Source organism: Thermobia domestica, chromosome 17 (genome assembly GCF_964235325.1).
Source record: "Thermobia domestica chromosome 17, izTheDome1.hap1.1, whole genome shotgun sequence".
In the NCBI taxonomy this organism is placed as follows: Eukaryota; Metazoa; Arthropoda; class Insecta; order Zygentoma; family Lepismatidae; genus Thermobia; species Thermobia domestica.
In genome coordinates, this window is record NC_137470.1 from 138,526,321 (window position 1) to 138,670,499 (window position 144,179).

At 34.5% G+C, this 144,179-nt stretch overlaps 1 protein-coding gene across 1 annotated transcript; it reads left to right on the forward strand.

The window, feature by feature from the left end:
* Positions 1-25,869: 25,869 nt before the first annotated feature.
* Positions 25,870-113,749, forward strand: LOC145674370 (copine-8-like). The gene is made up of 6 exons (XM_081744337.1): positions 25,870-26,137; positions 39,756-40,482; positions 43,177-43,312; positions 48,887-49,114; positions 63,659-63,837; positions 96,338-113,749. Exons 1-6 carry the CDS (start codon positions 26,070-26,072, stop codon positions 96,671-96,673), a joined length of 1,674 nt encoding a protein of 557 aa, XP_081600463.1. The 5' UTR covers positions 25,870-26,069; the 3' UTR covers positions 96,674-113,749.
* Positions 113,750-144,179: the final 30,430 nt, after the last annotated feature.

Here is a 144,179-nt window from a genome sequence, read left to right on the forward strand (position 1 = left end):
TTAAATAGAGACCCCATTTTTTTAGTATCAGATTCGAATTCTACGAACGTAAATTTTATTCGATAACTAAATGGCACTCTAATCAATAAAAAAAAAACTAGTTGCACTAAGGTTTCTTCAATTGGAAATCCCCACGCTGTCATTTCAGAATATATGTGCAATAAACAATTCTAATCTGTCTTATACTTCTTCATGACTCGTGATAGATGCCTCTGTATTCAGCAAAGAATATTTTTTTTTTAGTGAAGAAACACATGTTTTATTTAGTTATGCTTCACTGGTATTAAAATTGATATGACGGAACATGATTTCTGTACGTTATCTCAGTATAGGCGTGGTTGTTGTAGGTATGACTCTTCACTTCTCATCTTTTAGTTACAGTAACTGCTCAAACTGACTACCTCTAACACCCATGAATTTATTGATAAGCATTTCGAATAATTGTGCATGACTTAAAAGTGTGTCTGCGGTAGAGTTTAAACCGTGCACTTACATGTGCACTCTGGTAAATTTTGTAGGCACATGAAGTGCTACAGTACACGTCTACTTTATGTTAAACTTTACACAATACATTGAACTAATTTCGTGTCGTCTGATTAAGCTATTTTTTTTCAGATGGTTAGACAATACGTAAGGAAACAACATAAGTCATGGACAGAAGATGACTTTGCAATGCTGTGGCTACGTCTAGGAGAGGCATGTCAATCCGGGAAGCAGCTGAAAGGTTTAATGCTCCCAAATCTACTTTGCGTGACTAACAGAAAAAATCAAACAAGAGCTTCTAATTATAAAGGCTGGACGTCAAAGTATTATTAGTCCTGCAGTAGAAAAAAATATTTGCAGAAAGATTTCTACTTTACAAAAGAGAGGATTTGGCCTTACACACCACGATGTGCAAAAGTTGGCCTTTGATTTTGTTTAAGTACAAAATATTCCACATCCCTTTAATACAAACAAACGATTAGCTGATTCTGCATGGTTCTCATTTTTCGTTAAGAGGCACAATTTGTCTCTGAAAAAAATACTAGACCTATCCAATGCAAGGGCTTAATGAAGAAACTATAATCCGTTTCTAAGATTAATTGAGAGAAATTTTCACAGAAACATCGTTATGGAATCACCCTGAGCGGATGTATAATGGGGATTAATCGGGTTTGCAGCTCACAACAGGTCGACAAAACTGCTAGAAAAAGCTGGAGGAAACTCTGTTGTCCAACTAACACACGGAAAAGGGGAACGTAGCAAGGAGAATCACCAAGGGAACGATTTACCTGTGGAAAGTAATTGCATTTTGCAGAAGAAATTGCTAGTGCATCTACCAAAACAAGTGATTGTGGTAATTATAGCTTCTGTGGTAAAAATTATTATGCACGTGACTCATAAATATGGTCCTTGGATAGAATGCACAGAATGCAAAATATGGTATCATGTAAGATGTGTTGATGGTGTTGTTAATTGTTCATTCGGATAGAAAGTGCATTTAACTTGAACTGTTCATATTTCAACCGCGTTTTTTAGTATAATCTCTAACGTAGTGTAACAATACTGTAACTAACTAGACTGTGTGATTCACGTTTAACTAAACAATAGTCATTAGATTATTAGAAATCTAGTCTTTAAGATATTTACTCAGAAAAGTTTTAATGTTGACCTTTTCATTCAGAATCAAGTAAGATACACATCCTGTTGATCTTTTGTATATGATTAGACTTGGAAATGAACCTATATAATACATCCTTACTTATAAGTCATTTGTATTAAGAAAACACACCTAAGGTAAGTATTGATATCGCATTTAATATGTCTGATGATTTTGTAACCTTATTTTGATTTTAAGAATATTTTCTACTTCGTCCGGATTCGCCTCCTCTAGTGTCCGGATTCACCCACCTCTTTCGCAATTTCCAGCAAAATGTCATCATCTCTTTTGCTGAATGCCGTTATTAAGAGCAACAGGCCAGCACATTATTATCATTTGTTATATGTAGGCTAAACTCCAAAGAATGTTTGACCAGAACATAATGGCTCTCTCCGCTGAATTAAGGTAGCTACAATACAAAATACCTGAACTGTCCGGATTCACCCCTTTACTCTATATTAAATTCGTTTGAAATTGAAGACTTTGGGGCAAAAACCCGTTTAAGTCCAAAAAGTGAAAGTGTAAAGGAGATAGCTTCACAAGGGTTTCCCGTCGTTCGATCTTCTTCAAACTTAGCTCATATATACCAGACCAAAAATAAATCGACAATTATTTTTTGTTTCTTTCGGAAAATAGGTTAAGGGAGGCAAAGGGCCTCTTTCCGAAAAAGGTTCCCCTTGAATAAAAGGGCCTTATTAAACAAACGAAACTCTCCCGATGCAAAGATGACTTCAAAGTAGGAAATACGTGTTTTGTCGTTTTTGCGAGAAATGAGGTTCAGGGGGTAATGGCTTCCTTCGAAATGACAAAAGACCCAAACAATCCTTGCGGAAATTAGATTTCGGTGGAATTGCTTGAAATCGTGATATATTGTAGATATTGTGTACCTGAGAAAAAGTCTCAATGGGCACAGCCAAAAAATCGCTGACCATTTGGCCACTATAGGGCCACTTTCTTGAAAACAGCCGTAGATAACGATATTCTGGATTTCAGTAAAAATGACTGAAACCGTCATATATTGTAGATATTTTGATGCTGAGAAAAAGTCTTAACGGACATAACCACCATTCACTGACCGTTTGGCCACTACAGGGCCACTTTTTTGAAAGCAGCCGAAGATAGTGATATTCTGGATTTCGATGAAAATGACTGAAACTGTGATATGTTGTAGATATTATGATCCTGAGAAAAAGTCTCAATAGGCACAGCCACCAATCACTGACCGTTTGGCCACTATAGGGCCACATTTTTGAAAACCGAGAAGGTAACGGTATTCTGGATTTCGGTAAAAATGAATGAAACCGTGATGTGTTGCAGATATTGTGATCCTGAGAAAAAGTCTCAATTTGTATAACCATTCATCACTGACCGTTTGGCCACTGCAGAGCTTTTATTTTAAAAAAACAAGTGCAGAAGGTAACGGTATTCTGAAGTTCGCTGGAATTGCTTGAATCTGCGATATGTTGTAGATATTGTGATCCTGAGAAAACGTCTTAATAGGCAAAACCAAAAGTCACTAATCGTTTGGTCACCATAGGGTTACTTTCTTGAAAACAGCAAAGTATAGCGATGTTCTGGATTTCTGTAAGAACGAGTAAATTTGTGATATGTTGTAGATCTTCTCATCGTGAGAAAAAGTCTTAATGGACACAACCATCAATTGTTGACCATATGGCCACTACAGGTCCAGATTTTTGAATACAGCTTGTGTAATGATATTTTTTATTACAGTGTAAATGAATGAAACTGTGATACGTTGTAGATGCCATGATCCTGACAAAATTGTCTAGTTTTCCTTTGGGTTTTCCTTTGTCCTTCAAGATGAACATCGGAATGTTGTCTATGCTTAAATGATGTTACACGCTACTCTCCCCATCCCTTTTCCGGGTTGTTGGATAGGACTTTTCGTGGCTTCATACAATTCCACCAAAATTCCAGAATACCCTTACCTTCTGCTGCTTTAAGAAATGTGGTCCCATAGTTGCCAAATGGTCAGTGATTCTTGGTTATGTCCATTGAGACGTTATCTCAGGATCACAATATCTACAATATATCACGGTTTCAACCAATTTCACCGAAATCAGACCTACCTTCTGCTGTTGTACCGAAATCAGACCTTTCCATTTATTATTACCATTATTATTTATATTTTGAATAGACAAATTTGAACAATTGTTAATAATAATAATAATAATAATAATAATAATAATAATAATAATAATAATAATAGAATTACAATAACAGTTTCCTAAACAATAAAAGTTAATGAAGGAAAGTAATTGACTGGGTGGAATTCGAACCCGGATCTGTTTCATGGCAGTTTTGTGCGTCCAAAATTATTTACTTCAACTACTTCCGGTTTGAATAGAGGACAAAGGAAAGAGAGAGAATGTATTCCTGAGACACTGAATCGATTGCAAAAAAACGTTTCTTGATATATCTCACCATTTCTACACTACGGAGATTAGCTTTAAAACCGGAAATTAAAAGTAAATTTGAACTACTTCCGGTTCTGATAGAATGTTGTAGATAGTCATGATATGTTGTATTGGGACGCTCAATTGTTTGCAAAAAACCGCTTCTCGCTATCTATTAATGTGTTTGTTATATGACGAGAAACCACAAAACAGGAAATGGCTAATCGCTTCCGGTTTGAATATAGCTTCAAAATAGGAGATGGAACCTATTCTTGTGATGCTTAATCGATTGCAAAAAATAATAATCTGGATACCATTTGCTGTTTTTGCTCTACGGAAAACAGTATTGAAAGTGGAAATAATGGTAAATATGAACTACTTCAATTTTAGTAGTGTTGTTGAGAGCCATGATATGTTGTCACGAGACATTGAATTGTTTACAAATAAAACAGCTTTTGTCTATCTACTACCGTTCTTCTTCTATGGCGATAAACATTAAAACTGGAAGTAATAGTAAATTTGAACCACTTTTGGTTTTGGTAGAGTGATATGGATAGTTACGGTATGTTGTTTTGAGACGCTGAATCGTCTGCCAAAAAAATATTCTCACTGTTATCTTTTTCAACCGGAAATGACTAATTTGAACCACTTCCGATTTGATAGAGAGTTAACTTACAAGGGGGAACCCATCCTTGCGACGCTGAATCGAATGTGTGCATCTCGATATCCCTTACAGTTGTTGTTCTGATACGTGTTGACAGACGGACGGACAAAGTCGTTCTATAAGATTTCCGACGCTTATGCATAGCGCAGTTTGGAAGTCTAAAAAGGGGGTTAGAGCCTCTATTTCCCCCAGCCACTACATTCAATGATTCATAGCTACATCATGCAGCCTTTAATTTCTGCAAATGGTGTTTCGTTATCACCGTTGTTAATTGTTTTGCAGGAAAAGACTAGAACACATTTCCCTATAGTCCAAAACAACCTCTTTTAATCTGAAAATGTCCTTGTGAAAGCATCAAATTCGGGAAAATTAACATCGTCTTCTGAGATCATGGTTTCAAGAGGTTTTTCTCCCAATGTCTAATGCAAAGTCCATTTTGTTATTAGATTCGTGGAGTGGTCACAATTCATCAACTTTTCAACCTATTTTATTAACAAAAGAGTACCTGAAAACAGAAACCATTCTGTAGGAACAAATGGTAGAATTCAGCCTCTTTATATGTTCGTCTTGAGGCCGTGGGAAAACTTCTTGAGACATTTTACTGATATTGCCCTCTACAACTATAACATAAAGGGTCTTTCCTAGTAAGATAGTGAAATCGGCCCTTGATCTAAATTAGGTCGCTATTGATCCAAAAGGTTACCCTTGACCTAAAACTACCTTAAAAAAATTGACCTCCTACCCCCTCCCCTTACGGAATTATCGTATCATATATGCTCAAAATTGATTTTTTTTAAATTTTGGTGAGGGTGGTCGAAAAATTTGGAAAGTTTCACAGATTGTAGATACTATCTAAATGTAAGTGTACATTTTTTTCAAAAACATCGATGCGTGTTTTCTTTATTTTTTTGCGTGTTGAAAATTTCAAAAAGTTGTAGAAAAATTTTGGGGAGGATATGTCGCTGATTTTTTGGTTTTAAAAATGGTTATACCCTTAGGTACAACATTTATTTTTTTCAGGGCCTGAAAGTGATGGCAACATTGTCAAAAAGAAATAAAACTGAAAACAAACGTGTTTTTCGCACAGTTTTCAAACCATTTTAGGGCTCTCAAGGTGAGTATCCCTTCAAAAAATCCTTTGCCAAAGTTCACAATTTCTGTTTCCCTTTCGTCCCTTCCGCTTCTATCGTTCTTCGGTTGCTTCGATTGTGTCCGTTTCAGAAGAGAAACACCAAATACAGTATATCTCCATAACAGTGCTTCCACTTGAACCGACTCTTGCACAACAGTTTCACAGCTCGCGGTAGAGAGCGCCACTGCGTGCGGCCAGTGAAACAAGCATTGATAGATACGAGGAGCAGACGCGAGGTGTGTTTAACTTAGTTGTGCAAGAGTCGGTCGAAGCGGAAGCACTGTTACTAGAATATATTTGGTGTTTCTTTTCCAAAGCGGACACAACCGAAGCAGACGAAAAACGATAGAAGCAGAAGGGACGCAAGAAAAATGGATATTGTGAACTTTGGCAAATGATTGTTTGAAGAAGCACTCACCTTGAGGGCCCTAAAATGGTGGGAAAACGGTGCGAAAACATGTTTGTTTTCAGTTTTATTTCTTTTTGACAATGGTGCCATCACTTTTAGGCCCCGAAAAAATATATGTTGTACCTAAGGGTATAACAAATTTTTTAACCAAAAAATGAGTGACGTGTCCCCCCTAAAAATTTTCCTACAACTTTTTGAAATTTTCAACACGCAAAAAATAAAGAAAACACGCATCGATGTTTTTGAAAAAAAAATGTACACTTGCATCTAGATAGTATCTACAATCTGTGAGACTTTCCAAATTTGTCGACCACCCTAACCAAAATTTTAAAAAATATTCAATTTTGAGCATGTATGATACGATAATTCGGTAAGGGGAAGGGGTAGGGGGTCAATTTTTTTTGAGCTGGTTTTAGGTCAAGGGTAATCGTTTGGGTCAATAGCGATCCAATTTCGATCAAGAGCCGATTTCACTATTTTACTAGGAAAGACCCTTTACATCTCCGTAATAATATAATTTAGATCCAAATCACTGATTCATAATCAGTTTTCTTCTCCCAAATTGGGAAATCTTATTACATATGCGTGATACAAAACAGTTATTTGGAAGAAGGTTGTGCTACATTTTTCGATTTGTCACAGTTATTGCTGTAATAAGGTGAGCTTGGTGTAACCAATGTTTATGCATCAGACATTTTTTTACGAAATATCATTACTGTGAAACGTTTTCTCAATAAATTCATAATTGAGATTATATGAAGTTCTGAGATACTGAGAGGTGAGGGTACTTGCTATACATAAGCACCCCGAATAGGGAGAAGTGCAGAGACTCACTTTAATCAAGCATCATGTTAAAATAAGAAAGTTCCAAATTAACAGAAAGGGGTTTCAAATCGGTCTGCAACCTCCTCGTAGTAACACCTGCCAACTATAATTGTTCTTGGCTAACTGCAGAGAATTTCAAACTAGAAGACATTTTGTAATTGTAATCACCATATTGGATCCGCCATTTTGATTTTTTAAATTTTGACTTCAGATTCTGAATCAGCTGTCCTAACCCCCCCTGATAGTATGTTTTCTTCTATATTAAATGATTCTTTTCTGTCTATGCGTGGAGACTACCCCTAAAGTTCAAAGGGTGTTTCTACCCTTAAATCTTCACCATTGCCGAAACAAAAAAAAAAGTGTCGATTATTTTTCGATGTTCTACAAGTATGCAAAGTTTCATTCAGATTGGTGAGTGACACTTCCGTAAGTCTCCTTGTGAGATGACAGATGCATAGAACTCTATAATCCGATTCTCAAGGTGGGGCTGCCTGCAGTGCCTCAGTGGTAGAGCGTTCACATACCTCTGGTGCATGAGGTTGTTGGTTCGATCCCAGCTCGCGCCAAGTGAGCTTTGTGGTGGGCAAACATCGTGTGCGTGGGTTTTCTTAGAGTTCTCCCGTTTCCTGTCACTTTCTTCCTTGCGCCATTTTATTCATTTCTCATCATCACCATCTTCTTTAGCCTAACTGACATAACCGTGGGACTTAAAGATTTCATTCAATTGTTTTCCGATTCTCAAGGTGATCCACATTACGAATTAACGGAATACTCAACAGTTTTCAAGTAGGCTATCCCCACAGAACAGATCAGGTGAATTTGGTGGCTAGGACGCGTCGCTACGCCTGATCAAATGTCCTGGAAATTACTGATTGAGTTACTCAGTAAACAAACGTCCATGGTTGGGTGGAGTTCCATCCTGCTGAAAGTGCTTCTTTAATGGCCTCCACATCCTCTTGTCTTGACTGATTTTATTTAGGCTTATTGATGTCAGTCACAAATTGTCTCTGCTTATTTTCTATTTCTTTACTTTATTTTCTTTTCTCAGGCACGTAGCCAAGAGGGGTCCGGACCCCCCTTCGAGACCAGAAATGAAAAAAATTAAGGAAGGGTGAAACAAAATGAAATAAGAAAAAGGAGGATCAGCTTTAAAAATTAAAAAAAACTCGACGAAGCTTTTGGTTACTCTTTCTTATGAGGAGATTTGTATTACTTGCAATACATGGTGGCGAGGTGAGCGAGATATCCTGGAAGAGTCAGGGAATTGGAAATTTCCAGAAAACTTACAGAATTTTCACGGGAAGGTCCCACAAGTTGTCGCTTAAATCTGATTGCCACATAGCACATCTGATAGAGCATCATGAGGAATAAACATGAGCAAAAATTTAAGGTGCTATGGACCAGAAGGATAGGAGTTACGGGGATTCAAAATTTGAATATCCAAAGAATTATATCATGAAATTATGTACGTTTAAAGTAAATATTTTGAAAACCGCTAAAGCAATGAAAACGAAAGCTGCACAATATAGTGAGAACAAAATGCCCTATCGAAAACCATAAACGTTGTTGCCATAGGTGAAGCAGCATTGCCAACTCAATATAAAAATATTTTATTATAAATAGCACTATATACAAATGTGCACAGATTTAAATGCACTATTATCACTAAACACAACTGTGAAATGTAGTGGTACAGTGTTGCACGCTATTGGAGCTACATGTGCTGAAAATTTACAATGGAGAAGTCTGATATGTGGGAAAAATAATGCATTAGAAAAAAGTGAGCATTTTGCAATATACTTCTGTAGCCCCGATGAATAAGCAGACAACTCGCGAAAACAAAATGATACACGCAAAGAAAGAAACATGTGTTTTCTAATTCTGTAAACTGGTTCTCCAGGTTATCTTATCAATTTTTGTAAGAGTGCTTTCTTGGTTTGTGTCTCTCGTGTTAAGTAACACATTCTTTTACTTCCTCTCCTACATACCATATGATTATGTACGTGCACCATAATATTACCATATTCACATTGGAAATACAATTATTTTGTTACTATCTCATTTCGTTTTTATTCGGACCGGATAGCGGTGTGGTCTAGAAGGCTTGACAACCGACATATTAGGCATCGCGGGTTCCAAATCCCGCCTCGGATATGTTTTTGTTGTACTTTTCACTTTACATTTCATTGTTATCTTTCTCTTTCATAGTGATTCAGATCATGGGCGTCGCCAGAAACTTTCGCAGGGGGGGTCAAGAACAAACGCTAATAATACACACACACACACACACACATTATAATTAGGAAGTCATGCAAGTACATATACTATGTTGACTTTAGAATAACTTTCCGAAGACAGAATCGTATATTCCCTCCTTAATACTTCATAATAATTCCTCTTTTCAACATCTCAAACGTTGAAAGAATCAAGGAGAGAGAGAAAGAGAATGCATGTTCGTGACTATGTTGCTACCGTACGTGCCTTTGGTGTGGAAGATTCGAGTTAGATTCCCAGTAGAAGTTGAGCTAATGAAGTTTGCATTCCATATGAAGCTTTAGGTCCACATCTCACCCTCGGGGCTATAAGAGACACTAAACTCAGATTAAATCAACCCAAAAAGAGAAAACTTTATAATAGTACTGTGTTTCTTGATGTTTATTTATCAGTCCTTTGCGGAGTCATGCAACAACGAGACTGCTCTCGGGATCTCGATAAATACAAGAACATATTTTTTTGTGCATGAAAATCAGAACCTAATCATTTCACATAAATATAAATTTAAAAAATAACACATGCAAAAACGTATTTACGAAAATATTACGGTTTTACTTACCGAACAGGAAAAGAGTAGATTTTATAAGATAAAATCGTCATCATCTTCGTGTTTGTAAATAACAAGCCATCAGGTAGAAATAATGCCTTGTCTTGTTTCATAAAGTTCACACAAAATGCACAAAATCTTTCTTTCTCCCGTAACCACTTTACAAAACGCAGAACAATCAAATTATATTTATAAAAAAAAAAGCGAACACACAATATAAAGGAAAGTGCAAATAAAATATCTCTATATATAGATAAGCATTATTACGTGTCATATAGGTCTACTTCTTGAACAAGAATTGCATACGCCTTGGTTCTTTCCCAAAAGCATCCAACACGTCTGATATGAATTGTGTTTTATTTTTATTTATAAGTTCCCGATGGAGACTCATCATACACAATCCTGTCAATCTTTCTTCAGAGATAGTTGACCTTAACCACGTTTTCACACGTCTTAGGGTGCTAAAACTTCTCTCAACACTACATGTTGTAACGGGGAGGGTAACCATTACTTGTATTCCTTACTTTATTGCCGGATAAAATGTGGCGTGATCCATCAAATCAAAAAGAGAGAGTTTCTCTAAATTGTCTGCATCTAGATTTCTGTGTTTCCATAAATCGTACCAGCATTCAGCTTGAGGAAGGAAATTGTCAAATTCATAAATTTCATTTATTTCATCCATCATCTTCATGAATTGTAGTTTAGAGGTGTTTTTATTTCACGGGGATGCAGTGTGAAGAGTGAAAAGCCTGGACTATGATCTTCCGAAAATCTATTATTTAGCGACTGTAACAAAGAATCTATGTACGGTATAAATATGGTTCGCCGATAATATTCTTCCGCATTTGTGTATGGAGGATTAGCACGATGAACTTGTTGAGATGCAAGTCTGGGAACTGACAGCTGAATATTCAGTTCATCAGCAACATGAATACACTTTTCGAAGATCGAATGAAATGTAACTTCAGCTATATCTCTCTGTTCTTTGAACATACAAATCAACTCCGAAATGTGTGATTTTGCCGCCATTAAGTTCAACTGAACTCCTTGCAAAATTTGTGCTACTGGCTCAAGGTACGAGGAATATTGACTGATAGCTGACAAAGAAACAATAAAGGCTCCTGTTGTTCCTGCACAAAAAAGACGATAAGCATTGCTTCTAGTTTCAGAAACTGTAAAATTTATTGACAGTTCTTCTAACGCACACACTATTTCTATGAAATGTTCAGAAAATTTTCTGATGCTGCTGTATTTGGAAGTCCAGCGGGTTTCAGAAAGAAGTGGGATGTTTGGAATATTTTTTTCTTCTTAACGGGCTCTCGCGAAAGAAAATTGTGATTTCTTTGATAGTGTCCACTGTGTTTCGTATGTAAGAAACGGAACACAGCTTATTAACGACAAGATTAAGCTTGTGTGATGCACAATGATAAAAAGACGCTTTTGGGAATTGTCGTCTGATAATGCTTTGTACACCGTTACTATATCCAGCCATGGTGGAACAACCCTCGAAACCCTGCCCTACAAGTTCACACTGAGATAATCCACAGTCTTCCAATGCTTTTAGAATTATTCTAGCAATATATGCGGCGTTTGACTCTCCTAATGGAATGAAACCTACAAAATCTTCTCGCATCTGATTTTCAACAGTGTCATAAAACCGAATACCTAGACACAATTGTTCTACACCCCCAATATCAGCTGTCTCATCTGCAAGCACAGTATAATAGTGGGAAGAAACAATTTTATGCTTTATATACTGTTCATATAAAGTGTTGGCTTGCAACTGATATCAATTCATTTTGAGTCTGCACAGATAAGTATTTTGCATTTTGAGCAGCAGTTTCAAAGTGTTGCTTTAATGTTATATCTCCTGAATCTACTTTAAATTGGAGAAGATCGTAGAAATTGTCAGATTTAGCATTCTTTCCTCCTAAAGACAACTCATGTGCCGCACAAAAGACAATTGTCTCAATGATTGATGACAGTTTTTTTCAGGTTTCCTCAACTTGCTTCCGAGCCGCTTCATCAATTTTCAAATCAACGGGCAAACTTTTCGTAAACATAATATTCAAAAATAACTGAGCACGTTCTGTGGACGCCCGATACCATTCAGATTGTTCGTGTTGTCGAGCAGATGCAAAAAAATCATTGTATTTTCTAAACGGCGTTAGTATAAAAGACCCTTGCAATCCTCTTTTTACTGGAGATCAAAAAAGAACACACTGCTTGCACAATCCCCCTCGCAACTTTCTAGAATATGCTAGCCATGGAAATTCAACAAACCACTTATACAAAAAGGGGCGTTTTCCTAGGCATAACATCTTATTTAAAATCATATGTTTCGGTCGGGTGCCACAGCGACATCAATATTTCATATCGACCAGTGTCCGACAAACTTGACTGCAAATTTAAGTATACATAATTACCAATGTCTTTTGGGTCACAGGACGTCTCCTCACCTAATAACGTTGCACAAGGGGACATTTGGGGAGAAGGTACGCTAACGATATTGCCCTTGGTAACTCTTTTTCTTCGCTCAGATTTTCAACACACAGAATATCACGTTTGGTATTTTCCAATTTTGAGGACACTTGCTGTTTTAGAAAAACATCGATTTTCATTTGCTTATGCTTATGCATGATTAATTTTTAGAAAGCAATTCTTTCTAATTCACTCACCTACACACGAGATATTAGATAAATTATAAACTAAGGGGAAAACACTCACTAAACTCTGAAAGAGACCAGAGATCGAAAACCACACACATTTATCGCCTTCCGACGCTCCCGAGCAAATTTCAAGTTTTGAAAACGAAAACCGCCTATATGACACACCAGAAACACGAATTTCCAATAACTGCGCACAACCAACTATGCAAAACTAAACCTTTCTCTTCTTGAAAAGGGTCAATCTCTATCCTCCCCGCTAAAAGTAACATTGTACTTTTAAATCGCGGGGTCTCATAGGAAAAAAAAAAGCTCAATTTCTTTCTGCTCAGAACGCTACTAAGAACAATGAAGACAATGTTTGGCAGCATTAGAATCATTGTTCCTGCTGCTCCATTTGCAGTTTTGTCTCCCCTTCCCCTCTCTGTAATCCATAAAGATTCTTGGTTTAAAAGGAGGCGGGGTCATTCAGGATCACCTTTCTACAGCCAGAGGACAAACAGGTGCAGAGGAGTTGGTGACATTATTGCCTTCACAAACAGAATTCTTGGATTATTTTTAACATCAATATGTGTTAAATGCTTATGCTTTTCCGATTGTTGCAAAGGTCAGACAAATGAGTCAGAGAAACACTTTTATTCTGCTTTACAAAGGAAACCACTGCAGAAGTATTAAAAGATGTGGTTCTTCATTTTCTATGGGAACGATTGAGGATAACTTGCTTGATTCTTTCAACGTTTGAGATTTTGAAATCAGGAATTATAGTGAAGTGCTACGGAGGGAACATACGATCCTCTCTCCGGAAACTCCTTCTAAGTTCAATATATGTACTTGACTACTTCAAGATCAAGGTAATATTAACTAGATTTCCAGGGAGGTCGACCGACCCCTTCGACCCCCCTGCCAACGCCCATGATTCAGATCCCATTATGCATTCCTATATAGCTTCGAAGCTGACACAGGACGTAAAAATTGCATCACTGAATTTTGTTTTTCAAATACATCAATATTTTGTGATACTGCTGACATTTTGCTATGTTATAATATCTGTGTTATGCATTTGAACTAAATTCATAGTATGAGGCCCAGATTCCTTTATTACCATCAGTTGCCACATATCAGACTTCTCCATTGTACATTTTCAGCACACATAGTCCAATAGTATGCAACACTGTACCACTACATTTCACTGTTAGATTTAGTGATAATAGTGCATTTTAAATCTGTGCACATTTGTACATAGTGCTATTTATAATAAAATATTTTATGCTGAGTTGGCAACACTGATTCACCTATGGCAACAATGTTTATGGTTTTCGATAGGGAATTTTGTTCTCATTATATTGTGCAACTTTTGTATTGATTGCTTTAACGGTTTTCAAGATATTTACTTTAAACGTACAGAATTTCATGATATAATTCTTTAGATATTCAAATATTGAATCCTCGTAGCTCCTATCCTTCTGGTCCATAGCACCTTAAATTTTGCTCGTGTTCATTTCCAATGATGCTCTATCAGATGTGCTATGTGGCAGTCAAATTTTAGCGACAACTTGTGGGATCCTCTCGTGTCAGAATTTCTGCTACTAGTCAGGGAGATTTCGAGCTTCCGAAAGCATAGTGCCGTTGCGTAACAGCGGGGACATTTTTTTATCATAATTTTTCGTCATCGCATCCTTGCAGAATCAAACATGTTATTTCAAAAACAATTTTCTACTGCTCCTTTAACCTGTCATTTGAAACCGATAGTAGTTGACGGAATAATAAAAACAAAGATTTATATGGAAAAGGAGTTCTATTAGCATTTGATTCAACATTTTTTTTTTTTTTTTTTGTTAAGGTGAGGGAGTAAAGGTATAAAATGTATCTTTATTCATCATTTTTGAGCATCCATTTTGAGGAAGAGATGTTGCACTCCCAGCCAATAGAGGGTTACGCCCTCTCTTTGGCACAGATGTTAAGACAAGTTAATTGAATTTAAACTATTGTAGTTGGTCTAAGTGCTACTATGAGTAGATTAATATTTAACACAAAATATAAATACATTAATCTTGATGAGAAAAAAATGTATATAATAATAATAATAATAATAATAATAATAATAATAATAATAATAATAATAATAATAATAATAATAATAACAAGAATAATAATAAGAATAATAAGAATAAGAATACTGAGAAAACATAAGTGCAGCAAATTCATTCAAGGTACTAAGGTGCTGGATATGAAAAATAATACATTTAAAAGTGTAAATAAATATAATGTGGATATGAATAGATGAAATGAAGTGCATTCACGCTACAATCACAATGGGTAAGTTAGTTTAAACACATGAGGGTTATACCTTCTGTCTCGGGGCGACTCGAGACTGATGTAGACAGGATGAAAGCCCAATGTTAATTATGAATGAAAAACAAGTGCTAAGATGGTAGAATGTGAGGTAAATGTTCATGAATCATGTAAATGGCAAAGATATCTCTTTCAGCTGCGTCCAGATTCGATGTTTGAATATATATCGTTGTTAGAATGTTGAGTGGCGAGTGTAGAAATCTGTACGGTGCGTCGGTAAGGGCATCAACTCGTAATGTATCGAGATATAAGGGATGAGAAGTAGTGATGCGATACTGTATATATCGTGCCCTAAGAGTAGAGAGATGATCAATGATGTTGGGAAAATCAATGTGTTCATACGTGAGGTAATTTGGATATGGTAATTTAATACGATGTGCAAGGCGAATAACATGGCGTTCGAGAATTGCAAGCTTTTCGTATAGCGTAGGTGAGGCATGGCACCAGGCAATGTTACCAAATGTTAATATAGGCCGTAAAAATGCTTTATAGGTATTGAGTAGTAACTTTGCATTTAGCCCCCAAGTTGTGCCAGTGAGACGACGGAGGAGATTTAATCTGCGCTTTGCTTGCAACGCAAGTTTTTGGAAGTGAGGTTTCCAAGAGAGTTTCGAATCAAAGACCACTCCTAAGTATGTTGCAGAAACTGCTGGTCTAAGGAAATGACCATCTACTGACACACGAAGATTTCCAGGATTTCCGTGTACTTTACTGCGTCGTTTTGAAGGGAGGAAAACAAAGGCTTGTGTTTTCGCAGTGTTAACAGTTAATTTCCATTCACTGCACCAATTATGAAAGTTGTTTAAGGTTATTTGTAGGTTTCTGCTGACTTGAAGGATTGTTTTCCCAAGCGATAAAAAGGCAGTATCGTTGATTCAACAGAAAAAGGAACACAGATATTGTAAAATATTTTACAAGACATTATTGAGTATTTACAAGACATTATTGTTATATTTGAATGAACAAAGAAAGGAACGTAAATATTGTAAAATCTTTTTCAATATTTTTTTTATTCTTTTATTACTCGAGATTTCTTCATAGTTTGTTATTAAAATACCAACATATCCTCATTTTATTGTCCTAACAAATCAATATATGTTGATAGTAAACTAGTTTACATTGATGAAGCTCCTGAGCCTTCAGAATTTCATATCACGCCCTCCTCCCCCCCCCCCGTTAGGAAATCCTGGCTAAACGAACCAATATATGCCCCAGTAAAATAGTTTACAACGATCGAGCCCCTGGTGTGATGATCACAGTATTTCATGTCACAGATCCCCCCCCCCTCTTCACGAAATCCAGGCTACGTGCCTGCTTTTCTCCCTCTTCTTTCGGCGTATCATCCTCAGTCAGTTGAGGTGAGGCTATTTTTTATGACATGGTACCTAAAAATGTAAACCAGGTCTATTTCATCATTTATTTATGTATTGAACAAGTTCCCAGATGCAGCATAATTTTGCCACTTTACACAGGGAAATGTTAAAATAAATAAATAAAGTATCAACAATAATAACAACAGCAGTGTTAGCAAAGAGTGCAAAACTAATATTATTTGGCCAACATGCGTTTTGTTTCAATCTTTAAAAATTGGCTTGACTTTTTATAGATATAATGTTTTAGCCTGTTGACTTTGGTTGTTAAAACAATGGCTATTGAATGATGAAATTTAATTTTAAAAAAATATGATTTATTGGTATTGAATTAATACATAGTACAATGGTACAAATATAGTATTATTTCCTCATGGGATACCAATTTTCACTACCCTATTCACAGCTTAAACGAATAGATTAGAAAGGAAAACAGATTTATACTACAATCTCCAGCCCATTCTTCAAAGGGTCGAATTCTTGCTGGTTTGAACGCTCGGCAGTCATTGGTTGAAGAGATGTGATGAGATGAGGAGCGACGAGATGACCCCTCCGCTTCCATCCACCATTTTATTTGACAGTTTATCTTTGTTGTTTAGTTCTTATCTGGTTCTTAAAAGTCACTTTGATAGTTATTTATCTAAAGGTTGGGTGTTAGCATGCGGGGTCAGGTTTTAATACAGTTCAATACTAGTTTTCGTTATTGTCAATCATTTTCCTATCTTAAAAAATGTTTTTAACACTTAATGATAAAAAAAATTTTCTTCGTCTTTCCTGGCGGGTATGTAACAATTTAATTACCCTGTCAAACCCCCAGTAGATCGAAAATATTTCCACCTCACTTGTTAGATGATTATAATAGTTGGGTATTCTGCGCCAAAGAGACCTCTGTATACTTGCCAACCTGGGGCGGGCAAGATGGAGAAGGTGAGTATTCCGGGTTTTACGGAAGGGAACACGAAAGGATAGTTCTTGAAGTAGGGTTTCCGATCTTAAATTCTCATTAACTATCCTATGAAGAAATTTCAGATCAGAGTTATTTCCAAAACTACATATTAAAGCAGCTTTTAACATATAAGTATGTGCAATAGCATTTGTTTACACCATATTTATGGGTTAGGTATTTGCATTAAAAAGAAAAAACCCTCCTGCATACAAATTAGTTCAAAAATTAAGCGTATCTATATTAAGAATACTTTTATTACCTGTGCTGGTTTTCTTCCACTGAGATGTTCAAGGTAAAATTATGTTTCTACTTTCGAAAATAGCCTATTCCTTTGTTAGTTATCACAAATAAGCTCAAGTATTCAACAATTCCTTCTAAATTAATGCAAAAATAAAACTCTAAAGTATAAATAGAGATATTTTAAGAACATGAAGTGCCGCTATTATCAGATTTTAATTGAGAAAACGGAAGCAAATGGCCAGAGCATCCATTAATTTATTACATTCATTGTCTTACAGAAGAAACTTGCTCACAGCTGTTGCTTGCGATTTTATCCAAATGCATCTGTTGAATATTTACTGTTGAGTGTAGTTCATAGAGTTCACTACCTCCGTTCATTTACACATTTTAATCACGCGATCTCTTTCAGACATGCAACTTTCGCATTACATATAAAAGTTTAAAGAGTAATCTGCCAACACTGCTAAGCATGTCTCTTTGAATGTATGGTGGGTTTCGACTTCCGTCACGCATATAGTAGTCGCCTTCAAACAATGCTTACATACCTGTGTTTGATTTGCAAAACGTATGCTTGAATTCATAAATGCATCATAAATAGAAAGTCGTTTAATCTAATATTGATGTCAGAGTGTTTGTAGTTCTATTGTGCGTAATGATGATTTCGCGGGGTAGCCCGGGGGGTGAGAAGGACCATGAGCTACGAAAATACCCTGGAATCATTTTTTGATCGTGTTCAACTTGGGTTAACAGTACTTTTGAAGTACTAATTTCACTCCCCGTTTATTCAGATCCGCACCCTCCTGGAAAAATCTTCTGAAATCATCACTGATATTTAAAGAAAAAAGTTTAATACAGCAGTTATGGATAACAGTGTTGCAAGCTCCAGGAAAGCTAGGAGAAGGTAGTTTAGAAACAATCAGTGTTCCTGCAAGCAAAGAGATGTTGGTTTCCAGCAGAGATCCAGACAAACTAAGCGGGTAAAAAAACCACAGAACTCCAGGCAAGCTAAGAGAGTGGTTGAGTTCCCCAAAGCTCCAGGCAAGCTAGGTGGGCAGGAGGCCTCAGAGCTCCAGGCAAGCTACGAGACTTGGGTTAGGTTAGATCTCGCAGAGCTCTAGGCAAGCTAAGAGAAGGGAATTGACCAGCTGAAACTGATGTCGATGGAGACGTTACATGGAGTTTTGTACCTTCTCCTGCGCAGCGGTGGCGCTGGTGTTCCTCTTCTGTCACCTGATTTGACGATGAAGATGATGCCTATCGTTTGCTTCTTGTAGAAGTCGTAGTAGAAGAGCACATGGTATTGTTTACGAAATAAAAGCGCATGTTGCTGTTTACAAATATAAACCACGTGCAGGATAGTACAATATGCAGATATAAACCAAAAATAAATGCCAAAGTAAACTGTACAGAGTGCTTAGCAAAAACGACTGGGATTGAAAAAACACGATATTTTCAATTAATTTATATTTCTGAATTCAAGACGACCCCTCATTTTTCCTAAATAAAGGATTACAGAAAAGACAACTACAGAACATAGCCTACTGGGTATATTTTAAGAATTTAATTTAAAACTAATTACCAGGGCCGGATGTTGTTGACCTAAAAGTTTCTAAAAAGTGACCTATAAAATGACACTAAAATTCCTGTAAAATGACCCTAAAAATCACAAAAATTGACCTTAAAACTTGCGTTTTCTTAAACGTTTATTTCGTTAAACATTGACATTTTTTAATATCCATTGGATTTTTAATTAACATTTCTCACTCATATTCAAAAAGTATTGTTTCACGTAGTTGCAGTCCATTGATCATTTATTTCTATTGATCAGTCCATTGGACGGCATTGTAAGTATTGAAATCGTCAATTCACTCGCGAGTTGAAGCTAGGAAGCACTTTTAAACAATAAAACTTAGCAAGTGTAGAGTACATGAAAATAATAGATAGAAACCTGTTTAAAATCCTTGTACGCCTTCTAATCCATTTCTAGTTGTTCACGTGATCACATCCTTTGTGGTCAACAACCCAAAACTATCTGTTTGGCCACCTACCAACCCCCACCTTTCGTTAACCAGCTACAGCTTAGTTTTCATTAGCTTGTTAAGAATGCAGTTTTTCCATTCCAATAGTCAGGAAGCAAGAAAAGAGATTATTCAACTTCGTCTTTTCCATATTCGTAAACCGTGTTCATTTAAAGATTTCCTTATGTAGAAGAAAAAGAATAAAAAGGCCATAAGTGACCTAAAAGTTACCTTAAAATATTAAAAATTGACCTGAAATTTCAAAACGGCAAAAAGTGACCAAAAGTTGACCCTTAAAAACTATATTTTTAGAACCTAGAGTTGATGGATAACGTTTTTATTTGAACTTGCCTTGTCCTATGCGTAACAGGAAAAGGTTGACTTGTCAACAAGATCCGGGCCCTGGTCATTACTCTTAGAAAATGAAAGACAGTAAACACTACATGTATATGATACGAGATTTGAAGAAATGCGCAATTGGAATATTAATTGCTTTGAATTACAATTAAAACACAGTTAATGTAGCTTTTTTAACTCTACGGGAAGACAAATACCCGATACGTAGTACTCATGCAACGGCAAATATTATATGGCATCATTTTTTCTATGAACCAGTAATACCTACTAAAACTTTACATTTCCAAATGGAACTATATACATTGAGGAGTTACTTAAAAAAAAGTGGGGGGACAACTGCCCCTCTTGTCCCCCTAATCGCCGCCCCTGCCTATGTGCTATCTGTTGGCTGTATTGGTTGTATGAAATATTATATACACGTTTCACTGCAGGCTTTGTAACCTTACTTTCTGATCACTCCTCGTATGTACTATCTGTTGGCTGTATTGGTTGTATGAAATAATATATTCACGTTTCACTGCAGGCTTTGTAACCTTACTTTCTGATCACTCCTCGTATGTACTATCTGTTGGCTGTATTGGTTGTATGAAATAATATATACATGTTTCGCTGCAGGCTTTGTAACCTTACTTTCTGATCACTCCTCGTATGTACTATCTGTCGGCTGTATTGGTTGTATGAAATAATATATTCACGTTTCACTGCAGGCTTTGTAACCTTACTTTCTGATCACTCCTCGTATGTACTATCTGTTGGCTGTATTGGTTGTATGAAATATTATATACACGTTTCACTGCAGGCTTTGTAACCTTACTTTCTGATCACTCCTCGTATGTACTATCTGTTGGCTGTATTGGTTGTATGAAATAATATATTCACGTTTCACTGCAGGCTTTGTAACCTTACTTTCTGATCACTCCTCGTATGTACTATCTGTTGGCTGTATTGGTTGTATGAAATAATATATACATGTTTCGCTGCAGGCTTTGTAACCTTACTTTCTGATCACTCCTCGTATGTACTATCTGTCGGCTGTATTGGTTGTATGAAATAATATATTCACGTTTCACTGCAGGCTTTGTAACCTTACTTTCTGATCACTCCTCGTATGTACTATCTGTTGGCTGTATTGGTTGTATGAAATAATATATTCACGTTTCACTGCAGGCTTTGTAACCTTACTTTCTGATCACTCCTCGTATGTACTATCTGTTGGCTGTATTGGTTGTATGAAATAATATATACATGTTTCGCTGCAGGCTTTGTAACCTTACTTTCTGATCACTCCTCGTATGTACTATCTGTTGGCTGTATTGGTTGTATGAAATAATATATTCACGTTTCACTGCAGGCTTTGTAACCTTACTTTTGGATCACTCATAATAACTCGTACGATATACTCTGTTTCATTATAACAAATACAAAATAAACAAAATAAAATAATAACATAGATGTTTTAATAGTTTTGTTAGATGAATTATTTTTACTAGTTTTGTTTGCACAAACTACAATTCAAAGAATTTATTGTGTTAATTGTGCTGTATTATTAAACTTATATTTTTGTATATATATATATAAGAATACAGCTAGTCAGGAACGTTCCCAAGGTCTTTTTTCCAAGGAGACAAAAGATTCGAGACAAGCAAACTCGCAAATATACACACCTTGATGCACATAATACTTCATGTAAATAAGATTTAGTAACAAACATTACATAACTGTATTATCTACGGTAAGTATATTAAATGCTGTTGTGGGTGAGTAAGCAAATATAATCTCGACGTAATTTCAAGAACCGATCTCGTTTCGAAAATACCCTCTTCCCCACCTGCGGGCTCCAATGCAGATAGTATATACAAAATATATTTTTCTTTAAAAAAAATAGTAGCAATAGTACATTCTCTACAAGAAGAGGAATCTACAAGCAAATTTTATTATGCAAAAACTCAATGGATCCACGGAAAATCAGGAAAGTTTAATATTATTAAACTCAATGTGAACAAAACTAAGTTACGTACACTCATGTACGAAATGATTGTCGCATATCTATAACTGTCCTCTTGTAAAAATATAATTTGATAACAATTCTGCAGAGTACTTTTAATACTGATACTATGTGTATAATCGCGAAATGTATATTTGTCGTAAATTTTATAGGAAAAGAATTATAAGTACGAAAATTAGATGTAGTAAAACAAACTGTTGCTAAATGGACAAGAAAGTTTTATTTTCGTTTTATTGTTCTTATTTACTGCTCTTTTGACATGAAATTTGTCACCTACATGTCTTTGTCGATTAAACACATACTAACATTATAAGAAATACCGGGCGAATTCGTTATCAAATTATATTTCTACAACAACATATTTATAGACATGCGACAATAATTTTGGACATGATTACTTATGCAAAAGTAAGTTTTCTTTTGCACTTATTTTGCTTGTGCAATAATCTGTGAATTAGTCTCTTTTTATTGGTAAAGGCATTATAATATACTAGAATCGATTACCCGCTTCGCTGGGTTAAAATAAAAAAAAAAATAATGCTAAACTCCTTATCTACTGTGTTTTGTGAAATATGCTACGGCTGCTTTTTGTTTTCAATTGTATGGGTTTAAACGGGATCGCAACTGACACTGTTTATCTCAACGAAAACTGTCGATTCGCCATTAATATCGGTCATTTTTCATCATTTTTATGTATCTCTCCCTCTCTCAAGTTGCGGGACTGAATTTGGATGTAAACGGGATCGGAAGTGTCACTGTTCAAATCAGCGATCCCAAAAAGTATGGATTCGACACTAATATTGGTCATTTTCTATCACATCTAAATATCTCTCCTCCTCCTCCCCTAAGTTGCACCGTCAAAGTGATATGATAAAAGCCATTCCAGGTTCGAACCTCATCTATGTTGAAATTTGATCGAAATCGGTCGGGTGGTTCAAGAGATTAAGTCACAAACATAGTCACTTTCAATTTTTTAATATAGATAAACAACGGTGTGAAACTGTGTAGTCGAATTTCATTCTGAATAAATACGCAAGGGTTGGTTTGCTTATGATGCCCCTTGTTCACGAATCCCAAACCTGAAGGTGGATGTACACTCATGTCCAAAATTATTGTAGCATGTCTATAAATATGTTGTAGAAATATAATTTGATAACAAATTCGCCCGGCATTTCTTATAATGTTAGTATGTGTATAATTGGCAAAGACACGTCGATGGCAAATTTCATGTCAAAAGAGCAGTAAATAAGAACAGTAAAACGAAAATAAAATTTTCTAGTCCATTTAGCAACATTTTGTTTTACTCATTCTAACTTTCGTATCGTATTTTATAATCCTTCTCCTATGAAATTCACCACAAACATACATTCCCCGAATATACACATAGTATCAGTATTGAAAATACCCTGCAAAATCATGATCAAATTATATTCTTACAAGAAGACAGTTATATATATGCGACAATCATTTTGGACATGAGTGTACAATAATTGAAGTCCAAAATTTCTTTAGCAGTTCACCCTGTACGTACCGTAGTTCATAAATTACGATTATTTTATAACCTACTCCTTCGACGTGATGATTGATATAATCATATAACATTTGCATCAGAAAAGAAAAAAAAAATACGTAAGTTATAACCTTAGATATACAGTTTTCTTTTTAATTAATAAGAAACAAGTAAATATAAGGAGAAACGGTACAAAGTTCACAGGACACTTGCCGCAACTGTCAAGCTTCCATGCTCCACGGTTTTCTGCTAATCTCTTCGTCTTCACGTACGATTTTTCTGCTTTGATATCGTTCAACAATTGTAGCCTCCTTCTTGCCCTCCCTCTCTTTCCTGTCACCATACCCACTAGCACGTCCTTCATGATACAGCAGGGCCGTGCCGTGGGGGGGGCGAGCGGGGCGACGGCCCCGGGCGCCGAAGTAAGGGGGAGAAAGAGGCAAAATAAAAAAAAAATACTTGGAATATATGCATGGGGGCGCTGTCGTATACTCTCGCCCCGGGCGCTGATTTTCCACGGCACGGCCTTGATGATACAGTTCCTTCTTACCCAATGTCCTATCCAGTTTCTCTTCCAATTTTTTCTTTTCTTTCCCACCATTTCTAACACCCTCTCATTCGCTTTCTGCTCGACCCAGCTAATTCTGTCCATTCTTCTCCATAGCCATGTTTCGAAAGGTTTCTAGGGTTGCCAACTATGGAAAATAGAAAAACCGGCGAACCCTCAATATTCCCAAAGATATAGGTCTAAGAGTTAAGTATCTCTTTTCGACCCCCCCCCCCATGGGAAGGAGCATACTACGTGAACAAAAGTGCATTAGCACCTGTATTCTGCATATCCTTAGTACATTCACTAATAAGCTTAATAGATACATTGTGCTATAAATTAGGGAAGGCCAAATTTTCCGGAATCCAGATTCCGGAAATTTCACTTTCCGGAATTGGCCATCCCTACTATAAATGAGAAACTGAAATCGGCATTGATCATTTTATTGTATTTATCACCACCTCTTTAAAATTATCGAAACAAAGAACAAATTAATCTTTACGTGACAATTTTGGATTTGGAAAATGAAATTTATTCTTTAAACTTATACTTTAACTACAGGAAATTGCTTTAAGAGGTCGTTTTTCACTCTCAATAAATGTATAAAATTCCTTACAAGTAAATTTCAAATTTTCCCGATACAGTCTCTGTCATCTCTTTAAAATTGTGTAAACAGTTGAACAAAATATATTAATCGTTGAAGGATGGTGGAAGGTGACAGTTTTGGATTTACAGAATGAAAGTTACTTTTTAAGTCTATACTTCAAACTAGATACAAGTTTGAAAAAACCCGGTCAAAAATGGGCTAGTAAGAAGTTTGCACCAGTCACTGGCTTTAATCAAAATAACAGCAATATTTCCGGCCAGGCCGGTGAAAAACCGGTCAGTTGACAACCCTAAAGCTTTCAGTCGTTTTCCATCACTTTTGCGTAATGTCCATGTTTCTGTCTCATAGGCTAACGTACAATACTCCACACGAAACATTTTATGTCTTTTTTCTCAACTCTTTATTCAAAGTTTCACAAAATAGTATTTTCTTCCTGCTAAATGTTTCTTTCACCATTCCTATCCTTGGTTTTATTTCACGTACGCACTTCATATCATCACAAATGATATTACCTAGATATCGGAAGCCAGCCACCTGTTCTGTTTTTTCTCTTCTATATTTGACACCAACCGCTAAATAATCCTAGCAATGATTACTGTATTGGGCCTATCTTTTTTTCCCCGCATAATATCAGTAACTAATTCCCATACAGCATATAAGCGACAAGACCCCAGCATCCTTAAGATTACACAGTATGAAGTAGGGATGGCCAAAATATTCCTGAATCCAGATTCCAGAATTATTCTCGGAAATTGGAAATTTCACTTTCCGGAGTTCGAAAAAAATCTGCAACTCGGAACAATCCGGAATTTAGAAAATTCCGGAATTTAAACTCTGGAATTGGAAAAATTCCGGATTTTTCCTAATTTTTTTCCAAGACCAGAATTTATCCGAAATCCGGAATTTTTTCGAGATCGGAATTTTCCGATTCTATCTTCCGGATTCTGGAAAGTAAAAATTGTGGAATTGGCCATCCCTAGCTATGAGCTGACACTAAAAAATTTTTCAAGCCTCTCTAATAAGTTTTTTCTGTTTTATTTTATTTTTATTTATTTATTTATTTTACGTACAGCTTATGAAGACAAATCACTTCCCGGAGATCATTTTCTGGGCACTAGGTCATAGGGCCACTTTACCCTTGACTTCGGGTATTTTTAAATAACTAATCTATTTATGATGCCAGCTCTTCATCATACATGTATATATGGAAATATGCTAATATAGATGATTTATTTCAAAACCTCGCGTGCTTCCGAACATTGTTCTCTTCGAATCTGAATTGATGTACCTCGCTGTCGACATGCGCTGTTCAGGATGTAATGCGCGCGATTGCGTGATGCCGGAGCCGGCGTCGTAAGATAGGGGACATGGGATGTCTGCTACAGGGTTGCCTGAGGGTGGGAAAGTCGATCGGCAGTTGTTCAGAATGTAAACAAACTAGTTTCCTTTTGTTTATTACTGTAGTTTCTTCAAGTGTAGCTATAAACGAGTGACATAAGATATAATATAGTATGTATGACTATTATAGGAAATAGTAACATACAATGAGTTCTTTTCAGCCTGGAACTGCCGCTCAACCAACTAGTCAAGTGGAATTAACACTGGCTTGTAGGTGCGTATTAGTTTTTTTTTCCTTTTCTCTGTATGAAAAAAAAATCTGGTCTGGTCAAACAGTTTGTCAGTCAGTCTTCCCTTAAAAACGTAGCAAATATATTTCTTTTCAAATGTCTTGTTATATTTAATTTATCAGACTATACAATGTATTTTTTTTTAATTATTTGGAAATGGCGTATTACATCTACATTTTGTCAAAAAGAAAATTAATTCGTTTACGAATTGGCAATCGGAACAGTAATTTATTTGTTTATGACTTAAATTGCATGATACGTATAACCAAATCTTTAACCTTCAATGCCCTTGCATTGTGTAATAAGAGAATCCCATCTCTCTTATTCATTAACCGGACTATGTGCTTCAGAACAAAATATAAGTAAATAAAACTAATGTTGTCCTTCCCTAATTTGTCCTGACACCCCTGAGTGTAAGGTTATTGTTTAGAAACAAGAAAAAAAAATAGATTAACGTTGTCAAGAGATTGACGTTAATTTTACAAAACCCGCACCAATTGATATCCTTACATATACCTACCACTTTGAACCACGAAAATAGTGTTGGAGCAAAGAATAATTCCTTATGAGCATACTCACTTTCCCTAATACGCTTAATTTGGCTTATGTTTAGCAGAAGGGATCCAGCAATAATTTCTAAGAAATGTTACAATTTGGTAATTTCTGTTCACATTAGGTTAGGTTATATTAGTTTATGTTACATTATGTTAGTGTAGGGGTCCAGCATGTTCTTCCAAAAAAAGAAAAAAAGTAGAATTTTGCTTATTTCTTGTAATATTAGGTTAGGTTACGTTAGATTTGGCTAGAGTAATGGTTCGCTTTCTTCGTATATGGCTTTGCTGCTCAAAAAGACATTAAACAACAATTAAGCAATAGTAAGATTAATTTTACACGCTACAGTTGGCATCGTTAAAAGAGATACGAAAATTAGGACTGTTTTAGAAATGTTCGGTTACAGGTAGCATTGTATCTTCATATATAAGGCACGTATGGCGCAATTGTCCTAAAAAGAAGCACCAAAATGGGTTACTATAATAATACCTGATGGGGTATTGCATCGGGTATTATTTAGTTTCTCCCTCAAATCATTTAATAGTGATTACGGGTCGTTATTTGTAATTGTGATGAGTACAGATGTAGTGTGGAGATGTGGCATAAACACTACAGTGCATAAAACACGAAGGAACTTGTGCTAGGTACCCACTATAAAGCACGAATTCTATCTAAGTGAGGCAGGGCAGGAGCGCAGCAGGGGGTTCCAAGAAGTTGCGTCCGTAGGAAGCAAATGCTTTAGCGATAGTGGATGTGCGCAGAAACAAAATCGTTTACAACGGCACAGTATAAGTCACCGTACTGGATCCGGAGCCGTCGATGGATTTGGAGATACTAAATACTGTCCCTGTTGTCCTATAAACAGGCATCAATCTGGATCACTACAACCTAGTATTGTATCTAATTGACTTTAGGGCAGGACGAAGCAGGGGTACATACGCGGTAGTTTGTTCGCAGGGAACAAGCGCGTTGGAGAAGGTAGGTATGCAGATAAAAAATGGTTTCTTTATACCAACACTTTTAATACAAGTTTTTTATGCTTCAGCCATTGTTCATATCCGCGTAAGGACAGCGACTGGTACGGGTTTTGTAAAATGAACCTGGAATAGTCAATAACGAAGGAGCTCGCTGCTGTAGAAATCAACACAGTGCAATAGACGTTTAGAAAATCGATGCATAAATGCACCAATGTAAGGAATTTCTTAATTGAAAACTAGATTTATTGATATTGTATTAACAAGGTTAACTTATTATAAGTTTCACAATCTTCCAAGTCTGGGTGCGAAATTTCCGATCGCCGTTGGCGACCAAATAGTTTAGTTTCGCTAAAAGCATTTGGCCTTTACGTTGCCCTCGAAATAACGGCGACCAAATTCTCTGGCTGGCTGCTGGATTCGTTCCTGAAATTTCACGCTTTGTTCCAAATACAATCTTTTAAGGTTCGTTTACGCTGGGATCGTTAAAAATCAATAGTAAGAATAATAAAATAATTGGGAAGGAACTCGGCCCAGGCTTGTATTTAAATTTACCATCTCGGCATTCACTTGGAACTTACAATAAATAACATAAACTGGGCGACAGCCAGATTAGAATCCACGAACTGGGAATTAGAAAACAAGGACACAGTAACTACAAGACTACATGTGTTCATTTTTTTTTTCTCAAAGCAATTATAGAAAGTATTAGGTGTCAGAATGTAAAACGATGGAACGTTAAAAAAAAAATAAAAAAAGCGCTGAGTTATGGTAGTTCCCTTGCAGCGGTTTTTTTTTAAACCGATTTTTCTGCTGCTTGTCATTTAGCTACAATTTCCCGCGAACAATGAAATGTAAAAGAAGGCATAAATTGTGTTTCTTGGATGTGATATGTTACAAATTATATTTATTTATTTTAGGCCCTACTTTTATATCATTTAGAAAACTGGTGATAATAGCGGATGAATAATTATGAGAGAATTGGTGGAATGAAAATTGGGACAAAACGGAAGAGCCACGGAAACCCCGGAGCTTCTGTATCACATGCTCGCAATCTCCTGATATCGAACCTGGGACCCCTCACACAAAATGTAAGAATTTTAGTACTGAGCCACAGTGCCCAGCTTTGCATATGATATAGTACACACGGCTCCTCTTTGCTGTTCTAAATGAAATTCGTAGCTTTACGTCCATTAGACCAGAGATGGCGTGGGTCAATGAAAACTTGACCTACCACCCACCGTGACCTACTCTCACCCACGACCCACCAAAGCTCATCGTTATGAACTATGACCCATGGTCCACGCTCTCCTGTCCATTGAATAAAGAGTTTATACTTGTAATAAAACAAGGCTATGAAATTATCACTAGTCGGAGTGTGAATTTCTACGATCAATCCTTTCCCTTTAATTTGGCCTGCTTTATCTTAATTTCATACTTTCAAATTTCATCCTATTTTCCACTGAAAGGCATCTATAATTCAAAAAGGAAATAATTATATATGATAATTAAATTGAAATCCATGTATACCCATGACAGACACTTTACCATTTTATATCGTAAAGCTCAGATGCACCAGTATTGTAACAGAGCGGTTCTTGAGTGATTGACCGTAGAAATTCAAACTCCGATTAGTGATAGTTTCATAGCCTTGTTTTATTACAAGTGTAAACTCTTTAGTTAGTAAAAAGGAGGGTGTGGGTCATAAGTCAAAGTTGATGAATGTGTGTTTTTTTCCTTTCTTTAAAGGTTAGAGTGGGTCATGGTTGGTGGTGGGCCATTGGTCAAGTTTTCATTGACCCACAGCATCTCTGATAGAAATCACGAACAGAAGTAGATGTGACAATAGATTATTATTATTCATTTGTATTCCTCTTTCTGTACACTACTCTTTTTTGTTAATTCTAACAATTGAAGTTATTGAAAAGGCATAAATAATTTCCATTTTACATGATGTTCTAATGAGGAAAATAATAATAGCATTGTGAGAAAAAAATATTAGGTTTTTGTTAGTTTTAGCTTTTCTAAAATACAGTTTCCAGCTTGTTTGTTTGTTCACTGAAGTATAGCGTCCCGTTTTAGCGCAGAGTCTATATGAAACGTGGACCTACAGTTGAAGGTGAAATTCGAACTACCGTAATAGTTCAACTTTTAATGCTCTCCCACTGGGAATCAAACCCAGAACAACTTTTCTTAAGTTTTTTCTCCCCTACAGGTTGACATTCAAGAATCTGGCGACCTTCTGACCTAATAAGTGGCATATTTTAGGATATGCATAATTTTGGATGGTTATACATATGCTATGTGTATCTTTAACAGAAAATTACTACCTGTACAATCATTTCAAGAAAGTTAATTAGACACTGAAAGTAAAGCCATTGAAATTTAATGTTCACCAATTAAATAAAACAGTTCAACAGAATTTTAATTCAACTACATGAAATAGTCTCTTAGACGTTTAATTAAAAAAAAAAAAAAAGATTTTGAGTATTTTACTTCAGTGACAGAAAACAGTGTCACCAACGAGGTAAATTTGAAAATTTTCTTTGAAATCCATTCCAGAAATCTGAAGGAACCGGATTATCGATAGCCGGATTTTTACTTGTCAACTTGTATTACTATTCATTATCATCCTAAGTATTCTGCCTTTATTAAAGCCTGTGACAAACATCTTGACATTTCAGATAAACCAATAAAACGCAAGCTCTGACGCAACGTTGCCGAGTGCTAAGCAGACGAACTACAGCGCGATCAGGTGGCAGAGGATAGACGTGGATATGTACAAAATAAACGTGGCAATACCGCTGGCTTCTCATTTGCTAGCAGCATTCAAAGGGAACTTGGAGCGCCGCCTTCAAATGCCAAGATGTTTGTCACGCCGTTTAGAAGATCATTTGTTGCAAGTGAGAAGCTTCCATGCTCCACGGTCTTCCACTAACCTTTTCATCTTCACGTATGACTTTTCTGTTTGGATACCGTCCATTAATTGTAGCCAGGGTTGGGTAATTACGCGTAAAAAAGGTTTTCTACGTGGCGCGTAAAAAACGCGTAATTTACGTAAAGTACGTAAAAAATTAGAAACAGGTCTACAAATTGAAAGAAAACGTTCTACGCGCTGAGCTTTAAAAAAATTCTTCCTAAAATTGTATGGAAGCTGGATTTTGCAAAACTTAATCCGTAAGCATAAACTGGGAATTTTGTATTGGCTTTGTATAATACTGTTTGCACGCGTGACTGTTCAAAACCCATTTCATCATGTTCCATGTTTTAAACCCTCTGTAATCGAGAAAAGTTTTATGCCACAGAAGCCGTGGGAGAAACTATTGTGCAATACAACAACAATGGTAAGCCTTCGTGGTCTCCATTTGTGGCGACTTTCTGCAATGTCTGAGAAAAGCATCACGAACAAGTAGAGGAGTTTCTGTTGGAAAATCTCGGCCTACCAGCAATATCGGGGAAAATGTGGAAAATTTGAAGAACTTATGAAGAAGGGAATTACAACACCACGCACATTCCGGTATTTCGCTACTCGGCAACATAAGGAGTTGTCGGAATTTGCTATGAAGTTACTGAACATCCCAGCATCATCAGCGCAAATTGAAAGACTTTTCTCAAATTGGTCCTTTGTCCATAACGTCACAAGGAACCGGCTCTGCGTCGAACGTTCGAAGAAACTACTTCAAATATACTACACCCTCAAATTACAAAACCACTCAAGTTATGAATATTAGTGTGATTAAGAGTATTGTGTTCGAATTGTACTAAACTATAATGGAAATGGCATGTAACATTTTTTTTTTTTTTTTTTTTTTTAAGAATTAAAATAATGACTAAGTTTTAAATGAAATGATATACTCAGTGTTATTGGAACCAAGTGAAATATATTCAGTATTCGAACCAGGAAGAAAGAAAAGTTGTTTCTTTCCAAAAACAACGAAGAAACAAGTAGTTCAATATTCTGTTGAGTATTTTCTTCAGTTTTGTCTCTTTATTACGAGCATTAGAAATTTCTACAGTAAAAGTTCAAATGATAGTCAAGTGCTAAGGGAAGTAATATATTTAGTGTTGTTGTTGGACTTGGAAGGAAAGAGCAAAATAAATGAGTACATTTCGAAAAATGTAATATAATGTTCTGTTCGGTGCTTTCATATCTTTTTAGTTGTGTGTGTTTAAAATGAGAATCTAATAACTTTTACATCGAAAATTCAATATGTCCCAGTGCTAAGTGAAGTGGTATATATAGTATCGTTGGGACGTGGAAGAAAAACAAATCAGTTTATTCTAAAATTTCAATATTTCAATATTCTGTTCAATATTTTTCGTATCAGTTGTGTGTGTATGTTAGTGTGTAATATGAAGGTGAAATGAGCCTAACAGTCAATCTCTTTTTCTTTTCTAATAGAAGTTTCAAAGTATACTGAAATGTTTCGAGTTTCATATTAAAAGCTGCAAAGGTATAACAATAAATTGTTATAATCATAAGGTTACTTGATACTTTCAAACATATCCGAACCAACACATATTTTTAATGTGTGTGCTTATATTTGGGTGGTTGTGCTTGTGTGTGTGCGAATAGGTGGAAAGTAGTATTGGGCCGGCGAGGGGCTATCCAAAATGATCATTTATTACTATGATTTGGCATGAAATCATTTCTTTTAAATATAATGTTTAGAAGATAATAATGTTTTAATGTTTAAATAAGAAAACTAAGCTTACAATATAACCGACTATTCAAAATGATCTTAGTTTTAATGAAAGATATATAGTTTTCTACGTTCTGCGTAAAAAACTGTTTTTCTACATGACGTATATTACTAGTAAATTACGCGTAATTTATGTAAAATACGTAACAAGTAAATTACCTTGCCAACCCTGATTGTAGCCTCCTTCGCCCCATCCCTCTTTTTTCTGCCACCATACCCTCTAGCATGCCTCTCAAGATACGATTCCTTCTCATCCAATGTCCCAACCAGTTTCTCTTCCTTTTCTTAATAATATCTAAAATTGTTCTTCCCGCCACCATTTCCAACACCCTCTTGATTGTTCTGCACTCAACCAAGCTAAATTGTTTCAATTCTTCTCCAGCTCGTGGGTTTTCTCGGGGTTCTCCCGTTTCCTCCCACTTTCTTCATTCCATCATTTCACTCATCTCTCATCATCACCGTCTCCTTTAGTCTAACCGGCATAACCGTGGGACTTAAAACTTAAAAACTTAAAGATTTTCAATTCTTCTCTCCACACATCATTTTTGCGTAATCCATGTTTCTGAGTTATACGGCACAATACCCCACACGAAACATTTTATGAGTCTTTTTCTCGACTCTTTATTCAAGGTTTCACAAAATAGATAATTAGAAATGAAAAAAAAAAAAATCCCAGCACTTTTGGGACGGAGGGTTTTTTCCCATAAAGGCTCTTTTTTAAAAAAAAATATAAATAAAAGCGGAAATATATACACGGAGACCGTTTATCTTGTTACACCCTTGTAACTTTTAAATTAATGGACGAGAAACGCTGAAGCTATGTACTATACAAATATCGGAAGGAGGCATTGTTTGATATCACAAGGTTAATAGTTTTGCGAACCTAACACAAAGTTGTATTTTTTCAAATAGGACTACGTCAAATTATTACTATTTCAAATCTACATGTTATATGAAACTTACATTTATTATTCAGTGTTACAAACTAAAGAGGCTACAGTATCATAAACATCCGAATTGTGGTATCCTCTACAGCAGTAATAATGCAAATGAGACAGATGGAACAATGTATACCCAAAGTACTTTAGTCTAATACGTGATCATGATATGACGAATTTCGAATAAATACTAACAAAGTTACAAGGGGTTAAAAATTTGACTTCTTTCGAAAGCCTTTATTTCGAAAAGCTACGTAGATAAGTACCTCATCTGTATATACGAAGGTGATTCAGAATGTAATGTCTCCAAGGTGTTTCTGTTTGACAGATAGCACCGGCACATGTATGAGTGGAAAACTTGTAATGCCAGCTACAAATGAGAGCATTATTTTTCAACATAGTCCCCATTACGGGCAACACATTTGCCGGAACAAAATTTCATGTCGTCGGAGAAGAATTGTGGTTTCTGCTGGGGACACCATTGCGTAACTGCAGCTTCCACCTCCGCGCCATAGCTGTTGCGTTGGCTCTTAAGTTTGGGGAAGGGCCAAAAGTCGCAGGGCGCAAGATCCGGGCTATAGGCACGATGAGGGAAAATGTCAAGAACACTTTGCCAGCAGATGGGGCAACTTTGCATTTTTTTGGCAGAGGAAAGAACGTGTGGTGGTACTTCATCGACCGACGCTTTGTTTGCCGATCGTAATGGTGTATTCACGACTCCTCGCCGACGATGAATGTTTCTGGGCGCACAACCTTTCGCAGTCAGAACTTCAGTGACAGCCCACTGCTTCAACCGGACTTCACCACTGCATGTCATGGATTGCTCCATTACTTTGGAACGAGAAGAGATAGGAAGATGAAACAAGTGACATTCCATTGCGTAAACATCAATTCATTAATGATAAACATTTCAGAATGTTTGCAGTACTATTGGCCAAATAATGGGCTTGGAGGCATTAGTTTCTGAATCACCTCGTTGGGTGTTCTAACAATGGCGCCTACGGAGTACAGAGCATAAGTGAGAATAATATGAAATTTATATATAATTGTATGTCTTTCGGGTGCTCGTCTGGAGACGCGAATTGCACTATGTGGCAGCGTCGCAGATAAAGAACCTCAGAGATCTACTAGTCCCAATCCATCAAATATTTACATTGATTCTTTCCAGATGACAGTTAAAGTCGATAGACGTCGACACTAGCGCCACCTATTAGCGTAACAATCGATGTAACTGCTAATCGTTCCAAGTTAACCTGCGACGTTGCCCCATAGTGAAATTTTAATTCCCCATAGCGGCTGAAGGAGGCCCCGGAGGTTGTATCATTGAATAGCATTTTCGCTTTACTTTGACCTGAATAATAGCACTTTGTTCGTGGGCGCCATTTTTAGAACACTCGATATAAATAAATAAGTAAATACATGAAAGTGGCTATGTTTGTGACTTCATATCTTTTGAACCACGTGACCGATCTCGATCAAATTTGCTACATAGATGAGGTTCGGACCTGGGATGGTTTTTATTATTTCATTTTGACGGTGGAAGTTAAAGATAGGATTGGGAGAGAGACGTATAAAAATAAATAAAAATGAAAGTGACTACGTTTGTGACTTAACTCTTGAATCACATGACCGACCTCGATAAAATTTTCAGCATAGATCAGGTTCGGGGCTGGGATGTTTTTTGTTATTTCACTCTAACGGTACAACTTACAAGGATCACCCAAGTGTCTGGCTCCGATTTCAATGTTTTTTTTTTTCTCTGATAGAGGGCATGTATGTATTATTTGTGACGATAGAAATTTTTGTCATGGTGCATGTTTTCTATTTTTTCTAATAATTTTATGAGTTGTGATGTGGTTATTAGAGATTACTGGAGAAGTCCCTTACTACCCTTTGTAAACGGAGTGTTAATGAAAGAACAACCATGTAGATACGTATAAGGCGTAGGGGGAAGTCGTATAGTACGTATGACCTTGACCGCAGCCATCTTGAAATACGCCATTTTTAATTAAGGTCAAGTTTTTAAATGGGAATAGTGTAATATGATACATAATTTCGGTCTAGAATTCAATCAGGAAGACAATGGTGAAGTTAGTTTTAATATACGCCCATTTGGGGAAAGTTACAGACATATTAATTATTTATACTTACTATGTGCGTAAGTCCCTTGCCTCCGCTTCTCACCCTCGTATTAATGATAATAAGTGGATAAAAGCTTCGGTAATACATATTAGCCCTAGAGGAAAGTGCGACGGTAAGGGTAATCTTGACGGCAGCCATCTTGAAATCCGCCAGTTTGAATTAAAGTGAAGTTTTGAACAATGAAAACCATAGCATGTGACACCTCATTTTAATAGCAAATTTTCCCCAAAATCGAATGGTATGCTTATTGTTTTCGCATGCTATGGCTTTCATTTTCAGTAATCTCTAATAACCACATGACAACTCTTAAAAATTATTAAAAAAAAAAAAAAAAAAATAGAAAACATGCACTATGGCAAAAATTTCTGTCATTACAAATAATGCATGCATGCCCTCTATCAGAGAAAAAAAAAATCATTGAAATCGGAGCCGGACACTTGGGTGATGTCCCTTGTTAGGGGAGAGGGAGGGGAGAAATGTTTAAAAATGATCAGAAATGATCGATATTAGTGTCGAATGCATAGTTTTCGGGTTCGCTAAGATGATCAGTGACATTTCCGATGCCGTTTAATTCTAAATTCAACCCGTAACCTGAGATAGGAGGTATACAGAGTGTCCCAAAAGTAACGGCGAAAAATGAAAGCACAGATTCCTAACACCAAACAGGACAAAAAGTATATATGGCATATAGTCCGGAAGTGGATAGGGGCGGAGCTAGTGAGCTCCGAAAGTGGGGAAGGAACTTCACTCCTGCCTACCGGAATAAAAATAGGAGCTAGAAAGGGGGTTCAGAAAGACATAAGTATTATATTGGCTTGACCTGTTAAACGCATGTTAATAACTGCGCCATAGATTCACCATACGTCATGTAGGGATTCATTGAATGTCTGTACAGCAGTAGTAATGAAACAGTTTGCTGAATCCCTATATGGCATATGGGGAATCTCTGGCGCAGTTATGTAACATGCGTTTAACATGTCAAGCGAATATAATATTTATGTCTTTCTGAACCCCCTTTCTAGCTCCTATTATTATTCCGGTAGGCAGGTGTGAAGTTCCCCTCCACTTTCAGAGCTGTCTAGCTCCGCCCGTGTCCACTTCCGGACTACATGTCGTATATACTTTTTGTCTTGTTTTGGTGCCAGGAATCTGTGGTTTCATTTTTCGCCATTACTTTTTGGCACATCCTGTATACGTATATAATGATCTAAAAGTGACTGACTAACGGGACATTTTACTAATTTTTCTTATTTTAACCCAGGGTAATTGATGCTAGTACACACACACACACACACACATATATATATATATATATATATATATATATATATATATATATATATGGGGGCCGCGGTGGCTCAGTGGTAGAGCGTTCACCTCTGGTGCTTGGGGTCCCGGGTTCGATCCCAGCCCCCGCCAAGTGAACTTCGTGGTGGACGAACACCGTGTACGTGGGTTTTCTCGGGGTTCTCCCGTTTCCTCCCACTTTCTTCATTCCACCCACCATTTCATTCATTTCTCATAATCACCGTCTCCTTTAGCCTAACCGGCATAAACGTGGGACGTAAAACTCAAAGATTTCATTTTTTTTTACACACACACTCACACACACACATATACATATATATATATATATATATATATATATATATATATATATATATATATATATATGATCTTGCCTTACATCTCGTTCTCTGATGGAAAAATGTTCTTCAGAGACTTCAGTTTACAAAACTAAAAGCTATAAACGGCTATGATCGCTATGATGTTAGTTCAACTTGATTATTCAGAGAATTCCCTCTTTGCCTACTATATATCGACTCAAAGTTTTGAAGAAATTTGTGGATAGAGTTTGAAACGCTGTCTCTCTCTCTCTCATATAATTATAATAAAGCTTTAATTTGTTCATAAATTTTAAATTGTAATTTTGTTCATTAAAATCTGGTTCATTTTCAGTACAATTATTGCTAACACTATCAAACTTTTTAGTAAAACACTTTTGTCCTTGAACGTTAACGTAATAGTTCTATAAACAATTTGTTGGATCTAGAGTGCGTCCACCGATGTACACTTTTTGTGTTGTATCAAATGACCTATTTTCTTTTATTCTTGAAGTTTTTCAGGATTTTCTTTTCAAAATGCATTAATTAAATGAATTTTTGTGTTATAATCAGAAAAGCAAGGTGGAACATACTGCTACCTTGGCACTCAACTTGAAATGTTCAACTGGGCCGTGGTGGCTTAGTGATAGAGCGTTCACCTCTGGTGCGTGGGGTCCCGGGTTCAATTACAGCTTGTGCCAAGTGGACCTTGTGGTGGACAAACACCATGTGCGTGGATTTTCTCGAGGTTCTCCCGTTTCCTCCCACTTTATTCATTCCATTCATTTCTCACCATCACCGTCTCCTTTGGCCTAGCCAGCATAACCGTGGGACGTAAAACAAAAATTTCATTTCATTTTATTTTTGAAATGTTCAGAAAAACCCAAAACATTTCAGCGAAAATAGCCACGAAAGATACTTTTTTTTCTATTTTTCAAAAGAGCCATTTTTTCGGCCTGTTGCATCTTGAATTATTATGTAAGTAACATCATAGTCTAATGGAAAACTAAAACTGTATTTGTGTCATCTTGTAGGTTGAATGGAAAAATATATCTTTGATATTTAAACAATAAACACTTACCTTGTCCCTCAGAGTAATTATTTGTTGTCACATAATTTCGCTCTCTCTGGGGATTTGAATAAAAGTTCAACAGGAAAGGAATCTCTTATAATTGATGTGGTTAGAGGATAAGGGTGGTATGTAACAAATTGTACATTTCTGTAAAATTGACTTTCACAACTCTGTTAACATCCATCCATCATAGTTTCCAAATCTCTTCACTGGGACGAGGTCTCAGTAAATGACGTGTTATGTAGCATGACTAACATATAACACGTGTGTGAACCGGCAGAATGCAACATTTCAAAAAATGTTAACGTAACATCTACATCCTGTAAGCGCTTCAATTGTTCTGTTGGATAAAATGAGTGTGGAAAGGTGACAAAGTGTATTACTTTACTTTCTTTTTCTTATAGGCTATAATTTTGTAAGTAGGACGCACGACACATCGCTGAAATGGAAGAACATACTTGTTCAGACCTAAGTAAATAGTTTTCTAAAGCCTTACCACTGGTATAAAATTTTATTTTCAAAACCAGGTGTCAATATGTAACGTTTGATGAGGATATACAAGTGGTACTGCAATAATTAAAGGGGTTTCAGATGATCCTGTTTTCTTCAAATATTTCAGTTATAATTTGTAAAGAAAGAGAAGCAACTGGAATTAGAATTACCCCGGAAAGCAGAACAGAAGGCGAGGGTGCGACAATGTCTCAGAAAGAAAATGCGGGCTGCCAGAAAGATTAACTAATCTCTAGACAAAAATTACGACCGCAGAAGATTGTCTACTCTGTAAGCGAAAATTACGGTTGCAGAATTATTTTTTTCTCTGTAAATAAAGCCGGATTCAACATAAGAGTCAATTGGCAGCGAAATAGTGCATGAAATTGGAAATTGTTCCCAAGAATTCTTGAAGTTTCTACTGTCACTCAAAGAACAATGCCAGATTTGCCTAAATACAGTGAACCCAAAAATCACTCTATCACAGCTATTTTTAATTTACCTTCGGCTCCATGATATTCCCAAGTAATAATTTAGCTAATGACAAAGCAGACGAAAGTTTCGATTCTTTTAATGCATTTTTCGACATTATCAGGTTTTTGACTCATTGTTGACAACTGTTGATAAACTGAACAAAAACAAGAAGTAGTAAGTACCTGTAAATGCTTTTTGAGTAAATACATGTGAAGATTTCTTGATTTGTTACTTTTTCAGTTATTATACAACCCTATAAGCCTCTTGTATTTTTGTCCATGAATAAAAGCTCTATAAGTTAAAAAAAAATGTTCAAAAAAATAAAATTGTAAAAATTTGTTTGCTTTTATGCGCTTGAAAATTTTACATTATAATTTTACTACGTTATTACTTACAATCCTTACAAAGAGTTTTGGTTATTTCGTAAGCTGTCGCTAAAAATTGAGAAACGTTCTGCTTTGGGGCAGTTATCTACGAACACCCCAGAGAGAGCCAAATTATATTAAAAGAAATAATAATTTTTAGAGACAAGGTGAGTGGTGCCTGTTGTTTGATTATTGATATGTATCCTATGGCATCCATTAGCAAATAACTTTTATATATTTAATGAATGAAAAAAAAACTAAATTTCTTTGTTTTCTTTTCCATTTGTAGGTCGTTATTAGGCAAGGATATTCTCTCCAAATCTGATCCTATGTGTGTCACTTACATTCAACCCTTTGAAGAGAAGCGATGGGTAGAATTCCATAGAACGGAGGTAATCAAGAATTCGCATGATCCAGATTTCGTTAAGAAAGTATTGATTCCGTATCGGTTCGAAGAGCAACAAAAACTGAAGTTTGAAATTTATGATATTGATTCCTCGAGTCCAAATTTGAAAGATCATGATTTTTTAGGGACTGCAGCGTGCACGTTAGGACAGATAGTTTCTAATGGGAAAGTGAGGTTGTCCCTCACGGGTGCACAAAAGTTGACAGATGTTGCTGAGTGTGGCTACCTTATTATTACAGCAGAAGAACTTTGTACGCTAAAAGACGAAGTAGTTTTCGAGTTTAGAGGTGAACATTTAGACAAAAAAGACTTTTTTGGGAAGTCCGACCCTTTTTTGGTGTTTTATAAAGTTTTGGAGACTGGTGAATATTCCGTTGTTCATAAAACTGAAGTTATTAAGAATACTCTAAATCCCCATTGGAAACGGTTTTCAATTCTGGTGAGGACTCTTTGCAATGGAGACTATGACAGAAGTATTAAAGTAGAGTGCTGGGACTGGAACGCTAGTGGAAATCACAGTTTTATTGGTGAATTCTATTGTAATATGAAGAAATTAACTGCTGGACCGGGACCTGATAATGTATTCAGCTGTATTAATCCAAAAAAGCAGGTAAGAACAAGAATCTTCATTAGTAAGACTATCCATGGCTTTGAATTGATTATTTTAACAAAGTAAACCTTGGCCCAGTTACAATTTATAATTTAAAATAAAGTGGGTTTTAAGCTTTGGTGAGTGTTTCTTTTGTTAAAAGAATCTTCAGTATGTGGTTTGTATATCAACTGTATTGAAAAGTAATCGAAGGTCCCATACTTTATGTAATAGCAAGTTAGATAAATGCAAAGTATTTGAAATATATATTATCCTTTGCTTTTTGGCTTTCACAATTCAAACCTGTTTTGCTTCTCTAAAATCATCTTGAAATGACATTTCTCGGGAACGAGACCTAACTAACTCAGTTTACTGCACCTGAAAATGGTGGATTCGCCCCATGTCTTCGAAAACGTTAGACAGTTAAAGAAGTGAAATAAAAATATTCAAATTTTAAGGGTGGAAATATGTAACTGGGCCCTGGTTCGAACCCGTTTCTTTGGATTACCACATCGGTTCGTTACCTATCATTCTACCGAGTTCTTCAGACCGGTACTCAAAAGTGATTGATTGTCAGCTACCAATCAGGTTACAAGAAGTCTTTAGCCGTCTCGTATTGTTCAATCTGTTATTAATTCTCATGTATATCATGTATGACCGATGAAGCCAAGTGTTTAGTTGGCGAATCTATTATTAGTTTTATAATAAAATTGTTTTTCTTTGGACAGCGATCGGCTTATTGTTTAATTAAAGATATTTATTCATTCTAAAATAACTTTGTAAACATCTTAACCCTACAGTGCATGAATTTTTGAAATTATATATTTTTTTCTTTTTACATTACCATTTAGTGTTTACGCGCTACCAAAATTCAAGTACAGGAGATCTAGTGGGAAAATTACAATTAGAACCATACAAGAGCATAGTAAATATATGATATAGCCGTTTGGAATTGTACTATTGCGGTTATAGCAAGATGTATAAAACGTAGCCAAATGGCAAAACTATGCACTGGAGGGTTAAGAAGTTGCTGTTCTTAAGAATTTATTTACTAAAAAGTAAAATTTTTTATTAAGAATTTTTTTGTGGGTCATTTTCGTATTTTAGCTACTTTTAGGGCATAAATGCATGCATATTTTCAAAGATTTTAGGTTATAGAAATCCGAGCCCTAATGCTTAGGATATATTAATGACTAATAATAACCATAATATTCAGTTGGTGTGAAGGGGCATCTAATCGCACAAATATCAATCCATTTCACATTTATTTATTTATTTATTTTAATGATATTCTGTAATTTCGTTTTGTTATAAATACATGTAGAGTGTTGACACAAAAATGGTAATCTTTAGATCTTTCTATTGTCAATATTCAATGGGTATATCAAGACACTATACAAAAGTTCCTTTCCTTTTCTTTTTTTTCCTTATCTGTCATTTCTGTGATAATCTTGCCCTTAATTATTTTATCTGAATTATCTTTCAACGGGCTAAGATAAAAAATACTATCTCAAACTATGACTAGTGAGAATCTTTTTTTGTTTTTGAAAGTCAATTGGTTTATTTTGTTGTACTTGCCTATTTATATGTTACTGATTTGTTTGTTTGATTAATTGATAAAACATATAGATAATTTCTGTCGGTATTTACTCCTTAGAAATTAACTGAAGTATGTTTTAAAAGAAATTGTGTTTGGTTCTGCCTATCGTAGGCATCATTATTGGGAAAAAATGATAGGTACATAATGAAAACTAGAGTTATGATTATGTATGATCTTTATTCATGAGGATGGCAACATTGCAGCGATACTGGGGTACTGTATTTATAGGAATATTTTAATTACTTTTCTGGGAGTATGTATCGATTCAAGAGTTTTGAGTTCAGGCAAAAAGGTGGAGCTATGCAATATACATGTCGTATTGACGCGATTCTAAGACGCACTTTTTGTCGATTTTTTTGCTTCCGAAATTAGAGTGCTTCCTAGATTTCAGTTACGCAAATTTAGGCCAGATAAGATGGAGTTTTACCAAAAATTATTAACCCTATTAGCCATGATTCTGTAAAGAATGTGTATTTTGTGTGTATTTGGCCATCAAAAGTGGAAAAATTGGAAGAGATAGTGATGCCGATGAGGAAACACATGATGAGCAGTAACGTGTCAGTGTTGCTTTTGCGAATGTGAGTGCAAAACAGAAGAAAAGGAATACGCTTAAGTAATTGCTGAATAATTATTTGTGTGTGTGTGTGTGTGTGTACATACTGGTATAATATACCAGCATGATATACATACTGGTATAATATACCAGCATGATATACATACTGGAATAGTATGATGATATGATACCGATAATGAATTGCTATAAAACTGACGCAAACAAGTGTTGCACCGTAATTGCATTAGGAAAAAAAGTACCAGCAGATGCACATGAATATACCGTAAATTCCAGCAGTAAGTTCAGTGTTTCTTTATTTTCCCATAACATTATTTGTTTTCCCATGTTTATTAATATTTTTTTTTTCTTTTTCATTCTTTAAAATCAATGCAGCGTAGTTTTTTTTCCTTTCTTCATTTTCGCCAAGGCTGCGTCTTACATTTGAGGGCGTCTTAAATTCGCGTAAATACGGTGTATACAAATCTTAGAACTTCGCTTTAATCATCTTTAGTGTGAAAGTTAGGAAAGATATTAACCAAATGTTTGTTATTTTAACCAACAGAAAAAGAAGGGGAATGCCTATAAGAATTCAGGCCTGATTCATTTGGTGCACGTCAATTTACAACCTGTGTTTTCGTTTCTGGATTACGTGAAAGGAGGAACTGAACTGAATTGTTCAATAGCTATTGATTTTACTGGTAAGTCTTTTAACTGTTCACAATATTTTGAATAAGTATGTGTATGTGCAAAATATTTCGATTTTGTTTTGATAGCAAATCCTGTCTTGTGCGATTTCCTGACCGGATATTTCCAAGTATGGCCAAATTTCACAAACGGATTCCTGGTATTTAAATAGGAAAAATGATTTACGCTTAGAGGACTGCGCAGATGTAAAATATTTTATCCGTATCGGCGTCGCAACTACTCTATGCTCGTCGGCAGATAATGAGATAAATATATACGTGGTTGTTCTGTGACAATTATAGTTTCAAAAATAGTTTCTAAACATAACATCTCCTTATAATTTTGTAAAGCGGTATAAATAAAATTCAAGTAAAACATCTTATTATAACTAGCCAAAGGCTAGTCTTATTATAATTCAAGTACGCTAAATAAAATGGAATAATACTCAAGCAAAGAGCTCCTTCGTGGCTAAGCGGTTAGCGTACACGTCTTTGGCGTGGGAGATCCGAGTTCGATTCCCGGCGGGAGCTCATGTGGTTCGGATTTCACGTTAATCAGTAGGTCCACGTCTCATATAGTCTCGCTGCTGAACGGGACGTTAAACTCGAAATCAACTCAACTCAATATTCAAGCAGATACAAGTTATGAAATTAATAGTGGCTCCGCGTAACGTAGTCTCTAACACCCTCGACTTTGGTGCGAATGGTCCTGGGTTCGATTCCCTGTGGGGACACTCGATCGAAAGGGTGTTATAGCTTTTCAGTCCAGACATCCTGAGTGAGGTTTTTCCTGGGTTTTCCTCATTCACACCAGACAAATGCCGGAATAGTACCTAACGTACAAGTCCCAGGCCGTTTCCTTCCTTCCCTTTCGTCGGATAGTGTGGTCGTCGAGGAACGTCATCCCTCATATGTGAAGGACTAACATGGCCATATATGCCGAGAGCCCAGAAGCCAAATTCCTAATAATTTCCAAATCCGTCTGGTTTTATTTCGTCACTTTGTATTAGTATGAGGACTAATATCCTTGTCTAGCATTCAGAAAACAAATACATAAATGAAACAAATAAAGAGATGGACCTTTATCAAAGATGAAGCACGTACATGGTTTATCCTAAGACAAATAATTATTTGAAGGGAGTGTTTAAAACACTGGCGTTCAATAAGCCATAACGTTAGTCGAGTGAGCATTAATGCGAACAGGATTGTTATCATAATTTTGTACAAATCGTATGCGTCAAATTATATCCTTAAATAAATATGTGATTTATTACATACTTACCTTAAACATATCACAAATGACTGGATCTGGAATAGCGCGTGAGGCCCAATGCTAGAAGAATTTTGGTTTTGGAAAGATAAAAATAGAAGAATCTTAGTTTATTGTGTCCTGGCATATAAGGTAGTGCAGACGGAATAGGGGAGATTGTGAAGAAGCCCAGAATCATGAGCTGAGACAAAGTAACTTCCACGATTTAAACCTTGGTCTGGAAGTTCCTATTGCACTTATAGGTACCTTAATAGTAAAATATTTTAGGAAATGAGATTTATAGAGTATTTACAATTTTCCTGAGAATTTTCGCTTTCTATACGTTTTTTTTGGGGGGGGGGGAGTACTTTAAAATTATTAGTGAAAAAAATGAAATGAAATCTTTAAGTTTTACATCCCACGGTTATGCCGGTTAGGCTAAAGGAGACGGAAAATTATTAGTTTCTTAAGTGTTATGGTAATAGTAATAAAGGAAAGTTACAACTACTAACACTGGAAACAATTGTAATGCTATTTTTAAATAAAATTTAGATATTATTTGGCGAATATTTTCTAGAGCACGAAATTATAAACGTCTATGGTCTGGTATTTTTCCATCTTTTCGCTGTTGCGTATACTTTTAATGTCTTGCCTCTTTTATTGTCTTAACAGTGTGTTTAGAGTTAAAAAATCGACAAGTAAGATGCAGCTTTTATTCAATAATAACATCGGAATTCTTTCCAAGATCAGTAGTGATAGTTAGATCCTAGTTTGATAACTTAGCGTGAAAAGTACTTAGCAGATAGAAAATTATATTTTTTTTTTTCCTTTTCTTAATTTGGTTTCGTTCAGATTTAAAGTGTAACTTCCTAGATGTGTAATCTTAGCCTAGGAAGTTATTTGTGGCATACCATTTTCAACTTCCTAGATATATGAATATGGCCTGGGAAGTTTTTTCTTATTCTTACATGTTGACGATTTCTCTGAAATATTCTGGGTCTATTTCCTAGCATTCAATTGATATAAATATAAATTATGTATACGAGAAACTTAGTTGTTGAAGCGCTTGCTTTCTTCATGGTTGAACGTAGAATCAACGGTCGCGGCTCTTGTCTTGTGGAATGTTCCTCAAATAGGAACGCAAACCTCTCAGCTTTCCACGGGAAGTAGGTTTCCGAAAACGTAATTTCATAGTGAGTATAGTCTAGACGTGTTCAATGGAATTCGTGTTTCATGATCGTGTTCAGAGATATTTTTAAAGGTTTCAGAAGATATCCATCCATCTTCAAGGAAAAGTGATAGTACGTTGTTCAGGAACTTACCTGAGAACAGTAAAGAAAAGTCTATATATTACAACTGTTATTTTTCTGTGATGATGTTGGATACACGTTTTACGAGATCTGATCGTTTTGTACACTTGAGTCACTCTCCACAATGCTAAATGGTTCGCTGTTTTGAACTGGTTTACGCTGATTTGACGGTGGGCACAGAGTTTGCCTCTCGGTTGCGTTTGTTTTCTTTCTTTCATCGTGCTCTGCTTGTTCTTTTTAGTAACCATTTTTTACGTTATGTTCATTTGGTGGTATGTTTTCCTGTTCCCATCCATATTTCTGTTATCCGTTTTCACCCTTGTTGCTTTATCAGTGAAGATGGAAGTATCTTGTTGTTCCGATACGCCTGGGGAATATTTAGTTTTCCCACGGGAGGATATATTGGTAAGTATTATTATTATTATTATTATTATTATTATTATTATTATTATTATTATTATTATTATTATTATTATTATTTTGTGTGTTAATATTGCATTATTCTCGCATTTTGGTTAATGTCGCATTTTTTGTTAATTTCTCATGTATGTTCCATGTTCAAGTTATTATGTACCAATTTGCTTAAGAAAAATACTGATATATCTATCTGCGTATCTTCATAAGTGTAAAACACTGCCTAATTTTATACCTAATTCAATTGTGATTATCTTAAGGCGTGAAAGCTTCATAGACAACAGATACAAGTCCCAGGACGGTTACGAATGATATTAATAATGATCCTACTCTTGAGTATTTAAATATTTTGTTCTGTAAAATAGGTATGCCATCTATGGACAAATTATGGAAACAAATTATTTTAAAAGAATTTATTATAATTAGGCTGTCTTTCGTTGTAGCTCGAAAAGAATGCCAACGAGAGTTATAAATGCCCTACAAAATAAGTTGTTGCTGACAGTTAGTTTTTTTTTTCAAATGAGTATCGTATTTCGCGATATTACGAGGGCAATTCAAAAAAGAACTGCCGTTTGGTTATCAAGATATACACTCGCAGATACATAATTTTTATTACACACATTTAGAAAAGTATCAATATTACATAACTTTTCAACATATTCACATTCAAATTGCGGCACTTATAACATTGTACAAGGTTTGAAATTCCTTCTGAAAAAAAAAAAAAAAAGTCTCCCGTGTCGAAGTGGTGCGACGCAAGCCATTGTTTCTTGTGCCTGAAGATAGAACATAAACTTCAAATATCGTGAATCGACGGACTTCTCGGACAGTTTTGTCAATGTCCTGCACGAGTTGCTTGCTGACTACAGATGGGCTCCCACCTCTTGCCTCATCGTGCACGTCAGTTCGTCCATCTTGAAACATGCAGCACCAGTCGCGTACGACACCTTCACTCATCACGTTTGGTTCGTAAAGACTATACAGTTCGCAATGAATCGTAGCTGCAGAACGTTTTTTCTCACTGAAAAACCGTATACCGGCACACTATTCGCATTTGGCGTTTTATTATTATTATTATTATTATTATTATTATTATTATTATTATTATTTAATTAGAGCGTTCATTTTCAGTTGTTGTAGCAGACGAGTGAAGTGCAACACAACCTTCTCCTTCTAATGCTCACTGTCTACTGAACTACTGCACGCAGCGCCACAGGATTAACGTCGCTCTTCCCGGCCATTTCTCGCACAAGCACAAACGGAGGTTCTTTTCCGAATTGCCCTCGTACAAGAAAACTCTCGAGAACTACCAACAAAGACTAATTGCTGAGACAATCTTGGCTACATTAATGGATTAAGGAATTATTCCTATTGCGTAGAGTTTCAAATCTTTCAACAATACATGATGAAATCCTCTCCAGTTGGAAGTTAACACTTGAACTTAGTGTAACTTCCGTACAAGTTGTTCTATTTTGGTCAATCTTGTTCGTGTTTATTTTGCTTCCTACTCCTGTCGTTTCGGCTTCAAATTGATTATAAATATGTTGTGAAATGTGCGCGGTGTAGCATAATTTATATTTAGTGCTAATTCTCACTTTTTTACTTTCAAGCGACGAGAGGAGAGAAGAAAGTATGATCATCGTGAAAAAATTGAATTCGAGATTTCAATGGATATATACACTTCGTGACGACTACAAATTGAGAAAGATTATTTTTGAATTTATATCCGTTCGTTCCGATGTATGCACGTACATTTGCAGATTCTCCGTCAATATATCATCCAGTTTTTTTTTTTCCGATTTTTCGTCCTCCTCCCAAAAATAAGGATAGAAAAAAAAAGAAACTAGATTTTCTGGAAAATGGCTTCATCTATTTCGTTTATATTTCGTACATCAATATTCCATTAACATCCCTGTACTACTCGTATAAGCTGTTTGATTTTCTTAAAGACGACACAGGTGCTATTGTTCATATTTTACTAATAAATGTTCCACTAATAAGCCGATAATAGGGTATAGCATATATAAGGACCACCAGCACGCGTTATTCCCAACATGAGAAACCGTGATGCCGGCGGTCACTAACACTTCCAAAGCATTTCGTGTTCACTGCTGTCAAGACTTACCTTTTGCCTACTTTTGAATCCACCTTAAAATCAGAGAATATATTGGAATTATGCCCTGTAGGGAATCCCTTGCGCACTCATTGTATCTTGCTGAGATATGCATTTGTGGATTGCACATGTATGGATTTCTTTATGCTGATATAAACCGCCCCTCCGCGGTTTCTCAAATTCGATAAAATATATGTTAACATTTAGGTTTGCCACGAATTTGACAGGTCTAGCTCTGAAATTATGCAGTTTATCCCACGCTTCTATATTAACATTTTCTCTTTATTTTGACACGAGAAATCATCCATTACAGCTTGTCGATATATTTCATTAACACCCTCTATATACTTATTTGTATTAGTTTTTTTTATCATATTTCTTGTTAATTCTATATATTGTAACTAATAGTGTGTATATTTTTCAAACCTTATTGTTTTGTAATAGACAAATGTTAATAAATAATAAAAAAATACGCCTTTGATTCTGTTCTGTTTTTATTAAAGGTTCGAATGGAAATCCGACCAACCCACAGTCTTTACATTACATAAGTAACGTTCCAAATTCTTATGAGCAGGCAATCAAAGCAGTCGGTGAAATTATACAAGATTACGACACGGACAAGATGTTTCCAGTGTTAGGATTCGGAGCTCGTCTTCCTCCAGACGGCAGAGTTTCGCATGAATTTTTCGTTAATATGCATCCTACTAATCCGTATTGTGCAGGAATTAATGGTAAGTTATACATATTTATCTTTAATGTTACTTTGGTTGAATGTGAGGGGGTTTGCTTAATGGAAAACTCACTGAAAATGTTCTGTTTGAACCGAGTTAAATATTTACGTTTATCTAATTACCTGTACTAATTGTGTCGTACAGTGTAGAAACGGGCAAAGTCTACTAATACTAATGGTGCCGTTCAGGGTAGAAATGGACAGTCTACTAGCACTAATAGTATCGTGTAGTGTAGAAACGAGCGAAGTCTACTAGCATTAGTGATGCCGTGCAGAGTAGAAACGAGAAAAGTCAACTAGTACTAATTGTGTCGTACGGAGTAGAAACAGGCGAGGTCTACTAGTACTAATTGTGCCGTGCAGAGTAGAAACAATCAGATTCTGCTACAAGGGACGTTCAAGTTATAACAGGAATTCCTTTTTTTCTGTCACATAGTGAAGCCAACATGCGAATCAATTACTGTTCTTTTTCAAGGTACTCTCCATATATATATATATATATATATATATTTGTTCCATCGGTGTGAGACTGCCTGTATCTCTGTAGCATAGAATTCTCTGGGGCGATCTTTCAGCCATTTCAGCACACATTTTGACTTCATCGTCAGTGTGGAATTTTTGTCCTCCCAAGTGCTTCTTGAGTGGACTAAAGGATGGAAGTAACAAGGCAACAGACCGGGGCTATACGGGGGATGGTCTAGGATCTCTCAACCAAGTTTGATGATAGCTGTGACCGTTGTCGTGGCCGCATATTGACGGGCGTTGTCATGTAGTATGACGACGCCATCCTTCACCATCTCTGGCCTTTTTCTTCTCAAAATATCTTTCAATTTGGTTCGGAGGTGGTTGCTGTAGTACGCCTCATTGATTGTGACCCCGCGTGCGAGGAAATCAGTGCATATCACCCCGCCTTTGTTCCAGAATACCGTTAGCATCACTTTGCCAAGCGGACGCTTGTGCCGTGAATTTTTTTGGTGGTGGCGAACCGGATGCCTCAACTCCATGTTGGAGCGCTTTGACTCCGGAGTGTAATGATGTACTCAGCTCTCATCGCAGGTAATTATCTTTGGAAGGATGTTCTCGCCTTGTGTCTGAAATCGCTGCAGATACTGAGACGAGACGTTTTTCTTACATTGCTTCTGGTCGAAAGTTGCAGTTTTGGGACCCATCTAGCCGTGATTTTTCTGAAGTGCAAGTGTTCGTGGATGATCGTTTCCACACTTCCCATGCTAGTGTTTGTTTTCGCATTCAAATCTCTCACACTGATTACTTAGAATGAGCTTCTCCTCCCGATGAATGTTGGTTTCGTTTACTGCAGTAGCTTGGCGTGGAGTACGGGTCACGTTGAAAGCGAATTCTCTTCTTGCCTTGATCTTTGAATACTACTTGCACACTTACGGGCGAGAGAGAGTTTCTTCGCTATATTGCGCAATTAATCTTGTGAAGATTTCAGCAGGTTCCACGCCTTCCTTAAGGAGGAACTTGAAGATACAACGCTGCTCCACTGGGGCTGCCAACTCCACACTACTAGGCTTGTTGCTATCGTTCATTATCACTCTATGAGACTCTATCTCCTCAACTGCCCGTTGTCGCAGAAAAGTGTCAGAATTACCCTATCACAGGATGAAACACGGACTCCAAGCTGCGCACAGCAACACCTGAAAAACATCTGGGTGTAAATTGAACGTCTCTAGTACTAACGGTGCCGTGCAGAGTAGAAACGAACAAAACCTACTAACACTAATAGTGTCACGTAGAGTAGAAGTGGGCAAAGTTTACTAGTACTAATGGTACCGAGTGCAGAGCAGAAAAGGATAACTTGTGAACTGTTGTTGTCAGTTGTTATATAAGTTGTGAAGAAGAATGGTTTATAAGAAAGAATAAATTGTGAACTAGTAAGCGTAGTCATATCAGTCATGGATTACCATAATTTCTTAGTGACTTTTGACAGATTAAAATCTCATTTCAATTGTCACAATTTCAAAATAAGTCAAGTAATCTCACATCTTTAAATCTGTAGTATTTGTAAAAATTTCCATTCGACATTTTATTGGATATAAGTTACGTCCATTTGTGTTACTTATGTTTCGTAGCTAAATATATTACGTATATTCAATCAAGCTGCATAATTCTAACAAATGAAAGATATCCTAAATGTTCGTATTTGAATAACTATTTTCTTGTAAGGATGGTAGTCCTTATTACGATGAAAATGCATTACAAGGAATATAGCTAGGAATATATTTGAGACTAGCAGCGTTCACCCCGCTTCGCTGCGGTCACCCCGGAACGCAATAAACTTTGTTACTTAGATAATTTTTACTTTTTCGCTTTCAAGTGATATGATAAAAACCATAGAAGATTGCAGTAAATGTTAACATTATATCGCCTGTCATTTATGTTAACCCGCCCCGCTTCGCTGCGGTCACCCCCGAACGCAATAAACTTTGTTACTTAGATAATTTTTACTTTTTCGCTTTCAAGTGATATGATAAAAACCATTATAACGCCTGTCATTTATGTTAACCCGCCGAGTGACACGGTCATGCGGGTTGCATATAAATACGTTTATTTTTATACCTATGATGAACTAACAAAGGATTTGTACGTAATGGACACCTGAATGGTCAATTATCTCAAGACACTGGTAATTGAAAATTAAAGTGATATGATAAAAACCATCTAGGGTCCAAATCCTAATAACCCCCCAAAAATAAAAGAAATTGGTTCAGCCGTATTAGCGTGATGAGCGGACAAAGGATTTGTACGTTCTCTTTTATATATATAGATTTTATATGAGAATGGTTGAAAAGAAACGAGACCTTTCCTTTCAGGTTAAATATGGACCTAAAATTGTAACAATTGTAGTTTATTTGCAATTTGCCGTGTGCTGTATGTGTTATAAAAGATGTTAGTTTGTTGTTCCCGTATTTACAAATGAGCAATGCTAGCATAGAGGTGCCGTAGTTTGTTGCTGCCTACAGGGTAGTATTGATCCTTCAGTTAAGTTAAAGTGTCAATACCAGGACTCGTCATCAGTTACATTATAGAGGTGGTCGTTCATGTTGTTTCATTTTTTAGCGCTCTCCAACACGTTTGCCTTTTGTCTTAGCGTAAAGAGAATGACACTCGAGTCATACCCATCTCCTTGACAGGGACGCGGTGGCTCAGTGGGTAGAGTGCTCACTTTTGTTGCTAGAAGTTCCTGGTTCGATCCTATCTCATACTAAGGGAGCTTTGTTGTCCATCACAAACTCACCTGGCTTGGGATCGAACCAGGGACCTCCTAACACCAAAGATTAGCACTGTACCACTGAGCCACCTTGCCCCTCTATTCTCACTTATTATTTATCTCCTGAACATAAAGGGCGTAAGTATGGGATACTGAAGTTAAATTTTATTTTTATATACTTTTTTTTACTTCTCTTTTTCTTTTGAATCTTTGTGTATAATAGACATTTCCACTGAATTTGTTTCATTACGCTACTTCCCAGTTAGCTTATTACGGGAAACACTTCCTTTCGCTCATGGATTGATTGTAATTAGTCGAAATTTGCGATTGAATTTCGGCCTGTTACTCGTGCGCTTAAAACAGTGACCGCCATGTTTGTATGTCATCTGTCGGTTCATGGAAATCTATCTGCGCCGCTCAGTAGGGAAACGGCTTTGAGAAAGATACGATACGTGTACATACAAGTGTGTACCATGTTGCTAATAAAACAAAGTGAGTAAAGAAATATAAGGGAAACCAATCCACATCAGCGGAACGTAAACAAAGGGTTTTAACTTTTCAAGCTTTTTTGTTTGTTTTTTGTTTTTCTGTTTTGTAGACCTTAGAAAACGTACAAAACGTGTTACAATCAAGTCTTTGCAAGCATACCACCATATTCCAAACATTACTCACAATCAGAGCTGATGAGAAAAACAATTACAAATATGTTCATATGAGATTGTTGAAGAGAAAAGTTGAAGTTTCAAACTAATAACATATGCAGTACATAATGAATTTCTGCTAATATTCCTCCCGTTTAGCGTCGAAAAATCCCGAGCGCCAGGTAGCAATGGTGACTGGAAATACGAGTCTATCGCTTACGTAATTTAAATCCAAAATATGTAGGCCCGTGTATCAAATTGCATTTATATTATTATGGTGCCGAGTATTTGTCGGCGGCTAGGTCAGAAGAAAAATTTTCGAGCACTGTTCTTGTTCATGATGCTCTTTAACCATCCTAACCACCTGTGCTGCTAGCCTGCCTCTGTTTGATATATTCTTCTTCTGCTCCAAACCACCGCGGTGTCCACGAATGCGTTTTCTCTGTACAAATATAATAAAACCGTAAAGATGCTATGTAATACGTTATTATATCATTAAGGTAAGATCAGCTGTAACAGTGGTGTGTGGTGATCATTTGCTAATACGGTTATGCTTGCTAGGCTAAAGGAGACGGTGATGATGAGAAATGAATGAAATGGTGGAACGAAGAAAGTGGGAGGAAACGGGAGAACCCCGAGCAAACTCACGCACACGGTGTTTGTCCACCACAAAGTTCGCTTGGCGCGAGCTGGGATTGAACCAGGCACCTTATGCACCATGAGTAAACGCTCTACCAGTGAGCCACCGCGGCTCCCTGTAAAAAATGTAATAGGATACATTAAAAAAAAAAATTAGTAGCTTTTTAGTGCAGATAGAGCTGTATTTAGCCGTAGTATAATAGCATGGAAATTCATTCTATTTATAATATGTATGCCTACACATCCTCAATGTGTACAATTAAAAGTGGGAGAAACGTATAGGCCAATAGAACATAAACTTTCAAAGCATTGTTAGCCAAGTTTTTAAAATAAAGACAAGCTGTAGGCCTATTTGTAACCATAATATTGTGGCCTGAATATTCTCAATTTGGGCATGATTTGTTTTAATTTTAACTGATGTGGTAGTTATACTTCTAATATTTCTGGTCTAATACAATAATAAATAATCATGCTGATATAATTATATCTAAAATATTTGTAATGATAGAATTTTATAGATAACTTTTAGTGTATTTTGTACTAGGAGAATAGGCCTTATTAATGCGTTATTTTTATATACATGAAGTGTTTGATTTATTTTGTCACTTTCGTTTTACTATTCCACTAAATTTATTTGTAATTTACACAGTACAGTAAGAAGTAATGTTTGTAATATTTGTAGAAATTTATTTGTAGTTTACAGTAAGAAACTACAATATAAGAGCACTCTCTGAAGCTTTCAATGTGGCTTCTCAAAGACGGCATCCGATATCCAGTATAGGCCAATCTACACCATAAAAGATCTTGTACAAGATCTTGTAGCTGTCATAAAAAAAATCTTGAAACCCTACCATATTTCCCCGTGTACACATAGTCTTGATAGGGTCATAAAACATTTTTTCCATCTTGCAAGAAGTTCAGCAGTGTCCAACTTTTTGGGCCGTCTTGCTTGCTACCTGCTATCGCCCTCCCGCTGACATAAAAGAAAATCCAGTTGCGCCGCTTCCGAAACAACGGTTTCTTTTGGGCTGGAGGGGGAAGAGCCAAAATACACATTTTTACGACTGCCAGGGAAAACAAGTGTCTCTTCTTTTGTTAACAGCTCGGTTCCATGAATGTAGGCATCGAAATAATTTAGCTTCCTCACAGATATGAAAATAGCATACTGAATTCAGGATGGTACTGCAAGCTAAATTCTGTAATCATAGCAGCTTTAATCGAAGTTATTATCTTTCACAATTACTAATTTTCATAATAATAATAATAATAATAATAATAATAATAATGTTTTTTCCGATAAACTGATTGTCACCAAATAATATTTTATATATATATATATATATATATATATATATATATATATATATATATATATATATATATATATGATGGATTAAATGGAAATTTGAACCGATGTACATAGTTTTCAGGGTTGTACTTGAGCAGAAATCCTTAAGTTTTGCAATTATTCTAATTATGCCTATATTTTGATTGTAGATAGAAGCTGCGGTGGCTCAGTGGTAGAGCGTTCACCTCCGTTGCTTGGGGTATCTGGTTCGATCCCAGCTCGCGCCGTGTGGACTTTGTGGTGGACAAACACCATGCTCCTGGGTTTTCTCGGGGTTCTCCCGTTTCCTCCCACTTTTTTCATTCCACCATTTCATTCATATCTCATCACCGTCTCCTTTAGCCTAACCGGCATAACCGTGGGACGTAAAACTTAAAGATTTCATTTCATTTTTTCGCAATAATTCTGTAAGAAGAATAACTCTTTCTTTTAGTTTTATCATAAATTTTAGATGTTATTCTACTTGTTCTTCTTGGAAAAATAACTAGATACTATTCTGTTATTAGCAGCGTTATTCACATCTATATCAGTAAAAATGAATGTGATTAAAGACAAAGAAAGAAAAAAAAAGAAAGAAAGCTAACTGCATAGAAATTGAAAATTGACTCACTCAGTTGCAAGTAAACCGTTTTACATTATAGCTGAAACAAAGATAAAACAAACTTACCTCGGTCTAGTATCAAGTCATTTCAATTGTATTGTTTTCCAGTAGTTCACCTCCAACATGCTAAAGCTCGCAGTCAGGGGCGGCTTTAGGATTTTAATTTTGGGTAGGTCCGCTCCTCACGTATGAATACATATGCACATTCGATTGATTAATGACAATAGGAAATTACTTTTACAGTAGTTGTTGATGCTGTTTATTAAATAATTATTTACCATTAATAGAAAAAGTGAAAATATATTTGTTTTTTATTATATCTTTTAGTGTTTATATATTTTCAGTTTTATATATTTTTGGGTAGCCCCGTGTCTACCCGCTAAAACCGCCACTGCTCGCAGTACGTAAAAGGTTCCACAGTTCACAGCCTCAAGACATGTTTGGCCATATATTAAGCAAACAATGCAAAAGGATGCGTAAGACGGCCCTGATCCCCCATTATCTGACCCTATGATTTGATTGAAACTACAAAAAAACATACAAGTATTTTGATATTGATATTGATATTTTGTATTGCTGCTATTTACATTGACAATATAAATATGAAAATCAAAGTATATATGATACTATTGCATATAGTATAGAATTATGTGTACACTGAGAAAAATCCGTTATTCGGACAGCGGTATGTTGTACAGCGGGGGACACTTCTAAATGGTACAGCCATATGGAGATTTACGGCTAAGGTGTACCATTTAGAAGTGTCCCCCGCTGTACAAATATAAATATATGGAATCCTTACGATTAGTACGGAAATCTGTACGGATCATACGTTATCCATATACTACATAGTTACTGCCTTTTTTTCATTTAGACATTATATCATGTCGCTGCAGGGTGTCTGACATCTAACAAACTTCCGTATACTACACATGTATACGTATATTATATACGTCAGCTATATATTTCATACATCCATCTGTATGTGAGATTCTGACCGCCTATGGACAGTTGTTTCTTTCATCATGAGTGACGTCATTGAACAAAGAACAACAGTCGTTTTCTTGCGAGTCGGTTTATGCATATCGTATCATGGCATGGGAGGTCGTAACACCCCTCATTCTATATCTTCTACTTCGTGCTGTTAATACTTTACTACGCAACACGCTCTTATTAGTTTATTATAAGCTTCATATATTTACTAACTACCGAACGATATTTGTAGCTTCGGGCATTAAATTGGTGAATAATAATAATAATAATAATAATAATAATAATAATAATAAGATGATGAGTCATTTACTGAACGAGGTTTGTTTACAACTAAAAAGAACAAAGGAAGGAAACAAAAGCCTGAGTAAGTACAACAGTTATTATAACATCAATTAAATATTCCTTTAATTACCGATTACTTTAGTATAACTCGCTTTAAGTTTAATATATTAGTAACATGTTAACGTGACTTATGGTTGATGATGAGATAGGTGATAATGGTTGAATAAAGTTGGATGCAACAGGAGAATCCCAAGCACACAGTGTTTGTCCACCAAAAGCTCACTTGACAGTGGCTGGAATTGACCTATGGACCAAACGCGTAAGAGTTGAGCGCTCTATTGGGTCCAAGTGCTTTTCGTGAAACACTGTGAAGGGAGGGAATCAATTTTGTGAAGATAGGCGAATAGCACAGAGAGTTGAGGCACCAAATGTGATGGAGGGGGAGTTACTATCAGTCAACTTCACTTAGTTTTACTATGCATGCAGATTCACTAGCTTATCTGACCTACTTTTAAGCGCGTAACGTTCCAGTTTTGGATGTTCGAAATCTGAAAATATCGTGTTGATAGGTTTTCGCCATAAAACTTTCAATATAGAAAAGTAATTCACGTGAAATATATTTACGACGTTAGAAGGTCCGTGGCATTATTTACATCTCGTAGTTTATAAAAGGTATAAATAATACAATGTATATATGTACTGTATGCTGTAGACTTATAACATGAATAAAGGTTTGCAATTTTATTAATAGAGGCCGCGATGGCTCAGTGGTAGAACATTTACCTCTGGTGCATGGGGTTCTTGGTTCGATCCCAACTCGCGCCACGTGAGCTTTCTGGAGGACAAATATCGTGTGCATGTTTTTTCTCGGGATTCTCTCGTTTCCTCACACTTTCTTCATTTCACCATTTCATTCATTTCTCTTCATCACTGCCTCTTTTAGCCTAGCCAGCATAACCGTGGGATGTAAAACTTAGAGATTTCATTTCATTTCATTTTTGGAGTAGTGACTTCGACTTTATTCAGCGGAAAGTCAAAGTTTGGTTTGGAAAAAATCATCGAAATTAATTTTATTTCTTCGGAAAATTCGATTACGCCGTTTTAGTGTTTTAAGTTCTTCTAATGTCCTTTTAACACGCAACCACCTAGTTATGTTACTGCATGTAAAGTATTGCTTAAATTGGAGCTTTTGTACAGGGCAACTGTAGTTGCTTCCTCTAAAACTGTAGTTGCTTCCTCTATTATTAAATAATGAGTTACATAGCCCTATTTTAGATATCGTATTTGAGACAAGAGATTAAATTTCCAGTAATTCTTTCACAGAAATATTATCATATAGGAAATTTTGTCACGGTTATTTTTCACCTTTGTTGAACTAAATAGAGGCAAAGCATAAGCGTCTTTAAATATAGCCTTATGGAGCTATTGAGAAGTGAAACATGGATGGTGGACGGCATTTTTTCAATGGTTCCTTAAAAAAAAAATCACGTATATGTTATTTGAGGTAAGTCTTCCTTTACTAGGTGTAGGCCTACGCCTTAATGCACTGCAACACACAAAATTCATATGAAGAACTGTTTCGTGTGGTGGTGCATCAGTGCAATGAATTTGGTGAATATCCAGACCCTGTAACTGTGGTTATGGATTTCAAGATAGAGGAAATGCGGCTGTAAAAGCAACTTTTGGAAATTCAAGTCGTATACACCGTTGGGTTTTTCATCTTACTCAGTCAACATGAAGGAAGGTCCAAGAGCTTGGACTCACAGAACGGTACAAGAGCAATGAAAATATTCGTCTATTTTGCTAGAAAACGAATGGATTGGCATTTCTTCTCATAGCAGATGTGCATCAATTAATACAAGAGAATTCAGAGGAAGAGCTGGAACTTCTGGACTATTTTGATAGTACTACGTGTCCGGCGCGTATTGCCGTGTTAAAGCTTGGTCTGGGAATATTCGCTTACGTAATGTGCCCCTTCTATATTCCCCAGACACTTGGAATGTTCACCAAGCCACTCTGAACAGCAACTAGGACAAATAATATTTGTGAATCGTGGAGCTAGAAGTTTCATCATTTGGTAGGAATGTCCCACCCAACTATTTGGAAGTTTATTCATGGAATTCAACAAGTTGAAGAAACGGTTTCAACTGCGCTTCATCAAGATGCTGTGGGTCAACCACCAAAAGAGAAAATTGGAAGAGTGTTTCAGATTTTGCAGAAACGACTCCAGTCTTTGTGCATAACGTATAACACTGGAACTAAATGTTTGAAAAATTTTTGCTTGTTGTTTCTTATAATGATATGAATAATAGAAAGTGGACATGTAAAACACTTATTGCATTATAAGTAGTTATATTTTGTTTGCTATTTTCTGTTCTGAACTTTTGATATTGGCAAAACCTACTATTTGTAAATAGTGATATGTAAATCCATTAGCGGCCCATTTTTCCTGTGCTTTTAACATTTGCTGAACCTGACATTATGGTTTTCATTGCTGTTTGTTCTTGCGTCGAGTATCCGGGACTTCGATTTTCCAGAGTCGAATACCAACTGAATTGTTTTCCAAGTTTGATTAACCCTGGAAGTCCAAGCTTTTTTTTTTTTTTTTTTTTGGTCTCAAGTAGGTCCAACAAGGGAGGCTCCTCGAACCCACAGAATAAAAGTGAGATTTTTTTATAGTTTGGTTGAAAAAGAAAAAAAAACTTTGTATGGTACTGGTACTGCATAGTGTATTTAGAAATAGAGTGTAAACCCAAGTCAAGTCAAGTCGTGAGTGGGAACCTTTCATCCTTCGTGGGGATGATATATCATTATCTTATTAACTTAGAGTATTCTAGATTTCATCAAAATAAAAGAATTCTTATTATCGGACTTCCGAAGAGAAAATAAAAATGTAATAAATGTATGACCGTGTTTATTTCAACTTGAGTTCCCAGTCACGACCCCCTTTTTCAGTTTTTATTTTTAAAAGGAGAAAGAAGGAGAGAAAGGAAAAGAAGAAGAATAAAAGGAAAATGGAAGAAGGTAAAAGGGGGAGAGTAAGAAGATGGAGGAAAGAGAAAATCTGTTATTGGTTAATTTAGGGGATATGGTAAAAGGAGTTGAAAAGTTGTCGAATTGAAATTGATTTCAATGATTGTTCGGTAATGATTTGGCATTCGATGGTCGAGATAGCCACATGTCGACTCACACACACCGGACCTAGCACCAGGATGACCACATTTTCGGGGATCACCCCAGGCTAGCGCCGAAAATAAATGAGAAAGTTTATATTATCATTCCAAAACTGTTCGATGTTAATTCAACACTTGAGGTTTAAATTCTGAGATCGATTGTACTGTTAAACTGGTCGCAGGAAAAAAAAATATTTAATTGGTCTCTGGAAATTCAATATTCCAAAATATGCACAAACACATCATTTTGATCACTCGTGAAGTTAATGATGTGATAAATTAACAACTTACGTCAGGAATTTTATGACACTTTTGGTTTCCTCTTGCGAGAGACGTGGCCATATGAATATGTGTGTCAAAAGAATATAATTTCTGCTGTCATCGAAATAGCATATTGAATTCATCACGGTACTTCAAGCTAAATTCTGTAATCACAATAAATTTTAATCAAAGTTATCATTTCTCATAAGTCATTGTTCAACATTCATCAAAATAGGAAATAAGTAGCAAATAGGAAGTTCATCTGTTAGTATATTAAAACTAATAATAATAATAATAATAATAATAATAATAATAATAATAATAATAATAATAATAATAATAATAATAATAATAATAATAATAATAATGGGCTTCTAAAAATGGAGTCAACAGATTTTGGTGAATTGGCCTCCGAACCTATGTGGTCAATAATAATAGTAATAATATAATAGTTGTAGTAGTAGTAGTTCATATTTCTAAAGCTTATATTTCATCTACAAGTGTTTTTCTTATTAGGTATATTGTACGTATAACGAATAACCTATCTCCTTTTGCTTTCCTGGTGGGAATTGACCCCTTTTCATATTCTGTTGCGAATTATCCGTGACCCGGTTATATAGATATATTGCCCACTAGCCCGGTCAATGAGGAAAAAATGTCAGAACAAATTTGTAGCAAGATGAATTATCTACCAATCGTTAGCACACATGTAAAGGTATAATTTCTCAAAATTTTCCTAAATTCTCCCCGATGCTTATCCCGCTATTCCCCTAAACCCCCCTGTGAAGCGTTTATGGCATCACTCATATCTTCGTTACTATATACCCTAGCGCGCTCACTCTTTTTTCCCCCTAAGATTACGTAGTACAAATACGATTCAGTACAATTTATAGCTGGAAGTAACTGGTTAGGGGATATTTGTAAAAATCGAGACCCCCTCCCTCTGGAAGCGTTTACGGTATCACTCATATCTTCGTTATCGTACAGTCTGGCTTGTTTGTTCGTTTTTCATTTTATTTCTAAGTCTACTTCTACAAAGAAGGTTCACTAAGATTTTTAACAGGGAGTAACGGTTTGGGAGATATTTGTAAGATGAATCGTGAAAACACCTGCTCGCATCGTGAAACACGGGCCAACAGAGCTGGCATGGCGTAACAACTGACTCGTTATCCCATCCCCCTTCTCTGATATTACACTTGTCTCACTTTTAGATATGATTTAATTAATGGATAGAATAGAAACGTTCGTAATATAATATCATCTTTTGATGTTAAAATATATTTTCAAAAATAATCAAACACAAGCAGGTTTCTAATCCTGAGAGAAATCCATATTCCATGAGGAATAAAATATATAAATTAGTCCCTAACGGAGCGCTTGTTTAAAGGCTGTAGGAAAAAAATATATATAAAACTTCTTTCAAAAGGAAGATTCTGGGTGCGTTCGCCACTCCTCAGTGCCGCCTCTAGAAGGGTGGAGATAAATACGAATTATGAAGCACTGCAGTCCACACTTTTAGTTAGCGAACCAAATATCGAAAAATGTTTCAAGTTTATTTTTCAAACCTGCCCGCCCCCTCAAAAATTCCTGGATCCGCCTCCGGTATCGGCTGTTGCCAATTAATTGCTAATAGTCATAGCGTACCTTTTGAAATGATTTCAAACGTTCTTTGCATAAAGTCCGTTCGCACATGCACCCTTTTACTGTGCGCCCTGGAGCAACTGTTCCACTCGCTCCATTGTAGTTACACCACTGGCCCAGGTCATACTAATATACTAAAAAATGTGATATTTGGAAGAAAAATCATTTTAATATGATAGCAAGGAATCAGAAAGGATTTTAAATTAAAATACGAACTCAAATGGGAAAGCGGTACTGGGTGTTCAAATGTTTTACCGAGAGTATTTTAGAAATCCCTTAAGTAAGGGACGTGAAACTCGGCATATCAACTCCTTGTTATAAATAACTGAACACATGCTGCAGCGTTGTCAAAAATTTCGATGTTGAAGAGAGAATGAAGGCCAATTTCTTTAATATTTCAAATTTTGCGATTCTTTGTTTAGAAAAAGGTCAAATGTAAGGATTTTTTTTAAATTGGAGGTGTGTAATTCTGTGTTTGAACTCTTAAGTAAAAATAGTGAATATCTGAAAGCCACATAAATGTGAAGAAAAATACAATATATAGATAGACTTCATTCAGGTGATTCAGGTAAACCCATTTGTCATCCAGGCAGAACCCTGTAATGAGAAGGTTCACTATTTGTCCACTAGAGCGCAGTGCTGCATGGGTGGAAATGTCTTTCTTGCTTTCAAGAAGTTGATATGTGTAGACAGTAAATAGAAAGATTGGGTTTCAAGATTTTTTTATGACAGCTACAAGATCTTGTACAAGATCTTTTATGGTGTAGATTGGCCTTAAGTGACATTACGCCAAACAGACTTTTTCTGTTGCCGTGACATAAGCAACGCATTTTTGCGTTGTTTAAAGCTTTGTATCTCCGTAACTGCAAAATATTTTTGTGAGATGTTTAGTATGTGTTATATTGAAGACTAGTTCTACATGATGGAATCATTGAATTAAATAGTTTCGTCAGAAAGGAAATGTCGTCTGGAACAACTTAAAAATGCAGCAAATTGCAGAGATCTTTTTAGTCGTGGCTATATGAGATGTGGACTTACAGCTTAACGTGGGATCCGAAGCTCATTAGCACCCTCCGGGATTCGAACCCGGATCTCTCGTGCAAAAGACGTATACAAAGAAAGTTCTATAAAATGTTCCACTAGCGCCATTCAAAGTAAACATGTCTGTTGGTTAAAGATGAAGGTTTATTAATTGTTATTGGTTTCTTCAAATTTTGGAAACTCTTAAGTTATTTTTTTCAGAGATTTAATTTTCCGAAGCCTGGAGAAAATAATGACAATCAGCTTCTATTTTTATATGAGTCGTCCAGTTCCGAAATGGCTCTTGTCCATTTACAGAAAATCCCAGAAACCGAGAAAAACGTTTTGCATTTTGTAGAACTGGAAATTTTTGAGTATGTTCAAGTTTTCCACATGAACATACTGAAGTATTCCCAGTTCTACAAAACATGCAGATCTTACATTTTAAAAAGTTTTCTAGGATTTTCTGTAAATGGACAAGAGCCATTTCGGAACTCGACGACTCATATGATAAACATGTTTAATATTATATGGCTACAGCAACTGCATTTTATTACCATAAACTAAAGAAAGAAAAAAAAAAAACCCTCTGTTTTAATAATTGCTTTACGTGCAGTTCTCGTCTCTGTATTGATACTTCTGAAGTACATGTAAGCAGTACATCAATGATTTTCTGTTTACTAATGCTTGCTTTTCATTTTTATTTTCCTCTAGGTGTTCTTGAAGCCTATAGGAATTGTATTAGACAAATCCAGTTGTATGGACCTACGAACTTCGCTCCAGTAATAAATCACGTGGCTCGGTTTGCATCGTCGTATAAAGAGGGCTCACATTATTTCATTTTATTAATACTCACAGACGGCGTCATTACAGATATGCCAGATACGATACAAGTAAGTATTACGAGTAACACCAGATTTGTGTTGTACGAGTATTTGTCCTTACTTTCTTATGACATGTTTCCATTGATTTAATTTGTTCATATTTCCATTCTGTTTCAGTTTCCACTTTCTCTTCGCGTTTTTATACATTTTATAAGGAGAAATACATAATGTGCTTTTCTGACTCGGTTGATTTCCCTTCGTGCTCATTATTCAGCAGTCCTTTTACGACACTGTCCTACTTCCGTATACTGTCTTCTTATCAATTTCTTCCACCTTGCTTCAGCAACGCGTAGCTTCTTACTAATACTTTAATCTCGATCTCGTACGGTCTCTTCTGCAGCGTGATTCACGCAAAGCTTGAGCTTATCCCATCGTCCACTGTTCATTTTGTCTATTTATTCTGAATTTAAATACGAGGTGTGTTTTTTAAGCAAGTACAGGGTTTTGAAGTTCGGCCGCTGCAGCGCTGCGGTCGGCATCCCACGCATGCGCGCTGTGTACTTACATTTGTTGGCAAGCTACAGATGCCATTACGGAAATGTGCGACTGTATTTATGTTTATTTGTAAGTTGTTAAAATGTCTCCGTCGATTGAGAATCCCGTCGACTGTAAAATACGCACATCGATTCGTTTTCTTAGTGCTAAAGACGTGAAAGCGGCTAAAATTCATCACCAGTTTAGTGAAGTGTGTGGAGAAAACATTATGAACGATAACTGAAAACGACAAAAGCGTAAAACGTTTGTTCTCTTTCACTTTTTAGTCAACTTTCTGAACCTAATCTGCAGTGATGACAGAAGAACGCCCACTTTGTCCCTCATCATAAACATTCGTGCGATCATCTTTAGAAGCTCTAGCACATTTCCGTACCATTCCAACACTCATACACTTCACTAATCTGGCGATGATTTTCAGTCCCTTTCACACCTTAAGCACTAAGGAAACGAGTCACAACGCGTATTTCTCAGTTAGCAGGATTCTTAATCGCCGGAGGCATTTTAGCTACTCACAAACAAAAGTAAGCTCGGTCGAAAGATACCGTAATGCTGTCTGTGGCTTGCCAGCAGATGTAAGTACACAGCACACATGCGTGGGATGCCGACTGCAACGCTGCAGCGGCCGAATTTCAAAACGGTACTTAATTAATTAATTAATTAATTAATTAATAATAATAATAAAAACATGACTCGTACTTTCACTTGAATATTCGAACTAATTTACGCAGTATTTGAGAAGTCACTCCGTAATTTCGAATAATTATAACAGTTTAATTTGTTATTTTATTTATTTATTTATTTATTTATTTGAAACTAAGATATTACACACTGTTATTAATTGAGGTTTTGGTTGACTTAATTTGGGTTTCCACGTAAGCCCTAGGATTGCTGAGATATTTTAAACGAACTTTTATGTTCGCCACAGTTGATTACAACATATTGTGCGGAACATTATTGAGTACATTGGATATTTTGCGTTCAATTTGTTCACGTTTTATGATTTTGAGGGGTACTTCTTCGTCCATTTCTAGAGGTAAAACTCATATGGATCAGAACTACAAATAGGCAGGCCATTCGTGTGAGTTGCATATGCCATTCATTCCGAACAATCACGCAATTACTTGCAAAGGTAGGTTCCACCATACTGTATGTGAAAGAAAAAAAAAAGAGCAATCTAGTTCTTCTGAGAAAATAGTGCCGCACTTTATCTTACAACCTTTCAAGATATCTTTTGCCATTCATTTATGCAGAAAAAGAAAGGACAGACAACGGAGAGCGACGTCATACCTCACCACACTATTATTTTTGAACGTCCGTACGTCTCTTTAACGTTGATACACGGATGCCAGTCATGATAATTGCGTTTGTTTACAATCTTTTCATGTGAAACAATGCTCTATCCGTCAAAAACATTGTCAAACAGATTCGGCTAGTCAGAATGTCATGACCAGAGCATTTCAGTAAATTCTCTCCACATGTTATAATCGTCAGGGTAAATTGTTGGACGTGGTGTATTTTTCATGGTCTAAAACAGCGTTTCCCAACCTTTTTCAACTTGCGGCACACTACGGGTGTTACTTGGATTCTCGCGGCACACTTATAGATATTATTATTTGTAAATATAAAACACAGTGGTATTTTTCTGTGAATATTGATCTCCTTCTTACAGAGAAGAAAGCTCTATCACTGGTTTTTTCCCGTGGTAAAACATTATGCTTATTTTTCATTCTAATTTAAAAATAGAAAACAATTGCAATGAAATATTGGACTCAGGTTTTTCAAAATACGCTTTCTTTTTAAAAACTGTATCCAACCTTCTACTAAGAAGAAAGATCACTAAATAACGAACGAACAAACAAATCTCTTTTACTTTTAAAACACAAATGTAGGTAATTTGTCGAAAGGATTGAATGATATTTTAAATTTTCAAGTTACGAAATAGTCTGCAATAATGAAGAAGCAATAATGGTCATTTTTTCAACATTAGAAATATACAGAACAGTAACCTGGTATGAAATTTAAAAGTGTAGATTCATAGTAGAGGTTCATAGTAATGTGAAATACAAATATACATTTTTCCCTACGTTTTGCATTTTGATTATATAAAATTAATAATTTTGTTTCGATTCCTCGCGGCACACCAGTGTGCCGCGGCACACCGGTTGGGAAACGCTGGTCTAAAAGATGGGTATCCAGAATTGTCCCAGTCGCATAACACGTATGTAAGGCCATTTTCCTGAGGCCCTTGACGCAGTTATTCCTGTGGAGTCCGTGTGAACATCTCATTAACAATGGCAACATTTTAGTCTGTTCTCGAGGTTGACGGTCTTTCTGATCTTGCAAGAACGTTGGAGCGTGAAATAGCAAATGTTTTAGTGTCCATCGTCTCATAGATTCTACCTTCCATTTTGCATCATCTTTGCACGCGTACCATATATCGCCGTCTGTCGTCCTCACTTAAGTTAGGTTCCTTATTTCATCTCTAAATAATAATAATAGACATATCAAACGAAACCTCAGAATTTGAGTGTACACTGACGGAATTTAGAAAATTTCATAGCTTTTAAACACAGCTACTACGTGGATCGTTCAATATATGTTTCCCTAAGCTGTAAAAAATCTTATCTTTTAAGATACACTTTTAAACTATACATACATGTGTAGATGGGTCCTTCTTTGCCTCTCCACATAATCCCCATTGGGATACAGGCATTTGTCTCACCGTTGCACCAATTTGTCCAAACTCTTTGCAAGAAAATCAGTGCTCTGGCTATTTAGTACCCTCCTCACATTCTGTTTTACTTGTTCATCACCAGTTGACAGGAGACCAAGTCGCTTATGTCCAATCTGAACTCTTCTTCAGGGAAACACAATTCGACATAAGAGACCTGGTCTCTTCTTTTTGACGATAACGCCCACCCCCACTCAGCACGCAAACAAGACATAAAATTGAAGACTTAGGTTAGGAATGTCTGCTCCACTCTCCATACAACCTCAGGTTAGTGTTACTTCCATCTTTTTACGGTGTTAGAATTTTGCATTGCAAGGTGAACGTTTCGAAATAGATGAAGAAGTGAAGCGGAATTTGAGGAGAATGCTAAATGGCCAGAACTCAGACATTTCGAGACAGATGAAGAAGTGAAGCGGAATATGAGGAAAGTGCTAAATAGCCAGAGCCCTGTTTTTTTTTTTTTTTTTTTTTTTTCAAATGTTTGGACAAATTGATGCAACAGTGAGATAAATACCTGAATCTCAATGGAGATTATGTGGAGAGGTAGGGAAGAACCACCTATACATGTTACAAATGTATCTTACAAAATAAATATTTTACAGCTTAGGGAAACTTATATTTTGAACGACTCACGTAAGAAGCAATAACTACTGTTGCCAGCATGGAGTGTTTTCAGCTGAAACTTTCTCTACTGGTCCTAGCTTTTTTTTTTTACTCCCCTTTTTCACACAACGCATTAAATTATATCGGGAACACAAAGAAAAGGGAGAAAGTTGTTTTAAGACAGAAAAGGTACAGAACAGACGCACCATTCATATCATTGGTAAGGCCGGTATTACAAGCAAATGAGCAAAACTTGCAATCATTGAAATACAAAACGTTATCGTCACTAAATTAGCACATATTATAGTTGAAATGTTAACTTGCATTTGGGCATGCTATCTCGACAATCCTATTTTGACAAAACTTAGCATTTTGTTAGGTTTTGGAAAGCGTAAAGCACCTGCGAAGGATTATGATGTCCAGACGTTTTGTTCCCGAGATATGGACCATAACATTTGGATCTGGACAGTCAAATTTTCTAAGAAATTATAGATAAGTCTCCTACGCGATCGATGAAATCCATTCGATCTTGACCACATGGTTCCTGAGTTACTAAATAACAACTGACTCTATGGCCTATGGAACCCGGAGGTTCAATGCCGCGTTCACGAAAGCTCTCCACTGACTTCTATCCTTAGCCAACTGGATCCACCTTCTGCTTTGTATTCCTATCTCTGCGAGATCCATCTTAATATTGTCCCCCCATCTGCGCCTAGGTCTTCCTAAAGGTCGTTTTCCGATTGGTCTCCTAGTCAAGACTGAAAGCGTTTCTACTTTCTTCCATTCTAGCTATATGACCTGCCCACCTAAGCCTCCTAGACTTGATGACCCTAACAATGTTTGGTAAACTGTATATATTATGTAGTTCCTCGTTATGAAATTTCCGCCATTCCCCATTCCCGTTCCTCTTGGGTCCGAATATTCGTCTCAGAATCTTGTTCTCAAATACTTCCAGCCTACGTTCTTCCCTCAGAGTAAGCGACCATGTTTCGCAACCATACAGAACAACAGGCATGATTATCGTTTTATATATTTTAAGCTTCAAATTCCTCGACAGAATTCGCGACAACAAGAGATTTTGAACTGAATAATAACACGAATTCCCTGCTGCTAGTCGACATTTAATTCCCGAGTTACTGCCAATCGAGATCGGTTTGAATCTAGTGAAAACATAATAAATTTTGCATGCTAACAATGAAACCCATCAGATCTTGAGAAAACTTGGTATTTTGTTAGACCTCAAAGAGCCTAGTGTGTAAATGAAATATTGTTGTTGGTTGGCGAGTTATGGATGATCAAAATTGTGGTTGGAACTTAATTAAATTAAAAATAAATAAATAAATAAAATACTGTATAAAACAGAAGATATGGGACACAAAGGCTACTAACGTTGATTTCATGCATAAGAAAGTAAAGGAAGAGACTGTTGGTGAGTTGTCTTGTTAATGCAGTGTGTGCTTGTAATAAAAATCATTGAAGAACGATAATTTTTTTTTTTTTTTTTTTTTTTTTTTTTTTTACAATGGGGTAACTTGCACGTTATTCCATACCACAATCAGAAACATAACCCGAGAGAAAGTTCTCAGACGAACAACACAAAGGGGTTTTTTGAGAAAGTTTTTCTTGTATCTTTTATTAATTTGTAGACTGGACTAATATATTGTCTGCCCAGCATTTTCTGTATCACATTCTCAATAATCCACAACTCGAAATTTCCAGAGTTCATATAATTAGTATGTATATAGAACTGTGGCATTGAAATACTGTGGACTGATTCCTTGGCGTATCGCCTAAACCTTTCCGCCAAGTCACATTTGATAGGATTGTTATCTTAACACCAAGGCTCACATAGAGAATTTTTCTTTTCCTTCTTTTTATTTTTTAATCTTCCTCCTATTAATTTGTAACCTGGATTAACATATTATCAACAAAGCATGTTCAGTATCACATGTGTACAAATCGAAAACCCAGGATCTCTAAAGCTTATATGATTGGTATATATAGGGTGTCTCAAAAGTCCCCTGACAGAGGGTAACTCTGTTATTATCAGAGTTATAACAAAACGTAAGAGGTTAAACCGTCTCGAAATATGATATTTTCAATCTAAAGTAAAGGAATCTTTTAAATTGGACGAGCCGTTTGGGCAAACTCTTTATACGCCCAATGTTAAATGAAAATGCAACGTTGCCATTTACCTGGACCCACAACATAAGTGAATGAAGTTCTGTCTTTTACGGTAACGTGTCGATGGCCAGCCCCCGTTTCAAACAGTAACTTCATTCACTTATGTTGTGGGTCCATGTAAATGGCAACGTTGCATTTTCATTTACCATTGGGCGCATAAAGAGTGTACAGCCCAACGACTCGTCCGATTTTAAAAAAAAATCACTTTACATTGAAAATATCATACTTGAAGACGGTTTCCTTTCTTATGTTTTGTTATAACTCTGATAATAACAGATTTACCTTGTGTCATGGGATTTTTGAAACACCCTGTATATAATTGTAGATACTGAAGTACTTTGGACTGATTTACTCTTCAGTATATCTTCTGAACCCATTTACTGACCAAAATTAGGTAGGGTTGCCTACCTTAACACGAAGGTGCTTATAAAGTTTCTGTTGTCTTTTCATTAATTAATGTTTCTGCTATTAATTTGTAGCCTGCACTAATATGTTATCTACCTAGCATTTTGTCTATCACATGGACACTAATTCACCCAGGATTTTCAAAGCATATGTAATTAGTATATATAGGAATCTAACATTGAAGTACTGTTGACTCTGTGAGTTTTAGTGTATCTTCTGAATCCGTCCAGCGACTGAGATTTAAGAGGTTTTTCATCTTAACACCAAGGTACTCACAAAGTTTTTCTTTTGTTTTATTTTAATTTTTTTTATTTTTTTAATATTTCTGCTATTAATTAGTAGCCTGCACTAATATATTATCTATCTTATCATTTTCAGTCACATACCCATTGATCCACATCACAGGTTTTGCGAAACTTCAATAATTACAGTGCATAGAACCGTGGTATTTTAGCATATTGACTGACTTATTCCTTAGTGTATCTTCTGAACCCATTCATCGGCTGAGATTTGTTAGGGTTGTCACGTTAATACAAAAGCGCTTACAGAGAAAGCCATTTTAATGTTTCTGCTAGTACTTTGTAGCCTACAGTAATATATTATCTACGCAGCGTCTTCAGTATTAAAATCCAGAACCCAGGATATCCAAAGCTTATATAATTATACATTTAATATATATAGGAATATGATACAGAAGTACTGTTGACTGACTCCTTGGTGTATCTTCAACACACTTGCCGACTGAGATTTGGTAAGGTTGTCACCGTAACATCAAAATGTTTACAGAGAAAGATTTTTTTAAATGTTACAGCTCTTAATATGTAGCCTACACAAATATATTACCTACCCAGCATTTTCTTTGTCACATGCCCAAAAATTCACCTCACATGTTTTCAAAACATTAATAATTACAGTATATAGGACCGTGGCATTGAACTATTGTTGACTAGTGAATCCTTGGTGTATCTTCTGAACACATTTACCGAATGTGATTTGGTAGAATTGACATCTTAACACCAAGTTGCACATAAAGATTTCTTTTCCTACTATTTCTGCTATAAATTTGTAGCATACACTAATATATTATTTACCCACCATTTTAAGTATCACATGTCTACAATTACACAACACAGGATTTTCAAAGTTCTTATAATTAGTATATACAGGACTGTGAGATTGGAGTACTGTTGAGTGACTGATTTTCAATGAACTTAAAAACTTCGTTACTGAACTCTCTGTGTCTGTATGTCTGCCTGTCTGTCTGTTATTTGCTTTTTTTTTTCAATTTTGAACCCTGCATTTGATAGAGCATCTAAAACTATCAGAGAAAATGATTAAATTTTTCGCATCACTTTTACCGTTCCTGAGATATTGGCCAAAAATGACCGACTTCCAGAGGCTTTAGGAGCCATACCTTGGGAACCGTAAGTCATATAGAGATCATATTGGTGTTGATTAATACCTAAGAAGATGGTAAATATTTTGATACCAAATAGTAACCGGTGGCCACTGTCCAACTGGCCACTGGTTTGGCCAATGGCTAGTTGGCAGTGGCCACAAATTAATATCGGTGCGAAAATGTTTAACATTCTATTAGGGATTGATGAACACCAATATCATCTCTATGACTTATCGTTCCCGTGATATTGACCAAAAAATGGCCAATTTCCAGATGTTTAACCAACCATAGCTCGGGAACCATAAATTGTAGAGAGATGATATTGATGTTGATCAATACCTAAAAGGATGGTAAATAGTTTGGTACCAAATAGTAACTGGTGGCCAGTGGCCATCAATTAATATCGGTATGAAAATGTTTAACATTCTATTAGGGATTGATTAACACCAATATCATCTCTCTATGACTTACCGTTCCCGTGATATTGGCCAAAAATGGCCAATTTCTAGATATTTAACCAGCCATAGCTCGGGAACCAAAAGTTGTAGTGATGATATTGATGTTGATCAGTACCTAAGAGGATGGTAGATAGTTTGGTACCAAATAGTAACTGGTGGCCAGTAGCCATCAATTAATACCGGTATGAAAATGTTTAACATTCTATTAGGGATTGATTAACACCAATATCATCTCTCTATGACTTACCGTTCCCGTGATATTGGCCAAAAATGGACAATTTCTAGATATTTAACCAGCCATAGCTCGGGAACCAAAAGTTGTAGTGATGATATTGATGTTGATCAGTACCTAAGAGGATGGTAGATAGTTTGGTACCAAATAGTAACTGGTGGCCAGTAGCCATCAATTAATACCGGTATAAAAATGTTTAACATTCTATTAGGGATTGATTAACACCAATATCATCTCTCTATGACTTACCGTTCCCGTGATATTGGCCAAAAATGGCCAATTTCTAGATATTTAACCAGCCATAGCTCGGGAACCGTAAATTGTAGAGAGATGATATTGGTGTTGGTCAATATCTAAAAGGATGGTAAATATTTTGGTACCAAATAGTAACCGGTGACCGTTGTTCAACTGGCCACTGGTTTGGCCAATGGCTAGTTGGCAGTGGCCACCAATTAATATCGGTACGAAAATACCGATCATTCTCTTAGGGATTGATTAACACCAATATCATCTCTCTATGACTTACCGTTCTCGTGATATTGGCCAAGAGATAGTTCCGATTTCGAGGGATTTAAGGAGCCAAATCTCTTGAATTGTAAGTCACACAGAGATGATATTGATGTTGATCAATATCGAAGAGGACGATGAGCATTTTGGTACCAAATAGTAACCGGTGGCCACCGATTGTCTACTGGCCAACTGGCCACCGTTCCCCAGATATTGGGCAAAAAATTTCGAATTTCTAGATATATATTTAAGCAGCCATATCTCGAGAACTGTAAGTCATAGGGATATTATATTTAGCGAATTTTTGCGAGACAGAAAAAGTGCTGATAAAACGATTTACCTTTACATGTAAGAACAATCACAGTTATCTGTAACGTTTAATTTCTTGTTACATTCCAGCCCACAGTTCGTGTAAAATTTTAAAATAGATCACCACGATCAAATTACATTAAATCAGTCACGACAACTTATCACTATTACCTTTATTCTCCAAATTCCATTAGTTACATATTTTTTTTCTTTTTTGGTTGTCATAGCAACGTTTTAATAAACAACTATTTGCTGTTATGGTAACTATGAGTACCAATGATACATATAAAATCAACATATATTTCCAGCTACTAAGATTAAATCTCATTTCTTCATTTTTAGAATCAACAACATATAAATTATTTTCTTCTTCTGAGCTCCCTCGTGGCTAAGCGGTTAGCGTACGCGCCTTTGGCGTGGGAGACCCGGGTTCGATTCCCGGCGGGAGCTCATGTGGTTCGGGTTCCACGTTAATCAGTAGGTCCACGTCTCATATAGCCTCGCTACTGAACGGGACGTTATACTAAAATCAACTCAATTCAACTCTTCTTCTTCTTCTTCTACACAACAGATTGTGTACTTATAAGCACCGTTGCTCAAAACCAAGATATAAAAATAGAAGAAATTATAAAATAGATGTACAATATCGTTGTATATATGGCTCCCGAACGATGACTTCTTGAATTGATTACAATTTAAGAAAGAATCCTAGACTGTTACCTATTTTTACATATATGGTTACATTACTTTCCGAATAGCCCTCGTATATATATATATATATATATATTAATTTCATTTTCTCTCATTCTTATATTCATTTAACAATTAATTCCATTTTAATTGTATAAAATTATCGACAAAGAGGACTAATTCCAAAAATATGATCAAATTATTAATTATTTAGGTCCTAAGATAGATTCTTCAAATCAATATTATGGGAGCTCATTGACGAATCAACTCAGTGTATGCTGACATGCTATATAACTTATTTCTTCCATTTGGACATAATTAACATAGCTTTGATAAACAATATTTGTATCGATGCATAGATGTAAATAGCATAGCTTTCAGAATGCAAAGAAATTATAACAATATTCAAAGTGAAACAAAATAAGACTTGATTAATATAATGAAAAAATGCAAATAAAGAAATTATTATATCAAGAATTAGCTAAGTTTATGTGGGTTAAAATATAATATAACATGTTTTATTTATTCAAGCATATTTATCATAATTTTTAGCAAGTAATATTCGTGTTCATATCACAATTTGCTGCAACTTAGTATCCATTATTTTTATTATCTGTATAGAATCCAAACAAAGTACGAATTACAAATGAGATCATTACGGTATTTAAAGTGAAAATAAAACAAAAATCAATTGAATATGTTTTCTCGGACGCCACAACATTAGTTTAAGTTACATTGCCAAAGAGTTCGGTTAAGTTACATTGTACACTACAATCTTGAGTACCGTTCTGTATATTAGGTATTCCTTCAGATCTTTGATTTCTATTTTGATACCCTCTGCCACCTGTGAAATGGTTACGAAACCTATTTCGAGGAAAATTAGATGTACTGTTTGCCTGATTTCCAAATGCTGTATAGTTACTATTCCTATTTCTTCTGTAATTAGGTTCAGCTCTATTACCGGTAAAATTGGGTTCAGTTCTATTCTCGTTACAATAGAATCTATTATTATTTCTCGCATTAAGAACACCTTCTTCTCTGACATTGATGTTGCGAACAGGTACATAACTAACTTGATTACGATTAGTATTGACTTGATTACTACTACTATTAGCCTTTAGTAGTAGTAGTATAGTATAGTGCATAATTTCTGTAACATAGATTGACTTTCAAAATTTTGCACTATCACAATAAGGTGATTGAAATTAACACATTATGCAGAAATCAACATTTGTTGCAACTTAAAAGGTAACAAGATTCGGATTGATACTATTACTCTTGATTCCTGTTGGTATGGATTAATTAACTTCAATTCATTATATACAAATATTACAAAATCAGTGAGACTCTTGTCTAATTTTGGGTTATAATGTCTATTTCGAACCAAGGCGTCTCTATTGACCAACATGAAATCATTTTCAAAGTTGGAAAGTAAGGCATTTTTAAAATCTAAATAATTACGTAAATTACTTCGGATTGCTTTGAACCATATGGAACACGGTGGTAATAAAATATGAGGCAAACTTTTCAAAAATTTAGTTTTGTCTACTCCAATCAAATCACATTCTTCCCCGAACTTATCTAGGAATGTGCTGGCCGGGATGTCATCTGATCTTTCACTAAATTTTGTTAGGGATTTGATTTCACTAAATCGAAAATGATTATATTTACCAGTATGCTTACGATGTTTGGAATTTACGTAGATGTTTTCTGGCGGTGAGATGAGTGATTTCTTCTACCGTCTCTCTCTAGAATTGCTTCACTATCGTCCTTTTCGGAATACCCTTCGGATGAATTACTATCTTCCACCAGTAATCTGGATACACATGGTATAGGTTCGACGTTGACATCCGGAACTCGATAACCATTTGCCGTACTAAATTTCTCTTTAATAGCATATACTTCTTCTTGTAATTCCCGTATCTGATTAGTATGTTCATTCACTACAGTTTCCACCGTTGCTACCGAATTTTGCACTCCAGTGAATCGATGTAAAATTTGTTCCATCTTATAATCTGTTTGTTGTAATTTGGAATGTATTTTTTGGTTTATTTGTTCCAATTTTACTATCTATTTTAGTGTCCATTTGATTAGTTATTTGCTCAAACTTGGCATCCATCTGCTGTGCTAGTTGTGTTTGATGTGACATTTGCTCCAGCTTGGTATCCATTTTTTGTTGTTGCTGGGATATTTGCTGACTAAGCTGTCTTATAAGATCAGCCACGTTTGTTGATGAGTTCGTACCTGGTAGCTCAACATCACCACTTTCTTCATTTACGCTCTCACTTCCAGAAACATTCATTTTGATGTTTCGATAAATTCTTTTCCCATTTCTTAGTAAAGTATACTCCGTGTTGGAAGCTATGATGAGACTGTTTTATTTATCTTCAAACTAATCTCAAGGTCCTGGTCGGTAAACCACCATTTAAAATGTAAGTCCCGGGCGGAAACACCATCTAAAATGTAACGTTTAATTTCTTGTTACATTCCAGCCCACAGTTCGTGTAATTTTTGGATACGTCAACACGGTCAAAATACATTAAATAAGACACGTCACCTTGTGTGATTATTACCTTTTATTCCTTTTCACTTAACTTCATTAATTATACTTTACTTTTTCGGTTGTCATAGCAACGTTTTAATAAACAACTATTTGATGTTATGGTAACTATGAGTACCAATTATACATATAAAAAAACAACTATATTTCCAGCTACTAAGATTAAATCTCATTTCTTCATTTTTAGAATCAACAACATATAATTTTTTCTTCTTCTTTTTCTACACAACAGATTGTGTACTTATAAGTACCGTTGCTCAAAGCCAAGATATAAAACTAGAAGAAATTATAAAATAGATATACAATATCGTTGTATATCCTTCCCGGTCCATATCTCCATTCTTTTTAATTTCGTTCTGGCAATGTTCTTGGAGCATTCTCAACTGTTTTAGTTTGTTTTCTGTATCCATACACCAACTGAAATTTGTCAGGATTGTAACCTTGACAGAAAGATGCTTATAGAGAAAGTTATTTTTTTTAACGTTTTTGCTGTTAATTTGAACTTTACACTAATATATTATCTCTCCAGCCTTTTCGGTGTCACATGTCTACATGTCTACAACACACGAAATCCGAAGTTTATATAATTACCGTATCTGCGCGAATATAGGCCGCGTGCGAACATAGGCCATACCTAAACTTCTGGTACAAGATTATAGAAAAAGTACATCTCAAATATAGACCGCATTACTAAATTTTCGAGAAAGTTCAATTAGACAGTACTTTGAGTTGCACTCTCTCTTCTTTCCCTTCTTCAACTCTTGCATAACTAAAAGTGACTCATCACCAAGAGGAAGGGTTTTGCGTATTGGGAGCTCTGCTGACGTGACTAATTTAAACGACACTGCAAGGAAGTTCAAACTTGATTTATTCGAGGAAAGTTGAGCATTTGGTTTCTGAGTGACGATTAAAAAGGAAGGTATTACTTACACAGCGAAATTTAAACTTCAAGTTATCAAGTATATAAAGGAACGCGGAAAGTGGAAAGTTGAACGTAGATTTGATGTTGGTGAAAAATCTTCGTCGGTGGTGTGCAAATGAAGAGAAACTCTTAAATATTTGAAAAGTCGGTGTTCATTTCAACGGCAAAAGTGGAAAAAGATTTGTTTGATTTTTTAGTTTAAAACAGGAAATGTAGATATGTCGTTATAATTGAAATAATTCAAATTGAAGGCTGCAAGATATGTGTACATATCATTTTGAAACTGACGATTTCTGAACTCAGAGAGGAAAATCTCGATTATAGGCCGCACCGTGATTTTTGAAGCCAAACTGTAGGAAAAAAGTGCGTGCGGCCTATATTCGCACAAATACGGTACTACATATAGGACTAACATTGAAGTAATAGTGACTTATTGACTCCTTGGTGTATCTTCTTAATCCATTCACCCATTGAGATTTGGTAGGGTTGTTATCTTAACTTCAAGACGTGACGTTATCTTAACTTCAAGTCTTTCTGCTAATTGTAGCTAGCTTTAATATCTTATCTACCCAGCATTTTCCGTATCTTATGCCCACTTATACAGAGCACAAAATTTCTTAAATTATACAATTAATATATATAGAACTGTGACATTGAAATACTTTTGACGAAATGACTCTGGCCCATCTTCTGAACTCGTCAAGTGATTGAGATTTTATAGGATTGTTCTCTTAAATTCAAGGCGCACATAATTCTCTAATATATACAGAAAGTTTTATTATTATTATCTACTCAGCATATTCAGTATCTTATACCTACAAATTCACAACCCAGGATCTCCAAAGCTTATATTTAGGACTGTCGACTGACTTACCCCGTGGTATATCTTCTGAACTCATACACTGACTGAGATTTGGTAGCGTTGTTACCATAATACCAAGGTGCATACAGAAAAAGTTTGCATATGCATTGCATTGAATTTGTGGATAGTAAGGTCATTTAATGTTTAGAGCTTAGGGTTTTCTTTTAATATTCATATGTGTATTATCTGTCACATAAAAATATGCATGTTTTTTGCGGGATATTATCTCTTGCCCTTTGAAGAGATGGAAAATATGAGAAAATCTGTTCGCTTAATGTAATTGACCTTAAAGGTTTTAAAGCTTCGGATCCTGGTAAAACAACAAAATATATTACGTTTGGAAATGCAATTTACACAACAAATAACACAAATAGTGTGACAAGCAGGGAAAGCAGAGAAATTGTTATATGGTAAGACGACAGAAACAAAAATCACAAGCTGAATGTTTAAAGTGTATATATTAAGAAAACAAGCACCTCAGTATGTGGTGTAGTGGGTAACGTTCTAACCTACCAATCAGCTGATCTATGTTCGAATCTTCGTCACGTAGACTTTTTTCCTTTTCGTCGAAGGAACAGCCATTACTTGTAGTATTTACTTTTTTTCTTTAAAGGAACAGTCATTACTTGTAGTATTTACTTTTCTTTTTATCGAAGGAACATCCATTACTTGTAGTATTAGAGTTTTATAAATGGTTTCATTATGTTAGATTTTTTCTTATTCTTGTCTAAGGTAATGATATAAGGCTGCAAGTATGATTCTACCTAGGTAGATCAAAAGTAATTGTGTTCTAGATTTCTTTCGATTAATAAAATATAAAAATAAGCTTACATCCGAAACTAAATATACAAGTAATTGAAATGAAAATTGCAAGTTGGTGAGTCACCACTGGGCAGAAGAACAAAGCAATATAACTTAAGGCGCTTTCAAGTGCCTGTCTTATCTCTGTCTTAACTGTGAACTGAACACACCTTAAAAAAAACAAAAAAAGCAATGTTATCAATGAAATACTGGTCTGTGTGAAAACAAAGAGGAAAGAAACAATATTAGCATATTTTGTTTTTATTATTAGATGTTTCAGTATCTTGAAAAAAGAAATCATGGTCATTATTTAATGAGAATATGATTAATAAACTAGTGTTCATACCGAGTGGAAAGGCAGCATGTATTCTGGAAGGTTACTCTATTTGGGAATACTCACGTGAGAATAAAAATAATGTAACATTTATGGAATCTACCCTATCAAGAGATTGATTCCTGATGGGAATTCATTTAGTTTAGGAACTCAAGTTATTGAACCATGTTTCATATAGTCTCGGTGCTGAAAGGGATGTTATACTCCCAATGATCCAACTGATCAGTCTTAGAACTATTACTTTCAGGAAAGATGATTAATTCGTGAACTGTGAAAAGTCTCTATTAATCTATAAGCCATGCACGGAGCAATTTCCACGTACCCCAAAATAGATTAAAGTCACAAATCTGCGTATAAAAGTTGGTCGCTCGCTGAATTATTGTGACCCATAATTAAACTTGGCTTTTAGCTTCCTAAAATTGTGCTTCTAGGTTCTTAATACGGGTTCAAAAGACCTGTAAATATATTCTAAAAATCAAAAAATAGAATATAGAATTCGTTTTGAAATATAGGCTGGAGCAATTTTTAAAGGTCAGACACAAACTAGTTGAAATGCTTATTCTTCGAACGAGAATAAGTTTATGGAAATATTATTTGCGAAATATTCAAACCTCTTCCCTAATAGAATAGCATATCAATCGAAGTGAAATGAAAAATATCAAAGTGAATCCAACTGCTAAATATCTTCTAGATTTATTTTAAACAGCTAAAATACTTACTCTAATGTGGGTTCCTGTCACCACGGCATGGCGCGTCCTCAGGTTGCGGATCGAGGAGAAGGCCTCTAGATATAGAGGTTAGCTGCGAATATACTGAATAAGCAGTCGCGGACAGCCGACTAGGAGTGGTCCTCCAGCTTGTTACCAGCTTGTGGTCGGCTAACAACCTCATCCTGTAAAAAAAAAAAGCACTTGTTCAGAAATATTCACAAAAGCCTCGGACAAGGATTGATAACTTGGCACGACCTCAGCAAAAGAAAATGGACATGAGATTTGGAACATGGAATATTAGGAGTCTTTATAGGGCAGGCGCGTTAAAATCCGTAACGAGGGAGTTAGAGAAATACAGGATGGACGTAGTAGGAGTTCAGGAAGTTAGGTGGGAAGGAAATAAAAATCACCAGTTACAAACAGGGTGTTTCGTTCATAAACGTATATTACCAGCAATTAAACGGGTTGAATTTGTTACTGACAGACTTTCTTTTATTACTCTTAAGGGACGGTGGTGTGATATTATTGTTTTAAATGTACATGCCCCAACTGAAGATAAGGATGACGATATAAAAGACAGTTTTTACGAAGAAGTGGAACGGATATTTGACCAACACCCGCGATACCATATGAAAATTCTATTAGGGGCTTTCAATGGGAAGGTAGGACGAGAGGATATTTTCAAACCGATTATAGGGAACGAAAGTCTGCATAAGGAAAGTAATGACAACGGTGTTAGACTCGTTCCAAAAACGTAATCGTGAAGAATACAAAATTCCCACATCGCGACGTTCATAAATACACTTGGACATCACCAGACGGGAAAACACATAATCAAATTGATCACGTTTTAGTAGATAGAAGAAGGCAATCTAGCATAATTGATGTCCGGTCGTTTAGAGGGGCTGATTGTGACACTGACCACTACCTGGTAGCAGCGATAATACGAGAGGGGTTATCGTTGAATAAAGGTAATATTCATTGTCCGAAAACAGAGAGATTCAGTTTAAGAAATTAGAAGAGAGCCAGGTAAGAGAGGAATACCAAATTGAAGTTTCGAATAGATTCTCGGCTTTAGAAGATTCGGAGTGCACTAGTGTTGAGGATACCTGGATTGAAATTAGAGATAGCATTAAAATTTCAGCAAAAGAAAAATTGGGACACGCGGAAATACGTAGGAACAAACCATGGTTCGACCAGGAATGCATAAAACTAGCAGAGAAGAGAAAACAGGCAAAATTACGCTGGCTACAAAATCCGAATGAAATGACTACACAAAATTTCGCAGATATCAGGCGGGAAACTTCCAAAACTTTTAGAACAAAGAAACGCGATTTTCTGAAAGCTAAAATTAAGGAACTTGAAGATAATAGTAAAAATAAAAACATACGGGACATTTATAAGGGAATCAGCGAATGTAAGAAAGGCTATCAACCTCGTGCTTATATATTAAAGAAATCTGACGGTACAGTTCTCACTGACACGGATAGCATCTTAAATAGATGGAAAGATTTCTTTCACGATTTGCTTAACACGCAACCAAAAACTAGTGTGCGTGGAGAAAAGGAGATACACACCGCAGAACCGTATATTCCAGAACCCAACCGAATAGAAGTAGAAACCGCTATAAAGAAATTAAAGAAACACAAATCTCCGGGTGTAGATGAAATTCCGGCTGAGTTAATTTTAGCTGGAGGCGAGAAATTGTGGAACAAGATACACAAACTCATTCTCCTTATCTGGAACAAGGAAGAATTGCCACAAGAGTGGAAAGAATCAATCATTGTTCCAATCCACAAGAAAGGCGACAAAACTGACTGTAATAATAATCGAGGCATTTCTCTTCTGTCAACATCCTATAAAATCCTTTCAAATATTCTGTTAGCAAGACTGACCCCATACGCAGATGAAATTACTGGAGATTATCAGTGCGGATTTAGACGAAATCGATCAACTATCGACCAAATATTTACCATTCGCCAAATACTCGAAAAAAAAGTGGGAATACAATACCCCGGGACATCAACTATTTATTGATTTTAGAAAGGCGTACGACTCGGTTAGGACAGAAACATTATACAACGTTCTTGCAGAACTTGGAATACCGAGAAAGCTAATTAGATTAATTAAGGTATGTTTAAATGAATCCCAAAGTAAAGTCCGGGTAGGAAAATTTATGTGCATGAGCTTTCACGTCGAAAATGGCCTGAAACAAGGAGATGCGTTGTCGCCATTATTATTTAACTTCGTTCTGGAATACGCTATAAGGAAAATCAAAGATAGCAACCAGTGCTTACAGTTGAACGATATTCACCAGGTTATGGCATATGCTGATGATGTAAATTTAATAGGAGATGATAGGAGAACAATAAAGAAATGCAGAGATCTTATTAAACGCTTGCAGGGACATGGGTTTAGAAGTAAATGCAGTAAAAAAACTAAATACATGGAAGTTCGTCGGGACCGTAATACGACAAATTAGGGATGCGATTAAAATATTAAATAATACTTTTGATAAAGTGGATACTTTCAAATATATAGGATCAATATTAACAGAGGAAAATCATATCCACGGAGAAATTAAATGTCGACTAAAAGCAGGGAATTCGTGTTACTATTCGGTTCAAAATCTCTTGTCGTCGCGAATTCTGTCGAGGAATTGGAAACTTAAAATATACAAAACGATAATCATGCCTGTTGTTCTGTATGGTTGTGAAACATGGTCACTTACTCTGAGGGAAGAACATAGACTGAAAGTATTTGAGAACAAGATCCTGAGACGAATATGTGGACCCAAGAGGAACGAGAATGGGGAATGGCGGAAACTTCATAACGAGGAACTACATAATTTATATGGTTTACCCAACATTGTTAGGGTCGTCAAGTCTAGGAGGCTTAGATGGGCGGGTCATGAAGCTAGAATGGAAGAAAGTAGAGACGCTTTCAAAGTCTTGACTGGAAGACCAATCGGAAAACGACCATTAAGAAGACCTAGGCGCAGATGGGAGGACAATATTAAGATGGATCTCGCAGAAATTGGAATACAGAGTAGAAACTGGATGCAGTTAACTAAGGATAGAAGTCAGTGGAGAGCTTTTGTGAATGCGGCATTGAACCTCCGGGTTCCCTAGGCCATAGAGTGAGTTAGTTAGTTAAAATACTTACTCACTTTGGGCAGTTTATGAACACAAAATGGGAAATAAGATAGTGTAGCAGTTACCTTGTTTTCTTTGCTAGGGTTGGAGTTTCCGAAAACGATTGACCATGTGGTCACAGATTTGTAAATGGGAGTTTAAATGCCGAGTTTCATCTTCCTATGTTGAGAGATTCTTCAGAAACTTTTTTGGAGTATATTTTTAATACTCCTTTCTTTGCTTAGAACATGTACGAAAGGAACATGAGAAAAGCCTGACCAGACTTAACTAACGAGAGGAAAACAGACTTTGGTAAATGAACTTCTTGGCCACCTTTCGCGAGGCAGTAGTGCACATTTAAAGTGTTAATATTACAAACTGGAGGAGCGCAATAGCCAGAAATAGTGGGGAAAAAGCGTCTTAAAGATTCCAACTCGCCGCATGTATGACACGACGCGTGAAGTTATCAAGTGACGGCGTGGCAGAGTTAGGAGGATCCAGGACTTCCGTACAAAGGGTCCTGGGTTCGATTCCTGCTCGAATCAATTTTTTTTCTTTAACCTATAAAGTAGCCATTTGTAACTACAAGTAAAATATTAATTCATCATATGTTTATAATACATAAGACAATAGAAATGTTCAAATCAGTTGTAAAATCTTTGAATATTCCATGTTAACTAGCAATAAAATGTAACCTATTCCACGTTGTATATTGATACCACGGATGATATTATGGTTAGCACAGTCGTTGTGTGAAAAATGCTCTTGACACTTCGTGTCTATATCTGTGAACAGTGTGCGAATTGACCGGACTTTTGCAATGGGGGATAGATTGTGCTTCAGACGACAATAGCATGGGAAACTATGACAGTTGTATCATGGGTCGTCATTTAGGGGAAGTAGGAGGGGACAATTGCCCCTTAAGAGTTTGAGGAATACATATACTTTAATCGATTGTCTACTAATATGCTAGTACTAAAGGTGAAAGTCTTATTGCCGGTGGTGTTCTTGCCATTCTTAAGCGAAGTATGAAATCACGCCGCTGGTTATAGCATACATCCAGTATTACCAAAGGGAATTTCTCCCTCATCCCGCTTGTAATTTGCACATCCACAGATATAGACAGGAAGCGTCAAGAACATCTTTTACACAACGACTGTGCTAACCATAATGTAACTCGTGATATCAATATACAATGCGGAGTAGATTACATTTTATTGCTAGTTAACATGGAACATTGAAAGATTTTACAACTGATTTGAACATTTCTATTGTTTTATGCATTATAAGCGTATGGTGAATTAATATTTTATGGCTACTTTATTGGTTAAAGAAAAAAAAAAAGGTTGACTTAAGCAGGTTTCCAACCCGGGACCATTTCCACGGGGGTCGCAGATGCTCCTAACTCTGCCACGCCGTCACTTGTTAACTGTACGCGTCGTATCATATATGCGCGAGTCGGAATCTTTAAGACGCTTTTTCTCCACTATTTCTGGCTATTGTGCTCTTCCAGTTTGTAATATTAACACTTTGAATGTGCACTACTACCTCGCAAAGGACGGACCCGAAGTTCATTTACCAAACTTGCTTTCCCCTTGTAAGAAGTGGTCACCTGGCGCCCGCTGGCGAAGTTGAACACTATTTAGAAAATGATCAACTTTGCCTGAATGAACAAAATTCAGATAGAAATAGACACGAGAAGAAGTTTTGGGGATTGAAGTGAAGTTTAGTAATGAAACTCAATGAGAAACAAATTGTAATGTAGCCTCAGTCAGTCAGCACCAATTGAGAACGCAACTAAACACTTCAGACACGCGTAAGAAATAGTCGATCCGTTGGAATTGTAATCTGTTAATCATCTCTGCAAACCTTATAAAAAGTAACATTTTTTTCGTTTTGCGCACATCACATTCTGTTGTTCAATGACTTCCAATCCTAAAATTAAATCCGCTGTTACTTCTTTCCTGGTGTTCACTTCCACCTGAAATGTTATATTTAGGTATGGTTGACAATCCTCTAAATTGTATCGAAGTTTTGTCAAGTTTCCAGTGGACGTCAGCTAACCATTTTCTTCCAAGTACTAAATGTATTCAAATATTCATTTCAAATGGCTGATTTGATTTCCCGTGATGATCGTACACACAATCACGATGTCACTTTTACATATTGACCGCGTATTTAGAACTTGCCCTCTTTTCCCCTCAAAAGAGGATCTTTAAGGACAACGGAAGATGGGCTTACGTATTTTAAAATAAGGTGCTTATGTCCATCTCTTCCTCTTATGATATATGTGGTAATGAATTACGGAAACCCAACTGGACCAAATGCTAAATACAGTATATTAAAAAGATAATTTCAAGTGCTTCATCCGTTTTGTTGTAATGAAAAGACACAACCTCGATATCATCATTCTTAAATATTGAGCAAAAATTATACAAATTGCCCCTATTCTCCACTTGCTACCGAAATTTCTAAACACGGTCGGACACGTGCACACTCGTTTTAAATAAGGTTTTTATATATCAAGTTTCATCTCGCAAACGTTAGATATACTATTTTTGGCATAAATTTTTAACCCCCTGTCCTGTGTTAGGATACGCAATTTAATAAAAAAATGGCGTGACACAACCCAGTCCGAGGTAGGTGTTAACTATGTTAATAAAATTCATTTCAAACGGTTCAGCCATTTTTTGTTATGATAGGCAACGTATTTTTCACATATATACTGTATAGATATAGATTAATAGTATTGTTACTGTCTTGTTATTTATTTATTTTAGTTATTTATTGATATAAAAAAATAGGTGTTATGTTTAATGTTATTAACAATATCTAGCTTTTTCCATGTTATCAATAATCAGGTAGCGAATTTTTGTGTAATATTTATATTACATTGAATTTAGTGTGTCACGCTAGTAGCAAATTAACACGAATGCTAAAACACTGTTCATTTTCAGTTCTCAAGATATTTTCTTTCTTGTCTTTCTATTATTTTGTCAATAGCTTACAAAACAGTAGCACCTGACTTTTGCATGTATAGTCTTTATCATGTTTTCCCTTATACTTTTCTCAACATTTAAGTTATTTAGGCTAAAGGAGACGGATGATTAATGAAAATAAATTCTAGTTAAAGTAAAATTTTAATTGACCCTTAACGGGAATCGAACACGAGACTACAATAACCAAATACGCACGCGCTACCCACTAGACCAGCAGAAAGCATATAAGTTTTTACTAATAGTATCATACAAATTCTCCGTGTATATGACGACGTTTCGTCGTCTCCAGGTCTGTTCCGGTCATACCGGAACACAAGTGTGACTACTTCCAGGTCACGAAATTCTTAACCAGTTTCATCACTGCTTTCCAATACCTGGATAATAATAGGGTCTGTTCTAACCCCAACGGGCAAGAACTGACTGTGGTCAGATACTTTTTTTTTCCCTAAAAACAGAGTTCAATTCTCGATAGAAGCCTATGGTTGCGGATCGCACGTTAAGCTGTAAGTCCATGTCTCATAGAGCCTCACTGCTGAATGGGATGCTGAAATCAAATCAACTACTACAACTAATAACAGAAATTCTAGAAAGAGCTCTACAGTCCATTTTCATCATAATAAATTACTTTTTCGTATCAAACAGAACAAACAAATATGTATAACAACAAGCATTCTGTAAAACCTTCCGAAGAATTCAAACACCTAAAAAAAGAAAAAAAAAATCAGTTGATGTAGGAACTTCCACCAAAAATATGTTCTAGCAAGCAAAGTAGGCTATTTTCGGCATTATTCAATTTGATCAGTTGCTACATTTGCTAATGAAATGCTGACATGTTCTCCCTGAAATATATACAAAGGAAAAAATATCTTTTGACCAAAAATCCGGCGTTAAATACGTTAATCCTAACTATATATAAAACTACATGAGCTGACATAAATTATTGAGCACTTCCTGTAGGGCTACAATGATTAAATTTGGCATGATTGTAGCTTTCCGGAACTAACCCACAGGAAAATTGTCAAAAGTGAATATATTAAATTTTTAGGGGGTCTAAAGAGGGGATGAAAAAATTCCCCATGTTATTTAAATGGACCTTTTTTTGAACTTATAATCTCATGTTTTAGGTACTTAGAATTGGAATAGAAACTTGAAATTCGGTATGCTTACACATTTTCGTTAGCACTACCTAACTAAATCAGCACAAGTAAAAAAATCCGACCTTAGAGTGGTTTTATAGGGAACTGAAAAATCTTTCCCATGTTATTTATATGGGACACCTTTTACACCCTCAAATTATTGAGCACTTCCTGTAGGGCTACAATGATTAAATTTGACATGATTATAGCTTTTCGGGACAAACCCACAGGAAAATTTCCAAAAGTGAATATTTTTAAATTTTAGAGGGTCTAAATAGGGGATGAAGAATTTCCCCATGTTATTTAAATGAGACTTTTTCTGGACCTACAATCTCATGTTTTAGGTACTTAGAATTGGAATAAAGGCTTGAAATTCGGTATGCTTGTACGTTTTCGTTATCGTTACCTAAGAAAATCATCAGAAATGAAAATTTCTAACCGTAAAGCGGTTTTATTGGGAACTGAAAAATCTTTCCAATTTTATTTATATGGAACGTCTTCTATACCCCAAAATGTTTAGGCACTTCCGGCAAGATTAGAATGATGAAATTTGGCATGATTGTGGCCTTCCAGGACTAACCGACAGAAAAATTACCAAAAGTAAAAAATTCCAACTTTAGAGTGGTTTTATAGGGAACAGAAAAATCTTTCCCATGTTATTTATATGGGACACCTTTTACACCCTCAAATTATTGAGCACTTCCTGCAGGGCTACAATGATTAAATTTGACATGATTATAGCTTTTCGGGACAAACCCACAGGAAAATTGCCAAAAGGGAATATTTTTAATTTTTAGGAGGTCTAAAGAGGGGATGAAGAATTTCCCCATGTTATTTAAATGAGACTTTTTCTGGACCTATAATCTCATTTTTAGGTACTTAGAATTGGAATAAAAACTTCAAATTCGGTATGCTTGTACGTTTTCGTTAGCTTTACCTAAGAAAATCATCAGAAATGAAAATTTCCAACCGTAACGTGGTTTTATGGAGAACTGAAATATCTTTCCAATGTTATTTATATGGGACGTTTTCTATACCCCAAAATGTTTAGGCACTTCCGGCAAGATTAGAATGATGAAATTTGGCATGATTGTAGCCTTCCAGAACTAACCGACAGAAAAATTGACAAAAGTAAAAAATTCCAACTTTAGAGTGGTTTTATAGGGAACTGAAAACTCTTTCCCATGTTATTTATATGGGACACCTTTTACACCCTCAAATTATTGAGCACTTCCTGCAGGGCTACAATGATTAAATTTGACATGATTATAGCTTTTTGGGACAAACCCACAGAAAAATTTCCAAAAGTGAATATTTTTAATTTTTAGGGGGTCTAAAGAGGGGATATAGAATTTCCCCATGTTATTTAAATGAGACTTTTTCTAGACCTATAATCTCATTATAGATACTTAGAATTGAATAAATCTTGAAATTCGGTATGCTTGTACGTTTCGTTAGCTTTACCTAAGTGAATCATCAGATATGAAAATTTCTAACCGTAAAGCGGTTTTATGGGGAACTGAAAAATCTTTGCAATGTTATTTATGTGGTACGTCTTCTATACCCCAAAATGTTTAGGCGCTTCCGGAAGGATTAGAATGATCAAATTTGGCATGATTGTAGCCTTCCAGAACTAACCGACAGAAAAATTGCCAAAAGTAAAAAAAAAAAATCCAACTTTAGAGTGGTTTTATAGGAAACTGAAAAATCTTTCCATGTTATTTATATGGGACATCTTTTACAGCCCCAAATTATTGAGCACTTCCTGTAGGGCTACAATGATTAAATTTGACATGATTGTAGCTTTTCGGGACAAACCCACAGAAAAATGCAAGAAGTGAATATTTTTAATATTTAGGGGTTCTAAAGAGGGAATGAAGAATTTCCCCATGTTATTTAAATGGACCTTTTTTGACGTATAATCTCATGTTTTAGGTACTTAGAATTGGAATAAAAGCTTGAAATTCGGTATGCTTGTACGTTTTCGTTAGCTTTACCTAAGTGAATCATCAGAAATGAAAATTTGCAACCGTAGATTGGTTTTATGGAGAACTGAAAAAATCTTTCGCATGTTATTTATGTGGGACGTCTTCTACACCCTAAAATGTTTAGGCACTTCCGGTATGATTAGAATGATGAAATTTGGCATGATTGTAGCCTTTGAGAACTAACCGTGAAAAAATTGCCAAAAGTGATTATTTTTAATTTTTCAGGGGTCGAAAGGGGATGAAGAAATTCCTATGCTATTTAAATGGGCGTTTTCTTGCGATACAAAATCTTATCTTTCAGATAGTTGAGATAGGAAAAAGAAAAAAAAAGAAAGTCGGTAGAATTCCGCTTCGCTGCAGCTGCGTTTGTCCCCACTTTGAACTCGTATTGCATACACGCCTTTATGACGCTCTGTGGAGGTCTCATTCACTCTGTTCTTACGCAAGTTCACAATGTAACTGAACTACCATAACCAGGTAGTATGCTGCACATACGCAGAACAACAGCTGACCTTCGTCTTATCCTCATTCGCATTCAACTCACGGTGGGAGGTCCAATTGAACACAGACCTCCACAAAAGCGACATAACTTTCTTGCTTACCTTTATAAATTAACAGAAATAAAAAAATCCAACTTTGGTGGTGTTTATTTATAGGAACTCCTTTTATATCTCAAAATTATTGGGCAATTTCTTTAGGATTACAATGATTAATTTGGCATATCAAAGGAAAATTGCCAAAAGTGAATATTTTTAGTTTTTAGGGGATTTTTGAAACGGGTATTACGGAACGTGTTTGTTACAGTTGCTTTATATGTTGTATTCTTGTTGATCTCTTGTTAAAATGCGCGGTTATTGTTACCTTAAGTTATCACTATAGCGGTTGCTGTTAATTGTATAATTTTATTTAATGTTATTTGTTTTAAACAGTTGTGCACTACATATCAAATCAGTACCTCCGATAATTGTAATCGTTCCGAGGACAAGAACCTGCACTCTCTACACAGCGCATCATTCGCATATGAGCATGAATCTCCTTGACATTCCTGGAAACATCTGTACATGTTCATTACAGACAAAAGTTATAGACGCCGTGATAAAAATTGGCAAATGATACTATAAAACGGATATTTTTTCGATTATTTTTTCAATATCTCGGACCGTTTGCAAGATTTGAGCCTACTTCCGTTTGAAGTTTCTAATTCATGTATGATAAGTGATTATTTCTTTCTTCTTGCATTCAGTATGTAATAAGCAAACAGATTACATACACAATTAATTACAATGTCAGTTATAGATGGTGTTCAATGGGCAAAATACTGCAAAAATAAAAGTTCGTCTTAGGCTGCAGAAATGGTTATCGTTCCTTTTCAATTATTTGGGCATAAAACAAACGTATGAGACATATACAACCCCAATATACAACGATGTGGTGTTGCAATGCATAATGCTTAGGATATGATGCTCTTTTTTTTTCTTTTTTTCTTTTTAATTTCAACACTTCCAGAGTACCCGTAAAAATATAATAAAGAAATAACAACTATACCCAGGGAACAACACCATTGGACTTTCATTTCGGAGTATGATACATGTCTGCTGCAAAAATTCCTTTTCACTTATACTTGATAGTAACATAAGAGTCTACGCAAAAAGAAATCCCTTTAAGCTTCTTTATGGAGAATGCTTGGTGCCTGTACAAATACAAATCATATTGAACTTCATTTTCACACTATGATACGAACCTTCCCAGACACAAATACCACTTACGTTCCAGTTTTTTAGTATACGAAAGACATGACGAAGCAAAAGCTTTCATTCAAAGGAGTATGCGTGTAGCAGGATACCACAGGGGTGGTGTGGAAATACTACAAAGTTACAAGAAAAAGAATCGACCTTTGTCTTACAAATATGCAAGAGTTATGGTCGAACAAAAATCCCAGATTTCTTTTTTGAAAATTATAAATAAGAAAGAAAAAACCTCTGAAAATGAGAATCCAACATCATCATTCATTATATAATAAGTCGATAAATTGTGGTTGACAAAAGAAAGGTTGCTATAAAAAAAAACTGTGAGTTATTAAGCAGAGTATTAAGGAGCAAAGGATGATAAATATGAGATCTGGGGATGTTGGGCCGATTTAAGGAAACATTAAGAATAAATGCACGAACATATGGCATGCGAGGCCGTAGGCCGAGCAAATACGGGGGTCTGGGGGCGAAGCCCCCAGCTGGCCAAAGGCTAGTTTATATATATAACGGAAAACAGGAACTGGTTCAGTAAGCTTCTTCCTGTTTTTATTACTAGTTTACTCAGTTTGTAACGACAGTATTATAACCATGGGACGTCAAACTTCTGTTGCGTTCTTCAAGGCTTAAAGTTTTTAACATATTTCAGATTCTATCGAGAGTCAAATTCATGGCGTATATTTCAAGGTGAAGTTTCCCTATCTGTTCAAGAAACTTGTATTTCAGCATATAAGGGCAAATATTTTTGCTAACTTCAAATACTCTGCATTTCATTGCAGTTTATTTTATTATGAACCATTGTTTAATTCTATTATAGAATTGTTCGTAATATTTGTCATATTATCCTTGACATTTTCAAGTATAAATGTATTATTTTTTTCATTTCTTTATATAACGAAATGTAATACCATAGTGACATTTTGCACTATGCTCTCTGTTTCGTTAAGAGCTGAAGGTGACTATTTTATTTCTAAACGAGAAATAAAATTAGTTATATTTAGTTCCAGAATTAAAGATGATGGAAGCCAATGTGCTGACCACACACAAAACAACTGAAATTCATCTCCTTGACCATAGCTAAGTATGGAAAACAATTGAAGAAAATTCAATTTATTTTTGAGGTGTAAATTATTAATAATAAAATCTATATCAGTTTTTATTGATAGTAAAATTTAGAACAGTTTTACGCTTGTAAAATTCTACTTCATGTTGTTCGCTTGACAATAAATATATAAATATATAAATAAATACTTGCAGAATATGGAATCACACTTTAAACTGTAACCATAAGTTTCCTTTTAGTGGAATGCTACCTGATTAATGAAAAAATAAAAATAAAAAAGTAGTAGGACGAAGATTCGAATGCGGGTCGCGGGAATGGGAATTCTGTACGGATGCAATGAGCTACGGAATAAGACACACAAGTCATGTACTGTATAAATACGTGGCAATAACCGTAAGCTTCACGCTCTGAAAGATTTTTTTTTTTTTTTTTTTTTTTTTTTATTATTAAGTCTTGCGATATTTCTATAGTGTCTTGTGTGAACTGCAAAGAGAGAGATCATGCAGTTAGCGATTTGGTTAGGGATTGAGCTTTTAAAACCTTTAAAACATTTAATTAGATCGCGAGGTGGTAGCAAGGAATGTGTACCGATTTTATTCTCATAGTAAGGGACAAAAGATACTATCCCGCGGAAAACATGCATTTTCTTATGTGACAGATACTACTACAGTAACAACACATAAGCATTAGGATATTATTAGAACAAGAATAGTGCTAATACTAAAAATATAAGTTTTCCCAAAGTGGTGCTTTTTTGTGACGAACTGTATATATATATATATATATATATATATATATATATATATCTTTGACTGTTCCCTGACAGAGTGCTTACTACATCTTTTGAGCCTAGCCACCAGTTGAGATTTGGTAGTGTTGTTTTTCTAACAGGTGCTCATGTAGAAAGTTCTTCATTTTTTTCTTTTTTAACTAATATGTTTCTGCTGTTAGCTTCGTTTTCTAGCCATCTTTTTCAGTATTACGGGGCCATTCATTCATAACAGGATTTCTAAGACTTGTATAATTACGTATATATAGGCTTGTGGATTTGAAATATTGTTGACTGACTGACTGCTTTCTTTCTTCTTCTTCTGAACCCATCCACGGAATGAAATTTGGTAATATTGTCATCTTATTTAGTTACTCAAAAGTTTTTTTTTTTTTTTTTTTTTAAACACTGATATGTTTCTGCTATTAACTTTGTAGTCAAAGCTAATATATTTTATACTGTATATTTTTAACATTACATGGCCACTCATCCACAGCATAGGATTTTCAAAACATATAATTACGTAAGTGTAGGCCTATGATTTTGAAATACTCTTAGCTGATTGACTGCTTACCGTGTCTTCTGAACCCATCTACCCATAGAGGTTTGATAGAGTTGTCATGTGAACAGTTATATGTTCACACAGATTTTTTAAAAAAAAATATATTTCTGCTACTAATTTTGTAGTCAATACTACTAGCATTTCCATTATCACATAGCCATTCATCCTGAACAGGATTTTCAGAACTTAGATAATTACGTATACTTGGGTAGTTCAATATATAAGTTTTCCTAAACTAAAATATTCATTTTTAATATACATTTGTAAACTATGCATATATATGTAGGTGGATCCTTCCTCACCTCTCCACATATTCCTATTCAGATTCAGGAATTTGTCTCACCGTTGCACCAATTTGTCTAAATCTTTTGCAAAGAATAAGGGCTCTGGCTATTTAGTACTCTCCTCACTTTCTGCTTCACTTCTTCATCACAAGTTGCCAGGAGACGAGGTCGCTTATGTCGAACCTAAACTCTTCTTCAGGGAAACGCAATTCGACATAAGCGACCTGGTCTCTTCTTGACGATAACGTCCACCCGCACTCAGCACGGAAACAAGACTCAAAATTGAAGAATTAGTGTGGAAACAGCTGCCCCACAATCTATACAGTCTCAATTTAGCGCGGAGTTACTTCCATCTTTTTCCGGTGTTGTGCAGCGATAATTAGTAGTAAACTTCTAATCAAAAGTTCTGAAGTATCACGAGAAATTCATTACATTACATTTCAAGCTCTATAGACTGTGTCTAAGATAGTGATATAGGTCAGTGTTTTTCAACCAGTGTATCGTGACACACCAGCATGTCACGCAGTCCGCTAAAGTGTGTAGCGAAATTTTAGAATTTTAAAACTAGTTGAGGATGCTCCAAGAGCATTGCCAGAACGAACTTAAAAAGAATGGAGCGGCAAGGATAACTGTGATTGTTCCTACATGTAAAAGTAAATCCTTTTATCCACACCTTCTTTTTCCTTCTCGCAAAATATCATCTCTCTATAACTTACGGTGGCTCCTTAAATCTCCCGAAATTGGATCTATTTTTTGGCCAATCTCTCGAGAGTGGTAAGAGTGACGCGAAAAATTCCATCACTTTCTCAGTTAGTTTATCATGCTCTATCGAATGGAGGGCTAAAACAACATAAGGATAACGTAAGACTTAAAAGAGAGAATAACGCGATATATATATATATATATATATATATATATATATATATATATATATATATATATATATAAACAGGACATGATATAGGTTGGGAAGGAGTCCAAGGTCTAGAAAAAGAGAACAGAACATTAATAAGAAAATGGAAAGAAGCGAGAAGGATTAAGAGAGGAAAAAGAGGAAGATTAATCAACTGGACAAAAGAACTTCAAATAAACGAATTATCGAATAAGTTGTTAGAAAGAATTGAAGAATAAAAATTCATGGATGAGAAAAAAATATACATTATAGAACATAGAATGGAGACGAAACGTCAAATTTAACTGATATTTGGGAAGAAAAAGAAGAAAAAAAGAAAAATAATAATAGGGATCGTATATATACAGGGTATTTCAAAACAACACCGAAAACGTTTGGGAGGTGATTCCTGGCACCAAGATAAGACAAAAAGTATAGGCCAACCTAGGTGCACAAATTCTTCCTTTTGGAGTTATACGCTGCCGAAAACATGAAAAAATGAACTTTAAAGGTCCATAGCTCCAAAACTATCGGACCTTTAAAGTTTATTTTTTCATGTTTTCGGCAGCCTATAACTCCGAAAGGAAACATTTGTGCACCCAGGTTGGTATATATTTTTTGTCTTATCTTGGTGCTAGGAACTAATATGTGCGCTATCCAAAAATACATGTTTTACAATCCTAAGGTACTCACGCAACAAATTTTATAGAGGGAGTTTGGCTACGAGCGTATAATTTGAAGTACTCACCAACTACCTCTATAAAAATTGTAGCGGAAGTACCGCAGGATTCTGAAACATGTATTTTGGAGCTTTACCTTTAAAGTTCATTTTTTCATGTTTTCGGCAGCGTATAACTCCAAAAGGAAGAATTTGTGCACTAGGTTGGCCTATACTTTTTGTCTTATCTTGGTGCCAGGAATCACCTCCCAAACATTGTCGATGTTGCTTTGAGGGGCCGCGGTGCCTCAGTGGTAGAGCGTTCATCTCTGGTGCTAGGGGTCCCGGGTTCGATCCCAGCCCCCGCCAAGTGAACTTTGTGGTGGACAAACACCGTGTGCGTGGGTTTTCTCGGGGCTCTCCCGTTTCCTCCCACTTTCTTCATTCAACCATTTCATTCATTACTCATCATCACCGTCTCCTTTAGCCTAACCGGCATAACCTTGGGACGTAAAACTCAAAGATTTCATTTCATTTCATTTTTCAATGTTGCTTTGAAACACCTTATATATATATATATATATATATATATATATATATATATATATATAATAAGAACAGTTATAAAATTTTAAAGTGAAACAGTAAATTATAACAATACCTTATTGTTACATATTTAAAGAAATAGAATTATATAAAAGCAACAATTAAAATTGTATATCAATAATTTAATATTATGATGTTTGTATTACCTACATTAATATGAACATATATATGCCAATTAATGTCTGACGAAGACGTTACATTATTAAAACGGTACGTTATTGAAACTGTTATGACTTATTTTAATTTGTTAAAGAAGTATATACTCTGGTCAGAAAAATATTAATTAAGAAGAACCCTATTGGTAATTTATATCCTTACATGTTTAATTGCTATTTATTCCGACCTGTTTCAGTACTTTTCTAGTAGCATCCTTAATGATATATTAATACATTGTACTTTCGGTCTTATAATAATTTGTATCTTACACGTTGAATAAAGTTGCTATTAATACTGCGCTTATTCTTTTGCCAGGCAATCGTCGCAGCATCTGTTTTGCCTTTGTCGATTATTATAGTTGGAATTGGAAATGCAGATTTCGAAGCCATGGAGCAGTTGGATGCAGATACTGTTCCCTTACGCTCAGGTGGTATTCAGGCAGCTCGAGATATAGTACAATTCGTACCATTCCGGAAATTTCAGTATGGGGGTGATCCGCAGACTGCAAGATTAAGGTTAGCTAGAGAAGTATTGGCAGAAATTCCGGATCAATTTATTGGTTTCATGAAGGCGAATCGAATTAAACCAAATCCCCCAAGGCAGGAGATAACAAATCTTCCGCCGGAACCGGAATTACTGCAGTTGTCGTAATTGCTTTTGCGTCATGAGTTGGGCTTTTGTGTGTGTGAATATTGTAAAATTGTATGTATGTGTGATTTCATTTAACTATATGATGATTAAACGTGAGAAAGTGTACGAGGGTAATCCATGAAGTTCGTACCTTCGGACACAAAGCAGAGAGACACAGTGAAAGTTCGCACATGTTGTATAGTTCACATAAGTCTTCACTTCGACGTTGGTGGTAAGTTTTTCCCCTCACTAGTAGTCACCAGAAGATTCCCCCCCCCCTCCAGCAGGTATTTCATTCGGTGAGAGAAAAAAATTAAGAGCCTTGTCTGAAGAATATGATGAATGATCCAGTATTTCGTATCATAGGCTACAACAAGGTTCCCACAGTTTTATGGGTGGAGTGTGCAGGTGCGTTGTCGTAACAGGTACGAACATTTCTTGACAGAGTACCCTTCTTAACATTATTCACGACTGCGTGCACGAAACTTATGCACAGAAAACTTAAATCGTAGATGAGATTGTATAGCGTGAGAGAGCACGTTCAAACATTGATAACAACTGTAATGAAAGGTACGAACTTCATGAACAACCGTCGTAAACGAACATTGAAAGTGTTGTATTCTGTTAATGCATTTTATACTCCAGAAATGTGAACATATGTTTATCTACATTCTTGATTAATTCATTTATAAAGTGCCTTCAAGAAATTAGTTTCCATAACTAGATATTTTACGTGGTGCAAATAGCCAGGTTACAAAAGGAAAGATACTGATAGATATTTATCTTCTAATTTAGAAATTATTTATATAAGAAAATCACACACCATATGAAAAGTAAAATTCACGCCTTATGTTTGTACCTAGGACAGTCTCTTGCAAAGGTGCGTACTTTCTATCACGTTTTTCTCTATGATTTCTAAATAAATTAACTGTTTTTTTTCCTTCTTTTTATTTTATTCTTTGTAGACCACAGAAAATTAAATCAATTCGTTCCGAAGTTAAAACTGAAGAACATGTGAAAAGAAAGTATGCTTTTTTGCTAAGAACTGCACAATGTCTTTCCGAAGAAAATGTTATTTCTATCTTTTTTAAATCAGATAATGCACAGCACGTGCAGTGTTAAGTAAAAGATAGTAGTAGATACGTTTAAGCACCAACTGTCCTATTTGTGTTCATTTGAAGGTCTATGTGAACCTATTGTTCACGTAAATTCGTTTTTGTGTGCTACAGTCGATTTATATTAATCTTATGAGGAACTTGTACTAGTAGTACTAGTAGTATTAATTACTGATGGGTCAATGCCACAATTTTTTGGTAATCAAGCCAATATATATCAGAACTTTGATTGTACTTTCTTTTTTTTTAACATTCTTGCAGCATCCTTTTGGCAGTCTATAGTATTTAGTGAGTTGTCTCTATCGTAACGGGAATAAATTGCCTTGTTGCCGACATTCCAATTCTCACGCATCAATCGATTTTTTTGCAGCTACTTTCAATACAGGGCAAGGATAGCAGCTATTTGAATACATAAAAATATAAATAAAACACATTATACGTAAAGTTCTTTTGACTTTTCATTCTTATAGAGAATTATTTAAATCTTGCACGGTTGCTCAATGTTGGAGCTCTTATTACTGGTGCATGGGATCCTTGGTTCGACCTCTGGCTAAGTAAGTTTGGTGGACAATATCGTGGTAGTGGGTTTTCTCGGGCCACTCCTGTTTCCTCCCACATTCTAATTCTACCAATTTTTCCATCATCATGTACTTGCTTTAATCATCATCTCTCTTAGCTTAAAGGCACACCCTGTTTCGTTAAACTGAAATCTTTCATTTAATCGATTTTTGCATCTGCTTATGATACAGTGCAAGGATAGCAGCTATTTGAATAAATAAATAAATAAATAAAAGCATTATACACATTATACATAAAATTCTTTCGACTTTTCATTCTCATAAAGAATTTTTTTTTTAAATATTGCATTGAGAGCACGGTGGCTCAGTGATAGAGCGTGTACCTCTGGTGCATGGGTCCCTAGTTCAATCCCTGGCCAAGTAAGTTTGTGGTGGACAATATCGTGATAGTGGGCTTTCTCGGGATACTCCCGTTTCCTTCCACATTCTCATTTCACAGATTCTCCCAACATCTTTCAGTTGCGTTAATCATCTGTGTCCCTTAGCTTAAAGGATATAATCGTAGGACGTTAAACTGAAAGATTTCATTTTCTTTAAAATATTGCATTGATTCCGTACATTTCCACTATGAATGAGTATTGCTTAGTTCTATATGGATCGCTTACATGTAACTCCAAAATTCATTTGTTTTTCAGGAGAACTTTGAAGTTCAGTATCTTATGAAATATTGTTATTTATTTTATGGTTGCAACCAAAAATATAACTTTGAAGTTTATTTTCTAATGCTGATAGTGAGTAACATTCTCTTCGTGCAGTTTACATGAAATTTTGAAGTTCAAAGTTCTCTCCTTGGATAATTTCCATTTTGGAATTATAGTGCTGGGCATCCAAGCGGTTCATATTTATCTATACAGATTTCGCATTCTAATTCATTCACATGCCCCCAGCCGTCTGCAGGAGAACTCCAAGTGGGATTGATGTGTACTTTGTTGGTGATCGTACCTTCTACATTCTTAACATGCATGTTACTTATGTAATATATGTATGTATTTTTATATATCATTCAGAGAGAGCTGTAGTGGGTGCTCTGAACTTCATTCCGCTCTTTACACTTCAGTAGAAAGTCATGGAAAGAAATCTATTGATACATATTGTAGAAATTAAGCGTAGAATATATATATATTAAAAATATCGTGTGAACTGTTCAAAAAGCATAGAAAAACAGTCATTAGTTCGAGCAACAACTCTGCATCCATCCTCAAGACAAGTTAGGCAGAAAACACATGTAAGATCATATTCTAGGTTTATATATATATATACCTAAGTAGAGTACTGTAGGGAGCAGCTTTGTTTTAAAGTTTGTACATTTTGTTAACAACTTTTTCTCGGTATCTCCTTATATAACTTTTAATGTGATTGTACCTTCGCTCTTGGCCTTCTTGTCATCGAGATGGGTTATAGAGATATGTTTTCCGAAAGATGTAGACGTGTTGTTTTGAAATCCTGGCAAGGTAAGGTTTTTAATTTATGTCAGATACTTAAATCATGAGAATTTTTAATGATTTAGAATTAGAATGTTTGGTAATGTTGAACGTTTACATTCGTAAAGTGTCGAATATCGAAAAGTTGTGGTATTGATACAACTTTTTTTTCTCCCTAATGTACCTGATCAAACTATATATTGTTTTTAGCATAGCAATTAGAGCTAATTAGCAGATGAAATACAATTTGTAAAATAGTGAATATGGCGTATTTGGGATAAAATATTAGAGCAGAGAATTGACGCCAGCAGCTTGCAAGAATATGTAAAGATTCATGAATTTAATCGGAGAAGGTTGATATACGTAGTCAGCGATTGTGTTAAGTACAATTGTAAATAATCCAAGGTATAATGATCTGAGATATTTATCTTCGCTGCAGTTGAAGGTAATGGTAATTTTTCAAACAAAAGACTAAACATATATTTCCAACTATTTCGGAAAATCAAAAATGATTTCCTTCGACGCTTAATGTTCCTAATGTATTTATCCTTTACTATTGTAGTTTACGTAGAGAAACGCAACAATCTGTTTGCTTTTACATTGTTGTAACTAATTATCAGAAAGTAATCTAAGCCGAGATTCCTTATGGTGCTGATAGGTATGTATTGACATTGAAAGTGGGAAAAAAAAAAAGCGGAAAGGAGTTACTGTCATATTTATTTATTTATTTACGAACATAATTCCAGATACACCTGAATGCCAGTTTATACTGGAAATTCTAACAAATCTATGGAATAATAGGATAATGCAGTAATGATAATAGTAATAAAACAATATCGACATTTAAAGCAATAGGAAGAAAGATGACGGTTTTAAGGGTTGAGGGGCAGTTTCTATATTTTTTTGCCTAATCAGAGTGGACGCTTGCTATTTGCAATTGCATCGCGGAAAACGGCTTACCCATTTGAAATGAATTTTAGAACATAGTTTGTACCTACCTCAACAGTATTTTTTTTTATCATGTCGCATTGATTAACGGACGTATCCTAAGGGGCGGGGTAGGGGAATTCAAAACTTATAGCAAAAATATCTTACAGGTTTTTATAATTACACTTTCCTTGAAATGCACATCCTAAAGAGGAAAAGGGGTTCAAACATTTTCCATAAACTTATTCTTCCCCTGCAAAGAACAAACATTTCAGCTAGATTCCTTATAAAGCTTTAGGAACACAAGCGTGCCTGTTACCTAATATTTAGATTTTTTATTATTGGTCCATTTTTCAACTTGGCTGCTCGTATATGAACATTATACAGTTGCTCTATGTGTGTCAAGAATATTCGATTTAGTTATTTGTACAAGGTGTGATCAAAAAATTCGGTAATAAGTTTACATGGAATTTGATTTAATCTCCTTTTAAATACTGTACTTGGCTAGCAATGTACTTATCCCAACGTTGAATCGATGACTGGCAGCATTTCTGGAAGGCTTCTTCCGTTGAGTTGCTGTGTCCTGTCCCTTTCATTGTCAGGAATGGTGTCAAAATGTCTTCCTTTAAGCATGGCTTTAATGTTTGGAAAGAGCCAGAAGTCACGTGGTACTGAATCTGCTGAGTAACGCGGATGTGGACAGACAGGAACACTTTTTTCTGGCCAAAAACTCGCGGATCAAAAGTGAGGTGCGTTTTCGTGGGAAAGGAGGAAGCCATTTGGCCATTTAATTGGCAGTTAACATGCTTTTCACGACTCATACGAGATGTTTAGTTCTTGGGAAAACTCTCGAATAGTCATTCGCCTGTTTGAACAAATCATTGTGCCACGTTTTGCATGTTTTCATCTGTTTTTGACGTCGTAGGATATCTCCATGATTGCTCGTTTCAAACTGACACCTTGTCGCTTTTGAATCGCTCATACCACGGGTAAACTGCCTTCAATGCCACTGCTTCATCGCCGTATACTGATTTTGACATTTCGTGAGCTTCTTTGGCACATTTTTGCAGCTTAGAATAAAACTTAATGTTGGCGCGCGGCAGACTCTTAGCACGTCCTCACTATTTTGCCTCAGGAAGCCAACTAACATGTCACAACTCGCTCAAACTCGACAATGACTGTACCAAAGGTTTGGGCTATCGGACTTACTAGTTGAAACAACATCGATAGATGGCACTGTGCAACCACATTCACCGTAATTTTTGATCATACCTTGTAGTCTTCTTAGAAAATTGTATAAGTAGTCCAGAGCGTTGTTAACCTGCAAAATAAAAAAAAAAAAAAAAAAAATAGCTTGTATTGACTCTGTTGCATATAGCGTTATTTTCATCGAGCACCTTTTACAATCGCAGTAGTTTTAATTACTAGTGATCAAATCAATTTAGAGAAAATGTTCCTAACAATTACTGTATAGTTTATTCCAATCAAATTCTTCTGGAATTCCTAGAGAAAGCCAAGAATCTTAATGATAGTAGCTCCTTTCTTGCACTATATTGTTTCCTTACCAGAAAACGTGCAAAATACGTGATTAATGACGTATTAAATTTTGCCAGTCAAAGGGGTGCGATCGTACAGAATATTCAAAGCAAAATTTGTACTATTTTTGTTTTTCTTAAAATGTGAAGCAAAAGTCTGTATTAAAATTTGAAGGACATAAATCATAAAATTTAGAAAATACTATAAAATCGATTGATGATGGTTGTGTACAGTCAGTGACAAAAGTTCCTTCCGTTTGGTAAAATTTATTTTGGGAATAACGGTCGTATGGCGGGAACATAAAGAAAATTACATTCTTTTTAATTTACTGAAAACTGTACTCAAATTGTCCTTTCATTCTGAAGTTATTTACGAAACCAAATTCATCAAACGGAAACAAATTTCGTCGCAGACTGCACAATCCGAAAAAAAAAAAGTACTACATTGTATGTACAGTTTTTAAATGAAATATACCATTTTCTTTTGTCGATAACTTCACATCGTCTTTACAGCTGAGAATATCACAATTTTCATAGAATGTCATAAAATGATCAGACCATATTGCTCAGCTATAAATCACGTATACAAAATTCCTACCAATTTATTTTACAGTACGTCCGTCGCTGACGTCCAGATTTTAATTTTTCATTTTGTTTCGCAACTTTTCTTTCCTTATATAGAAAAACAAAAGTAACACGAATTTGGTTTGAGTGCTTGAAATGTAAAACATACCTCTGCTGTGGTAAGATATTTAATATATATATATATATCTAATTTCTTCCTTTTGAACGTGTCCAAACAATATACCTTTGTGATATTTCTGATACTTCATATTAATATCGGAATATAGATGTATAGATGGATATATATGATAAATACGAATTAATAGTTTATAATTTTACAGATGTTGGTGTTAGAAAATATATATATGCTAGTTAATAAATAGATGTTTATCTTTAATATATAGAAGTTTATATGTTTTCATGTATTTCATGTTATTACAGCTTTTCCAGCAATGTTCAATAATGGTCTTTGTATCTCTATTATCATGCCTAGCTTAAGTATCAGTGCTGGTAACTGTGTTTACAGTTGCACGAATGAACAACAGTTAAGACTTTTGAAGTTACTACAGTGTTTTATCCCTGTGTATTAACTGTAATCAGTATGACAATCTGAATAATCTGCGTGAGTTCGGCGTTTTCTTGGTGTTTTTTTTTTTTTTTTTTTTTAATCTATAAGTACGAAAGTTTTTTACTGAATGACCCACACTTACTAGGGATGACTCTAAAATTGAACCTTGAATCTGGGGATAACCTAGGTATTTCCTGAAAGGGTTTGTTGAGGAAGTTCCAAAACATGTTTCAATTCCTTGCCCGGAAGTGACCCCACCCTCCAGGGTTGGAAAAATATAGAACAACTTGACTTATATATCCTATATATCAAAGTACTCCGCATGACTAGTAGATTAAGAATATAATATGCACTACCCAATTATATCCTATATCAGGGTAATAACCCCCTCCCCCAAAAAAATTGATTATTTCACTATAAATGTTCTATATTAGTGAACCTCATCATCTTGCCAGGATCGTGACGTCTGAGTTACATGACTCTCACACATAGCCAAAAACTAAAGCCAAGCTCTGGCAAACAACATCCAGCCGGAGCCGCCTTCCCTCTCATTACCCGGGTCTGGTCATGGCTAGAGGGATTAAACCCTGAAAGGTGTCCAATCGGGTTTATATATCTACAAAGAAAGAGCTGTTCGGATCGAGTATATAAGCTCAAATTATCATCACGACTAGTTTTCCTAATTAGTAACTCAAAATCTGTTGAACGTCTTTGTACCATGTGACCTATCTAACAAATCGTCTAGATGGGCAGTTGTTATAATGAACGTACTGGTCGGGCAGTTGAATATGTAGTGAACGTACTTGTCCGACAACGTATATAGGTGAAATCGTGGAAAATATAGAAATTGAAATACGTACACCGAATGTGTCACATCTAGCCATAGCAATGAGTCACATTAGTAGTGATACCAAATGACTTACTGTTTACTGGATATTATGGACATGCTTTTCTCAACTTTATAGGTCCACTACTGTAAGATATTTATAGCGAAATTATCATTTTTTTTGTTTTATTCATTATTATAGGATATAATTGAGTAGTTCGTATTATATTCTTAGTCTACTAGTCATGGAGATCACTTTGATATGTAGGACATGCAAGTCAATTTGGTCTATATATTTGAAACTTTGAAGGGGTGGGGTCACTTCCGGACAAGAAATTAAAACTTGTTTTGGAACTTACTTGACAAATCCTTTCAGGAAATATATAGGTTATCCCCAAATTCAAGGTTAAACTTTGAAGTCATCCCTAGTTAGGTAAATAAAACTGAGAATAAAGCACTATAGATGTGTCTGATGAAGCTGAAATAGCACCACAGTTTTGTAATGCAGTTAGTGATTCGCATTTCTTTGTTTGCAACATTATTTATCTGACAAGGAACGGACATGAACCTGTCATCCGGACATCCGAATCAAACCTAGCCCCTTCAATAAACATTACAAAAGTATGTTCTTGCACAAAACATTAGGTGCCATGGACAAAGAAGTAAGTCCCTGGGGCCCATTAACCCTGTTAGTATAAAGAAAATCGTAGACTCGCAGTGAAATAGCTATTGCATTAACACTGTTCATTGGAAAGTTAAGGTTTGTAGTTCATTCTCTTCAGCATGAAACAAGTTTTCCAGAGGTGCTATGCTATGTATTGGCACCCATAAAGTACCTGAACAGGGAAAATTGGGAGAATGTCGGGAAAATTCCCTCCAGAAATCCCTCCCATCAAATTTGGACCCCTCTGGAGTGACCCCGAGTAAAAGCACATAATCCAAATATATCTCGAAAAATACTTTAAGGGTTAGGAAATGGGTGTATCAAGTTTTGTATTGATAGACGGAATAAATATGAGGGAAAAGTTTGTATAACAATAAACAACTTCCCCCCATACCTATTCTGTCTAGCAATACAAAACTTGGTATACACATTTCTTATTCCCTATAGTATTTTTTCGAAATACATTTGGACTGTGTGCTTTTACCCGGGGCCATTCCAGAAGAGTCCAAATTTGATGGGAGGGATTTTTCCCGACATTCTCCCAATTTTCCCTGTTCAGGTACTTTATAGGCGCCAATACATGCACCTCTGGAAAGCTTGTTTCATGCTGAAGAGAATGAACTATAAACCATGACTTTCCAATGAACAGGGTTGATATAATAGCTAATTCACTGCGAGTCTACGATTTTCTTTATATTAACAGAGGGTTAATGGGCCCCAGGGACTTACCCCGTAGTCCATGGCACTAATTGTGCATGAACATATCTTTGTAATGTTTATCGAATGGACTAGGTTTGATTCGGATGTCCGGATGACAGGTTCCTATCTGTTCCTTGTGAGTAAGAAGTCACACGAAGCTAAAATATGAATTTAAATTGTTCAACACTTACATTGGAAACATCTGTAGCATTTCGGAATGTTCTCTGTGGTAGTTCAGTAGCACAGCGCTCATCTTTAGAACGCGGCATCGCGAGTTCGGTCGTAGGTTGTGTTATGTTGCCAAATGCCTGAATTTTCTCGGAATATCTTCATATGCTCCATGTCATCAGTTCGCAACTTATCCAGCCACATTTTTCATCATCTTTATTTGCCGAGAGTTAAATTTTAAATTTCAAACATCGGTCGTAATGAGAAACAGTTTCAACTGAATTACGAGAATACAAAACTAAGATTAAATTCGCGGCTATGCGCTTCAGAAGAGTCGATTTGCTGCTGAGCTATTGCAGCCTTAGGTGACAATTTTAGCTCATAATATTTTAAAAGAACTACGTATGGTGAGGTATAAGCTAAGTGGATAACATTTTCCATTGAATATTCTGAAAAATATAAACAAATATTAGGTAGAAATCGTGAATATTTTACAATAGGTTTTACTAACTTGTGCAGATTTTACAATAGATTTTAAATATCTCGTGGAGATTTTAAAATAGATTTTAAATACCTCGTGGAGATTTTAAAATAGATTTTAATAACTCGTGCAGATTTTACAACAGGTTTTAATAACTCGTATAGATTTTAATAACTATTCATAATAACTAAAGAAAATGAATCATAAAAGGTAAAATAATGTTATTAAGTCTATCAAATAATTTGTTTCTTAAAACTTTACACATTAAAACATTCAATTGTCCGTTTCCTAAGCATAAAAAATCTGATTTTTATAAGTATGTGCAGCTTGAGATGTTAACAAATTGGTAATATTAGTGTACAATATGTATCATATTGATTGCGATATATATACTGTATATATTTTATGTAGCTCATAAGAATATCTTATGTTAGTGTCGCACAGTTAAAGTTGTTAGTGGTTTCCTTTCTATTACTGTTAATTGCAAGAAGACCGGGAATTTTTGCGCACTTGTAAATATTTCACGTCACAAATATCAAATACTATTAATAGTATAAATAATATTATGTTCCGTGATAAAGGTGTGCCGTAACGTCGTGCATATGTGAATAAGAAAATAATTCTTTATCTGCCGTCTGTTTACTAAGAAAACACTAAAATATTTACACACTGTGTAAGTTGCTAAAAATCAATGCGACAGAATTCGCAGCCTTTTGTTTCTTATCGTAAATAATAATAATAATAATAATAATAATAATAATAATAATAATAATAATAAAAAGTTCAGGAATCTAGGTCCACAAACGCTTCACGTAGGTTCGAGAAATGAAGTAAAATTTGCGTTACCATCTTCTTTTTTTGTACTTTTTAGCTGTTCCGTATTTTCATTCAATATTTTCATCTTGGTTTTACTTCCATTTTTTTTTAAAATTAATATTGTAATTTGCAAACGCATATGACTCGTATGTTATTATCTTGAGTGGCTTTTGTGTTAAATTTATACGCTGTGATTTACTATTCCATTATATCGCGGTCTAAAACATGAAGCGAACATTATTTTATAGGTTTTGAAACGAAGAGTTAGAAAGAAGACTTGTCATTTTCCTTCGTTAGTTTAACGTCCTACGATTATTCACGGAGGCTAAGGGACACTGCATTGAGATGAAATAATAATAGTGGAATGACGAAAGTGAGAGAAAACGGAAGAATCCTTTAAAAAACATGCACATGGGGTTTATCTACCACAAAACCTATTTAGCGGGGTCTGGAATCAAGCCAGAGACCCCACGCAACAAAAGTGAGCGCTCTGGCACTGAGCCACAATGAAGAATGAAAAATACATCATAAAACAATAGACTGAAAAAGTCATCATCAAAAGCCAGACAGGAAGAAAAGTAAAGTTATTTTGAGTAATGGTGCCTCTTACGTGCCCTATTCAAATCAATAGCAAATCTTCTATTTTATGATTTAAATACAAAATAAGGAATTTCTTTTTGATAGATCACAACGAGAAAACTTCGGACTAGAAATACAGTACATTGTTTCTATAAAAAAAAACTTCAGTAGAGAAAGGGGACAACAGACTGTGACAGTACGACTAAAGTTACGTTAAGAGTCTTATTTATTATTTGAATAAGTTCCACGTTGTGAGGAACTTCGGCTTGTTCATTTGCTGAAATATGAGCTTTGAAGGCGGAATTTGAGCTGTAGCTATTAACAAACTAACATTCAACTTTCTGTAAGTGAAATATTTCGTTCTGTAATGTACGAGGTGTGATTGGAAAGTTGCAAGACAGGTAGCGCCACTGCTCAAGAAAAGTGTTGCTTTTTTTTTCTTTCTTTCAAAATGAACGAATCCCTTAACATTGCCTTCCAGGCTATTGGAAACACCCTTGTCCTAGTGTGCTATCATTGTACCAATATTGCGGAAAAAATAGGGGTAAGAAGATCATTATCGAGTAGAAAATCACAGCTTTATCAATCTTTATTAGTCACACAAAAATATGCACAAATATTTAAATATTACAATGTTTTAATCATCGTGATACCATAATATCTGCTTAGTTTTGTGCAACATATTGTGGACATATTATTTTTCAGTTTTTAGCTTTTTATATATTGTCTGTGATAATTCATTGATTTATTGTATATATAACATATTAGGTTGTTGCGAACGAAATATCTGCTTTAACGTTGGTGGGAAACTTACCCCAGCATTACGACACAGGGATTGACTAAGATGACGTATCTAACGTCACAAACTGTTCACGTCCAGAAAACAGGCTGGAGCAGCCAGATACTCAGAAGGTAGTGTGACGTTGAACAGGGTCGTATGAAAGTATACCATATAAAACATAATTACGCGTATGTTTTCTTTTCGAATTCAAACTGGAACATTTTGCACAGCCAGAAAAAAAAAAAATAAAATAAAACAGTGCATTTGGGCCAGCAATGACGAATGAACGCACCATTTACCATTGGTTTATGAAATTTCGTTCCGGTCACAGCATTGAAAACTGAGTCCAATGAGCACCGACGAGCTTCTGGAATACCGTGGAAACCAACTGTTGGAGAAGTAGATGAGTTAGGCTTACATCATACTACTATTGTTCGGCGATTTTCATATTACGGCCGCGTCGTATGCCAAATCTTCTTGGTTTCTCCCCAACTTCCAGCATTACATTATACATAAATAAATAAATAAATCTGTATATCAGTAGATTCAAAGAAGTGTAGGCCATAACTTTTATAGGAAGGGTTTTCAGATAATATGACTTGTAAAAATGATATAGCGTAAAAATTGAAAGTTTTTAAAGTAATAAACCTGCTGTTTTTTTTTTTTTTTTTTTTTTTTACATATTTTCATAAATTAAAAAAAGTATTAGGCGTAACGTAAATATGAAGATAACCAATATTGTACCCCATTAATAACGAACAAAAAGAGTTGAACTTTATCCGATCGTTAATAACAGATATAATGGCTGTTTCGTAAATTTTGGCATTTTAAAGCTTTTATTAGGGCTGCGGGAAAAGTTCCAGGGAATTTTTTGGGAACTTTTGTAAAAATTGCTCCTCATGTAGCGATTTATCAAGGGGTAAAATTCAGCTTTAACTTAATTGTTTCCGAAGTTTGATGTTCTGAGGTCTTTATTGATTGGACTGTATCATCAATTGCAGTATCTCGATTATTTCTTGGGAGAAAAAACCTTCCCTGGTGGTCGGACGGTGAAACGTATGGTAGAGGAATCCTTTGTATTACAAATAGCAGGCTTCTTTTGCTGTTATCATTGGCTGAACAATGGCAAAAGTATGTAGTTGGAGACGGCGAATATCTTAATTTCTCGTTTTTTTCTTTTCTTTCTGTAGTTTGGAAATAACGCACTTGAGGCGGACACTTCATTCGCACCAAGCTAATAATTACTGTTAAGTTTGATATATTAAAAAAAAATGTTTATAATGAAATTTCAGTCATGCAAATATTATTATTTTGTGCTTTTCGTGTTTTTTGGTGATTAGATGTTTCAAGCTTGGGTAAGGTTGGATTTTAGCTCAGCTCCAACTATTGTTTCTCTTATTCATTGAAATTTAATATGTTGACTGTTGTTCCAAAGCCCATTCCGACTAACTGGAACTATATACAGGATGGATACTGTAGCTCCTTTGCAACACTGAATAACAAATGTGCTGTTGTAAGTTTTCCCTTAACATGTAGATTTGAAATATGTAATAATCTGATTTTATGCCATTTGAAAAAAAAAAAGAAAAAATAAAGTAGAACTTTATATTGAGTTGGTAATACTGTTAATCTCGTTGTATAGCAGAATATGTCGAATAATGTCGCCTTGCCGATATTTGCTCGATACAAAATTTCAGCATTTTTTTCTGCCTATTTAGAAGTTACAAGGGCGTGTCAAGATATATGGTCTACTGTATATATACCTTGTCAATATAATCATGACCAATATCTATAGCTTGAACTCGTATTTTTCGTTATTATTGTCTAAATTTGTTTCACATTAGAATGCATTTAGATGAGGTATAAGAGAAGTCAAATTTAAAAAATGACATGTATTTAATTACCTAAAACAGCTATCGACAGATATATTGGTAGAATAGTGGTTCCTAACTTTTTTTTTTTTTTTTTTTTTTTTAAGTCTGGGGATTGTAATATTCACGTTATTATTCTACGATATTTTCGAAGGAAAACTTAAAATATTTTCTTTTTGAATGAGCAGCTAGATTTTACATCACATGAAAGACTTGATTTAGTGTCGCGGTGGCTCAGTGGTAGATTTTCACCTCTGGTGCGTGGGGTCTGGTTCGATCCCAGCACGCGCTAAGTGGACTTTGTGGTGGACAAACACCATGTGCGTGGGTTTTCTCGGGTTCTCCCACTTTCTTCATTCCACCATTTCATTCATTTCTCATCATCACCGTCTCCTTTAGCCTAGACCGCATAAACGTGGGACGTAAAACTCAGATTTCTTTTCGTTTCGTTTTTTGATTTAGTATCTACGCTTCAAGCTGCCTTATTATTATTAAATTTTACAGAAGAAACACTGCTGATTTCTGTTACATTGTAAGTGTCCAGCTACAAAGAAAATGTTTTGAGTCTATGACTTCACATTAGGAAAAGCCGGGAATAGTAACTTGTTTTTTATTAAAATACTAAATATTCTAGACACTTATTTTCGTAGTATATCGTAAATAATGTATGACCAAAAGAAAACAGTTTGAAATATTTAACTTTATTTTATCAGCGATGCATGGATTTTGATTGTTATTTTAAAACGAAATTAAGTAAATGATAGCAGCCCAATCAATCATTATCGTGAACACAGCTGCCTGTGCGGACCGCAGGTTGGGAATCACTATGTTACGAATTTAGATTACTCATGGAAAACAAATATTAAAACACCGTCGTTTCACCAAGAGTACCTGAGTTTCTTATGTACCTATAACTTAACGGTAGCTACTGGAAATATGTTAAATGGAAAAGTTGTTGTTTTGATTTGGATAGATATAGTATATGAATAAAAATTTAATTAGTATGAATTTATATAGAATATGTTTTCTCAAATTTTCTAAATGTTCACTGCGAATTGTATAAATGATAAACTGTTGGTCAATTCATTCCTATTTCTGAAAATAATTTCTATATGAACTGCAAAACTCTTTTGTTCAATGGTATTTTTCAATGTTTTATATTGTGACACGCCGGGTGATGTGAACAGTTCCAAGTGGTAGTTTATTTTTTAAATGTTAACGGAACACTCATCAGGTTAACACTAGAAGTCTGCTTTGGGGTCTTTTTTGACCCCAACATAATATATTTTACGATATTTCTTACACTTTTACTTGTATTAAATATTGATAATTATATGGGTTATGCACATGTATGCCTTACTATTATTGAAAATGTTTTAACTCGAAATCAGTCAAATAAATAAATAACTAAACGTAATTGCTACTAAGATAAGTGTGGGGTCAAATTTTATCCCATGTGCACTTAATGTTACAATATTCAATGCGGACTTCTAGTGTATTAACCACGACTTGCTTAGATGTGTTGTCATCATGGTCGGCAATTTTGATTTTGATTATCATTATTTGAATGAAATGATCAAATTCACAACAGCAATTTGGAATAGAAAGGTCTGCCAACTGCAATGGTAAAGTTATTTTTACTTATTTTAAATAACTAGATACATGTTTATCGTATTTTGCTTATATTAGTAAAACAATAGCTTTTACCTTGCATTAGAAAATACGTTCACTTCATATTCGTGCGTTGAGTTTAACATCCCTTTCATCAGCGAGGCTATATGAGAAGGGACATACTGATTAACGTGGAATCCGAACCACATGAGCTTCCGCCGGGAATCGAACCAAGGTCTCAATTCATGCATCACACTAATCTCCTTTCTATTAATATATATATCTATACATAGATAAATAGACAGACATAGGGTGAATCTGAAAAATTGCACAAATTCCGGGAGGTGATTGGGGATATCAAAAGAAGACAAAAAGTTCTCTTGCATGTTGTCGAATTCCGCGTCGTGTACGAGTGACAGGGGTGCCAACTTGGAATCTCGTGACATCAAACTAGTTAAATGTGATTATAAACATCAGCAAAATCGTACATTAGGCAGTTGCGCAGACAGAGATAGTTGTGTGCACAACTTTCAAACAAACCAACTTGTGCTAAGTGGCCACTAAAAAGTATGAATACTATCTAACCGAGTCGGGGCTGGACAAAGCTAGGGAGCTAAGCGTTAGTGAGGAGTCGCATCCGAAGGGAGCAGGCACGTCAGCGACGGTGGGAATATGCGTAAATGAGGGTAGTGAAAACGAATGGGTTTTGGCAATGATATGAGTTTTAATAGTACTTGTTATGGTTTCATACTAGTAGCGCTCCACTTGTAAACATAAAGTGCAGCTTCTATACACTGCAGAAATACACCGGCGGAAAATAGTATCTTATATAGTCATCTTTCATATGCACTCACTTATTTTATCTGTCACAAAGCACTTGTAATGATTTTACACTAGTAACCCTTGTAAACATAAAATACAGGTGCATTACTTTGTATTTAATTGTCGCTTACAGAAGAAATTTGTTTTTTCTAAATATGTCTTTTCATGCAAAGTATTGAATTTTACCTGTAAATCTTCCAAAATGTGGTGCGCCAAAAGTAAATCACCACCTATTTTGTATTTGCATATATGTGCTCTGCTGGAATTATTGGTAGATACATTTTTGGTTACTTATTTAAAACCGTATAGAGAAACTAATGTTAATTTTTCCAATATTACACATGGAAACATAGTTAATAAGTTACTGTCTACGCAAGGAAAGATGACTTCTGACAGTTGGGTTGAGCACGTGGAATATTGGCGGCTCTGTTGCCAGAGGCTTTGCAACAGAGACAGCAGCTCTGGCGACAAACTTGAGACGTTTAACAAGTCGTCTCAACTACCGGCAACAGCGCGGTCAGTGACCTTCGTTGCCTAGCAACAGCGTGAAAGAATATTGCTCTGATTGGCGAAGAATCATCCCTCTCGTTTCGTTTACAACATGTGCAGCTATGTGTCAGAAGCCACCTTTCAGTAACTCGATAATTCCAGCACTTTCGATCTCGATAAGCCATTATCGAATAGTTATGAAATGAAACCTAATGAAGTATGTAACATTGTGACGTTAATATTTTCTCTGACTGATGCCTATCTGTAGAGAACCGAAACTTCGATAGTTTATTTTGTCATTTCTTAAATGTACATTATTGAAGATAACTACAACATTTGTCTCCATAATATATTTTGTACGCTTTTGTAATTTCCTCTGCTATAGGCGATAATTCGGGTTTTCTTGGTTGAAATTAAACATATATACGTTTATGTGTATGTAAAATTTCTATCAATTATTTGTAATTTAACTGCCAATGAGAATAAATCTCTTGTAAAGAATTAGGTAACTTTCTCTTTGGTTCCCTGAAAACTGTGTGCGCACTGTATATATATATATATATATATATATATATTTTGTCATTCAAGATCCTTGCAAATTTGCTCACTTAGGATCAAATGTAGTATTTTGTTGGTATTATGTTTGCATGCTTATGACGATGAATGCATCCATGCAGTAACAGACAGATGGATTTCCAGTCTATTCTCTGCGTGTTTATCAATCATAAAATGGAAACTGCTTCAAAAATTAGACATAGGATAAAATTTGTAGCTCAGGTAGATGATTATTTATTCTGCTCATTTTGTTGCATGTTAGGTCATTTTATGTGGCTAATATTCCGAATTTTACTTCTAATTAATATAGCTTTAATGTAAACGAAAAAGGTAAAGAACACAATTGTATAGCAGTAGACATTACATAAAGGTATTAAAAAGTTGTGTTGGTTTAGAATTTTCAATTAGCGTGCACAATGATACTATCATTTTGTAAGCTTCTCTTTTTCACTTTGTATAAATATATACAAATAGGTGTTAGACTTCGTGAAGGTTTTATGCGCTCTTCTGATCGTAATATACTTATGTTCCCACAGTACAAATATTCGGTGATAATTAGCAGTACTTGAACGGAGGGTATGATTTTCAGAAGTACTGCAAATGTGCCATAATATAAAAAAGAAACAAATCGACGTACGATATTAGCATAATTTAAATATTTTCAATTAAGAAGATTAGTGTAAAACTAAACTAAGTATGTAAAAATTAGATTAAGTTTTAGAATACGAACTATACTGTGTCATATAGTGAAATACAAGTAACATTAAGTGGAATACTTGCTTGTATTTAGCTTAGGGCAATGACCACTATTAAACTCATAATTGGAGATCTATAGCTGATTTGTAATGTGCTGTGTAAAGAACTCAGAATATTATATAATATCTTAAGATTCTCTTTTTCATTTTTATATGTATTTATATGCACTTTACTACTTTTACCTGTAGCAGATATATTTTATACTCTTTTTAATATTTTCTTGTCTTCAAGTGAATAAACTTTTTTCTCGCTTAATGTGTGTATGCGTCTTTTTCTTTTAAGTGGATGTAGTTCCTTCTCAGCTAGTATTGATGGATTTATATGGAAATATTAATATACGCGAGTCAGTTTTGAATCCTCAAGGGAAGAAATAAGGGTAATGTATCTCCATAAAATGCTATGTATAATGGTTATTCTCGGGATGTTATTGAGGCACAAATTCATGAAATATGGATAATATCGTTTTCAGAAATTTTACAGAAAGTAGTGGAAGTTCACAAAACTCATTCTAATCAGTAAAGAAGGATTTCTTTTTTCGAGTTGCAAAGTGAATAATTCCATATGACAGTTGTTAACGACATTCCGATTTATAAATTGTGCACACTCCTCCAAACCTTAATTGCGCGCGTGATTTTTTTAAAAGTTCCTTAAAATAGGCAGTGTGGGAACAACACATTGGAAGAGGAATTAATAGGAAAATAAGACTTCCGAATACAGCTCACAGTTCGTTGTTTGAGATAGCTCCTCTTTCGTTACTTAATTCAATGTTGCTTTCAGAACAAAATAGTATCCTGACAAATAAGAAAGAAAAAAAACATAGAAAAGCAAGGAGGGTTGTTAAGAGAAAAAATGAAATGAAATTTTTTAAGTTTTGCGTCCCACGATTATACCGCCTAGGCTAAGGGAGACGGTGATGATGAGAAATTAAGGAAATGGTGTAACGAAGAAAGTGGAAGGAGACGGGAGAACCCCATGGAAAACCCACGCACACGGTGTTTGTCCAGCACAAAGCCCAGTTGGCACGAGCTGGGATCGAAGCAGGGACCCATGCACCAGAGGTGAACGCTCTACCACTGAGCCACCGCAGCCCCAGTAATAGGAAAAGATAACTAGATTTCCGAACATAGGTCACAGTTCGTTGTTTGAAATACTCAGTGTTGCTTTCAGAACGAAATAGTGTCATGGCAAGTGCAGAAAACTTTTGGTGCAGTTGAAGAAAATCTACATGTTTTTCGATAAAATAAAACCATAGAAAAGCAAAGGAGGTTGTTCAAAAGTTCGTTAGCTATCAATACGTAGCTCTCCTCGCTTGTGTATTGTAGTAGCTAGCATGTGCGCCCTTGATGTACATGGTGCCGGGTTCTATTCCCGGTGCGAGAGCGTATGTGGAATTTAACTGTCCTAGATATTTCTATATCCGTGTCCCTCTCATCTTAAGTAGAAAATGGTGAAGGAGTAAAATAAGGAAAAAATAGGCAAATCAAGTAACTTAATGTTCGATTAATCAATTTTAAAAAGTAGCACTCAATAAATAAGAGGAATAACCAGCAGTGATCCGGTTTTTGTGGTCGAAAGGTGTATCAGCAACCATGACAACCTTCCAGACAATGTGCCACTTCATCAATAGTCACTCGTCTAACAAAACTATGTCACGTGCAAACTCAATGTTGTCATCATTTGTGGCTTCCTCGTGCGTAACACATCTGCGATCATTTTTGAATTTTTCAATCCATTCGTAGACCGTCCGTTGCGGCAAGACACTGTTCCCATATTGTGCTAAATGTCTTTGATGGATTGTGGCCCCTGATACACCTTCCGACCACAAAAACCGGATCAATGCTCTTTGTTCCTCTTTGGTGCAAACTTCTAATGGAGCGTCCATGATCTCTCTGCAACAAACGGAAGATAAATGAAGGAAACAGGATCAAATTTTCATAGAATGACCACAATAGCATAACAATAAAATAAACAAGAACAGAAGTCCGTATGAACAATGTAAAAAAAGAGAGATGTCAATTACTCTTTATTTTTATTGTATTTACTTACGACTTTTATTGTATTAGGAAAAACCAGTCAGTTATTCTGATTTTTTTGAAATTAAGATCAAGCAATTATCCATCTGTGTGTGTAATTATTAGTATAGTAAAAATTGTAAAAATAAATGAAAAGTTACTTACCTTTCAAAGCATGCTTTTGATTAGCGGTAATGTGATTGTCTCGCACGAAAGTAGTCTCAAGCTCAAGTAAAATTTCAAATAAACATTAGTAAAACATTCTTTTTAATTGACAAGTTTCAAATCCTTGCTGCCATATTAGTTCCCTCATCGAAGAAAGAATATCAGAAAACAGCTCAGTTGATTTATAATCTGCAAATTTCTCTTAAGTTGGGATGTGCTTACTGCCTTAGCATCGATTTGTGATACTTATCTAGGTAAAGTCGCTGTATGTACAGTCAGAAACAATATTAAGTATAGGTTGGAGCATCATTTCTTATACCTCCAACCTATACTTAATATTGTTTCTGACTGTACGTTGTATATTTTTTTTTCTTTCTTTTCCTTGCAGCAATAAAGCATACTTTTAAAAGTTTACAAACAGTTGTATATAGATTATTTTGAGTATAGCAACATGGCAGATATTTGTAAAGCTTGCATAAGCCTTGAAGACAAGGAAATGAAAAGGCAACAAATTTCACAAAGAATCGTTTATTCAAAATATATTCCCGAATGCAATATCGAAGCATTCTGCAGAAAGAATATACAGTATATAGTTTTAAATGTACACAAGAAAAACATTTGAGCAATTGTAGAAATATAACCGAATTTTAGGATTTTTTTTTTCTTTTGCACAGCATTTTACATTGTTTTACTTGTTACAAAGGAGGGAGGCAACTTTTTTACATTACACTATGATGTTACAAGCTACATTTTAGTTCACCGGAACTTTAATCCATATATATTTAAAAATACATTTTGATATTTACGATTCATTTTCCAATATTATGCTAAGTTTAAAAAGGTGTACTTTTTCCTAGATTCAAAAGGGATCGCTATACTCTTCTTAAAAAATCATTAATCTGTCAGCACTCTACAAAACAACCAATGCACAATTATTTTTATAATTGTTATCATATTCGTGAGAAATATGAAATTTAAATTATATTTTAGTTACTTCAATTTTACAAAGATGTCTACCCAACATTTTAACGATTAGGCAGTGAAGATTTCTCTAAACTTCTATAAGAAGCTAAAAGGAATGGTATATTTGAAATGGAGAAGCTAGCCAACTGCTTGACATTTTAAGTGAAAAACAAAATCTTGCCCTCAAAAAATCTCACTGACTCTCAATCAAGTTCACAATTGCGATTATTGTGGGCTTAAAAGATACTGCGAGACAAAATCCATATATGTTTAGATTCAACAAGCAAATAAAACCTATGAAAAAGTACAGAATACGTTACATCTTGAGCAAAATATTTTCAATTTATTTTTATGTTTAAACTGGCTCTGAAACATTATTATCTACATACTAAAAGTATTTCGCGTGATACTTTGACATTCTTACAACCCACGCATGTAGTTGCGCAGTAAGAAAACATTCACACAGACGGATAAAGGAGCAAGGATCTGCAAAAATATAAAAATACAAAGGTACTTTTTCTTAATTCTGCATTTGAAAGATTTAACAGCCGAAGTACTGAAATATTCTGTGCTATTCTTATTTTATTTATCTTTTTCATTGTAAGAGGAAATACAACTCTTGATTTTTGAGACATAGAAACGAATAGTTTGGTGATATGTTAGAAGTAAGCAAATAGCAAGTGCAAATTGGGGACATATGCGGAGAAACCTGGGACTAGAAATGGCGTCAAGTACGAAATTACCTTACATTTCTTTTTCGATATGGTAATTTATATTCAACCTGACAGCAGTCTTCTTAAATGGTACGCTTCGAATACTAATATTTAATTTACTCGATAAAATTTAAAAGTAGGGAATCCAGCACATGCAGTTTGACCATTTATTGAATTTTATTGATAATGTGACTAGTAAAATCACTGACAGACACGAATTTTTAGTTGTTCATAACTGTGCAGAGAATGTGAATTTTAAATGTAACATCAGTGTAATTTGTTTCCAGTTATAACAGTAAATCAAGCGCCAGAGCCCGTACGTCTTTCAATATACCGTATACGCTCGCGTAATGTTTGCGCTCGCATAATGTCCACACCCTAAAAATCACAGTTTGATAACCTAAGTTACGTCTTGTGGCATTTCTAATACGGTAACAATTTTCGTACTTCTGACACCAGACACACTATTTAAAACTTTAGAATAAATTATACAAAAGCCCCTTGATGTTTCCGTCAACAAGCCATTTAAGATTGCATTCAGGCGCAGCTACCGTAATTGGGTGGCTTCTGGTGGAGGAGGTACAACGCCAACTGGACGTCTAAGAAGGGCGTCAATCTCGGAAGTTTATACGTGGATTCTTGCTGCGTGGAGAAGCGTATCAAGTGATCTCATTGTTAAAAGTTTTAAGGTAACTGGTATATCAAACGCACTTGATGGATCGGAAGACGATCTTCTTCGGGAAGATAAAGTGAACGAAGAAAACACCGATAATGACTCGGACCGACAGTTCGTCAGATGACGAGTGAAAAAAAAAGTGCCGGAACTCTTGTGCACAAACATTTGTTTTTTTTTTTTTTTCGAGTAGAAACAACTGCTTACAAGTAATTTTAATATATTTACACATTTATGATTGTGTTGTGTTTGGCTTTACATCAAGAGTGTGCTGAGTAGTTGAAAATTATGTTCGAGGAGAAAATAAAGGTAAGATTTAAATAATTTGTTTATTGATTCTAAATGCCATAAATTTGTGTCAATTAGTGGTCCTCAATTGCTTTTCATTTAATTATTTACCGATATTATGTAGGAAGTTCAAAATGAAATTTACTTTTAAAAAATATGATTGAAAATTGCGCGTTTTTTGAACGACCCGCGTAATGTTAGCACATGCATTTTGACACCGCGGTATTAATATAATAAAAAAAAAATTAAAAAAAAGCGCACATTACGCGAGCGAATCCGGTATTCTTTTTGCTGGCTTGTGAGACAGTAATTTTTTTCTTTGAAGTTCAGAAGATTGGATACCGCCGATACAGAGATATTAATTAGTTCAATTTCAATAACCTTTCCCGACTCTAAGATGTTTGACCTCTTCTTGATTCCCCTATGGTGAACAACAGCATTCCAGTAACTTACAGTTCAGTGACTCTGATATGCAGTTTGGATACAATTGCTCCATTTCATAGTAATATGCTTTACCCTTTACGGGCATAAGGTGGACATTTCTAAACCCGCATACGACTTTACGCTTAGTTAAAAATTTGGTAATTCCATATATATTCATTGTTAAAATATTACTTTTTTTACACACACACACACACAAAAACACCTTTAATACACAGTAAAATATTTTTCCTCAAATTTAAATAAGATAGGGCGGTGTTTATACGCCAGCAAATACGGTAATGGTTTTAAGCCTTCATTAATAAGACATAGCTTCTATTTATTTATCAAATTAGATATTATTTTCCTAGCAATGTCGGGTTAGGCTGAAAGGTTCTATCCTTCTTACTTCGGTTACTTTAATTGTGATAGCTTCGTTGCAGTTCCTCCACAATATTCCTCAATTGTTTGAAGGTAATCTAACGATTTTAATGGGAATACCTCAGTACTACGGTTGATACCATAAAGGTTGATACTTCAGTAAATATATAAGTTTTCAGAAAATACAATCGTCTCGTATTTATGAACATGAATCATTTGGAAACACTTGGAATCATTTGTAAACACTTGTAAACATTTGGAAACACTACCACCTGTTTTGAGACACAGGAGCTAAAAAAAATTAACAATCATTTTTTAGAATAAATTTAAAAACGATAATTGTCTACACCTCTACATAAGTTACTATTCATATTATATATATATATATATATATATATATAAAACATTTTGAGGCAAATGGAAAAATAGTAAACTGCCTTGACAACAAGGACTTCCACACATTTTAACATTAAATGCTACTTTGTATCACGTTTGGGTTATCACATGTGACAACCACTTCACCTGAAAGAAGTGAGAAACGACAAAATTCCAAACATCTTTGTCCAATTTTCTTAGGAAATGTTTGGACAATACAATACAAAATAACAAATTGACAAATACAAAATAAACCAACGTAAGTAGTTGTACTTCATCTCATTGAGAGAGAGCGATTCTGGCACTGTGCTTTCTAAAGTAAAACAGCAAAGTGAGTACGGTAAATAAAGAAAACATACAGTAGAACCTGTCCATGTCGGCCACGTTTGGTTTTTACAGTAAACGTCTTAACTTATGTAAGACTTATATATTTTAAAAAAACAATGTCCAATTTGACGGAGTACTATTAGCGTATGCGTATATCTACATGGCTTCACAGATATAGCGGTCAAATTAAACAAACGTGACCAATGTAATTGGTTTCAACTGCATTTAGAGAGCGTATAAATTTGACTGACTACAGAATCGTATAATTTACAATTACAGAGAAAACGTTAAGTTGTTACACTTCTGACAATAAAAAATAATATCATATGTAAATAAACAATTAATTAAATGAGAACACAATTTATCACTACTATGTAAATCCTATATTAGAGAAAAAAAAATTACATTTTGATTTATCTAATAAACGAAACTTTAAAAATGACAAGACTAGTTCAAAAATATCATCAGTATTTTGCAAAAAGTGGGTAACTGACATTTTTGGCAAAACTGAGATAACTGCATTTTGGAACTTGAAATAAAAGACCCCCATCATCATTCAAAACAGTTATAACTACAACCTAACCAATCCAGACAGAACTAGCGGTATAACTGACAGAAAGGTAGACTGTGGCTCTGTAAAAATGGTATAAGTGGTAGATGTCTCCTTATTGCATATTATCATTATAACTTTGTAACCTGCAAAAAAGGATGACTACCACTCACCCCTTTTTTGGTTAACTTTTTCCTCTTACAAATGTTTCCTTTAATCAAGAAAATGGACTATTACTTTTAGTATACTAAAGCGTACTTTGGTTATTTGTCATTGCAGATTGAGGTAGGCTATTAACGGCTTTATTTCAAAATGTTTAGAAGAAACATTTTAGAACGTGATGACCTATGGATTGTTATAAAGTGGCCGGACACACAAACATTAGATGATGTGAAGGAGCCAATTACAAATGAAACGCTGAAAGTTGGATGTTCTATTGAAGTGAAAATCAAAGCCGGAAGTTTTCCTGCTGATGCGATTTGTATCACGAGTGATAAAGGTACCCAGCCACCTACAATATATCAGCTATAATCAAAGAGCGAACAAGGACTTACCAGTTCTGAATGCTCTTACAACCCTGAACGCTCTTCCAGTTCTGAGAATGGAAGGTCTGCTTTTGAGGGTGAAAGTAGGCTCATTGTGAAGAAAGGTCAACAAAGAAAGTAAACGAAGAAGATCGCCATCCTTGTCTAGCTCTGAAATCTCACATGAAGAAACAGTTGGCGACAAGACAAAAACGCTACAGCAAAAACAAAACAGACAAAGAGTGCAGGTCAGCCTCATACTAGTGCAAAAGCTTACGTAAAACTTATATTAAAGCATGATCCTTGGAAAAAACCTACAGGAAAATCCCTGCACTAAATGCAAATTAGGATATGGTAAAATCAGTGAAAAGAAAGAAGCAATGTATTACAAACTTACACCTTAGCAGCTGAATTATTGGTTATGTTCTCATTCTGAAAAACTAAATATAAATAGACGAACTACAGCAAAACAGTCCAGGCGCCTTTGTTTATTTAAATAGTATGTTGAAGAAAGTGAGAAAAGAGTGCAAGTGTGTAAGAAGTATCTGTTAGCAACATTAAACATCTCAAAGAAGAAGCTGGAATATACAATGAGAAGTAAAACCGTCATGACTACTTGGAAAAGTGATACAAGAGGAAAGTCGTCTAGTGTTACAAAAACTCCAGAAGCTATAACAGTTGAAGTAGAAAAGTTCATCAGAAGTTTACCAGCAGTTTCCTCCCACTATTGCCGAAGTTCTGCTAAAAGATACCTTCAATCAGGACTAAAGAGACATTTGGTGTATGAGGAGTACAAAAACAAAATGGTTCAGGATAGATCGGAGTTTGTTTCCTTTCAGGTCTTTAAAAAGATTTTTAACACCTTCAACATGGCTTTCATAAGCCGAAAAATACTGATAATCCCCTTTTTGCAAAATATTGACGATATATAAAATTAAAGCTAAGATCGTTCTAAATAACATTTAGAAATAAGTGGCATTTATCCATGTGGCAACCGAAAGTCCTTATGATGAAACTCGCCACCAAGTCTCAGTTCTGATCCTGTAAATAAATAAATAATAAAAGAAAAGAGTGAGTACAATACGCCTCGCAATCATTTACACTTAGCACTTAATTATCATATATTTATTCTGCGTGTGAGTAAATAAACTTAACTAAAGAATGCCCTAATTTTATTGTTTTACTGTCCAAGTACCGCCTTCCAAGAAGCTGGTAGACCACACAGTAACTTTGACCTCAGAACATGTTGGAATGATAGTTTCCGTTTAGGGAGACAAGCATAATTTACGTATGTAGAAAGTCTCACTCACTCACTCACACACACACACTCACACATATTGCATATATATATATATATATATATATATATATATATATATATATATATATATATATATATATATACAGTACATACATACATACAATGGACATAGCAAATAGTGTTTAGAGTATATCCCAACTTCAATGTCCTCTACACCACTAGTTCTCAACCTTTACGAACATAGTGCCCACTTGGGTGAATGCAACTGAGTGTCTCTTATCATCTTAATCCAATCAACCTAAGCACAAGGCTAAACGTAAGATTTGGATGAAGCAATGTAAGAACTAGAAAAAAAGCCTTGAATTTTAAAAATCAGCCTTAAAGAATATACATATTAAGGTGGTCCTTATTTTTTGATTTCCGAATTATTTTGAGTCTCACCCTCTAAAATGGTTCCATATCACACCAAAGTAACCCATGAGAAAAATTAGTTCAAATGAATTATATAAAATGGTGCCCCAACCACCCATTGCATGCATTTACAGTGTAGAAAATGAAGCAAAGTTACCTTGCAAGTTTGGAAAGACAACTGTAGGTAAGCAAACGGATATTATTGTAATGATGACCAAGGGTCATTACGATATCAATCTCGGAGAATGAAAAGGACATTCTGTACCATTCATTAGTCAAAACTGGCCAAAGACAGTGTTGATTAGAAAAGGAATGTAATGATCACCAAGGATCATTACGATATCAAATTGGGAGAACGAAAAAATAAAAAAAAAACTTTTATTTTAAGAAGACACTAAATAGAACTTCATTCTCTTAAAAGCAAAAACTAAATACCGTTGAGAAAGTGCCATCAACAGTAGAAAGACACGGAAGAGATCTAAAAGTGTACTCTCTACGTTTAAGAATAGAAAGCTACCTGTGACCCAGAAGTTGAGGACAGAGAACAGTATTTAAACCACAGATTTCTAGGTCACGGGGACAGTGGTTGCAGGGACGCTAGGAGATTCACTTGGAATACCGGCAAAGAACTGCAGTTTTTCTAAGGCCATCATACTGCCGAAAGCTAGTCCTGACCACATCAAGGTGTAAGAGGTCCAGCTTTATAGTCGAGAGGATTCGCAATCAATCCCGTTATAGAGTAGAGCCGCTGAATGTATATCAGAAGCAGTGACCGAGGACGACGTCAACCTGGCCTGAGTTAGAGAGAGAAAAATCACCAAAAGACAGCAAGACAGCATAGCAGTAATCTATTCACTTCAAAGGACGCATCCCAATCTTAGCATTAAAAAAGTCATTTTTCAGAACAAGTAAGTAAATTATGACTAGTGTCAAAATAATGTTTATATAGTGCGCATTAGAATCACAATCAAGCTCGTGTCAAGGAAGCGCAACTGAGTCTGAGAAGAGGCCGCGATATGTGAGTAGCACTGCTATGTAAATTTGTGAAGAAATAGCCTATAGATTCACTCATTAGGTAGGCTTAAAACAAATTAGTCGGAGGCTCATCGAATGCCCATCATAAACAGTAAACTGTTATTCAAAGCTTATCTGGGTTTGTTCACTTTGATTTTGATCAAAAGTTTAAATTAAATGGCCCTGCTCTCGATACTAATGCACGATAGATTAATGTATTGCTTTGTAGATTTCCCTTAGTATGTGTATAACCAAGCAAATAAAGTCATAATCATTTCGTGTACTGGTTCTTATTTCTTTTATGCAATTCTCTGTAACGTTTAAAAAAGGTTAGAGAACGAGTACTATTATATAAAGGTAACAAAGAAAGTTCTGTCGCTTTATATATATATATATATATAGAGAGAGAGAGGTCTGTGTTCAATTGGCCCTCACACCGTGAGTTGAACATGAATGGAAACAAAGCAAAGATCAGTTGTTGGTGAGGGTATATCCAACATACTAGCTGGTTGTGACAGTTCAGTTACACAGTGCTTGCGTAAGGACAGAGTGAACATGAAGCCTCCGCAGAGCGTCGTAAGGGCGTGTATGCTGTACGAGTTCAAACTGAGTTCAAACACCGCTGCAGCGGGGCGGAAGATATGCCAGGACTTCGCTGAAGGTGTCATGACTACGCGGACAGCGCAGCGGTGCTTTAACAAGTATAAGGACGGTGACGAAACATTCGAAGATGCACCACGTGCCGGAAGACCAACACATGTACAAAATGAAGATCTTCAGGCAGCAATTGAGGCGAACAGTGGTCAGACATGTGAGGAACTGGGATTACAATTCAGTGTGAGTGGAGAAACCATTCAGAAGCACCTCCATCAACTTGGGAAGCACTACAAAGTTGGGTCGATGGGTCCCACATGATTTGACTCCGGGCCAGGAGGAAACGCGAGCAGATACCTGTGTTTCTTTGCTGTCTCGTCTGAGGAAGGAGCCATTTCTGGACAGGGTGTTGACATGGGATGAGAAGTGGATCCTCTACGAAGCTCCACGGCACTGTCATCATTGGTTAGCATCCCATGAACCGGTTCCAAAACAGCCGAAACCAGCACTGCACCAGAAGGTCCTCCTGTGTGTTTGGTGGATTGCTCGCGGCATCGTGCATCGAGAACTGCTACCAGCTGGTCAGAGCATCGATGCAGCTGTGTACTGACAGCAGTTAAGCCGTGTTCAAGAAAAACTAAAAACTCTGGAGCCAGCACTTCTGAGTCTCAAAGAGGTCCTCCTGTTACAGGACAACGCTAAGCCCCATGTGGCTAGGATGACCCGGAACACCATCCTACGCCTTGGATGGGAAACACTATTACATCCGCCATACTCCCTGAGCATTGCATCATTCGATTATCACCTGTTCTATTCCTTGGACAATCACGTTAGAAGACGCCAGTTCAAATCCCTAGTAGAGGTGCAAAATGCACCTGATACCTTCTTCGCTTCACAGCACACAAGTTCTACCGCGATGGAATCCATGGCCTTCCAGAACGTTGGCAGAAGGTCTTCGATGCTGATGGAGACTATTTTTGATCTTCCAGGCACGTCTTAGGTGACACATTGATGTTCGAAGTCGGTGGGTGAAAAAGCGACAGAACTTTCTTGGTTACCTTATATCAGCAAATATTAGTAATATTATTTTCTTATCGTAAAGTAAAATTGTGTGGGCAAGCGCGTGGCCTTCATAAAAAAATAAGCTGATTGTATTACAAGTAGCATCTACGCAGGGGAAGCCCATCCGCTGGCTATTAATCTACCATTATACTCTCACATCAAATATCACCAATAAATCATTCACCACAACAATTAATAATTTTCATTTTATTATGAAGGTAATAACTAATAAATAATTTTGACGGTAAGTTGATTGAAAACAACATCAAATGTGTGTTTATGAGAAAACAATTCCAAAACGATATCTCTCAGGACCGCTTTCTTATTATAAATTTTGATCCTGAATCCAAGATGGTCGCCATGATGATACTGTACAGTAATTAATGCGGTTCTACCTCCATTACTTCTGTCCAAGAAATAGTGTCACTCCCTCTAGCTGTTCTACACGTAGGAAGGTACCGTAAGTGTTAAACATGACAGTATCTCTGTGATGATGTGACAATATCCAGGTTTTTAGTGGGTTCTGTGCTGATGCTTACCCGTCGCGTTACTGCCCATGATTATGCCGCCAGTTTAGAAGACTAGACGCCATATTCCAGGATCATAATGCGCTTAGTTACATAGCTGCTGAGGTGTGGTTTGAGGAAGTTTGGAATGAAATTTATCTTTGGGTCGCCCAATCGCCGGATCTGTGATAATCGATTTAGACAGACAAATGCGGCGTAGATGTTTCTCCGTCATTCTGTCTCATGTAACAGTGACGCATTGTACGTAAGTGGTATAATATGCCATTCACGACTTCCAGACACCATTTCATGTTGCATCAGAACTGTTCTGAGGGAGAGCAGTATTTATCCTTGGAAGTTAAACTTATTTCAGGTGGTTTTCCATTAAACTGATAAGCCTCTGTGGATAAAGATTGTTTTCTGTTAGATAATTGTGTGGAGCGAGGAGAATTATCGGCTGAATTAAGAGGGATATCTGTTCCGCTGCAGAGTGACTTTTCCTGCATTTTTGCCATATGCAAGTGGGAAAAAAAATAGAATTTGGCAATGAGTAGTTTGGAATTTGTTAATTCTTAGTTTCTAAGTTGTTCTTAAAATATGCTTTACGAGATATATGTTCAACGAATTTCAAGAGTTCGTTACTGAATTCTTTGTCTCTCTCTCTTCCTGTGTGTGTGCGTCTGTTGTTTGTTATTTTTTTTTCAATTTTGAGCTTTTTACTCGATAGAGCATCAAAAACCATCTGAGAAAGTGATAGAGTTTTTCGCGTCACTCTTACTGTTCCCGAAATATTAGCCAAAAAATGGCCGATTTAAGGAGCCGTATCTCGGGAACAGTTAAGACACAGAGAGATGATATTTTGCAAGAAAAAGATGATGATGCGGATAAAAAGGAACAATCACAGTTATCCTTCCTGCTCTATCTCTCCATTTGGGCCGCGGTGGCTCAGTGGTAGAGCGTTCATCTCTGGTGTGTGAAGTCCCTGGTTCGATCCTGGCTCGCGCTAAGTGAACTTTGTGGTGGACAAACACCGTGTGCATGGGTTTTCTCGGGCTTCTCCCGTTTCCTGCCACTTCATTCCACCATTTCTCACCATCACCGTCTCCTTTAGGCGAGGCACTAAATATGTTGAAATTATCTATGTCACGTGCTCTAAGGCTACAATGTTTTCTTGTAATACCGAAGGAATCCAAACGTGCATATTCTACGAGGCTGATCATTTATAGTGGATATGGACTGAAAGTGGCACCAAGAAGTCTTATTATAACAGGTTTAAAACATAGTAGTTTGATGCAGCAGAATTTCAGGATTAGTTTGATAAAAGATCGAAGATATACAGTTGCGTTAGCGTCCAAGTGTTATAATTCATGAATGTAACACTTTTTGGTCATGGCCTTTGAATGTATAATTTTTTGGTGCCATGAAGAAATTATGGCATGACTTCACGCAAAACGGTAGTAAAACTCAAAGACAGGCTTAAAATATTGAAAAAGACCAAAGATATATTTCTTGCTTTGTAGAAATTAATAAATAAGTTCTATTTAGCAATAGAAGCAAACTCTCAAGTTTATTTTAAGAAATGTTGATTTCTTCGATTACACAGAAATTTTCTGCTGGAATGTTTGTCCCTGCACCTAATGAGGGGGAACAGGTATTTTGTTCAAAATGCTGTTTTAAGAGCTATTACAGATAACACTACCTAATTTCTTAGGTACTGAAAGAAGGAAATTGAAGTTCCAGCTGGTAAAAGGATTTCTTCCAAGGATCGAACTTCTGTTGTTGCCCCTTCTCAGCCACAACCACAGATTTTATCTAACAGACAAAGACGACTTCGATCTTCTTCCTCAAGAGAAGAGCCAGATGACGTTGGCATTGTAAACTTCGGAAAGCAGGTTGGTAGAGACAATTACTATGATACGGTATAGTACAATTCTAAATGTGATCCGAAGACCAAGTCCCGTAAATTGGTGGAAGGTGATTAAGAATGTCCCAGTAAACTAAAACGTTTACTAATGATCTCTCTGCTACTTTAAATAGTAAATATATTGTTGTAAGTGCTTTCGAAATAGTAGTAATATACAACAAAAATCGTAATATTCCACAAAGTAGTAATATCAACAGTTCTTAGAACATAGAACTTTAGTCCTAAGAAAAACCTGCCAGACAATAATATTTAAGCCAATACTATATAGAACTTTTCTTCATTATTAAGTTTTAAATATATTTTTCTGACTTTTGAATTGCTATAGAAGTTAGTGGTTAATCCGCCGACATATAACTAAACATAACACTTATACTGCATGAGCTGTCATTGAAATTGAATTTAGGTTACAGACGAAACAATATTCAAATAGAAGACAGTAATTTCACACATTCAGTTTTTTACTTAATTCTGTATAAAAGACTCAATAGAAATCAGCATTATTAAGGAATGAAGAGGTCTTAAACCAAAGTAATGGAGGACGAAAAATTATGAAGCTAATAGGAAAAAGAAGAAATAGCATCCTTGACCATTTTATTCAGCACTCTAATTGGATCACCGAGTTGATAGAGGGAAAGGCAGAAAGAAAACCAGGATAGATTACTTAAATCTAGTAACGAAGAAATCTCATAAAAATATAAAACAGCTCTGTAAGGCGAGAAAAGTTTTAAAATTTTCATGCCACCCATAAGTCATGCTCTACAAGCGAAAAAGAAGCTTACTATGAAAAAATGTAGAATTAATAACTGTGAACTTTTTTCATTACACTCTAAAAACTGTTATTTTTGTAAGTTTGTGTGTATTAAAAATTCAATTACAACAGATATTTATGCTTCTCAATATTAATGGTCTAAATTTATTTTTAAATAACGCAATTTTTCTTGGTTGGTACAAAAATATATAAGATACACAAATTTATTGAATAGCATAAAAATAAAATGGAGCTTCTTTACTTTTCTAAACAATGCAATATTTTCCTGGATGATACAAAATTAAATAGTCCATTCAAATTTATTCCTTCGTTTATTTTGATAGGACAAGATTATATAAAATATTTAGCTAATCAAAATGCACGTTCCCTATTTTTCTTAATAATGCTATATTTTCTCCTGGTTGGTACAAAATATGTAATGCACTCAAATTTATTGTTTCGTTTATTTGCACAGTACAAAATGATGTAAAATTACGAACTAGTTAAAATGACCTTTTTTACTTTTTTAGATAATGCAATTTCTCCTACTTTTGTACAAAAATAAATAAACCACACAAATTTATTTTTCTGTTTATTCGAATAGCTCAAAGATGAATAAAAATCTAGACAAATTAAAATGGACCTTCTTCACTTTACTAAGTAACGCACTTTTTCTGGTTGGCACAAAACGAAATAGTCCGCTCAAACTTATTCCTTTGCTTATTCGATTGACACAAACCTGTAAAAAATTCTGAGCTGGTTAAAATGGACTTTCTTCACTTTTTAAATAACAATATTTCTCGTTGGTTCAAATTAAATAGTCCACTTAGATTTATTCCTTCCTTTATTTGATATAAAAATATGATATGATATAAAAAGCTAAGCTAATTAAACGGCAAATTCTTTACTTTTTAAAATAATGCATTTCTCTGGTTGGCACAAAAATAAACAGGACACTCAAATTTATTGTTCGTTTATTTAAGTAGCACAAAATGATATAAAATTATGAGCTAATAAAATGAATCTCTTTTGTTTATTTAGAACATACATTTTCTGGTTGGTACAAAAATTATTAAGCAACTAACATATAATCCTCTTTTTATTTTAATACTGCAATATTGTATAAAATTCACAGAGTACGATCATTAATTTCCAAATAGTGTAATTTATTTCCTGGTTGGTAGAAAACTAAATAAAACACATAAATTTACTCCCTTGGTTATTTCAATAGTGCAAGAGGTATAAGATTCTAGCTAGTTGAAATTGCCCTTCTTCGCTTACATAAATTATTCAACATTATTTGGTACGAATATAAATACAATGCCCAAATTAATTTGTTCATTTTTCTGAACAGTACGAAACATACAAAATACCGAGCTAGCTTAAATGGACCTTCTTAACTTTTAAAATAATCCAATTTTTTATTGGTTGATATTAAATAGGTTAGAATTAAATAAATAAGGCATTAAAGTTTATTCCATCGTTTGTTTGAATAGTACAAAAGGTACAAAAATTCTGAGCTAGTTAAAATAGAACTTCTCTTCTTTTTCAAATGCAATTTCTCTGATTGGATCAAAATTAAACAATCCATTGAAATTTTCAATTGGTTTATTTGAGTTGTACAAAATGATTTAAACTTCGTAGCTAGTTAATATGTATATCCTTTATTTTATGTAATTTAAATTTTCCTGGTTGGTATAAAAATAAATCGCCCACTCAGATTTATTTCTTCGTTCATTTCAATAGTACAAAATGGTACAAAATTCTGATTTAGTTTAAATGAAGCGTTATTTACTTTTCAAACTGTGCAATTTATTTCCTGGTTCGTACAAAACTAAACAAGGCACTCAAATTTATTCTCTTTTTTATTTGAACGCTGAAAAAGGCATAGGGTTCTACCTAGTAAAAATGGACCTTTTCGCTTTCTTAAATAGTTCAGTATTTTTTACCAAATTGAAAAGGACAAATTATTTTTTGTTTATCTGAACAGTACGAAATGTAAAAAGTTCTGAGCTAGCAAAAATATACCTTCCTTTAGTATTTAAACAATGCATTTTTTTTCTGGCTGGATCAAAATTAAATAGTTCACTAAAATTTATTATTTCCTTTATTTGAATAGTACAAAATGACATAATACAGCTAGCAAGTTGAAATGCTTCTTCTTTGCTTATTTAAATATTGCAATTTATTTCCTGGTTCGTACAAAACTAAACAAGGCACTCAAATTTATTGTCTTTTTTTATTTGAACGCTGAAAAAGGTATAGGGTTCTACCTAGTAAAAATGGACCTTTTCGCTTTCTTAAATAGTTCATTTTTTTTACCAAATTGAAAAGGACAAATTATTTTTTGTTTATCTGAACAGTACGAAATGTAAAAAGTTCTGAGCTAGCTAAAATATACCTTAATTTTGTATTTAAACAATGCATTTTTTTCTGGCTGGATCAAAATTAAATAGTCCACTAAAATTTATTATTTCGTTTATTTGAATAGTACAAAATGACATAATACAGCTAGCAAGTTGAAATGCTCCTTCTTTGCTTATTTAAATATTGCAATTTTTCCTTGTTACAAAAATAATTATGGCACTCAAATTTATTACTTCGTTTATTTCCATAGTACGGAAGTACAAGATTCAAGCCATTTAAAATGGATGTGGTAAAAAAAGGTATTCCAAAATTAACTTCCTTTTATCTGAATAGTACGAAAAGTATAAATTTGTGATGTAGTTAAAATGAAAATTCTTTACTTTTCCAAATAATTCATTTTTTTGGTTTATACAAAATTAAAATGACTAGTCAAATTTATTTCTTCGTATACTGAAATAGTATAAAATGATATAAAATCCTGAGCTAGTAAAAGTTCCACTTCTTCGTTTATTGAAATAATCCATTTCTTCGGTTTAGTATAAAATTAAAAAGGCCATTAAAATTTATTCTTTCGTTTATTTGAATAGTTCAAATTTTATAAAATTCTCAGCCACTTAAATTGCTTCTTCTTTCCTGATTCAAATAATATAAGATTTCTCGGTTTTGTACAAAAACATATAGGATACTCAAATTTATTTGTTCGTTTATTCGAGTATTAGAAAAAGAATTCAATTCTTAGCTAATAAAAACGAACATTCTTTACTTTTTAAATAATTTAATTTTTTGTAACTTTGTACAAAATCAAAATGTCCAGTCAAATTTGTTTCTTCATTTATTTGAATACTAGAAAATATTAAATTGTGAGCTAGTAAGAATGCTGCTACTTCGCTTATTGCAGTACTATATTTTTTCAGCTTCGTAGAAAATTAAATATTCCACTTAAATGTATTCCTTTGTTTAAAGTCACCCAAATAGTCACCCAAATTTATTCCCCGGTTTATGGGAATAGTAAAATTAGAATAAAATTCTGAGCTGGTTGAAATAGCCTTTCTTTACTTTTTCAAATAATTAATTTTTGGGTTGATACAAACTTAAATGATAAACTTAAATTTACCCCTTGGTTTATTTGAATAGTACAAAATGATTTAAAACTCCGGGCTAGTTAAAATACACTTTATTTACTTTTCAAATACTGCAATTTTTCTTGGTTGGTACAAAAATAAGTAGGGCACTGAAATTTATTTCTTAGTTTATTTAAGTAGCACAAAATGATATAAATTTTTGAGCTAATTAAAATTATTTCAATTATTAGTTTATTTAAAAAGTACATTTTCTGGTTTGTACAAACATTATTAAGCCACCCACATTTAATCCTCTTTTCATTTGAATAGTAAAAATGATATAAAATTCTGAGCTAGGTAAAATGTACTTTCTTTACTTTTTAAATAGTGTAATTTACTTCGAGGTTGGTAGAAAATTAGAGAAAAAACACAAATTTATTCCCGTGTTTATTTCAACAGTGCCAGAGGTATAAAATTCCAGCTAGTTGAAATTGAACTTCTTCGCTTAAATAATTCAACATTTTTGATACTAAAATAAATACAATACCCAAATTAATTTGTTCATTTTTCTGAACAGTTACAACGACACAAAATTCTGAGCTAGTTAAAATGGACCTTATTAACTTTTAAAATAATTCAATTTTTTATTGGTTGAAATTAAATGCGTTAGATGAAAAATAATTAAAGCATTAAAATTTATTTCGTCTTTTGTTTGAATAGTACAAATGATACAAAATTCTGAGCTATTTAATATACAGCTTTACTTTTTTAAATGCAATTTTTCTAGTTTGTTCAAAATTAAATAATTCAGTGAAATTTTCAATTGGTTTATTTGAATAGTACAAAATGATCTAAAATTCGCATCTAGTTAAGATGTACCTCCTTATTTTTATGCAATTCAAATTTTCCTGGTTCGTATAAAAATACATAGCATATTCAGATTTATTTCTTCGCTTACTTGAGCAGCACAAAAGAAGATAAAATTGTGAGCTTGATAAAATGTACTTTTTGCTTATTAAAATAATATATTTCTGGTTGGTACAAAACTTATTAAGCCCCCGAAATTTAATCCTCGGTTTATTTGTAATGTACTAAATTGTATAAAATTCTGAGATGGTTCAAACTGACTTCGTTTACGTCTTTAAACAATGAAATTTTTCTGGTTGTTACAAAATTAAATAATCCACGCAAATTTATTTATTCGTTCATTTCAATAGTACAAAATGATATAAAATTCTGATTGAGTTAAAATAAAGCGTTTTTTACTTTTTAAAGAGTGCAATTTATTTCCTGGTTTGTACATAACTAAACAAGGCACTCAAATGTATTCTCTTGTTTATTTGAATGCTGAAAAAGGTATATAGTTCTACCTAGTAAAAATGGACCTTATTCGCTTTATTAAATAATCGAGTATTTTTGGTACCAAATTGAATAGGACACACAAATTATTTTTTCGTTTATCTGAATAGTACGGAATATATAAAACTCTGAGCTAGTTAAAATTGACCTTAATTATGTTTTTAAACAATGCAATTTTTCTGATTGGATAAAAAATTAAATAGTCGACTCGAATTTATTATTTCGTTTAATTCAACAGTACAAAATGATATAATACAGTTACCTAATGAAATGCACCTTCTTTGCTTATTTAAATATTGCAAATTTTCCTTGTTATTACAAAAATAATTATGGCACTCAAACTTATTACTTCGTTTATTTCCATAGTACAAAGTACAAGATTCTAGATATTTGAAATGTATCTGGTAAAAAAGACACACTAAAATTAATTTTCTTTTATCTGAATAGTACGAAAAATATAAATTTGTGAGGTAGTTAAAATGAAACTTCATTACTTTTTCAAATAGTTCATTTTTTCTTTGTTTACACGAAATTAAAATGCCTAGTCAAATTTATTTCTTCGTTTATTGAAATAGGACAAAATGATATAAAATTCTGAGCTAGAGATAGTGCCACTTCTTTGTCTATTGAAATAATACATTTGTTCTGTTTAGTATAAAATTAAAAAGGCCATTAAAATTTATTCCTTCTTTTATTTAATAGTGCAAATTTTATAAAATTCTCAGCCACTTAAAATGCTTCTTTTTTCTTGATTTAAATAATAAAATATTTCTCTGTTTTGTACAAAAACATATAGGATACTCAAATTTATTTGTTCGTTTATTCGAGTATTAGAAAAAGAATTCAATTCTTAGCTAATAAAACGAACATTCTTTACTTTTAAAATAATTCAATTTTTGTAACTTTGTACAAAATCAAAATGTCCGGTCAAATTTGTTTCTTCATTTATTTGAGTACTAGAAAATGATATTAAATTGTGAGCTAGTAAGAATGCTGCTACTTTGCTTATTGCAGTAATATATTATTTCAGCTTCGTAGAAAATTAAATATTCCACATAAATGTATTCCTTTGTTTATTGGAGCAGTACAAACCGTATAAAATTTTCAGCTAGTTAAAATGTTCTTTCTTTGCTTCTTTAAGAAATAGAACATTTTACTGCTTTGCATAAAAATATATAGGACACCCAAATTTATTTGATCGGTAATTTAAGTTCAACAAAATTATATAAATTTGTGAACTAGTTACAATGAACTTCTTCCCTTATTTAAATAATATATTTTTCTATTAGGTAGAAAAATAAATAAGTCACCCTAATTTATTCCCCGGTTTATGGGAATAGTAAAATTTGAATAAAATTCTGAGCTGGTTGTAATAGCCTTTCTTTAATTTTTCAAATAATTAATTTTTGGGTTGATACAAACTTAAATGATAAACTTAAATTTACCCCTTGGTTTATTTGAATAGTACAAAATGATTTAAAACTCCGGGCTAGTTAAAATACACTTTATTTACTTTTCAAATACTGCAATTTTTCTTGGTTGGTACAAAAATAAGTAGGGCACTGAAATTTATTTCTTAGTTTATTTAAGTAGCACAAAATGATATAAATTTTTGAGCTAATTAAAATTATTTCAATTATTAGTTTATTTAAAAAGTACATTTTCTGGTTTGTACAAACATTATTAAGCCACCCACATTTAATCCTCTTTTCATTTGAATAGTAAAAATGATATAAAATTCTGAGCTAGGTAAAATGTACTTTCTTTACTTTTTAAATAGTGTAATTTACTTCGAGGTTGGTAGAAAATTAGAGAAAAAACACAAATTTATTCCCGTGTTTATTTCAACAGTGCCAGAGGTATAAAATTCCAGCTAGTTGAAATTGAACTTCTTCGCTTAAATAATTCAACATTTTTGATACTAAAATAAATACAATACCCAAATTAATTTGTTCATTTTTCTGAACAGTTACAACGACACAAAATTCTGAGATAGTTAAAATGGACCTTATTAACTTTTAAAATAATTCAATTTTTTATTGGTTGAAATTAAATGCGTTAGATGAAAAATAATTAAAGCATTAAAATTTATTTCGTCTTTTGTTTGAATAGTACAAATGATACAAAATTCTGAGCTATTTAATATACAGCTTTACTTTTTTAAATGCAATTTTTCTAGTTTGTTCAAAATTAAATAATTCAGTGAAATTTTCAATTGGTTTATTTGAATAGTACAAAATGATCTAAAATTCGCATCTAGTTAAGATGTACCTCCTTATTTTTATGCAATTCAAATTTTCCTGGTTCGTATAAAAATACATAGCATATTCAGATTTATTTCTTCGCTTACTTGAGCAGCACAAAAGAAGATAAAATTGTGAGCTTGATAAAATGTACTTTTTGCTTATTAAAATAATATATTTCTGGTTGGTACAAAACTTATTAAGCCCCCGAAATTTAATCCTCGGTTTATTTGTAATGTACTAAATTGTATAAAATTCTGAGATGGTTCAAACTGACTTCGTTTACGTCTTTAAACAATGAAATTTTTCTGGTTGTTACAAAATTAAATAATCCACGCAAATTTATTTATTCGTTCATTTCAATAGTACAAAATGATATAAAATTCTGATTGAGTTAAAATAAAGCGTTTTTTACTTTTTAAACAGTGCAATTTATTTCCTGGTTTGTACATAACTAAACAAGGCACTCAAATGTATTCTCTTGTTTATTTGAATGCTGAAAAAGGTATATAGTTCTACCTAGTAAAAATGGACCTTATTCGCTTTATTAAATAATCGAGTATTTTTGGTACCAAATTGAATAGGACACACAAATTATTTTTTCGTTTATCTGAATAGTACGGAATATATAAAACTCTGAGCTAGTTAAAATTGACCTTAATTTAGTTTTTAAACAATGCAAATTTTTCTGATTGGATCAAAATTATATAGTCGACTCGAATTTATTATTTCGTTTAATTCAACAGTACAAAATGATATAATACAGTTACCTAATGAAATGCACCTTCTTTGCTTATTTAAATATTGCAAATTTTCCTTGTTATTACAAAAATAATTATGGCACTCAAATTTATTACTTCGTTTATTTCCATAGTACAAAAGTACAAGATTCTAGTTTTTAAAAATGGATCTGGTAAAAAAGACAAACCAAAATTAATTATTTCTTTTATCTGAATAGTACGAAAAATATAAATTTGTGAGGTAGTTAAAATGAAACTTCATTTCTTTTTCAAATAGTTCATTTTTTCTTGGTTTAGACGAAATTAAAATGCCTAGTCAAATTTATTTCTTCGTTTATTGAAATAGGACAAAATGATATAAAATTCTGAGCTAGAGATAGTGCCACTTCTTTGTCTATTGAAATAATACATTTGTTCTGTTTAGTATAAAATTAAAAAGGCCATTAAAATTTATTCCTTCTTTTATTTAATAGTGCAAATTTTATAAAATTCTCAGCCACTTAAAATGCTTCTTTTTTCTTGATTTAAATAATAAAATATTTCTGTTTTGTACAAAAACATATAGGATACTCAAATTTATTTGTTCGTTTATTCGAGTATTAGAAAAAGAATTCAATTCTTAGCTAATAAAAACGAACATTCTTTACTTTTAAAATAATTCAATTTTTGTAACTTTGTACAAAATCAAAATGTCCGGTCAAATTTGTTTCATTTATTTGAGTACTAGAAAATGATATTAAATTGTGAGCTAGTAAGAATGCTGCTACTTTGCTTATTGCAGTAATATATTATTTCAGCTTCGTAGAAAATTAAATATTCCACATAAATGTATTCCTTTGTTTATTGGAGCAGTACAAACCGTATAAAATTTTCAGCTAGTTAAAATGTTCTTTCTTTGCTTCTTTAAGAAATAGAACATTTTACTGCTTTGCACAAAAATATATAGGACACCCAAATTTATTTGATCGGTAATTTAAGTTCAACAAAATTATATAAATTTGTGAACTAGTTACAATGAACTTCTTCCCTTATTTAAATAATATATTTTTCTATTAGGTAGAAAAATAAATAAGTCACCCTAATTTATTCCCCGGTTTATGGGAATAGTAAAATTTGAATAAAATTCTGAGCTGGTTGTAATAGCCTTTCTTTAATTTTTAAAATAATTAATTTTTGGGTTGATACAAACTTAAATGATAAACTTAAATTTACCCCTTGGTTTATTTGAATAGTACAAAATGATTTAAAACTCCGGGCTAGTTAAAATACACTTTATTTACTTTTCAAATACTGCAATTTTTCTTGGTTGGTACAAAAATAAGTAGGGCACTGAAATTTATTTCTTAGTTTATTTAAGTAGCACAAAATGATATAAATTTTTGAGCTAATTAAAATTATTTCAATTATTAGTTTATTTAAAAAGTACATTTTCTGGTTTGTACAAACATTATTAAGCCACCCACATTTAATCCTCTTTTCATTTGAATAGTAAAAATGATATAAAATTCTGAGCTAGGTAAAATGTACTTTCTTTACTTTTTAAATAGTGTAATTTACTTCGAGGTTGGTAGAAAATTAGAGAAAAAACACAAATTTATTCCCGTGTTTATTTCAACAGTGCCAGAGGTATAAAATTCCAGCTAGTTGAAATTGAACTTCTTCGCTTAAATAATTCAACATTTTTGATACTAAAATAAATACAATACCCAAATTAATTTGTTCATTTTTCTGAACAGTTACAACGACACAAAATTCTGAGCTAGTTAAAATGGACCTTATTAACTTTTAAAATAATTCAATTTTTTATTGGTTGAAATTAAATGCGTTAGATGAAAAATAATTAAAGCATTAAAATTTATTTCGTCTTTTGTTTGAATAGTACAAATGATACAAAATTCTGAGCTATTTAATATACAGCTTTACTTTTTTAAATGCAATTTTTCTAGTTTGTTCAAAATTAAATAATTCAGTGAAATTTTCAATTGGTTTATTTGAATAGTACAAAATGATCTAAAATTCGCATCTAGTTAAGATGTACCTCCTTATTTTTATGCAATTCAAATTTTCCTGGTTCGTATAAAAATACATAGCATATTCAGATTTATTTCTTCGCTTACTTGAGCAGCACAAAAGAAGATAAAATTGTGAGCTTGATAAAATGTACTTTTTGCTTATTAAAATAATATATTTCTGGTTGGTACAAAACTTATTAAGCCCCCGAAATTTAATCCTCGGTTTATTTGTAATGTACTAAATTGTATAAAATTCTGAGATGGTTCAAACTGACTTCGTTTACGTCTTTAATCAATGAAATTTTTCTGGTTGTTACAAAATTAAATAGCCCACTCAAGTTTATTTCTTCGTTCATTTCAATAACACAAAATGGTATAAAATTCTGATCGAGTTAAAATGAAGCGTTTTTTACTTTTTAAACAGTGCAATTTATTTCCTGGTTTGTACATAACTAAACAAGGCACTCAAATGTATTCTCTTGTTTATTTGAATGCTGAAAAAGGTATAGGGTTCTACCTTGTTAAAATGGACCTTATTCGCTTTACTAAATAATTGAGTATTTTTGGTACCAAATTGAATAAGACACACAAATTATTTTTCCGTTTATGTGAATAGTACGAAGTATATAAAACTCTGAGCTAGTTAAAATTGACCTTAATTTAGTTTTTAAACAATGCAAATTTTTCTGATTGGATCAAAATTATATAGTTGACTCGAATTTATTATTTCGTTTAATTCAACAGTACAAAATGATATAATACAGTTACTTAATGAAATGCACCTTCTTTGCTTATTTAAATGTTGGAAATTTTCCTTGTTATTACAAAAATAATTATGGCACTCAAATTTATTACTTCGTTTATTTCCATAGTACAAAGTACAAGATTCTAGATATTTGAAATGTATCTGGTAAAAAAGACACACTAAAATTAATTTTCTTTTATCTGAATAGTACGAAAAATATAAATTTGTGAGGTAGTTAAAATGAAACTTCATTACTTTTTCAAATAGTTCATTTTTTCTTTGTTTACACGAAATTAAAATGCCTAGTCAAATTTATTTCTTCGTTTATTGAAATAGGACAAAATGATATAAAATTCTAAGCTAGTGAAAGTGCCACTTCGTCTATTGAAGTAATACTTGTGTTTTGTTTAGTATAAAATTAAAAAGGCACTAAAATTTATTCTTTCTTTTATTTGAATAATACAAATATTATAAACTTCTCAGCGATTTAAAATGCTTCTTCTTTTCTTATTTAAATAAAATATTTCTCTGTTTTGTACAAAAATATATAAGATACCCAAATTTATTTGGTTTCTTTGAGTATTAGAAAAAGAATTCAGTTCTAAGCTAATAAAAACGAACATTCTTTACTTTTTAAATAAATTAATTTTTTACTTTGTACAAAATCAAAATGTGGTGTCAAATGTATTTCTTCATTTAGTTGAGTACCACAAAATGATATAAAATTGTGAGCTAGTTACAATGAACTTCTTCCCTTATTGAATAATACATTTTTCTGGTAGGTAGAAAAATAAATGAGCGGAAAAAAATTATTCCTCGGTTTATGAGAATAGTAAAATTCCGAAATGGTTGAAATAGCCTTTCTTTACATTTTTAAATTTTAATTTTTCTGGTTGATACAAAATTAAATTGTAAACTCAAATTTACCCATTGGTTTATTTGAATAGTACAAAATGATTTAAAACTCTGAGTTAGTTAAAACACACTTTCTTTACTTCTAAATAGTGCAATTTTTCCTGGTTCGTACAAAAATAAATAGGGCACTCAAATTTATTTCTTCGTTTATTTAAGTCGCACAAAATCATATAAAATTATGAGATATGTAAAATGTTGCTATTTGTTTAAATAAAAAATACATTTTCTGGTTGGTACAAAAATTGTTGAGCTACCCACATTTAATCGACTTTTTATCTTAATAGTACAAAATTCTAAAAAAATTCACAGCTAGTTCAAATCGACTTTCCTTAAATTTTTAAGGAATGATATTTTTCTGGTTGGTACGTATTATATAGTCCAGGAAGCTTTATTCTTTCGTTTATTTGAGTAGTCGAAAATGACATAAAATTCTGATCTAGTTAAAATGTACGTTTTTTACTTTTTAAATAGTTTAGTTTATTTTTTGGTTGGTAGAAAATTAAATAAAACAAATTTATTCCCTTGTTTATTTCAACAGTGCCAGAGGTATAAGATTTTAGCTAGTTGATATTGACTTTCTTTGCTTACTTAAATAATTCGACATTTTTGGTAGGAAAATAAATACAATACCCAAATTAATTTGTTCATTTTTCTAAACAGCACAAAAGATACAAAATTATCAGCTATTTAAAATGGACCTTCTTCACTTTTAAAATAATTCAATTTTTTATTGGTTGAAATTAAATAAATTAGAATTTAATAAATTAGGCATTAAAATTTATTCCACCGTTTGTTTGAATAGTACAAAAGGTACAAAATTCTGAACTATTTAAAATAGAGCTTGTTCTCTTTTTCAAATGCAATTTCTCTGATTCGATGAAAATTAAATAATCCATTAGAATCTTCAATTGTTTTTTTGAATAGTATAAAATGATTTAAAGTTCGGAGATAGTTAATATGTACATCCTATACTTTTATGTAATTCAACTTTTTCTCGTTGATATAAAAATAAACCGCCCACTCAGATTTATTTCTTCGTTTACGTGGGTAGCACAAAAAATATAAAATTGTGAGCTAGTTAAAATGTAATTTTTCTTATATAAATAATACATTTCTGGTTGGTACAAAACTTGTTAAGGCCCCAAATTTAATCATCGGTTTATTTGTATTGTACAAAATTGTTCAAAATTCCGAAGTGGTTCAAACCGACTTTGTTTACTTCTTTAAACAACCAAATTTTTCCGGTTTTACAAAATTAAATAGTACACTCAAATTTATTTCTTCGTTCATTTCAATTGTACAAAAAGGTATAAAATTCTGATTGATTTAATACGAAGCGTTCTTTACTTTTTAAAGAGTGCAATTTAGTTCCTGGTTTGTACATAACTAAGTGAGGCACTCAAATTTGTTCTCTTTTTTATTTCAATGCTGAAAAAGTTACAGGGTTCTACCTAGTTAAAATGGACCTTCTTCAGTTTCTTAGATAATTCTGAATTTTTTGGGACCAAATTGAATAGAACACAAATTATTTTTTCGTTTATCTAAATAGTACGAAATGTATAAATTTCTGAACTAGTTAAAATATATTTTCCTTTAGTTTTTAAACAATGCAATTTTTTGTCGTTGGGTCAAAATTAAATAGTCTACTCGAATATATTATTTCGTTTATTTGAATAATACAAAATGATATAATACAGTTAGCTAGTTGGAATTCACCTTTTTTGCTTATTTAAATATTGCAATTTTGACTTGCTACAAAAATAATTATGGCACTCAAATTTATTACTTCGTTTATTTCCGTAGTACAAAAGTACAAGATTCTAGCTATTTAAAATGGAACTGGTAAAAAAGGTACTCCAATATTTCACTTTCTTTTATCTCAATAGTACGAAAAGTATAAATTTGTGAGGTAGTTAAAATGAAACTTCTTTACTTTATCAAATAGATAATTTGTTTTTGTTTTGTACAAAATTAAAATGCACAGTCAAATTTATTTCTTCTTTTATTTAAATAGCACAAAATGATATAAAATTCTCAACTAGTAAAAGTGCCACTTCTTCATTTATTGAAATAATCCATTTCTTCTGTTTAGTATAAAAGTAAAAAGACCACTATAATTTTTCTTTCGTTCATTTGAATAGTACACATTTTATAAAATTCTCAGCCAGTTAAGAGGCTTCTTCTTTCATAATTTAATTAATAAACCATATCTCTGGTTTGTACAAAAACATACTAGATTCCCAAATTTATTGTTCGTTTTTGGAGTATTACAAAATGAATTAAATTCTAAGCTAATAAAAAACAACATTCTTTACTTTTTAAATAATTCATTTTTTGTATCTTTGTTGAAAATCAAAATATCCAGTCAAATTTATTTCTTCATTTATTTGAGTACCACAAAATGATATAAAATTGTGAGCTAGTGAAAATGCTACTTCTTCGCTTATTGCAGTAACATATTTTTTTCAGATTGGTAGAAAATTAAATATTCCAATTAAATGTATTCCTTTGTTTATTTGAACAGTACAAATCGTATAAAATTTTAAGCTAGTTAAAATGTTTCCTCTTTTGTTCTTTATATAATATTTTACAGCTTTGTACAAAAATATATAGGACACCGAGTTCAAGAAAATGATATAAATTTGTGGGCTAGTTAAAATGAATTTCTTCGCTTATTTAAATAATATATTTTTGTGGTAGGAGGCAAAATAATGAAGTCACCTAAATATATTCCCCGGTTTATACGAATAATAAAATTTAAATAAAATTCCGAGCTTGTTGAAATAGCCTTTCTTTACATTTTTAAATAATTATTTTTTCTGGTTGATACAAAATTAAAAGGTAAACTCAAATTTATCCCTTGGTTTTATTTTAGTACAAAACGATTTGAAACCTTGCTCTAGTTAAAATACACTTTATTATTTTTAAATACTGCAATTTTTCCTTGTTGGTACAAAAAAACAGGGCACTTAATTTATTTTTTCGTTTATTTAAGTAGCACAAAATGATATAAAATTATGAGCTATGTAAAATGTAGCTTTTCTTGTTTATTTAAAAAGTACATTTTCTGGTTTTTAAAACATTATTAAGTCACCCACATTTAATCCTCTTTTCATTTTAATAGTACAAAATTGTATAAAGTTCACAGCTAGTTCAAATCGACTTTCGTTATTTTTTTAAACAAAAAAATTTTTTGGTTGGTACAAATTAAAAGTCCAGGGAGCTTTATTCTTTCGTTTATTTGAATAGTACAAAATGATATAAAGGTTTAATCTGGTTAAAATGTACGTTCTTTACATTTTAATAGTTTAATTTATTTCCTGGTTGGTAGAAAACTAAATAAAACAA

What these genes read in the sequence shown, in the direction of transcription:
- LOC145674370 (XM_081744337.1), top strand. Translation starts at nt 26,070, where the DNA reads ATGAGTTCTTTTCAGCCTGGAACTGCCGCTCAACCAACTAGTCAAGTG. An exon ending in GAATTAACACTGGCTTGTAG is followed by an intron (nt 26,138 to 39,755) that starts GTGCGTATTAGT and finishes TTCCATTTGTAG; the next exon opens with GTCGTTATTAGGCAAGGATA. An exon ending in GTATTGTGCAGGAATTAATG is followed by an intron (nt 49,115 to 63,658) that starts GTAAGTTATACA and finishes ATTTTCCTCTAG; the next exon opens with GTGTTCTTGAAGCCTATAGG.